Source organism: Notamacropus eugenii, chromosome 2, assembly GCF_028372415.1.
Source record: "Notamacropus eugenii isolate mMacEug1 chromosome 2, mMacEug1.pri_v2, whole genome shotgun sequence".
Lineage (NCBI taxonomy): Eukaryota > Metazoa > Chordata > Mammalia > Diprotodontia > Macropodidae > Notamacropus > Notamacropus eugenii.
In genome coordinates, this window is record NC_092873.1 from 516,934,415 (window position 1) to 517,061,319 (window position 126,905).

Genomic DNA, 126,905 nt, shown 5'->3' on the forward strand with positions numbered 1-126,905 from the left:
ATGGTGGGAGTGGGGGAATGGGAAGGATGTAACACAACTTATTTAGGTCCAACATTAAGAAAATCTATGAGGGCTATCCTAAAGTGGGGTGAGTTGCCATGATAGATGGGGGGATTCCATCCCCTTCAGGTCTTCAAGCAAAGACTGGATGATCACTCATTAGGTAAAGTATAACTGGATTTTTTCCAGGTTGGTTGGACTATAAGCTTCCAATTCTGTGATTCTATGAATTTAGTAAGCATTTACTACACAACTACCTTGAGCAGTGCGCTGTCCTTGGTTCTGGGTTACGAAGATGAAAAACTCTCTAGTCTCTACTCCCAAGTAGAGACTACTTCCAAGTAGATTACTATCTCATGCTTTTGAGATTTAGGCACTAAAAAAATTAAAGATACTATGAACCAGTTTCTAAATGATTCCTCTATATTGTATGGAATTCCATCGCTCTCCATATTGAGTACTGATATATGAGCCAGTGTGGTTTCCTCAAGAATGAATCATGCCAGACTAACCTAATTTCCTTCTTTGACTAAAGATGAGGATGACTAAAATGAGTAGATAAAGGGAAGACAGGGGTTATAGTTTACCTAGATTTTAGCAAAGTATCTGATCATATCTCATACTATTCTTGTGGAGAATATAATGTAGAGAATATAATAATCACCTCTGAATTAGGTGATAATGCAGCTGAATGGATTCAGAAACTGGCTGGACGGTTGGACTCAAAGAGTTATAGTTGATGGTTTAATGTTAACATGGCAGGTGGTCTTTGGTGGAGTACTCTAGAGATCTGGACTTGGACTAGTGCCCAGGCACCCATTTTTATCAGTGATCTGGCCAAAGGCATAAATGTTGTGCTCATAAGATTTGTGGATGATGCCAAGTTGGGAGAGATAGCTAACACTCTGAGTGACAGTCAGGAACCAAAAGTGATCCAGTAGTGTGATTGACCATCAAAAAGGCTAATGCAAATCTTGGAGCACAGCTTGTAGGAATGGGGAGAATCCCACTCTGCCCTTGTCAGACCTCATCTGGAGGACTGTGTTCAAGTCTGGGCACCATCATTTAAAAAGGAGAGTGTCCAGAGGAAGGCAACCAGTATGATGAAAGACCTTGAATTTATGATCTGTGATGTGCCATTTATGATTAGCCTGGGGAAAAGAAGACTCAGTGGAGATATTATAGCTGTGTTCAAGTATTTGAAGGGTTGCCTGTGGAGGATGTGATTAAATTAGCATTGTTTTTTCCCAGAGGGCAGAGAAAGGAACAATAGGTAGAAGTCTTGATGTAAGAAAAACATGTCCTAAGATGGAGCTGTTCCAAATTGGACAGGGTCACCTTTGGAGATGGTGAGTCCTCCGCTCTATCCCCACCCCTATTCCAACTTGGAGATCTTCAACTAGGGGTCAGATAGCCATTTGTAAGGTATACTTTAGTAGAGATTCCTTTGGGTATGGGTGGGACTAGAGGATGGCTAACAACTCCCATTCTTCATTTCTAAGGTTCTATGTTTCTGTGATGTTTGTGATTGAGCATTACATTATAGCTTGACCCTTCTACCCAAAGGAATCTTTGTGTTGCTGAGAGCAAGTGGGTGCCTCCATGAATATGCCCCAAAGAGTAAGAAGGTATGTGTTATATGTAGAGTTCATTAATCCACATGCATGATCACAAGATTTAGAGAGGAAGGGAGCCTTAGTGATTGCACAGTTCAATCAATCAATGCCCTCACCTAACTGAAGAGGCAGCCAAGGCCTGCAGAGGAGAAGGGATTTTCCCAAATGACCCCAAATCCAACCTTGCCAGTATACCTCATTGACTTGAGGTCTGAGCCAGCTGGACACATCCAACTCATCTGATTCAAAGGCTAGGTCTGCTTGTCTGACTGACGCCCATCAGTTAATCACTAAAAGTCTAGGCACTTATTCAGAACTTTCCAGATGTCATCATGGCTACATTTTTCTGCTTTTCATCTGCTTTCCATCCATTCAATTCAACAAGTTGCTTCTGTGGCAAACACTGTGTTAGGCATCAAAGATACAAAAACCATTCCTGCCCTCAGGTGCTTCCAATCTATCAAGGATGGCAACACACACACATAGAGCAGTGTACCACATTTAGGTGGAGGGATTGCACATGTGAGGGGTTTTTGTTTGACACATTAACTGTCCCACTGAAATGTGAGGTTCTTGAAGGCAGGGCTCATGCTTTTTCATTTATTTGTATCTCTCAATACTCAGCTCAGAATCTGACATCCAGGAAACTCTTAACAAATGTCTCTGAATTGATTGTGTGTATAGGGAATTCTCATGTGAACAAACTCCTTCTATTGAATTCAAGTTAGAAACTTCGCTGCAGTTTATGACTATAGAGAGTTTTCTAGAGCATCAGAAGGTTAGCTGACTAGATCAAGGTCACATAGACATCATGGGTCAGAGGTGGGATTTGAACCTAGAGAGGCCAATTCTCCATCCACCATGCCACACTGCCTCTTTACATAAAATATAGAGATGGTAAATACAAAGTGATTTCAGGTGTTAGGAAGAGTAGTGACACCTGTGAGGAGCAAGTCTTGTCCGGTTCTTGATGCAGTGAACATTTCCATGTTGATGAGAGAGAGAGAGAAAGTGAGAGAGAAGAGAGAGACAGTGACAGAGACAGAGAGACACACAGAGAGAGACATACAGAGAGACAGAGAAACAGAGATAGAGACAGAGACAGAGAAACAGAGAGAGAGAGAGAGAGAGAGAGAGAGAGAGAGAGAGAGAGAGAGAGAGAGAGAGAGAGAGAGAGAGAGAAGAAAGAAAGAGAGAGAGAGCAGACAATCTTTTTGGACTTTCTCTTGTTTAGACTTTTGACCTTATGTGTTGAGATAACCCTCCACCTTTGGAAGCTAAAGTTAGTTTAAAATTCCCTCTTGCTCAGTGATTATGCCACTCACCCTTTCCCAAAGGCCAGAAAGAACAAGAGCCTTTGGTGAGCTTGGGGTACAAATCAATTGTCCCATCAATGATTAACTTTGAGAGACCAAGCCAATGTCTTCTCTCTATTTAGTGTAGACTTTTCAAGGGTAGAGTCTGTAAAATTATTTTCTTAAAAGACAAACAAGCCTCAAGCCTCAATACCAGTGTAAAAGACACACCTGCTTAGTCTCTTCCGCTGTCCTCCTTCAGAGCAATGAGGCCATGGATCCTGAATGGGATAATGTCCTTGATCTTCCTTGCCTTTTGCCTGATGTCAAACCAGCACCTCACAGCAGCCCAGGATAAGCTCAGGAGGTAAGTGAACTTGATCTCTCCCCAACACTCCATATAGAATTGCCTTACCTTTGTTCCAGAGAAGAGCTTGAGTGTATGCTGAGTATGGTGACCATCAGGTCCTTATAGTGGAGGGCAGAATGGGAGCTCTTGTCCAAATTATCGCTAGTGTTCCATTTTAGAAGCTGCTTTTTCTGCCAAAGGTGTCAAGAGTGGAGACAATATTTTGATTTGTACAAATTGATTCTTGCCCAGCTAATGTGATCTTGGGTTGAATTAAGAGTTCCTAATGTCCTGGATTAGCACCATGATAGTACTGCTATACCAGAGGTTCTTAACCTTGGACCTTCAAATGATTCATGGAGAGATTTCAGACTTTCACAGGGTTCTGTGACACAAAAATGGTTAAGAACTCTGAGTTTATCTGCTTAGTCAGATCACATATGAAAAATATTGTGCTCCATTTGGGGCTCCTCATTATAGGAAGGAAATTGATCAGCTAGAGAATATCAATCAATTATTTGTCTGTATTCATCCTTCGTTGCCAAAGAAGACCATGCCATCAGAGAAATGATGACATGACTTGCACTGAAATGAACAGACTGAGGCAGGCACAGGCAAGAGTCAATTGAGAATTTGGGAGCGTCTTTATCAGCTAGCGGCTGTCCTCCGAAGAGGTAGCCCTGAACAAAGGTGTGTGTGCCTTTTAAGCATCTTAGCACCTCCCGGTACAGCCTTGTGGTTCTAATAGCACACATTTTTCACAGAACAGTTTTGACAGGGGTTCCTAGGTACTCCTAGGCAAGGTGGCACAACAGAGAGGGGGGCCCAAGCAGCTGCTAGGCAAAGGGGTACAATAGAGATGGGGGCCCAGGCAGCTGCTAGGCAAAGGGGTACAACAGAGATGGGGGCCCAGGCACATGCTAGGCATAGGGGTACAACAGAAAGTGTAGCCACTAATAGTAAGTGGCTACTAGGCCCAACCCTGCCTAGAAACTCAACAGACATTTCTCAACCCAGGGGCTCTGGGGGGGAGGGGAAATAATGTCCACTTCAGCACTTGACTTTGTTTTAAGTGAGGGAGGGCTGTGCAGGTCACCAGCCTCACTTCTCCTCCAGAGCCATCTGAATGCAGTGACCTGATATTCATCAGGATGTGGCAAATGGAGTTAAGTGGCTTGTCCAAGGTCACACAGCTAGTAAGTGTCAAGTGTCTGAGGTGAGATTTGAACTCAGGTCATCCTGACTCCTGTACTGGTGCTCTATCTGCTGCACCACCTAGCTGCCCCCAATTAATCATTTATTGAGTATGTGAAACCCTGGAGATACTAAGACTATAATGTAATATATCCAACATGATGAAGGGCAGAAGAAATTTTGTCTCTGACACTATGCCACCTTGGGCAAGTACATTGACTTCCTAGGCCTAACTTTCCTACTTTTTAAGTTGGATTAGATGGCTTTCGAGGTTTCCTTCAGCTTTAAACCTTTGATCCTACAGGCACGCCATATTGGTTTTTAGTCCACAATTACACGGTTCCTTAAATTTTTCAAAGCATTTTACAAAAATTATCTCATTTGAGCTTCATAGCAACTCTTCACTGTTATTGTCCTTATTTGACAGATGAGGAAACTGAGACTCATTGAGTTGACTTGCCTGTGGAGTCAAATGGCTAGTAAACATGGAAGGCAGGAATGGAACCTAAACCTTATACAACATCAGATCTGGTATCCTATTCATTATGTCTCACTGCTTTTTGAATGAGGATCATTGGAGGATTGAGGGATCCATTAGCCTGGAAGAGAAAAGGGTCAGAGGTGATATGAAAACTGGTTAAAGTACTTAAAAAGGTTGTGTCACGTGGAGGAGCAATTTGGCTTGTTTGGGTTGGAGCTTGGCTTCCTAGCTGCCCACAGAGCAGAGCTGGGAACAAAGGGTAGGAATTACAAAGGGGCTATAGAGGAAACAGCCTTCTGTCAACTAGAGGGATCCAAAGGTCCATTGGGCTGCCCCGGGGGATGAGGGTTCTTTTTCAAATCGAGAATGGAAGACTTCTTCTCCATTATGCCTGGAACACACTCATTCCTCACCTCCATCTGGAATATCTAGTAGCTCCCTCAAAGGTTCAGCTCAAATTCTACCTTCTCCATGACGCTTCCCTCCTCCCCTTAGATGCTCATGTTCCTTTCTTACCTTGTATCTATTTTTTTATCTTCGTATGTCCACACATATCCTCACATATACCAATGCATACATACACACATACCTACACACATATGTACATAAACATGCATACATTCATAGTCTCTTCTTTTTAAAATCTTTTCCACCTAACCGTATTTTATTTTTTCCAATGACATGCAAGAACAGTTTTCAACATTCACTTTTAAAAGATTTTGAGTTCCAATTTTTTTCCTCCTCTTCTTCTCGTCTCCCCCAAGATGGCAAGGAATTTGACACAGGTTATCCATGTACAATCATAGTAAACATATTTCCACATTAGTCATGCTGTGAAAGAAGAATCAGAATAAAAGGGAAAAACTACAAGAAAGAAAAATACAATAAAAAAAGAGAAAATAGTCATATTGTCTCTTCTGAATGAATATAAGTTCCTTGCAGTTAATTTGGGTATTTATTATAGTAACTACAAAGGCTATATGAAGGAAGACATTATTGCATCCAGAGAAAGAACTGATAAATATAATTATGTATAGAATGATTTTGCATACATATGCATATTTTGTCTGATGATAGCTATCTGTAGGATGGATGTGGGGGAGGGAAGAAAAACCTGGAAAAAGAAATTTACATGATAACTTTATTATGTATTTAAAAAGAATAATAAGTTGGACATAATAAATTTGCAGTTTCATTTACAATCATCTTTCTTATTTGACTAAGTTATAGAAATGCTTATTTTATTTCATAAATTAAAAATAAAATTCAAAAAAAACCAATATAAGTTCCTTGAGGACAAGAACTGTTTCACCTGCTGTTTAATCAATGCTTCTTGAATGATTAGTGATTTGGGGATTTGTGGGCAGGCTTGTTGTCCCTTCAAAGCCACCAGCTGAGATTCTATAATTCTGTAACTGTTTTGTGCCCATTTCTTTGCTTTGAAGATCTTGATGTGGAGTCAAACTCTTTTCTTTGTTATGTAGGGCCTATTGATTCAGACTGAGAACATACAGAACGTTTATTTACACTTTATGGTTTACAAAAGTGTGCACGCACACACACACACACACACACACACACACTATCTCATCCCCCTTGCAATGACTTGGGATACAGGCAGGGCAAGTATTTTTAGTCCCATTTTTAGATGAGTAAACTGAGGACTAGAATGGAGAATTGACTTGCAACTGACATACAAATTAGGAAGTAGAGTTGAGACTTAAACTTAGGGTCTCTGATTTTATCTCCAACGCTCTTTCCATTACACTAAAACCTTTCACGAGATACCATTTTGCTTTGATTAGGTTATTCCATATTTCCTGTTTAGAGTATTTTAAAAGTGGATACTTTGCTTCATACTGAAGATTTTTAACTATCTATTAATAGGATCAACTACTTATTAAGTGCCTACTATGTGCCAGGCACTGTACTAGTTGCTGGAGATACAAAGACAAACATAAAATGGTTCCCCCCATAAAGGAGTTTACAATCTATCAATTAACCAATTAGCAAGTCCCTTATAAAAACGGAAAGATGGCCTCAGAAGTAGGAGGATCTGAGTTCAAGTCTTGTTTTAGACACACACTGACTATGTGACCTCAAGCAAGTAATTTAAACTCTTGGCACCCAGGGTCATTCTCTAAGACTCTATATTATAGAGAGGGTGGCAACTTACACTGGTAAAGAGCATTCTTGATACCAGTGAAATCATAAGTCCTATCCCTATGTGCCTGGCACAGTGCTGGGCTCAGGGCATACAGAGACAAAAACATCAAGTAGTTCCTGCTCTCATGGAACTCAGTTTTCCTGGAAATACTCTATTTATTCAATCAACCAACATTTATTAAGTTCCTACTTCCTGCCAGGCATTGTGCTGAGCCCTAGGGATACAAAAAGAGGCAAAAGTAGTTTACAATCTAGTGGAAGAGCTTAACTCTGTCTGACATTTCTGTGGAGCTCTACCGCAATAAAGACAAACTTTCACAAGTATAGTTTCATTTAAACCTCACAGTTCTGGAAGGAGGCAAGGTGAACAAGGATTCCTACCCCAGAGTAGCTGAGTGGTTAATAAAACCCAGCTAACATGTACGTGGTACTTTACAAAGTTGCCTTGTACGTGACATTTCATCTGATTCTCTGAAGGAGAACTGTGGATTAGATCTGGTATCATCAAGATAGGAGATACTAAATACTTATGCTTACAACGCACTAGTAAAGCAGTATTAGTAGTAATGGGAATTTGAAGAGCTAGCATCTTAGCTAGCTAGCATTGAGTTTTGCAAAGCACTTACACATAGCACAATAGAATTGGGAGATAGGTGCTAATATTATCCCCATTTTACAGGTGAGGAAACTGAGTCAGGTAGCGATGAAGTGACTAAGGCAGGGTCATACAATCAGTAAGGATCTGAAGCCAGGTTTGAATGCAGATCTTTCTGACTGCATGGAGCGCTCTACTCATTAGGATCCCTATCTGCTTTTAGAATGTAGAGCAGGAATTAGACCAAGACTTGATTTTAATGTCCACTGCATACCATAAAAATGCTCCCACACATATGAATTTGAACTCTAATATCATTATAACTTTTATATTTTATAGTAAGAGATATTTCCTTTTAGGAACAATTTAATGAATAAAAAAGGATCCCATTTTCTACAACATTTAATTTGCAACTTGTATTTAAAGCAAATACACTTTAGAAAAAAAAATCCGAAAATTCATCACTAATAATTAGAAGCCGAAGGCCAGGGAAGCTGTAGTAAGGGAAAACCTTTGCCGAGATACACTTAATTATAAAAGCTTATTATTGTAATCCCTTTTGAAAATGAACAAAGAATCTCAATATTTGATGAACTTATCAAACAAGACAGACCCGGTGAAGAGGCGCGTTTTAAGTCCAAGCAGAAGGAGAACCAATTAAAGACTTTGCCCAGTGCTGCGGGAGATAATCAGCAGCTCCTTTGTCAGAGAGCAAGAGAACTCAGGCAGGCTTAGTGTGGGTATGTGTGGGGGGCTAGTCTGGAGGGTGGCCTGGCTCAGCCTTTTTGCCACCTTTAATGGGAGAAAATGATCAGTGGGATGGCAACCAATTGATGGGGCTCTTTTCCATGGCTACCATGCTTAGAGCCATCAGGGGTCTTCTCCTAGAATCCTAGGATCAGATTGGAGGACAAGAGAATGTTGGAGACAGAACGTTAGAACACTGAAAGTGGCATCTAGGAAGGGCCCTAGACTATAGACTAAGAGTTGTTAGGGACTGGTCCAGAATCCCTCTGTGCAGTATTAGAGGCAAGAGTTAAATTCACATCTTCCTGATTCTAGGTCCAGCTGCTATCTATGTCTGTACAGAGTTCTTTTCATGTTGCTCCCCCCTCAATAGATCCCTTGAGGACAGGGATTGTTTTCTGCCTTTCTTTATACCCCAGTGTTTGGCACCATGGCTCCTGGCACACAGTAGGTGCTTAATAAATGCTTTTTGACACAACTTGGCTGTCTGTTGTAGTCACACTCAGATCCCCATGCAAACAGCATGAAAAAAGGGAAGGGAAAGAATCTTGATGTTTTTTTCTTTCAGTCTCATTGCCTTTGAAGGTTAACTAGGAAAGGCAGGGATAAGACTGGACTTGAAAACTGTGTCTATACTCATTCAAGGTCTTTTCCTTGCTTGCTTTGGGGAAAAATGCTTTTTGAAACTTGTGTTGGCCATGCAGCAAGTAAGCGTGCCTATGAATTTTCATCTGTCAGATCCTTTGTATCATCCTGACAATTTCATTGTGCAAATGTTAGATACTTTCATGGTGAAGGGCTCCCTGTTCCCCTTCTGCTCAGTGGGAAGCAGGGGGTAAAAATGGGATGTGTATCTTAGCAATGGGGTGGGGAGAGACATTTTCTAAGTTGTCAGGACATTTGCTTTCTTTGAAAATTTTTTGCCACTCAACTACACTTGGTGGTGTTTGGATGTCCAACAGAGTGATAAAAACTGATAGTATGATTGGGGATGGGAAAAGTTCTGAACTTTTCAGTCTAGGACTCTGACAGTAGCTGAATGTTCATGGGCCTGATCCTCCCACTCTGATATCCAGCCCAAACCTATGAGGAAGCTGGGAGAGTCATTTTCATGTCCTTTTTACTGATGAGAAAACTGAGGTTCTTTCAGACAGTATGATTACAATAATGGGCATTTCTGTAGCGTAAAACACTTTGGGCACAATAACTCAATATACCTTCACCTCAGGTCCAGGAGAGAAGCACTGTATCCTGCAGGATGTGAGGTGTGGTCTGACCCTTGAAGGGCCCCCAGGATTCTAAGAGACAGAGGCGAGAAGCCTCAGTTCCATCAACTGATCCTTATCTCTTGTGTCTCCTGGGAAAAGGCTGGGCATTGAAGAGGGGCTCAGTAGCGGATGTCAGTGACTCCCCCAGTAGTCTGCTTTCAGCTTTGCTGGTTCTCTGCTGGGGATGGATTCCTGTGTTTGCCTGTGTGTAGACATCATGTCACAAAGCTTTTAAATCCACAGTGACAATGTTTCATTCCACCTAAGCTTTTGGTTACATCCCTTAATGCTCTTCCCTCATTTCGACATCTTAATGGGGTCTCCATAGACTTGAAATGACATCCTGACAATTCTACTTGGATGTGCTGAAATATGTCAAAAAGCAAATCCTCCCCTGCCTCATCAGATTATCAGCTTATTCCTAATTTTCTCTTTCTTAGAGTAACAGTGGGAAAAGTGATCATCTTGGAGTCACAGGACCTGGGTTCGAATCCCGGTTACCCCATTTGTTTCCTGTGCATATTTGATCATTACTCTACTTCCTTGGGGTCCCGTTTTCTCGCCTGTAAAATGAGACCATTGGACTAGGTGACACCTTTCCAGCACTCAGTCTATAAGGAAAGGATTGTTTGGGTTTTCCCTTCCTGTCTTGAGGGTTCAGCACAATGTGTGGCCCGATGTTTGTAAAGTGTTTTAGCCAAGTGCATAGAAGGCACTAAATAAATGTTTCTTCTCTTCCCTCTTTCCTGCTTAATAAATACTTGTTGGATTTGAACATCTTAAGATCTTAATAACAATAATTGTAGCTAGTGGTTATAAAATACTTTAATTTTGCAAAGGGCTTTATAATTTTGGTCTCATTTGATCCTCATAACAACCTGAAAGGGAAACGCTATTCTTATAAGCATTTAACAATGAGGAATTTGAAGCAGATAGAGATAAAGTGGCTTGCCCAGGGTCACGCAGCTAGAAAGTATCAGAGGCTGGATTTGAGTTCTGGTCTTCCTGAGTCCAAGAACAGTCCTCTGGCCATTGTGCCATTTTTCCTTCACATTATAGGAGCTATGGTAGCTAGATGGGGAAATGGACAGGGCACTGGAATTGGAGTCGAGATTTCAAATCCTGCCTCAGACATTTATTAGCTGTGTGACCCTGGGCAAATCACTTCACCTCTGTCTGCCTCAGTTCCCTTATCTGCCAAATACGGATAATAATAACTTCTACCTAACAGAGTTGTATCAAATGTGATTATCCATACAAAGGGCTTCACACACTTGAGGTGTTATGTATAAATTATCACCATCATCACTATCAATATTATTATTATTAATTTAGAACTGAATGACCTTAAAGGTCATTTAAACCTGACCCTATCATTTTACCATTCATTCCCAGATCTCAGCTCATCCCTCTGGTTTTAGAGTCATGGCTTTTACAGCAGAGTAGGAACTTCAAGAAAGCTGGTGGTGCCACAGATAGAGTGCTAGGCCTGGAGTCAGGAAGACCTGAGTTCAAATCTAGTTTCAGATGCTTACTGGTTATGAGATCTCTGTCTCAGTTTCTTCAACTGAAAAATGGGAGTAATAATAGAAACTACCTTGAATGGTTGTTGCAAGGATCAGACAAGATATTTGTGAATCACTTAGCAGGGTGCCAGGCACATAGTAGGTACTTATTAAATGCTTGTTTCCTCCTGTTAGACGTCATTGAAATAAAAGGCTATTTCTTCCACTGGAATATAACCCTTCTGAGGGCAGGGCTTGCTTTATTTGTGGCTATGTCTTTTGTTAGCCAAATGCCACCACCTTTTTTCAGTCTTTATGTGTTCCTCTTTTAATCTAAAGAATGGGAATGATAATCTTTTCACAGGGATCAGTGTTCAAGGCAGAAAGAGACCTTAGAGATTATCTAATCTAACTAACTGCCTTATTTTATTTTCATTTGATTTTATAGTAAAAATAGTTTCTTTATATAAAACCAACATACTTTTATCTAAAGCTAATGAAATGCAGCAGGGAGAGTTTCTGACTTCTTCCTTTTTTGAGTAAGCATGCTGCCCATCACTGCTGCATTTTCTCTGTTCCGCAACTGCCTTGTGCTGCCTTGGCGGTGATCTTGACCTGGGTGGGAAGTGACCACTAACTGCCCCTGGCTTTTTGTTCTTTGTTGGAGCACAAAAGAGATCTTAGAGAAGAGACCTCATGAGTGAGGAAACTGAGGCACAGAGAAATGAGTTCTCCAGGGTGACATAATGAGTAGCAAAATTAGGATTTGACTCCTGGGCTAGCCTTCTCCTCACAGCATCAGTAGGCTGTTCTGTTTCATATCTAGTCCCTCAAATTCACATCTCCATTATTTCTTTATTTTCACCACCCTCCTCCCTACAGAACACACCTTTTAAAATCTCAGTTTCCAAAAGAGTCCTAATTGTCATACATTGTAACTTTATAACTTCCACTTTTGAGTGGAATGTTAACACACACACACACACACACACACACACACACATACACACACACGCACACACACACACACACACACACACACACCCCTCTTTCCCATTTTCCCATTCTCTGCTCCAAGCAATAGATGTTTAATACTTCAGTGACCCACTCATGAAGCGCTGATTAAACATCTATTTTATACCAGGTACTGGGGATTGGATGAAAAAAATAGAAGCTCCTGACCTCAAGGGGCAGTGATTCTGTTAGGAATTATAAGTAGATGAAATAAGAGAAGAATTAGTGAAAGAAAAAATAAAGGAATGCCTCAAAAACAATTGTGATTCTGGGGATTCAACACGTGAAAATCAACTTAATTCCTTCCAAATAAACCCCAAGACTTAGGCTGATGCAGGCAGTTATAATTCAACTTGTATTCCAGGGTGGACATGTGATTGGCCCACGATAGAAAGCTTTCTGTTTGAAGTGGAAAGAAGGTTGGTTCTGGATTCTAACCAGGGTTTGAATCCTGGCCCTGTGCCATTTATTCACTGTTTTACCTCCCCTGATTATCTTACCACTTATAGCCCTCCGTAAAAGGGGAATGAGGTATTTATTCAGCCACCCTCATAGGGCAGTTGTGAGCAGAGTGCTTTGTAAACAAAGGACTGGTCATTAGTGTTGTCATTCATTGAAGGACACACACACACACACACACACACACACACACACACACACACACACACACACACACACACACACACACACACTACCCAAATCCCTGCTGTTAATGAGCCTGACCTTTTCCTGGCCCGTTTTCCTCCTTTACTTGGTCTTGTGTTCTCACCTACAACAGCAGCTCCTGGTTTTCTGCATATCTTCACTGTGGCCTCATGGGAAAATCCCATGATTTTCTAGCAGTCAAGAAGGCCTTATTTTGAGTTGCGACTCAGCTACTTCTGAGCTGTACAATTTCTGGAAAGACATTTTCCCTCTCGAACCCTCAGGATCCATATTTATAAAACCATGACAATCCCATTAGTTCCTCACGGGCTGTTGGGAGGCCAGACAAGACATGGCTAAAGAGCTGTAGACAAAGCTCTAGACAAAGAAGCCAAAGGGGCTGTATACAGTTTATTTGTTTGTTTTTATTGCTATGGAGTCAACGAGCATTTATAAAGCACCTACTACGTGACAAGCAGTATGCTAAGGACTGCGAACGAAAAGCACGGCAAGGAGTCCCTGCCTTCAAATAGTTCATAAATGAACGGGGGAGACAATGTGCAAACAGCAACGTGCAAACTAGAGAAATGGGGGAAGCAGGAGGTAACTATCATGGGAAATTTCTGAAAGCCTTATGGAATTTCTTTTTTGGTTTTAGGAGAATAGGGCGGGCAGATCAGCCCTCGACTCCCTCCCCAGTTGCTTGTCAGCTTAGTGAATGGTCACCATGGACTGAATGCTCTCCATGCCTGGGTATAAAGGTAAGAATTCTGATTAACATCTAGTCCATTGACATCTTTTTGCCTTTATGGATAACAGAATAATGGAGGGGCTTAAGAAGGAAAATGTCAAAGTTGAAATCAATCTTAGAACATAGACTGTTAAAAGAAACCTAAGATTATAGAAAGCTATGGAAGGGTACAGAATGTTGGAAGAGAGCAGAGGACATTGGTGCTAGAAGGAATCTATTAGAAAAGAGAATGATATGGATGGGAGGGACCTTAAGGCAACAACAATGGGCATTTTTATAATAGCTTTACAAATATTATCTTATTTGATCCTCACACTAACCCTGGGAGGCAGGTGCCGTCATTATTCCCATTTAATGCATGAGAAACCTGAGGCAGATAGAAGTTAAGTGACTTATCCAGAGTCACAGAGCTCATACGTATCTGGGACAAGATCTGAACTTAAGCCTTGCTTACTTCAGGAGAGGAACTTATAATATAAAATGCTAAACTTGGAAGAGACCTTCGAAAAAAACATGTTAAAGCTGGAGTAGGATGGGGATCCTCAGAACATAGATTGTTAATATTCAAAAATAAAGGATAAAATGAGCCTAGAAAATAGAAGAAAAATGTTAGTGTAGCCCAGGTTAGTTCTGGGGGACCCTAGTCTCAACTCTTACTATCACAGATGTTGAGTCACCAAAACTTCAGGATTCTAAGGGTACACCTTAGAGGTCAGGGGTGATTCTCTAATACCATTGGCTCAAGTATGATTCCCCCAACGTTATTGGTTGAGAATTAATCAGTAAACTAGCCTGAAGAATGTGTTTGTAACCACCACTCCTGCCCCCCCAGCATCAGAGATGTTAAGAGAACTGTTCAGGGTCACATAACTAAGAATCTGGTTCTTGAAACCAGGCCATCTGTATTTCACTTCCATCTTCTTTCCATTGTAATTTGAAACTTGGAAGTGTCTACATATAAGCTATAATAATTGCTATATTGGGCCTCCTCTAAATGACCTTTATGGTCTTTTCCAAAGCTCAAATTCAATGGTTCTGCCTTATCATTAAGACTTAGTAGAGGAAAAACAAACAAACAAACAAACAAACAGTGAACAAATGGGAGTGGTTCATGTGATTTTCTGGCTCAGACAACTTTCCTTTGACAATTTTAAATGTCAGAAAAAGGCAACAGAATTAGTTTTGAATTGGGCAGGCATTTAACTCTAAATGGCTCTTTGCATTTTGTTAAGGGTCCAAGTTACTAAGTAGACTGGTAGGTGAAGCAAATGCTATAAATAGAGTTTACCTAGATTTTAGCACAGTATTTTATCAAATCGCTCACTTAATTCAAGTGGAAAGAAAGGAGGAAGAAACGTGGGTTGAGTGGTAGTATAATTAGATGCATTCAGAACTAATTGAATGGCTGGACCTAAAGAGTAGTCATAAGGTTTCATGTTAACTTGGAAGGAGATCACCAGTGGAGTGTTCCAGGAATCTGGGCTTTGCTTGAAACTGGTTAACATTTTTATAGATAACTTGGATGAAGTTACAGAATACATGCACATCAAATTTGGCAGAAGACACAAAGAAGGGAAGAAACATTGATAGACTGACTGGCAAAGCCAAGATTCAAAAAGATGGTGACAGGCTAGAACATTGAGTTGAATTTTAACAAGATGAAATTTAATCAGTACAAATGTAAAATCTTACACTTGGGTACAAAAATCAACTTCACAAGTTGACTTAGATAACATTTTATCTGGGAAAAAAGTATCGGGGATTTCAGTGGATTCCATGGTGAGTGGGGTTCCATGACGTTGCATGACAGCCAAAATGTGAATCTTAAGATGCATTAAGAGAGGCATGATGTCCAACACTAGGGAAGGGATGGTCCCATTTTACTTGATCTGGATCATACTACATCTAGCATGCTGTGTTGAGTTCTGAATTCCATGTTTTAGAAAGGGTATTGATGAGCTCAAGAACATCCAGAGGAAGACAGCCAGGATGGTGAAAGGGACTGGAATCCATACCATGTGAGGATTGGTTAAAGGAACTAGAAGGAGGTGGTATTTAGCCTAGAGGATAAAATAATTAGGGAGATATAATAACTATTTTCAAATATCTCAAGAGCTAGTACTTAGAAGATGGCTTGACTCCAGTGTGGCTGGCAGCATTGGCAGCAATCAATCTATAAGTATTTATTATGCACATACTACATTCCAAGTACAGTGCTAGGTTCTAGAAATACACACACACACATATATTTATATATTGGATTCTATTCAACTTCCACCTATTCTATTACAGGTTATAGGATCATTATAAATGTAGAAAAAGACCTCAAAGGTTCAGCCCCTTCATTTTATAAACGAGGAAACTGACTCCTCAGTAAGTCAAGTAACTTGCCCAATGTCCCCCAGCTAGTGACAAAGTCAAGATTTACACCAGGTCCATTCATTCCAAAGTCATATCCTACAACCTAAAGGACATATAGAATATCTGAAGCTTCCCTTATAAAAAATAACTTTGTTAAAAATTCTCATATTCCTCTGACTTTCTAAACTACTTTTTCTTGATTGTTGCCTTTGGAGATAACTCAGATGAAGGGCTTACAGCTTGGATCATAATTGAATCACTTTTTCCTGGAGCTAATAAGACTGACCTTTCTTTAGAGTGACTTTTTTGTATTTATTAAGCTCTGGTCATTATTTCAGTGGAATACAGCCAATGTCCTTTTGCACAGTAATGTTCTTCCTCTCAAACTACCTCACCAGAGATAAGCTTTGGGGCAGAAGAAACTAGCAGTTTGAAGAGGAAATTAGGTTTTAAAATGACAGAATCTCAGAAGGGGATAAAATTTCAGAGACTTTTTAGTCCAAATAATACCTGACCAAGAATCTTTTCCACAACACCCCTTACCAATGGCCAGCCAGCCTCCACTTGAGGACCTCCAGTAATGTAAAACTTACTACTTCTTCTGGTTGCTCATTTCATGTTGTGGTGGCTCTTTTTGTAAGGAAGCCTTTCCTGGCACCAAGTCTAAATTTGTCTCATTACAATTTCCAATCTATGTTATTGGCTCTGCCTCTGGGGTCAAGGAAATGAAGTCTAAAGTTTTTACCATGTGACAGCCCTCCAAATACTTGACAAAGACAGCTATCTCTCTCCATTCCCCTTCGTCCAAAGCATTCCCAGTCACTTGAATAAGTTCTTAGGATCTTGAGTTAGAACACTGGGCTGAAGTGGGTCAGTTAAATCTGAATAACAATAAATGTGGAGACAGATACAAAGTCTAAAAAATCAATGTCACAATAGTTTATGAGACAAAGTTAAGCATTAATTCATTTGGAAAAGATCTGGGGTTTTGGGGGACTGCACCTTCCATGTGAGCTAACAGTATGATGTGGTAGCCAAAAAAAGCTAAGATGATTTTAGGCTGCATTGAGTCACAGAGAATCCAGGACTAGGGCGTACTTGGTATTGACTGGGTCATATACATCTGGGGTATCATATTTAATCATAGGTGTCACGTGTCTTTTCAAAAAATACATGGTTTGATATCTTTTGTTTTAACATTGCCTACATATTCCCCTTTATCCCCTACCCCACAACCTTATAATAAAGCATTTTTAAAAAGAAAACCAGAATAAGAGTAGGAAGAGAAAAAATTATCAGTAGAACAGATCGATATTTTAAGTGTCTAGAACAGGGGAAGGGGAAGTGGAGAGGAAAAGAAAGGGAATAAGCATTTCTCAAGCATCTACCTATATGCCATATACTGTTCTAAGATATTATCTCAATTGATCCTCACAGCCACCCTGGGAGATAGGTCCTATTATCATGCTTATTTTATAGTTGAGAAAACCAAGGCTGAGAGAGTGACTTTTCCCAGGGTCACATAGCTATTAAATTTCTGAGTCTGGCTTTGAACTAAAGTCTTTCTGACTCTAGGACCAGCACTCTATTTACTGTACAGGGATCCATGGATAGATTTCAGTGGGTCCACAAACTCAGATGGGAAAACAAATTAAATATTTTCACTAACATAGCTGAAATTCGTCATATCCCTTTACTATGAATATAGGAAATGAACAGGATTCTGTGGAAGGATCCATAGGCTTTCCTAGATTAGCAAGCAGGTCTAAGGACTGTCCCCCACCCAATCCAAAAAAAGACTAAAGAACCTCTGGTCTAGAATAAGGTTACCAGAATTGTGGAAGGTGTGATCAGTTAGCCAAACTAGGGAATTTTAGACCACAGAAGATTTGAAGACTCATCTCCTCTTCCCTTTTTCTAGGCCAATCCTAGCTCTTTCTCTTCAGCTGCCATCAGAGAAGGAAATTATTGTCCCCATGGGATCCTCTCTCAGATTTGACTCCTCAGCCAGCTAAAGGATGCCACAGAGTCCTGGGAGTGTCTGTAGAATGTCTAGCCATCGGCTGAAGTAAAGAGCAGGGCCCTCAATTAAACACGTTTCAGTTCAGGGTGTAGTGCAATCTAGAAAATATTTATTCACTCAAGTTAGCCAACAAACATTTATCTAGTGCATACTATATGCAGTTATGGTGCACATATTAAGTGTCTATTCTATGGAATCATGGGATGAATGCTCTTTGAATGAATGGATAAATGGTGTATAATAAGTGTTTCATAGTGCTGTGTCACAGAATAAACATGTTAAATATTTTCTGTGATGTGTATTTTCAGGTGTGTTGTATGACATCCTATTCTTCTCACACAATTGGAGAAAGAATCAGGGAAAGAAGGATTTATTCTAAACTCTTGTGCCCTGCACGGAATGCTCTCCACCAAGAGCTGTGCATTCTTGTCCCTGACCCTCTAGTTTCCTAGGAAATAATCTATACCCATTCAATTGATTCAGCAGTGAGATTTTTCTGGGCCATTGCCCAGCCTTGGAGGGAGGAAGGCCAATAACCCAGCCCCTATACGGGGATCAGGCCTTTATTTATCACAACAGGGACAGGGAGTGGGCAGGTAATTAAAATCTGCCCACAGTCCCAAATTGGCCATTAGTTACAACCTCTTACTACACAGGTTGTAAACCTTTTTATCACGGCTGCTTAACTAGGAGGCAAATGGATGGCTTGGAACTTGACCTCCTCTGTGGTTCTCTGCTTACTTGGCTAATGAGCAGTAAAGAGGCCAAGAGGCGGGCACAGGGAGAGAGGAGGAAGGGACAGTCTGGGCAACTGCACCATTCACCCCCTGAACCCCTGCCTGGGAATCCCCCTGGCACAGAAGCATTTCTGAAAGAGTCACTAGAAAGGTTCTAGTGGCAGGACAGTCTGCTGGGTAGAAGAGGACACATATCTCTCTCTGCTGAATCTTTTCTCACATTAGTATTAGCACTCTCAATAATTATAACAATAAACATGTCAAGTCACTCTCAGTGAGTTCAGTCCACAAACATTAAATGTCCTCTATGTAGACACCATGGCAAGCACAACGGATACAAAGAAAGAGATTCCTGTCCTCATGAGTTCACGTTCTAGAAGTTCTGTAGAATACAACCCGACAGCCCACTGTTTTCATTTGCTGACAAAAGTCATTTTCTCTGTTCAGGCAATCGATCCACAAGCACTAGACATACAGAATAATGGAAGGCAGTGAGTTGTCCCAGGATAATTTCTCTCTAAGTTAGAGATGAAAAGAATGTGATACTAATAATGAAATAATGATAATATAATAGCTAAAATATATAGTGTTTCATATCATTATTTTATTTGAGATATATTTATATATAATCACTAAATAAATGATATTGTCTCACTTGGATATTTGTGGAGGGCCCAGCCCTGTGATTTCATTCTTCTTTAACTTCCTTCAAGATTCAACTGAAATCTCACCTTCTGCTGCAAGCCTTCTCCAGCCCTTCTGAATTCGAGGGCCTTCTTTCCACTAATTATTTCTTGTTTGTTCTGTCTGTGGCTTGTTGGCACATGGTTGTCTGCTTGTTGTCTCCCACATTAGATTGTGTGGCACCTATGAGGGTGGCACCACCTTTTGACTCTTTTTTGTAGCTCTAGGACTTAGCACAGTGCCTGGCACATAGTCATAAATGCTCACTGACTGATTGACTTCTATAGATAGCACTTGATGTAGAAACTCCGTGCCAATACAAATCAGCAATTCCTGTCACTTGTGGCCGTATGGAGTTAAGTGAGAATCAGTGGTTCCTTCTGGGGCTTGTCCATGATTATACAGCTAGGATATGTCCAAAGGAAGATTTGAATCCAGGTCTTCCTGATGCTAAGCCTGGCTCTCTAGACCTCTGCCATCATCCTGCCTCTCAATAGTAATAGCTCACCTTTATCTAAAGAGGTGGCTGGTGTCATGGGTTGTGTGTTGGCCTCAGAGCCAGAAATGCCTGGGTTGGAACACTACTAAGTAAGTTTCTTCTCTTCCCCGATGGTCAGTTTCCTCAATCCCAAAACATGAGGATGTGAGTACAGTTGTCCATCCTAGCTCACAGGTTAATTTTGAGGCTTAGTGGAGGCAGTCTATGTAGAAGACTCTGCCAGTTTTTAAAGGAGTACTATGTAACCACAGCAGAGCAGTGTGGCATAAGGGAAAGAGAAGTGGCATTGGACTCAGGACAGTCTGTTAGTCCCAATCCTACGCCATGCTGATTATGCGATCATGGATCAGATACTTAACCTAAGAAGCCAAGTTGTAGAAAGCTACCAATATGCACTGACAGAGAGTCTCTGTACCTGACATGGAAGAAACCACACGTTCAAATGAAACATCCAGATATGGAAATGTGAATATTCAAATCATCTATGATCCAGTCAGGTGGTGCAAGAGTGTAGAGACTGGAGACATAAAGACCCGAGTTCAAACTAGCCTCAGACACTTATTAGCTGCGTGACCATAGGCAGATCACATGACCTCTGTCTGCCTCCTTTTCTTCATTTATAAAATGTGGATGATAATAATCTCATAGGGCTATTTTGAGCATAAAAAGAGATAATATGGATAAAGCACTATTTCTACATATTATTATCATCATCATTGCGTAACATGCCATGGTTGTGTTTCACTTTGTATCTTGGAATGAAAGTCCACATGAATGAGATTGTAGATCTCTCCGAGTATTTGAATTTGCATTAGTAGATTTATTTATTTATACCTATATCTGTGTGTGAGTTATTATTCCATAGTACTTTTTGCTAACAAAGAACTGTATATTAATTACCAAAAAGCCAGTGAAATCAATAGTACAAAGTTATCATTCTATTTATAGCGGACAAAAGATTTATCCAAGGTCAAAAAGCTAGGAAATGATGATGCCAAGACCGACAGTCGGACTTTCTGACTTAAGAATCTTGTACTCTTTGTAGGACATGGTTTCTCAGACATTTACTTGTTAGACCCTAATTCCTTGTGTGCTTACATTCTGTCACCCTGGAATGCAATTCAACTCCAGAAATGTTTTCTGAGTCCTCACTCCATATAGAGCACTGTGCTAGGCACTGGGGGTAGGGATACAAAGACCAAGATACGCACCTCTGGAGCCTTGAGGAGACAGATGAGGACCATTTCTTGGGGATGCTTGGTTCAGAGACTCCCTCAACTGAGGCCATAATAGTTCTACATAGTTGGAGGCAGGGAGGTACAATGGAAAGAACCCTGGTTCTGAAGTCAGAAGACATGGGTTCAAATCTGCCCTCTGTTTGTCTTCCATATTATTTGTGTAACATTGAATAAATCAATTACCCTCCCTTGACCTCAGTTTCCTTCTCTGTAAAATAAGGTGGTGAGAGTAGATTACCCCAAGGTTCTATCCAGCCCTAGACCTTGATCCTATAAGTTGCCTGATGCTCAGAGGGCAGGTCAGTGACTTGCCCATGCCATATAGCTGGAAAGTATCAAAAGCAGGTTTAAACCCAGCTCTTTTTGACCTCATGACCAGAATTCCATTCATTGCCCCATGTGGCCTTGTTACTAAAATTATCCTCACAGGAACAGAAGTTGTGGGAACCTTATTTGTTTTCTTTTCGTGTATTTCATGAGCATTTGCTTCTCAGGTTTCTTCAACTAATGTCCAATCCCTCTCCTTCCCAACTAGACTCTGGGCTCACTGAGGGCAGGGACCATGTTTTAGTCACTTGTATCACCTGGAGAGCCTAGCACAAGGCATTGTATTGTGATACTAGTTGGCTAATTTCTGTTGTAAAATGAAAAGATGCAGAGAAATTCCTGGTTAAAAAATATGGTTTAGTATCGATACAGAAATCTCCTACAACCATCCAAGTTTGGGGGAAACATATGTGGTGGCGACCTTTGGGACGAGGCAGCCTGCACCAGCCCTGAAAGCTGTAAGATGAACGTGCAGTGTGGCCATGATTTCCAGTGCAAAGAATCAGGTGAGTAGAACACAAAGAGGGCTGAGCAGTTACAGTGCAGCTTTCTCTCTCTGTGTGTGTATAGTATATGTATGTGCATGTATACATATATATATGTGGTGTGTGGGTGTGTGTGTGTTTGTGTGTGGAGATAGAGAATAGATAAAGCACTTATTAAGCATTTACCATGTGCCAAGATCTCGAGATATAAAAACATCAAGCCTAAATATGTTTTGTTTTGTTTTGTTTTTTGCAATATCCCCCAAGCTGCTCTCCTGCTTCCCCACTCCATTGCTTTGGTCTGATCTCTGAGTCAAAGCCAAATGAGGCATAAGGCTAATCCCTCTTCCATAGGACAGCCCTTGGAATACTTGAACATAGACTTTCTCTTTCTCACAACCTCTACAGTCTTCTTTCTCCAGACTCAGTACCTCCATTTCCTTCTGTTGATCCTCATATATTATGGACTCAAGATTGTTCACCAGACTGGTTTCCTCTCTATGCATACTCTGTAGTTTGGTGATGCCTTTCTTGCACTGTGGTGCTTAGGACTGACCACAATGCTCCAAATAAAGTCTGAAGAGAGTAGAGTCCAGTGAGACGTTTACCTCATTGTCTCTGGAAAGGATCATTATCCTTCTCCTTGCAGCCTCACTCCACATCAGTTTTGGGGCTGCTACATCATGATACTGACTTCTCTTGTGCTCACAGGTCACTCAGACACCAGAGTCTATTATAGAACAGCTACTTTCTAATGGGACCTTCCATGTATGTCATGTGTGATGATGATTGTTTATGTCCAAGTATAAAACTTTACATTTATTTCATCACAGAGCACTAGCTGGTCATCCTTCATTGTGAAAGCTATTCCTCCCAGTTATACATAACCTGCAAATTTCGTGAAGATACTATCTATGCCTGGTGCAAGTCATTGATAAAAATGTGAAACAGTCCTAGATCCAGCAGAAATCCCTGCAATCCTTCACTGAAACTTCATACAAGGTTGACATCGAACTCTTGACAGCTACTTTTTGAAGGCAGCCATCCTCCATTCTGAATCAGTTACGAGTCTATCCTTTTTCTCCCATTCCTCCCACAACCTTCTCTAAGAGAAGGCTCAATCAGAAATTCAGAAGTTTTCCTTGGTTGACATGAAGAAAATACTTCTTAACAATAAAAACTGTCTAAAATGTTTCATTTGCTTATGAACATTGGAGACATTAATAAATTCTTGTTGCATGAATGAATGAATGAATGAATGAATGAATGAAATGAAAACTGGAGTGGGTTGCCTTAGGAGATGATGGTTTCTCTCTCACTGAAGGTCAAATAAAGACTGGATGACTAGACTTTAGAAAGGTTTCAGAGAAAATTTTTGGCCATATATGAGTTGTACTTGATGGCCCTTGGGATTCTTTCCAGCTCTAAGATTCTAAAATTCTGATCTCCACAATAAGCTGCAATATCTCTCCCTTAGATTTTGCAGTGCTCTGTCTGTGCCTTTCTAATGCACCTATCTCATCCTAATGTGAGTGAGACATATTTGGGATCCCTGCCTTATCTTCTGTTTCCCCTATGTGTTCTTATTCTTGTTATTTTTGTCTGATTCTTATTTGAGATATATATATATATATATATATATATATATATATATATATATATATATATATATATATATATATATATATATATATATGTGTGTGTACAATATATATATATTTGTGTCCCTGTCTGATCTATCGCTACTACCCACATCCCTGGCCCTACCATTATTAGACTATTAGCTCCTTGGGAGTAGATATGAACCTTTTAAGGAATCTTTTGATGCCTTAAACCCTAGCTGAACACACATATAGCCTGACCTAAATACACAGCATGGGCTGAATGTCATAGACAACATCAAATATTGAAGACCTATGCCTTCTGTTGTGTAGATGTAAATTATAATCCCATCTATGACTTAGTAGAAGAATCTTAGGGAGTCACCCAGTCTCAGAGAGGTTAAGTACTTTGCTCATGGTCACAAAGCTAGTAAGTGACAGATGGAGTTTGAATCTTCCTCTCTAACTCTGACTCCACAATGGCACTTTCCTCTCTCAAAATCATAAATGTTGATCAGCTCTGTCTGCTTAAATTAACTTTGCTTCCTTAGCTCAGAACGATTCTGAAAAAACCCAGCACACCTAAGAGCTCCTCTTGGGTTTTCCAGATGCTCCCCTTTTCTCTCATGGTAGAAATATTGTTGGTCATGGAAGCGTTTGTTGGTTTGTCTCAAAGAGGCGACCACCCCATAACCCACTTCTTTCAGGTCGTTGCATCAAGCGGCGCCTTCTATGCAATGGAGATCAAGACTGTGGTGATGGGTCTGATGAGGAGGGCTGTGAAGATGCCGGGATTCTTAGAAATGATTGCCTGGAATTCAACCCCATCCCTGGATCTGAAAAGGCAGCCCAAGGGTGAGTAATGACAGCCAAGGAACCGTGACTTATTAGGCTGTTGTAAGTACGCTTTGTGCCCTGGGCCTTTGGGTTACAGCGATCCTCCCCATGAGTGCCAGGGAGAGAGACCGATCAATGTAGCCAGATGAATGTTACAGATGAGGGAACAGGAAGAGAATATGTATGCTTCAATTGTACAGGCTTAGGTCTGCTGAAATGGACTAAAGAGTGGCCATGGTGCTGGAAACAGACACCATCCCCAAATACAAGCATGTGTCTCTAATAATAATAAGCATAAATTATTTGCATAGTATTTTAAGGTTATAAGAGTGCTTTATAAATATTATCTCTGTAACTTCAAGCCATGCAACAGATGTGAGGGAAATCTTTATAAAATGGCAAAAAGTCAAACAAGTAGGAAAGAAAGATCTGAATTCAGGTTCACAGAATCCATGACATTGAACCTTTAACTGGGATACTAACAACATTTTGTTTGGATAAATAGTATAAAGCATCAGACCATCCAAGTTGAAATACTAGAAGATGCATTTTCCTTCTAGGTTTAACATTCTGACCCAAGAAGAAAAGATGAATGTGTATGACCCCACATACTTTGGGGGCTCATGTGAACGTGTCTACAGTGGAGACGTGAGGTCCCTCAGATATGATGCTGTCTGTGAAAATCTCGATTATGATGAAAAGTATTTCCGTAGACCATACAATTTCATCAAGTACCAGTTTGAGGTAAAGCAAGTTTGGTGGGAATAATGACAAGGATGTTGATAATGATGATGATATTATTAGAGGTGGAACTTAGGGGCAAGAGTTGAAAAGAAGCAAATATAGATTCGACCTTAGGAAAGAAAGCATTCTTGCAATGAAAACATGCAAAAGTTGAATGGGCTGACTAATCTACCAACAAGCATGAATGAAGCACCTACTTTCTGTCATGCACCGGACTAGGGCTAGGAATACATAGACAGAAGTGAAACAGACCTTGCCCTCAAGAAAATAGGGGAGGTGATGTGCACATATATAGATATACAGAAGATACATGTATATTAATACATATGAACAGGCTTTGGAAAGTCACCAGTTCCCCAACACTGAAGGTCTTTGAACAAAAGCCAGATGATTAAATTCTTACTCTGGGTAAGTCATTGTAATAGGTATTGGAGACTGAGAAAAAGGCAAACAGTCCCTTCTCTCCTGTAGATTTCTGAAAGAGAGAAGCCACATACATAGGGGAATGGTGGCCAGAAAAAGGGGTATTTATTTGGAAATTCACAAGAATGGTAAATGGAGCCATAGGAATTTGAGTCACACACTTTCCAGGAACAAGGGGGCAGAGTTGCTTTGATCATGGGTACAGAGTCAGAAAAGCAGGTGTGACTAGCCCATGATCACACAGCTAGTAAATTTCTGAGTTGGGTCTTGAGTTTGGGTCTCCCCAAGTACAAATCTGATGCTGTTATGCTATACTATGCTGCCTCTCCTACTTATCTATGTAGATGTTTTCCCCTATTAGAAGTCACTGGAACGCAGGTATTGTTTAATCTTTGTCTTAATCCTAAGAGCCTAGTTGAGTGCCTAGCACTTCACAAGTGGTTAATTGCGTGTTAAATTGAATTGAATGGAATACCAATAAGTAGGGGTCCCTGAGTGTTGATTGACACTAAGTGTCTGTCTCCTTTTTCCTTTCAGACCAAGGCCCAATACGATTTTCACTCGCATTTTCATAGTGATTTTGAAGAGCTAACCACAGGCCTACACAAGCAAGAATTCAGTTCTTCTAGCATCTCCGTGGGCATCCCTATCCGCTCTGTAATCCTGGGCATGGGATTCTCCTGGGCATCTGGAAAGGGTTCCCTGAAGAACGTGACTAAATATACAGAGAAGGTATGTTTTGAGACCTTCCCATCGGGTCATTGTCTCTTCACTACCAGTCTTCTGTTGGGACTTGCATTCACATATTATCTTAATTGTATTAAAAAAAAAAAAACTACAGTAGTGATTGTCCCTTAATTTGCTCCTATAATTGGAAATGTCTGATCAGTGGTAATTCTGTTTGTTTTTCTTATTACACTTCTGTACTTAAAATCATCGTGATGGGGATAATTGAGGTACAAGGCTAAGAACTCAAGCCATCTCCCCTCCCCATTCCCCACTCCCTTCCTAGTTTGCTGTGAAATGAAACTGATTAAGGAATGCTTGGAATGATAAGGCAGTCATTGGAAGGAGCCCTGGGCCAAGAGTCAAGAAACCTGGGTTTGAGTCCTAGCACTGACCTTTCTTCCTTGTGTAATCATGGAAAAATCACCTTCCTTTTCTGGAGACATAAATGAAGATGGGGGTCCAGATGCTCCCTAGTCCCTCCATGATCGAAATCCTCAACCTGTGTTAGAATAAGCAGTGATTTAGACTTTTTCTCTGTGTGTCGATAAGGCAGAGATGGTTTCATTCTCATCACTATATTCCTACACTTAGCACAGTGCCTAGAATATAGCAGAAGCATAAACCATAAGGATTTATTAAATGCCTGCTCTGCCAATCACTATACTGAGGACAGGGGATCAAAGGCAAAATAAAATTGACTTTGCACTTAAAAAGCTTCCATTATATTAGGGGAGATCTCACACACACATACATACATACATATATACACACACACACACATATTCGTTATAGAGGAAAGCTCACCTTGGTTTCCTCTACTTATTTTTGCTTTTTTTTTGTCCTTTTTTTATTTGCTCTCCTCCTTCAGCATGGAATAGAAGGGAAATGACAGTACAGGTAGGACGTCAGAGTTCTAGGTTCTACAGCAAACACCTGGGATTTCTAGGGATAGCACTTTTAAGTTTGTGAACTGCTTTTCATAATGATCTCATTTGTGCCTTATAACAACCCTGTGGGGTAGATGCTACAAGTATCATTACCCCTGTTTTACAGATGAAGAGACTGAAGCTTAAGTAAATTGTTTTTGGTGTTGCAATTAGCCAATATAAGACGTAGGATTTGAACCCAGGTATTCCTGGTTGCAAATATAGCACCATGCCAACAATATTCCATGGTGTCATGCAAACTAGCTGGGTGAGCCTTGAACAAATCATTTATCTTTTCTGAGTCTGTTTCCTTACATGTAAAGTTAGGTCATTGAATTAGATTCCCTCTAAGATTTCTTCTAACTCCACTCTTCTGTGTTCTAAAATACCTTTTAGATCTATCATTAAAAGTTTTAACACAGTAATGGAATCCCAACAGCAGGCAACTCAGATGGTCTCTAGTCTAATTATTCCTGAGCAAGAATTTACCTCTGTAACATCCCCAACATGTGCTCACACAGACTGTGCCTGAAGACCTCTAGTGATGAGGAGCTCACTCCCTAATAAGTCAGTCCACTGCACTTTTGGACAACTTTCAGTGTTGAGGCATCCCTCACCCCCCACCCAGACAACAAGTTTATATCTACCTTTCTCTACTTTCCGCACAGAGTTTTGCCCTTTGAGGTCAAAACAGAATAAATATGGCCCCTTTTCAATATAATAACTCTTACTTAGGTGCTTGAAGATAGTTATGATGTCCCACCCAAGTCTTCTTTTCTGAAGTCTAAACATCTCTAGTTCCTTCAAACCACCTGCAGCTTCATTACATTCCTTATGTAGGACTAAATAAACTAATTTATACATAAATCATTTGTAGGCCTTAAGTACCCTAAAAAGGACTGTTATAGTTCTCAAATTAATATATAACATATATGCATGTGTGTACATATCTAAGTATGCACATATATGGATAGATGCATACATACCCACTGTTTGGTAAAATGGAGAAAGAGAGAGAAAGAGAAGGAGAGGGGGAGGGGGAGGGGGAGGGAGAGGGAGAAGGAAAGGGAGAGAGAGAGAGAGAGAGAGAGAGAGAGAGAGATCTGCTTTCTCATACAGGAAGTTCTGTGTTAAAGTTCTAGCCCTCACACAAATAGACTGTGTGACTCGAGATAGATCACTGAATCTCTCTTTGACTCTAAGACACAAAGTTGCAGAGTGGGCGCCAGTCTTTATTGGTAGAAAGAATTTCTAGGCTGAAAGTTCCCCATACCAAGAAGTCACAGGTTTGGTTAATAAAATGTATAGTGACGGGGTCAAATTAGAAATGAAGGTCTTCTATTGTTGAAGCACCCTTTTTGACTCTTAGTAATGTGACCTAAGGAGAGTCAGCACCCTGGAGAGTCACCTAGATTATTAGAGCCAGAAGCGACCTTATGAAGCTTCTAGTCCCACTCCTTTAAGCTAAAAGTACAATGAAAGAATACCTGCTTCAGACTTATTTTAATGGGAGGTTCATCTCAGGGAATCATGGGAAAAATGATGGAAGTCATCCTTCTTATCAAGCTAGCTCTGTAAACTTTACATGACAGATACGACTTTCTGGTTAAAATGGAGAACTGAGGGATGAGGAAAAAGAAGCATCTTGGAGGGTGAGCCATTTGTGGGGTTGAAGCCACCTGGCAGTCATTCTAGGGTGTTTTTTAGGGAGAAAGGTAGAAAACAGGGATCTCAGAGTACTTCTGAGTGTGTAAAAACTTCAAGGACATATTTTTTGTTGGTTGGGGCATTCTCTTCTCCGACCCAGGCAACAAAACCCCCAGAACCCTTTAGGTGGACTTCAAAAGTCTTGCAGCCAAAATATTCACCACTCTTGTAGTTAACGTGGTGATGAGCCTTTCTGTGCTTAGCTCAGTTGGTCATAGCATCAGAAATGTAGATGAAGAGATTGAGACCTAGGCAAGTTGAATCACTTGTCCGTGGCCATCCAGTTACTAATCATTTGAAGCTGGTTTTGAACACCCATCCTTTGACTCTAGAGGCAGTATTCTATCTATGTATACAACCCATTGATCAATGATCACTTGTTAAGTACTTATTAAGAACCTTCTATGTGTCAGGTGCTGTACTGAGCACTTGGAAATTAAAACAAAGGTGAAATAGTCCCTGCCCTCAGCAAGCTTACAATCTCACCAAGGGGCAAAATCTATATATGTCTGGGTATATACAAAGTCACTACAAAAAAAATTGGGGGAGGTATGCACTAGCAATTGGAGGAAATCAGGAAAGACCTCATGTAAAAGGGTTTAAAAATCGGCCTGAGCTTTGAAGAAAACTTGGAATTCTGAGGAGGGAGTACATCCCCCAAGTTGGGTGATAGCCAGTAATAAAGCAAGGAGTTGGAAGACACAGGAAGAAGATCACTCTAGTACCATGGAGAGTGAATGAAGGAAGCTACTATCCAATGAGATTGGAAATGTAGGAAGGAGCCAGGTTCTGAAGGGATTTGGATGACCAGTTGAGGAGTTCATATTGGAAGAAGCCACTGGAGTTTACTGAGTAGGAAAATGACATGGTCAGAGCTGCACTTTTGGAAAATCATTCTGACTACAGAGAGGAGAGGCTTCAGACAGAAAGACCAATTGAGGCTATTACAGTACTCCAGGAGTGAGGTGATAAGGGTAGAAATGTAATTAGGGTTAGAAACAGACAATCTAATATACAATATAGGTGATATAAAGACACAGTCACTTGGGGTGAAAGGACACAGCTTGAAATTCCCAAATCGAGCTGAACGCTTAATCTAGGCTCTCTAACCAATAGCTCACACTTATGCAGTACTTTAAGGTTTACAAATAATATTATCTCCTTTTATTCTCAAACATGGTCTTTTCACAAGAACCTGAGAGGTCGATGCTATTATTATGTCCATCTTACGGATAACAAAATGGAGTCCCAGAAGGTTAAGTGATTTGTTCAGAGTCACACAGCTGGTATGTGTCTGAGGAAGGATTTGAATTCAGGTCTTCCTCATTCCAATTCCAGTGCTCTATCCTTTGTGCTATGTAACTGTCTCAACAACTATGCTATTTGCTGCTCCAAGATACCATTGTGTGGAGTAGTGGAGTGGGCGTTTAAAGCCTGTTATAATATATTCATAAAGTCATGTGACCTTAGAGCTGGAAGGAACCTCATATATCATTTACTTCCTCCTTATACAGATGAGGAAACTGAGTCCCATGGAGGTTAAATGACTTACCCAGGGTCACACAGGACTTGAACACAGGTCCTCTGGCTCCAGAGTCAAGGATCTTTCCACTGTGCCACACTACCTTTCCGTTTTTGTGTCTTTCCTCTCCCCAACCCACCAGCATCTGGAAAGTTGGATGGACACAATAGGTGTACAGTCAGTGTTCACTGAGTAAACAGGTAATATGGCAACACACACAGCATCCCTTTTGGTCTCTCTCTTTTTCCCCTCTTCTGCCCAACCCTCCATCATCACTGTGTTATCTGTTTGTTTGTAGAGATATGGCTTTATCCGAATATATACAAAAACTCAGACTGCTCACTTCAAGATGAGGAGAGATGACATCGTCCTGGACGAGGATATACTTCAGGCAATCATTGAGCTCCCTGACCAGTATGATTATGGCACCTACTCCAAGTTTATCAATAATTATGGCACCCACTACATCACCTCTGGGTCCATGGGAGGCATCGCAGAATATATTTTAGTCATCAACAAGGAGGTCATGAAAGAAAAAAGTGAGTAACCCAGGATATAGGTCATGCTGGCTAGAGAGTACTGCTACTGTATACCAATATAGTAGAGTTTCCAGATTTTCCTCATTGAAACCAAGAGAAACATTCCAACATGAAAGTCCACTGAGTGTTAGTATTATAGACCTATTAAAGCTAAGGGTAGTATGTATTCTCTCTAGATACACTTTTAAATTCAACCTTAATTTTGGACCCACCCGCGGTAGTCACTCTGTCCCCTTCTCACCAGCCTTACAATGGCCCTAATTCAGTTCATCGTTACCTCTTCCTTGGCTTTTTTATTGCAGAGCCTCTTAGCTCTTCTTCTTGTTTTTGACTTCTTTCCTCTGATCTATCCTTCATACAAATACCAAAATGGATCTTTCTAAAGCACAGACTGGATCATGATGTGCTTAAGAATCTTCAGGGGTTCCTTGTAAGCACTAGGAGGAATTAAAAATTCCTCAGCAGAAATTTAAAATTGAGTAAGTCAGGCTACAACCTCCTTGTTCAGATATTTCTCATTACTTAGGTGGCTCAGTGGATAGAGCACTGGACTGGGAATCAGGAAGACCCGAGTTCAAAGCCTCAGACACTTACTAGCTGTGTGACCCTGGACAAGTCACTTAACTTTGTTTGCCTCAGTTTCTTCATCTGTAAAACGATCTGGATAAGGAAATGGCAAATCACTGTAGTATCTCCGCCAAGAAAATTCCAAATGGGGTCACAGAGAGTCAGATACGACGAAACAACAACTCAGGATTGTTGTCAGGGTGAAATAAAATAATAGAGGGTATCCCAAAAATCAATGCCATTTTAAAGTTTTAGTAATATTTGTAAGGCACGTTGCAAACCTTAAAGTTCTGTGAAAAAGTAATAATTGTCACTATTACTCCCTTTCATGCACTTTCTGTTCAAATCAAACCAAGTCTATGAGGCTGAAGTATGGCATGCCAAATTGCAGAATCTCAAAGGTGGAAGGAACCTTAGAGCCCATGTAGTATGACGTGAAAATACCTGGATAAATAATTTGAACTGTGACATTTCTGATGCATGATCATAGCATCTCCCTTAGAAGACCACCAGGGATGGCAAGCTTCCTACCTCCCACAGCAGTCCATTCTATGCTTTGAGATACTATCATTAGTGTTCATGTACACCCATCCATGCTGCCACATTTGATCTTCAGGGTACCCATGAATGTAGTTGGGTCCAGTATTTTACCCCTTATTTTGTTTTTTGATCCAACCTGTGGTTTTTCTGATAAGGGAAACTCCTACCAATATGGATTGGTCCCTCCTTTGCAACTTAGAGTCATGAAGAGTTGCCCCATTTTGTTAATACTTTTAAAAATGACTCATAATTTAATAACACGTGAAAAGTTATAAGACATTTTCCTCATGACAGCCCTGGGAGGCAAATCTTACTGTACCTATTTTTCAGATGAGGCAATTGAAGTTCAGAGGTGGGAAACATCTTACCGTTCTACTCTCCCCTCATGAAACAGATGGTGAAAGATTGAACCCGCACTGGAAAGGCATCCATTTTTATAATTTTGTAGGTGAGGTCACTGAAAGCCAGAGAGGCAGTGACTTATCTAAGGTAGGAAGGCTTAGAGCTGAAGCTCAAAGCCAGGGCTTTGACAAAAGGTACAATATTTCTTTTTTCTACTCTGAGGAAAGAGAATCTAGAAGGAAATAGAGAGAGATTCTAATCTAGAATCCATCTGTAATTGGTGGAGATGTGTGGAAGGTGCCTAGTGAACACTAGACTGGTCAGTGTAGAAAGTGTGACCAGTCCAATGATAGGTCTCTCGGGCCCCTGGGGGGTGGCTGCAGAATCACTGGGGGAGGCCCTGGGTCGGAGGTCAGAGGATGATCCCTTCTCTTAGAGATTTTGCTTCGGCTGTGCAGTCAGGCATCACAGAACCAACCGGGCCTCCAATTTGGTTAATATTTAAAAGGAGCTAAATAACAAATTGTCCCTCAGATAATTACCTCAGTTCTTTGTTAATTGAAAACCCTGTGTCGATAATGGGCCAATTTGCTGTTTGGGAAAAGCTGATTTTCTATAAATCCGGAAATTTCGTGCTGCTTTCCTATAAATATGGAAATGTGTTAATCATCACCTCATCTGTTTGAGACCGTTCATAAATCAGAATGGCATTTGCATATTAACCTGCAAAGAACAAAACACATCCACCTTCTTCTCTTTGATAAATAGAGTTTCAGCACGCTCCCCTGTCCCTCCTTCCCTTTCTCCTTTCCCACTCCATCTGGTTCTCTTTCCCCTGTAGGTCTCCTCATCTCTGGCTCTCCCCTTTGTCAATGACTTTGTCTCTGGCATTCCCCCCCCTACCTGTCTCTGTCTTTTTTTCTCTGTGTCTCTTCTCTATGGCTCATTTTAATGTCTTGGTCCTTCCTCTTTTTCCTGGCTCATCTTCCCTCCCTCCCTCCCTCCCTCCCTCCCTCCCTCCCTCCCTCCCTTCCTTCCTTCCTTCCTTCCTTCCTTCCTTCCTTCCTTCCTTCCTTCCTTCCTTCCTTCCTTCCTTCCTTCTTTCCTTCCTTCATTTCTTCTTTTTAAGGCTCTCTGTATCAGTTTTTCTTCTCCTTCCTGCCTCTCTTTCTCTTTGCCCTTCCTCTCTGATTCTATGACTCTCTATGCCTTTAACTCTCCTCCCTCCGTTTCTCTCTGTCTAGTTCTTTTTTCCCTCCCCTGTTATGTTCTGTGGCTCTCTGTCCCCATTTGTGTCTTTCTCTTCTCTTTCACTGTGTCTCTCTTCTCCCCTCCCCTCCTCTCGTCTGCTTATCTCTTTCTTCCCTCTCCTATGAGTCTCTTTTTGCCTCTTCTCTGTCTGTCTGTCTGTCTGTCTGTCTGTCTGTGTATCTCTGTGTCTCTCTCCCTCCTTTCCCTGCCCCCTCCTTCTTACCTGACAGTCTGTAATATGTGTTACATTCAATGACCTTTCCCCAAAGGAAAGAAGGAAGACTGGATGCTTTCAATGTCGTTGCGAATTGCCCTCCTCACTCCCCCAGCCTATTTCACTGCTGCCACCACTTTTAGGCCTGGCTCTCCCTTTGATTCCTCAAAGGCTGGGCCTAGGCAGAGGGAGATTGAAAGCAGAAAGCATCCCTTGGCTCTGGGGAAGTGTTTTGTCCTTGGGCCTGCATCAGATCCTCCGTGGTTTTGTCCCTGAGGATGCATGAGAGGCTGTTTTCTTTTAATGCATCTCTTAGAAAAAAGCACTCCTCCTAAAATACAGAGGGAACGTGCAGAACAAAAGCCAAGGGGAGGGTCTTGATTCATGTGAAGGCATCTGTAGGCTTCAGTGACAGCAGATCACGTCCTCAGTGTTTTGAGTGACAGCCTTCATTTTTTTTTTTTGTCTACAGGAATCAGCAAGGAGTCTGGTAGTAAGGGGCGGGTTTTTCCTCCCTTTTAAGGTTTTATCAACAGAGGAATATTGGGGAAGCCCTTACCTTAACTGTCATAGAAATCATATGATAATGAAAGCAGAAAATGTGTCAGAGTTGGAAGGAACCTTAGAACAGGGAATGTCAGGTCTGGAAAACACTTCAGAATTTTAGATCTGAAAGGGATTTTAGAACCTAGAGTGTCAGACCTGGAAGGGCTATGATAGCATTGCCTTTATCAACTCCGTCATTTTCCAAAGGAAGAAAATGAGGACAAGAGAGATAAAATACTTCATTAAAAGTTACTCGGGGAATCGGTGGCTGCCAGGATTCAAACTGAAGACTCTTGACTTCCAGTCCAAAGCTCCATCCACTGTGCTATACAAGGTGCTCTCTGTGATTTTCACACTGTCCTTGACTATTATGTCTGACTGGAGGACCCCAGAACCTGGCCAAGTCTTCCCTCTCATAGTTATAGAGTGAAGTTACAAGTCAGGAGACAGACAGGCCTATTCTAGGAGACACGTGACGTTCCTTACGACTCTCCAATCCTGTGGTTGCAGGGACTCTAAATGGCCCCCAAAGCATTTTCTAAAAATTGTAATTGCCCATAATTCTCTCCTCTTTCTTTGGGATTCTCTGAGTCATTTCATGATGTCATGTGATTATCATCTTGTCTGACTTATTAGTTGACTAATGAATAACAGATTTATGGAATCTGAGAGTTGGGTATGACCTCAGGGGTTATCTAATCTGAAGCATACATGAAACAAATTCCCTCTTCACCATCCTTTTTCAGTCATGTCTGACTCTTCATGCCCCCATTTGGGGTTTTCTTGGTAAAGATACTTGAAAAATTTGCCATTTATTTCTCCAACTCATTTTACAGATGAGGAAACTGAGACAAACAGGGTAGAATAACTTGCTCAGCATCACAGAGTTAGTAAATATGTGAGACCAGATTTGAACTCACAGAGATCAGTCTTCCTGACTCCAGGCCTGGCCCTTTATCCACCATGTCACCTAGGCGCCTAAATTCCCTTTTGAGCCCATCTAAGGAATGGCTTTGATTGAAGAGCTTAAGGGAAGGGGAACTCACCACCTTCCATCATATATTTTAGCAGCTCTAATTAGCAAGTTTTCCCTGACATCCTAATTGTTTGTCTTTATAGCTTTCGATCCATTGCTCCTGGTTTCTCTCTCTGGGGCCACAAAGAGCACAGACAAGTATCACATGTTGACATGTTGACTTGTGTCCTCCACACTTGTTCCACATCAGGAATTCTTCACCTTTTTGTGCCATGGAGACCTCTGGCACTCTGGTGAATCTGATGGAACATGCTCAGAATAATGACCCATTATTTACATTTGTTATGGACGGAAATGATAATTTAAAAAACTTTATCTAAATTCATGAGCTCTCTGAAATCTAACCTTGGGAGCTTGGGGGCGGGGTTAGATCCCCATTCCACAGATTCCCCATAGCCTAACATAAGTCTGAATTGGGAAAAGGTTTAATGTGAATAATATTTTAGATTTATAGTATATTTTCATATTTACAAAAAGCTTGTTTTTAGAAGCCTCGTGAAGAAGGTAGAACAGATGTTAATATTTCTGTTTTAAAATTGTATTTATTGCAAATTCTATAAGTTATAAAATTCTGCTTTACCAAAAACAAAACCTAGGCTTATAATAGTGAAGTAATAACATCTTTCTAGGACTGAAGTGATAATTCCTCTGTCCCCTGACCTTCTCAGACCACCTTTGGTGCATCATGCTCAGTTTTGGGTGCCATATTTTGCAAACAAAAAAAGTCATTTCTAAACTGGTCAAAGCGGGGAGGCAAGTATGCCTAAGGGCATATGAAGGTGAATTAAAAAGCATAGGATGTTTAGCCAAAAGAGAAGGCTTAGGGAGTAGGGAGACATGGCAGTTGTCTTCAAGAATCTAAAGGACTATTTTGTAGAAGAAGGATTGGGCTACCACAAAGTGGAATGGGTTGTTTGGTGACATACCGAGCTTCCCTTCACTGAAGGTGATTCAGTATGCATCTGTTAACTCAGCCAGACAGCATTATCTTTTGTGGCTGCCATATCATATTGTTGACACATATTGAGCCTCCAATCCACTAAAACTCCTTAAATATTTTAGACAATATCTCTTTTCTAGCCCTGGCCTCCCATTTTGGACTAGTGAAATTGATTTTTTTGAACCCAAGTTTATGACTTTATATCGATTCCTCCTAAATGTCATTTTATTAGATTTAGCCTGAAGTTCTAGCCTGTTGAGATGTCTTTTGGATACTGTCATTCATTAAGTGAACTGTGATTCCTGATTTTGAATGACTGGCAGAATTAGTGCAGTGTGCCATCTGTATCTTTAATTCAAGTTTCTTGTAGATACTAAACAGCACATAGGAGCAAACACACATTCCTGGAGAGGAGCTCTCCTAGACTGACATCAAAACAGTGACTACTCTTGGGTCCAACTACTCAATGAGTTCTGATCCACCTAATTACATATTCCATAGGCCAGTAGTCTCTCAATATGTTTTGTTTAGACATCCCTGGTACTTAAAAAAATGTGGACAAGCAATGACTTCGATATATGTATATTACTTATTTCTAAATTGCTGGCACATAATACAATGCTAAACGTTATATGCATTACAAAACTTATTCAAAAAAATATTAAAAAAGACACAATAAAGACGAAATGCTCTTTGATTCTAGAGTCTTAGGTAGTCACTGGAGTTTACTAAGTAAGGGAATGACACGGTCTGACCTGTACTTAAGAAAATCCCATTGGCAACTAAGGGGAGGATAGACTAGAACAAGGAAAGATTTCAATGAAGTCCACTTAGGAAGTTATTGCAAGAGTCTAAGTGAGTGATGATGAGGGCTTCAATGAAGGTCGTAACTGAATGATTGGAGAAAAAGGGACAGATGGGATAGATGTTGGATAAGTAGGAAAAGAAGTGATCACTGATTGGATATATTGATATGAGGTAAAGAGGAAACGAGAAGTCAAGGATACCACAGAGATTGTGAAGACTTGGGTGACTAATAAAATAATTATGTTTTCAAAAACAGATGGTAAATTTTGAAAATGAGTGTGTTGGTGGAGGAGATGATAATGTATTGAAATCTGTGATCCAGATCTCAAACCATCTATATTTGCTCACCCTATATGACTCAATGATACTTAAAATGAAAAGGGTTAGGAAAAAGGTAGGACTCTTACATACTGGTTGTAATCTCAAATTCAGAGCATGCCCTCAAGGAAGCACATAATACAGCCACAAGGTGATGGGAAAGGGTACAGACTGAGTAGGGGTTGTCAAAAGTACCTGTGCACTTTGTTGAGTAGGAGTTAGATTTGTTTATAACTTCTCTGAGGAGCTAACAGCCAACTCAGAAACTGAGAAGTTATGTGTTTATATGTGCAGTGTGCCATCTGTATCTTTAATTCAAGCTACTTGTAGATACTAAACAGCACATAGGAGCAAACACACACTTCTAAGGGGGAGCTCTCCTTTTAGATGACTACCCTTGGGTCCAGCTACTCAATCACTTCTGATTCCCATAACACACACAGTTCTCAGAAAGAAGGGGAAACAGGGAAGAGTGTTGGGGAATTTTGTGTTGAAGATATGCCCAGCAGTTGGGGAGGATCAAATGCAATCCTTCTTTGCACCTCCTGATTGGTTAATCACATATCCTGTTATTAAAATTGCTAAGGGGTGAGTCCAAAGTCCTTACATTAAAGACCACTGATGAAATAACCATTTCCCAATATTTTCCACAAGAATAGTGTGAGATACTTTCAAATGTTTTGTTAGAATCTAGTGAGACAATATCTGGAACATGTCTTATTTCCCAGTTTCAAAATATGGCCATAGAAAGAATCGAGACTCATCCATTCTCAAGGGAGTCATGCTTTCTCTTTATGACTGCTTCTTTCAATTACTCAGTAACTATCCCTTTAAGTCAAGACAACAAGCATTTTAAGATCTACTTTTTGCCAAGCATTGTACTAAGTGTTGGCAATGCATAGAAAGGAAGGAATTTTTTTTTTTAAAAGCAGCCCTTGCTTTCATGGAGTTCACATTCTAATGGGGAAGACAACATGGAACCAACTATGTACAAACAAGAGACATATAGGATATGCTGGAGATCATCTTAGATGGGAAAATACGTAAAGATAAAATGCTGGCATTAAGGGACAGGAGAAAGAGGTGAGGAGGGACAGAACTCTAGGCACTGAGGACACCCAGTGAAAATAGTGAAAATACCCAGTGTCTTGTGTGGGAAACAACCAGGAGGCCAATATCACTGGATCAAAGATTCCCATAACACACACACACACACACACACACACACACACACACTTTCTCTCTCTCTTTCTCTCTCTCTCTCTCTCTCTCTCTCTCATACAGTTAGTCACACACACACACACACACACATACACACATTGGGGTTTGAGAACTGAATGACATCTTGGGATTTGTAGTTCAGAGGAAAAATTATTCCTCTCTCATACTTGAGAGGTACTTTGGATTATTACCATCTTTGAGTCAGAAGACAAAATTGACTCACACCCTGAATTTCTTAAAAACACACACACACTCTCTGTCTCTGTCTCTGTCTCTGTCTGTCTCTCTCTCTCACACACACACACACACACACACACACAGAGTCTGAGTACATATTAAAAGGAAGGAGGGAGACCTGAGTGCCTGAGCTGCAGCAGGGAAGGGCTCAACTTCTCAGACCCCACAAGGGACTTAATGAGCTGAACTCAGAAGAATCAATGGCCCTGGGCAACAAAGAAAAGGAGGACAAGAAAGGCTGACCTGCAACAGAGGCAGGAAAGTTTGAGGAAGGCTAAAGGCCTCAAGAAACTTCAGAGCAGAAGACAGAGGTTGGTGCCACTAATTGGACCCACTCTTTGAAGGACTGAGGGAAGTTCCCCCTCAAAACAAGTCTGCATCTTTCCCAACTTCCCTTCTCCATGTTTTTCCAGTTAACGTATTCTGCTTACTTATTTCCATAAATATTTCTGGTTATCTGAATTTTGCTTCAGCTACAAAGAGAGCAGGGTTTAGCTAGAGATAAACATAAATTTTAATTATTTTCATTATGGCAGCCAGCCAAATCTCTGTCTAAATGCTGGGAACTTTCCTGAGGGCTCTGAGCTACTATAATTGTTCTCTTTGTTTGATATAAATGACATAGAGAAACAGAAGAACAAACACCCTGCACCTGAAAGGACATCATATTGTGGCTGATTAAAGCTCCAGAGACAAATCAGGTAGAGAGAAGGAGGTAGTGAGGAGAGCCACCCAATTACACCTTCCACGGGTTGGTTTATACACAATCACCAGTGTTACATATGCTAGAATTCTTCCAGGACGAGGAGTAAAGCTCCCTGATGTGTAGGTTGTAGAGTACGGTCTCTTTCTTGGTCCCTCCCAGTTCTAAATACTTTTTCAAAAATAAAAGAAAAATGATTTCCATTCCTGGAGGAACTCTCCCATTCTCCACGATCTTCCCAAGATCCCTGACGATGGTTCAGCAATCACATGCACCAGTTTCTTCACTACTTAAGGTTAGAGCACATCTTATCCAAATGCACTATTCATGTTACCCAGGTGACTTCACTGATGTACTTTCCTTCTATCTTTTTAATTATCTTGAGTGTATACTTCCTTTTAGCCATTTTCCCCTTATCCTTTCCAGTCTGAAGATGACTCTTCTTGGTGATAGAAAACCAAGGCAAAATAAAAATTGAGCAGCTCTGCCCTCTCTCTCTGACCAGCGATTATCTTCTCATCCACCTTGAGCAATGGTCTTAGTTCTTTTTTGAGCTTTCTTTTGTTGTCTCCTCCAACATGAATTATTTTTTTAAAAAAATATTTCCTGTTATACTTTGTTTTCATTTCCAGCTGATACTGGTCCTGAAAAACAGATCAACATCATCTAATTTTAGAGTTAGAAATAGCCTCTGTATCCATCTAGTTCTACTTATAAATGAACAAGTATCCATGATGCAGTGTACTCAATAGAGGTATAGGTCAAATATATGAGAGCTTGTTGGAGCCTCAGATGAGAGCTGGTTGCCAGGTCAACACCAAAAACAAATGAGCAGCTTTGAAAAGGGCTTAGCAAACCCTCACACCAAGGGTTCTAGTGCTCCCTGAACACCCCATACCTTCCACAGTCGTTATACCCTAGTAACACTATCTCAATAGGTGGGTTAAACTAGGTTAATGGTAATTGACATATCACAAACCCATTGGTGAACTAGAGGATTTCTACCCCAAGCCTATGAATACTTCCCCTTTTGGAATGGGAAGATGAGAAAATTTGTTCCAACAGCCATGAAGTTGGCTGAAGCAGATGCTGTGATGCTTAGTTAGACATCAAAGACACCAAGATCATCTCCTGCATCCCAGGTCATTGCCAGTTGTTTTGACATATGTCTTGCCACTGGAGTTCAATGACTCTGGAAGAGAGAGTGAATCTGATGATTTTGTGCAACTCTCCCTCACTTAAATTCAAGTTAACACATTATCCCATTGTATCATTGGTCCTTTTTGAAAATGAAGGATAGCAGATCAGATAACTCACTGGTCTACTTAGATGTTTTTTTAAAGGAAGGATAAGCATTTATAAAGCACCAGTTCTGTTCCAAGCACTATGCAAAGAGATTTTTATAAATATGATCTCATTTCAACCTGATAACAATGCTGGAAGTTAGGTGCTATTATCCTTATTTTACAGTCGAGGAAATTGAGGTAGATGTGCATCAAGAGACTTTTCCTGGATCTCACAGCTAGTAGGTATCTGGGTCCCAATCTGAGTTGAGATTTCACTGACTTCAAGCCTAGCCCTCTATCCACAGCAGAATCTAGCTATAGAAAAAAGCAAAGTAAGAAAACAACTATGAGCCACTCATCAAAAGCCATTGGTTAAACCCCTACTACATGCCACACATTGTGCTTGGCTAGGGATAGGAAAATAAAAGTTAAGTGGTCCATACCCTCAAGGAGCCTACATTGTACCTAGGGAGATTCACCACTAAGTAAATACAGGATGTATATTAAAAATACATAAGTGATAGGAATTGAGGTGGGGTAGGGGGATGTGTACTAAGAACTGGAATAATCAGGAAATACTTCATTAGGACTGGTCCTTGAGCTGAGGTTTAATAGGCACTGGGGTTCCAAGAGGTAGAGGGGAGGAGGAAGATTATTTTAAGTATAGGCACAGCTTGAATTAAGGCAAAGAGATGGAAGATGTTATATTACCCATGGCGAACAGCAAGTAAGTCAATTTGAAACATAGAAGTCATGAAGAGAAGTGATATGTGTTCAGTCTGGAAAAATATGTTGGAGACAAATTTTATTCTATTTTTTTCAAAATATTTTAAAAATTACTTTATTTTTACTTTTCAACATTCAATTCCATAAGATTTTGAGTTCCAAATTTTCTCCCCATCTCTCCACTCCCCTCATCTCAAGACAGCATGCAATTTGATATAGGACATATATACATTCATATTAAACCCATTTTCACATTAGTCATGGTGTAAAGAAGAATTAGAACCAATGAGAGAAACCACAAGGAAAAAGAAATAAACCAAAAAAGAGAGGAAATAATATGCTTTGATTTGCATTCAGACTCCATGGTTCTTCCTCTGGATATGGATAATATTTTTCATCATGAACACTTTGGGGTTGTCTGAGATCCTTGCATTGCTAAGAAGAGATGAGTCTATCAAAGGTAGTCATCGCAAAATGTGATTGTTACCGTGTACCATGTTCTCCTGGTTCTGCTTACTTCACTCAGCATCAGTTCATATAAGTCTTTCCAGGTTTTTCTGAAGTTCACCAGCTCATAACTTCTTATAGCACAATAGTGTCATTACATTCATATACCACAACTTGCTCAGCTATTCTCCAACCCATGGGCATTCCCTCAATTTCTTTACCACCACAGAAAAGAGCTACTATAAATATTTTTGTACATGTGGGTCCTTTTCCTATTTGTATGATCTCTTTTGGAGACCTAGAAGTGTTTTTTCTGGGTCAAAAGGTATGCACATTTTTATAGCCCTTTGGGCATAGTTCCAAATTGCTGTCCAGAATGGTTGGATCATTTTGCAACTCCAACAACAATGCATTAGTGTTCCAATTTTCTGACATCTTCTCCAGCACTTATCATTTTCCTGTTGTGTCATGTTAGTCTATTGGATAGGTGTGATGTGGGAGAAAAATTTTGAAATCCTCAAATGTTAAACATGGCTTTCATTTTATCCTAGAGGCAATAGGGATCCAATGAAGATTTTTTTATAAGAGAAGCGATGTCATTGTTGTTTAGTTGTTTCATTCATGTCTGACTCTTCGTGATTCCATTTGGGGTTTTCTTGGCAAAGATACCAGAGCAGTTTGCCATTTCCTTTTCCAGCTCATTTTATAGATGAGGAAACTGAGGCAGATAGGGTTAAGTGATTTGCCCATTGTAGCATAGCCAGTAAGTTTCTGAGGTCTGATTGGAACTCCGAAAGATGAGTTTTCTTGACTCTAGGGCCAGTGCTCTACCCACTGTGCCACTTAGCTGTCCAAGAGAAATGATAGGGCCAGGTTAATACTTAAGGAATATCAGTTTGACAGTTGGATAGAAGATGAATTGGAGAGGGGAAAGTGTGGATGGAGGAAAACTCACCAGGAGGCTATTTCAGAAGCTCTGATGAGAGGAGTTGAAAGTCTGTACTATGATGGTGACTCTGGGAGCAGAGAGAAGGGGCTGAATGAGCAAAATATTGAGGTAAAATTGACAATATTCATGAGTGATGAGAAATGAAGAGTAAGAGAAAGGCAGGGGTTGAGGATGACTGTTAGGTCACAACACAGGTAGCTGGAAGGACAGTGGCATCTTTGCCAGAAGTAAAGGTTGTTAGGAAGAGGGGCAAGGTTAAGGTTAAGATAATGAGTTATTTTGGATATGTAGAGTTTGAGATGTATATGGTACAGGTGGAGATATCCAACAGACTGCTGGATATGTGGGATTGGAGTTCAGGAGAGACTAGCTTTGGATATATACATTTAAAAGTTATGTGCCTAACATATATAACCTATATCAAATTGCTTATAGTCTTAGGGAGGGAGGAAAAGAGAAAAGGAGATAGAAAATTTGAGTGTTAACATTGTCTTTATTATGTAATTGAAAAAATAAAATATGATTAAAAAAAGAGTTACGTGTATAGAGATGATGATTGAATACATGGGAGCTGATGAACTCAGAGGTCTTAGGACAGAGCCCTGTAGTGGATCTTTAAAAAGAGAGAGGGACATAGATGGTAACCATACAAATGAGAGTAGGAAGGAAGGTAATGGATGATAAATACAAAACTTTTTCTTTAAGAGGAGTCTTAAAGGAAGATGGGAAGGAATCAGGAGTGATGAAAAGAGGTGCTAGAAATGAATGAAAGACTGCTGGAACAGGATCGTAGGAAGGCACAGTGGATTGGAGTAACAGGCACAGAGAAAGGAGTGGTCCTGAGTGAATAATAGGTATACATATTTTATGAATAGAGGGAAGGAGGAGAGATTGGGTGATGGTAATGAGGAGTTATGAGGAGTGGAGGAGGAAAGCTGAGGAAGTTAATGACAAATGACCTCAGTCTTCTTACTGAAGCTGGAAACTAGGAATCTGCTTGAAGAATTGGGGATGGGAATGTATTTGAGGGGAAAAGAAGACAAGATCTGAATATGTGGGGATTGTCTTCGACCTTCATAGTTGAAGAAGACCATGATATCAGAGAAATGATGACGTGATTTGCACTTGGACTTTGTTTTGAGTGAGGGAGGGCTGTGCAAGGTCGCCAGCCTCACTTCTCCCAGAGCCATCTGAATCCAGTGACCAATTTAGAATATAGAATATAAGCTTTCTGAGGCCAGAACATGTTTCACTTTTATTTTCAATTTTTATCCCTAGCACCTAGTAGAGCACCTGATACATATCAGGTACTTAGTTTTAAATTTTTGTTGATTGGCAGGTTCATTGATTGATTTGTTACCAGTTAGCAACAAGGACTCAGGATTTCATATACCGAAGATGCGTTTCCTGGAAATGGCTGATACCACAAGTATTCAGACAAGCGTCTGAATCTTTTTTCTTTTTTGAAAATAGGAATGTAATACCACCTTTGGGTTACCCTTTAGCTCACATTTAGGTCTCTATAGAGAAAACTGCCCCGGGTTCTAGGGGTAACCCTGTGAATCTCCACTGCCAAAACAATGGTTTAGAAGCCCCCACTGGTGTACTTTCCACAAACTATTAGTAGAAACAATTGTCTCTTAGCAAAGGCATTTCCTAAAGTGCTATGTTAAGGACAGTCACTACAACTACAAGACATTAATTCCATCAATTTAGGACACACCTTTCCACATACATATATATATTTGTGCATAGGAAGACTAAACTCAAACTGAGAGTACTGTAGCAATGAGGCACACATGTAGAAGATACTTATGCTAAAGATTATTTACTTTAGGGTCCTGGAAGTCCTTTTTCCCTTCATGGAGTCCTCATGAAACTCCCCTTTGGTTCAGTGTCTCTGCTGAGTGGGTTGCAGGTGCGTTTCCACAATCTTCTTTCCATGGCCTGACTGTATTGCAAGGGCCGGCTCTGTCTTGAGTTTATAACCAGCTCTTTTCTCTGCTGCCAGGAATCAAGTTCCTTAAAGCTGTTTTCTCCTCTGGGTGACTTTCTCTGCTTCCTGATGGTTAGATAGATGTAGAAGAAGGAAGGAGAAGGGAAAATTTGCTTCTCTGTAGCCAAGAGAAGAAAAATATTTGTCTGCCTCCATAGGCAGCTCCCAGGTCCTAATATTTCCCATTCTAAAACATGAAATTTGCTCAGGGTTTAGCTATTCAAAGTATCCTGGGGGAAGCTTATTTGTTTGGTCAGCTAATCTGGTTCCCTCTTCGACTCAACCAGAGTGTTCAAATCTCATAAGGAAGTTGCAAGGTGTAAAATCTTGTTAACATATTAAACCTCAATCGTGTGTGACCACATCAGCTAAACGGGGAGAAGGAATCACTGCCTCCTCCGTACAGGAGGATAGCCAACTGTGCCTTTTTCAACTGCCTGTGCTACTGTCGATTGTTCTCTCCCTAAACACTAAACTACAAAATGGATATTTCTGCAGGAATTCTAATTAGAGAAAGAGGACTATTACTTTCATTCAGAAAACTTGAACTTCTGGAAAAGAATGAAACAGCATGAGGGCCACCACAGGAGGCAATCTATTGCCATGATGTGGGCAAAGCCGGGAGCATTCAATGAATGTTTGTTGAATGAATGAATGAATTCATTTTTCAAAGCTCCCAGGGATGTGCTTCCTATCGACAGAAATTGACTGAACATAAACACCATATTTAGAATCAGACTAGGTCTATATCATGGCAAATGTTTTCTAAAACGTTTTTTTTCTTTTTACTAAAACTTGTTTTTAAGGTAACAATTTCTAGATACATGCATACACCTATTTAATACACCCATCCACCTATAGAGATGAGCTATTTATCTAGATAGATATGTATGTATCTAGATACAGATATAGATACACATATACTTAGATGTGTATTCATATCTGTTGTAGGACCTTGGACAAGTCACAGAAATTCTCAGAGCCTTAGACAAATCTCTAAACTTTGAGTACCTGAAAAGATGATAACCTGTATTGCAAGAGTGAATTTCCTCTCAAGAGAGTTACCTATACTAATGAAATCATAACAGTCCAGACTCTATATAATACATATGTGTGCACAAGGATGTGTATATTTATATATAATGTTTATGAACACATATGTGTGCATGTATGAGTGCATATTATACATATAACAGCTCTGCTATTAAATACCATGGCCAGTAGGGAGAGGGGAGAGAAAATCCTCCCCTTTCTTCCAAGAGATCAGTATCTGGATTCTGCCCTGACTGTTGGCTTCTGCCTTGGCTGTCTTATACTTCCTGTACTTTTAAGGGTCACCCTAATGTAGCCGATTGTTATTATCTTACAGAGGGGTATTCATCTTTAGTAAAGGGGTACCAAGGTGATAACAGTTTGTTAGCATGTTAACACCTCATCATCTGTGATTATATTCGTGACTATATCAGCAGACTTGAAGGGAGTGGAAGCAATCCTCACAAAAACATTCCAACTTAAAAATTGTAGAATTCTAGGATTTGAACAACAAGCAAGAAATATTTGTTGAAATGAACAACATAAAATTTCGAAGCCCCTACTATGTGCAAAACCCTGTCTCTGTACAGGAGATACAAAGGCTAAATGAGCTGTAATCTTTGCCATCTTAGGTTACAGTATATTAAGGGATGCCACCATCACAGTCACCCATATTCCGTAATACATCCTTCACACACCCACCTAACTGTTATTCCTAAAATGCTCATCTAACCATGTAACTCATCTACCCTATTTACCTCATTGACTCCTTTTTGTTTTTAAGTAAAAATAAAATTCTTCTATTTAACGCTGATCACCATTCAAAATCTAACATCTATCTATCTTTTCGGGCTACTTACAAAATGCTTCCCAAACTAATGCATACAGGATATTATTTATATATGAAATTTCATTTCTCATTTCTGTGGTTTTGTACAAGCTGTCTCCCATGCCTGGCATGTTCTCTCTGGAACAAAGGTCTATCTTTGTAAGAAAAAATACACTTCTGGTAATGTTGCTTGGTTATAAATCATGGAATGGCACACTCTCTGAACAATTAAAGCTGAAAAAGTACCCAAAAGAGAGATGCATGCTGGTTGTAAACAGGTTGCAACCCATTAAAGTCTAGGACTTTTGAAGAAGTAGTACAAAGGATGTCAAGAACATAAAAAAGCTAGGTCACTCAATAGCAGCAGCTAGGGATAATTGATGCACAGTCCATGGGCTCCATTGCTAAGCATTCAACGTGAAGACATCCAGAGGATGGCTTCCAGCAGAGTGGGTGGATATCCTATGGAGAATTAGTAGAGAAGATGGGTAAGAATCATGTGGGTGATCATCTCTGTTGATAACAGAGCCCCATGCTAGTAAAACACATGGAGTCTGTCCTAAAGGTGATTTTCTTATAGAAAAGCAGATGAAAACATAATCGACAATTTTGGGAGAAAATGTCTGGTCTTGACTTTAGATGCTTTTATTATTTGTAGAACATATAAGTTTGCATTGTCTGCGATATCTAGGGGAGGCTTCAGGGCAAAGGTGAGGATGGAGATGGGCCTAGAAAGACAGCTCAGATTCGAATAACAATTTATATTTATCTCTGAACAGCAGCCTGAAAGAGTGGAAAGAAATGCTTCTATTTGAGTGCACAGGAAGGAGTGTTGGGTTTGGAGACAGAATACTAGGATTTGAGTCTTGCTATCTTAGGGGTATTTTCTTCACATCTTAGCCTCAGTTTCCACATCTGTAAAATATGGAGTTAATACCTTGCAATGGCAAAAACAATAATAGATTACTTTTTTTCCTAGGAGTTTGGTCATAAAAGTAAGGAGAGAGATGACTTGAGAAAAAGCCAAGGTCAAGTGAAGGGTATTTAAAGGATTAATGACCCTGCCTGTTTGTAGGCAGAAGGGAAGGATCCAATGGACAAGGAGAGATCTTGTGTTTTCTTGAATTTCTAAAGATCTATCATGTCTTGAGATCAGATGCCTGTCTCTCATATCAAACACTAGCTACTTGACCTGAGCAAATAAATTAAGTATCTATAAGGTGGTTACTGTGCTGGGTTCTATTCAGACAAAGACAAAAATTAAACAGGTCTGTTTTCCAAATGTTTATATTCTATTATTATTCTATAATATAAGAATATCCTATTAGGGGAGATGACATAAGAAAATTTTTAAAAAGATACAAACTAAGAGAAGAGATTTTTTTATTGTGTTTTGGTTTCGTTTTTGTGGGGAGGAAAGCTCTAGCAGCTGGGAGCTTCCAAAAAGGCTGTAAAAGGTGGCATGTTCTCTGAGCCTCAGTTTCCTCTTTTGTAAAATGGCAGCATGCACTCTCTACCTCACAGGCCTATTATGAGAAAATTGCTATTTGAATGTGAACTATTACATAGCAATGATAATCACACATCCATTTCTGTCCTAGGGAATCTCACTGAAATCTCACAACAGTTGTGTGAGCTCAGCAACCAGAATGAGAATATGACCATTTCATAGGTGAGAAAAGTGAGACTCAGTGAAGAACTTACATAAGGTCATAGCCCTAGTAAGGGTCAAAGCTAGGATTAGGACCAAGGGCTTCTGAGTCCAATTCTGGTGTTCTTCCTACTTCAATTTGGCATCACTATGCAGAGGGGAGGAAGGAAGGTATCCCAGGGTAGGCATTGCTGTGAGCATTGATCTGGGGATAGAGATGAGCGTCCTCTTTGGGGACCTAATTGGAGTATGGAAATTGAATTGGCGAACTGTGGAAAACAAAACCCTAATACCTAACTAGGATATCACAAAATTGGAATGTCCTCACTCTTCACCCCTTAGAGAATTTATCTGAACTAACAGAGTATCTCTCATCTGAGATTCTTTTCCTTAAAATAGGAGTGCAAAGTCTGCCTTCACAGACTAAGAGATTGGCGGGGGGAGCCTAAAAGAATTGTATTTTGGGCACAATGTCTGCCAGAAGAAAAAGTACGCAAATGCTACTGTGTCCTCCCCAGCTCCAAAGCCTATCTCTAGTTGCCATGGCAATGAAGCCACTGAGCAATGGACATATTGATGGCAGGTCTCTGGGAGCCCAGGTCATGGCCCCAGTTTACCTGATGTTGAAAGCAGAGCTTTAACTAGCATGTGGTGGTGAATGATTTTCTCCCAGGATACTGATATAGGCGGGGATCACGGCTCATCTCACAATCATTGGGCAACTGGCATTGCCACCAATATCAACTATTTTCTCTGGGATCTTATGTGAAATTCCATTACCGGTACCCTTCTTTCTCCAACTCCTCCTCCAAATGAATGTCTTCTAGGGCATATTCTTAGCATTTTCTGCGTCCTGGACCCTTTGGCAGTCTGATGAGGTCTATTCATCCATTCTCAAAGAAGAGTTTTTAAAATACATTAACTAGAATACATAGTCACAAAATGAACCAATGAGAGTGACATGTAGCTATCGAAATATTAAGAAGATAAGTTTATGGGCCTCATGTTAAAACTCCATTCTCCAGGCATAGGTATTGCTAGTTGGAGCACAGGGTGTGTTCAGGGAAAACTAGTATCTCTGGTCTCTGGTATGAGGGCTGTTGAACCCCTTGGCAGACAGCTTTCCACCTTTGGTGACTCTCTGGTTCACCTAATTCTCAGCTGCAACTCCAACAAACTGTAGCATGTGGTGGCCATACCCTGATAAACTGTTTTAGCTGATGTGCAAAATCATGCTAAGGGTAATCCGGGCTCCCAAACCCATCGGGGAGTGAGTGAGGTGTCTACCCAAGCATGTGAAGACTCCCAGTGATGGAATGGGTGGATGAGAACAGTTTGTTCCAATGGCCATGAAGATAGCTGAAGCAGGTGCTGTGGAGCTCTTAGAGCTTAGCTGGACATCTGAGACATCGAGGTCATCCACTGCATAGTGAGTCATCACAAATCATCTTGGCTCTGTCCTGCCACTGGACTGTGACAGCTCTGGCAAACAGAGTGAGGCTGATGACTTCATGTTATTCTACCTCACTTAAATCCAGTTTCTCAATGAATCAAAACACATCGACCCATACCATTTTACCACTTTTACCTATCTCAGAGTCTGTGGTGATGTGCAAGTGACGAAGCAGCAGATGTGGATACACTGGGAGCTGTAGTCACAACCATGCACACAGGTAGCCCAGGCCATAGGGTCATCATCAAACTGGAAGCGGCGGTGGGATTCGGCAGCTTTCTGGGTGTCCAAGAAACCCTTTAAGGATTACACTGCTCACTTCCTGGTATGTGGAAGGGGCTGGAAAAGGTGCCCTAAAAATTATCTGCTTACCCAACACTAACCTGTTTACTGTGGCAGGCAAGAATCCCACACTGCAGTTGAAGTACAAAACATGTACAAAAATCCTTCTGCAAATATGATTCCACTCACTGTAGGTACATGGAATGTGTCCATGCTTATGGGCAATATAAAATCCAGTAGACCTGAAAGATGAACAGCTCTTGTGAGAGAACTCAGCAGGTATCGTATCTAAATAGAAGCCCTGACTGAAACAAGACTGGTGAATAAAGGCTGGTATACTGAAGTGAGAGCTGGATACACATTTTTTTTTTCTGGAGTGGCTGCAGTGAAGAGGAGCACAGGGAAGCTGGCAGAGGTTTTGCAGTCAAAACTAATCTAGTCAATAAGCTTGTATACCTACCAAAAGAAGTGAGTGACAGGCTCATGACAATGCAATTTCCACTTGGAGGAAAGTACCACATCACCATCATCAGTACCTATGCTCGCTCCATGAAGAAACTTGATGAGGTCAAAGAAAAAAAATCAAGACCTGGAGACCCACATCATCAATGTGCCAAAAGAGGGCAAGCTTATAATTCTGAGTGACTTTAATGCTGGAGTAGGCTCAAACTACCAGACATAGCAGGGAGTCCTTGGGAGGAATGGAGTTGGAAATAGCAATCCAATGATCATTTATTACTAAAGACTTGTACATCTCATCACCTTCTCATCATCAATACTGTTTTCCATTTTCCCAAACACAATAAGACTTTGTGGATGGACCCTCATGGCAAACATTGGCATTTAATACATTATGTCATCATAAGGAGAAGAGACAGACAGGATGTGAGAGTAACAAAGGTAATGTGCAGTGCTGAGTGCTGGACTAATCATAGACTTATCCTCTTCAAACTAAATATTTGCATTCAACAAAAGCAGTAGCTCTAAGGCAAGACAACTATGAGAAGACTTAATTTTAACAAATTAGAGTGCTTCTCTGAGCAATTGCTAACTTGGAAGGAAAGTTGAGCCAACACACAGTCGGCAACAGTGGAGCAGAAAAGAAGTGGACAGTTTTCAAAGCTTTGTTGTATAGCACTGAATTTGTTCATCTGGTTCAGAACACTCACAAAGATCAAGATTGGTTAGAGGAAAATTATGGGGAAATTCAGAACACTAAATGAAAAATGAGAACTCCATACAGTTTTGCACTGATAGTAGCAATCCAACATGCTTTCATGATGCCTTGAAGGCTATTTGTGGTCCAAAAATGTATGGTGAGTCTCAACTACTCAGTGCTGATGGAGCCACCTTGATCAGTGATAAGGATATGATCCTGGAGAGGTAGGCTGAACACTTTCCTAGTGTTCTCAAGAGACCATCATCAATCAATACTGAAGTCATTGGCCATTTACCTAAGCTTGAAAAATCCATCGCTGACAAAATTTCCAACTAAAGAAGAGGTTTTGAATGTCATAAGCCTTCTTTCTTGTGGCAAAGTACCTGGTGCTGTTTGTATTCCATCTGAGATTTACAAGGTAGGGAATCCATCGCTCATACAAAAGCTGACTAAAACTTTCTGGGTTATATGACAAGAGGATGTTATTCCCCAACCTAAATAATCTTTTTCCTCCTAGGTGTCCTATTTTTAGGCAGCCAGATCCTCAAATAGTGGGAGAACTGGTTTGTTATTTTATAAGAGTATGAACAATCAGCCTGAATATACCTTCTGGCATGTGTCATTTCACTTAATTCAAAGACTTTCATTCTTTTCAAATTGATCAAGCACTCTTTTCCTATTAAAATGTCTTTGACTGATTTATTCAGTAGAGGTATCTAAGCCTTGTTCACACCTAATTCATAAATCTGTTTTGTTATATTAAAGATGTTCTCACCTAATAAAGGTGTGGAACTAGAGTATTTTGTTAGTTACTTCAGGTGATCATTTGATTGATTTAGTTGAGTCCTCACCTCCTTTACCCTTATTATCATCTATGATTTCATTAGTAAGAAAACTCCCTTTATTCAAGTAGATCATCAAACCTCTTCAATGTATAGTCTCTGAGTTGCTGAGGGCATTGAATATTAAGTGTATTGCCCAGGTTCGGTGACTTTCCCAGTCAATGTTTGAGGCAGGACTTGAATTCAGGTCCTCCTGATTCCAGGGTCCACTATTTTCTTCCATGTCTATCTAGATCTGTATGAATATGTGTATATGTGTATATGTACATGTACACACATATACGTATGTGTATATATATGTGTGTGTGTACACACACAATACACATATGCATATATAATATTTCCACATCAGGGAGAAGTCTAGAACAATTGAAAGCTCTGGGCCATTTCCCAAATGCCCTCAGTGCACTGTCATCCTTTCATCCAAATGGAAGTTGTGTTCATTAGCTTTTCCTTACACGTTGACATTAGGGTATGGATCCTGAGATGGGGGAGGGGTTAGAGCAAGTATTTGATGCTCCGTGGAGGGACATGAAAACCAGAGTGCTGGGTACGTCAGCTAAGAGGGAGTAGGTAGTTGGTGGAGAAGTGAGAAATGTGTCCCTTGGACAATGATATTGCCATCTGGGATACTGCTGAGGGGACCCACTCTCAGGAGACATCACCTTTGTCTGTGTTTGGGGGGAAAACAAGGCAATGGAACAAAGGGAGACAAGTAGTCAGAGGAGCTGAAAGGCTTGTGTTTATTGGGAAGAGATAAATAATGCATCACACCTGCTGCTTTCCACCTGATGGCTTTTAATCTTAGCAGTGACAGAGATTCGCCTTGTTTCAGCTTTCCAGGAGGGGAGGTTTTTGCAAGCATGTTGAGTCTGCCTCAAAGCCATGTTTATGTAATAGATCAGCTCAACCATTAGAATTACAGGGAATTCAGGGTCTGGAGAACTGAAACAGCAGACACATCTGCTTCAGGAATCAGGATTCAGTATCATTTGGGACTCATTCCTCCAGTCTAAAGTTTCAGATAAGAATAAGCCAGAGAATAGTGGAGAAAGAAGGGACATTTGAACATTCAATGTCAGAGCTAGAAGAATATTAGAAGTCTTAGAATAGAGAATGTCAAGGCTTAGAAGAAACTCAGAACAGGGAATGTCACAATTGGAAAAGACTTAAGAACATAGAATGCAAGAGTTGGGAAGGATTTTGTTGTTAGTTTTTGATGAGACTAGTGATTTTATTTGTGCAGCAAGAACTTGGGGAGTAAATTCCTATACCAACTTAGGTCAGCACTTTCCTTGTAACTTATAGTCTTGTTTTGGGCACCAAGAAGATAAGTGACTTGCTCTTGTTAAGAAGTTAACAGGATAAGTTCTTGCTCTTGTGTCACTTGCTAAGTGACCCCAAGAGTATGTGCCAGAAGTAAAACCTTTATGGAATCCTTCCTAAGCATGTATCCAATTCTGTGTCCATTGTTTTACTCTGCCTTGGGACATCAAATGTTAACACACTGAATGATAAAAGGGTCCATTGGGAAATGTAAGAGATGGAAGAGACCCTGATGCCAGAAGTCTAAGTTATTTTAACCCCAACAGAAACCCCAACAGGTGGCCATTCAAACTCTTTCTGAAGACCTAAGGCAGCCTCTGAGGAGAAAAATGTGAGGTCTAATCTGGTACACACCCTCTGGTCTTTGAAAGGAGAAGTGGAATCTAATGGTCTAATATCTTGAAGGGGAAATTAGCCTACAAAGGATGGGAAACTCTCAAAAATGAAGTCTAAAAACTCAATAGAAATTACTTTAATGAGGATAGGAAATGGCCATTGCTTCAATTCAGAGACAAGAATGAGTTGGGAGCTCATAATTGAATTCATTTTTAAAGGACACATGAAGTTGCTTGAAAGGACAAAGACAAAAGAAAAAAGACAAAACAGTAGGATTCCAGGAGATTGAATCAGTGTTGAGTGGTATTCTTTACCATTTGAGACTAATCGTTGTACTGACTAGAGATTTTAAGTCTTTTCAAATAGTTCATTTTTATAATATCCTTATTGTATAAATTCTTCTGGCTCTTTTCACTTTACTTTCTATCCATTCATATAGATCTTCCCATTTCTTTAAATCTGTCCCCTTCATATTTTCTTATGGTGCAGTTATATTCTATTACATTTATATTAATGATATATTTTCTTTTCGTGTATTTATTTATTTTTAGATTTCAACATTCATTTCCACAAAATTTTGAGTACCAATTTTTCTCCCCATCTCTTCCCTCCCCCTACCCTATGATACCTTGCATTCTGATTATCCCTTCCCTCAATGTACCCTCCCTTCTGTCACACCCCACCCTTCCCTTATCCCCATCTTCTCTCTTTTCTTGTAGGGCAAGATAAATTTATAGACCCCATTACCTGTGTTTCCTATTTCCCAGTTCTACGCAATAATAATTCTCAACATTTGTTTCTAATACTTTGAATTCCAACATCTCTCCCTTCCTCCCTCCCTCCCTATCCATCCCCACTGAGAAGGCAAGCAATTCAATACAGGTTATAAATGTGTCATTTTGCAAAAGACTTCCATAATAATCATGTTGTGTAATACTAACTATATTGCCCTCTCTCCTACACTGTCCCCTCCTTTTTTTATTCTCTCATTTGACTTTGTTCCTTCCCAAAAGTGTTTACTTCTAGTTACTCCCTTCTCCCATTTACCCTCCCTTCCATCATCCCCCTCACCCTACTTGTCCCCTCCTCCCCTACTTTCCTGTAGTGTAAGATAGATTTTCATACCAAATTTAGTGAGCATGTTATTCCCTTCTTAAGTCATATGTGAAGAGAGTGAGCTTCACTTTTCCCCTCTCCCTTTCTTCCTTTTCTCCTCCATTGAACAAGATTTTTCTTATCTCTTTTATGAGTTAGAGCCTGCCCCATTCCATTTCTCCCTTTCTCCTCCCAGTATTTTCCTCCCTCATCCATTAATTTTTATTTTGTTTTATTTTTTTTTTATGGATATCACCTCTTCTGATTCAACTCAACCTGTACTCTCTGTCAATGTGCATGCATGTGTGTGTGTGTGTGTGTGTGTGTGTGTGTGTGTGTGTGTATATATAATCCCTCCACCTACCCAAATACTGAGAAAAGTCTCAAGAGTTACAAATATTATCTTTCTATGTAGGAATGTGAACAGTTCAGCTTTAGAAAATCTTTTATGATTTCTCTTTCCTGTTTACCTTTTCATGCTTCTCTTGATTCTTGCATTTGAAAGTCAAATTTTCTATTCAGTTTTGGTCTTTTCATCTTGAATGCTTGAGAGTTCTCTATATCACTGAATGACCATTTATTCCCTTGAAATATTATACTCAGTTTTTCTGGGTAGGTGATTCTTGGTTTTAATCCCAGTTCCTTTGACTTCTGGAATATTATATTCCAAGCCCTTCAGTCCCTTAATGTAGAAGCTGCCAGATCCTGTGTTATCCTGATTGTATTTCCACAATACTCGAATTGCTTCTTTCTAGCTGCTTGCAATATTTTCTCCTTGACCCGGGAAGTCTGAAATTTGGCCTAGGAGTTTCTCTTTTCGGGTCTGTTTCAGGTCTGTGATTGGTGGATTCTTTCAATATTTATTTTGCCCTCTAGTTCTAGAATATCAGGGCAGTTTTCCTTGATAATTTCTTTGGAAGATAATGTCTAGGTGCTTTTTTTAATCATGGCTTTCAGGTAGTCCCATAATTTTTAAATTGTTTCTCCTGGATCTATTTTCCAGGTCAGTTGTTTTTCCAATGATATGTTTCACATTATCTTCTATTTTTTCAAACTTTTGGTTTTGTTTTCTAACTTCTTGGTTTATCTCATAGTCATTAGCTTCCCTGAACTCAATTCTCTCTTTTAAAGAACTATTTTGTTCAGTGAGTTTTCGAACTTTCTTTTCGATTTAGCTAATTCTGCTTTTTAAAGCCTCATTCTCTTCATTGGCTTTTTGGACCTCTTTTTCCAATTGAGTTAGCCTCTTTTTAAAGGTGTTATTTTCCTCAGAATTTTTTTTGGTTCTCTTTTAGCAGGCTGCTGACATGCTTTTCAAGCTCTTCTATGGCCTGAGCCCATTTCATACTCATTTTGGAGGGACTGGAGGCAGAGGTCTTGACTTCCTGTGACAGTATGTCTTGTTCTTCCTCATCTGAAAGGATGGAAGGAGACATCTGTTCACCAAGAAAGTAACCTTCTATGGTCTTATTTTTTCCTTTTATTGGGCATTTTCCCAGCCAGTTACTTGACTTCTGAATCCTTTGTCAAGATGAGGGTCCTAGTGCTCCTCCTCTCCCCAGTAATGTGTCCAAGGCTGAGATTCAGATCAGCTGCTTAACTCCCCCAGGGGCTTTGGGTGGGGGTGGGGCTGTCACTAAGGGCTGAGGTTCAGATCAGCTGCTCAATTCCACCAAAAGCTTTAAGCTGAGCTGCCTGGACAATGGACCCAGGCTGCTTCCTTGGCCACTGTAGCCACCTGCCTCCTACTGCTGGTACTGCTGCCTAAGGCTAGTGCTGGGGGAACCCCATTCCCCTCTCGCCCAGCTGGGAAAGTCCTCCCACACTGACCTTTGAAGATTTCTTTGTTGCTTGTGGGTTGGGGGATCTAGGACCCTCCCTGCCCCAGAGGTCCATTCAGGTCCTGTTCTTCCTAGTGCCATGTGGTCAGGGCTGGGCTCTGCTCTGTTCAGTGTCATGTGAGATAGACCTTTCCTGTCAGTCTTCTAGGTTACCTTTGGCTGGAAACCTCTTTCGCTCTGTTGTTCTGTGGCTTCTGCTGCTCTAGAATTTGTTGAGTTATTTTTTACAGGTATTTTGTGGGTTGTGGGGGAAGCGCTAGAGTATATGCATCTTTCTACTCCACCATCTTGGTCAATAACATATTTTCTGATGTGGCTAATATGGGAACGTATTTCAATTGATTATGGATATTTGTGATAAAGGCTTTGTTTTTATTTTTCAATGGGCAGGATTAAGAGGAAAAAGAAAATAGAAAAATATTTAATTGAAAAAATAATTAAAACAGAATCTCAGTGCTGGAAGGGACATCAAAGGCAATGAACCAATAAATGATCATCCAACCTCCACTTGAAGACTTCGGTGAATGTGCATTTGCCACCTCTTGGGGCAACTCTTTCCACTTTGGGATACTGTACTCTTTAGCAAGTTTTTCCTGACATCAAGCCAAAATCTGCCTCTATTCACTTCTATTCTTGATCTTAGGTCTGTCTTCTGGAGCCAAGCAGAATGAGACATGTGACAAATCTTTCCCAAGTATTCAGCTTTCTATTCAGGCCAAATCCTTCCACTGCCTTCAATTGATCAGATGTCAAGGACTTGAGCCCCTTCACCATCCTGGTTGCTCTTTTGTGAATGGTCATAATTGTGCAATAAGCACAATGTCATTCACCCTCAGGAGTATCAGGAGGACCTCACCTTATTCATGACTTTTCCATTGGGCCTCATTATAGAATATCTTCATGAAGGTGACAAACATCTTTGATATGCTCATGTCTCCATACATGCTTTCTCACTTGGTACTGACTATTAGAGGGTCATGCAATAAAGGTAGCCCCATGATGACATCTTATGAACTAGCGAGGGCATGGAGGAAGAGAAATTTGAAAGCTGCATTTTGTTGTACCAAGTCAAATGCTCTTAAAAACCCCAGAAAAACAGTAAATACAATGGGATCCTATATTCTTTTCTTAAGTGTGGGACAGTGGAGAGGGCAAAGGGTTTGGAGCCAGAAAAATATGGGCTTCATTTCCACTGCTGACATGGACTAACTGTGGGAATTTAATCAAGTACCTTGACTTCTCTAAGCCTCAGTTTCCTTAGGTGTAAAATAATGGTCTTGAATATGATGAACTCTAAGGTCTTTACCAGCTCTCTGACTTTGATCTTAAGATCAATTACTCCATTAGGAAGCTGTGAAGATGTGGACTGCTGTGGATGATAATCGGGGAAAGGCTGCTTCTTCCTTTCTCATATTTTCATCAAGGATATTCTCAATCAAAGCATGTCTACATCATTCTCGTAAAGATTTTATAGAGATGAAAAAGATGAGAACAAATTTATAGACTCACAGGTCAGTAGTTACTGACATTTTCTCTTGATTGTCTTTTAGGGGAAAAAGAAAACTCTCCTTGATATTTTTTTCTACAAACGTTTGGTATCTTTCTCTCCTTTGGCTGTCTTGAAAATCAATTCTTTGATGATTCAGAAATGTACTAGCAACTTCTTCCATGTATACATGATGATCCAGACATTTTTCCTCACTTCATCTTCTTATAAACAATCTCTGTTTCTTGAAGGAGATCAGAGGCACTGGAGTTCAGATATGTTAGTTCCACAAATGAAAATGTTTCTTCTTGCATTCAGTGTGGGATGAAACTAATTCCTCAATTTACCTCTTCAAGGAAAAATATGCGTATTATCCTTCTATTTGGTTGTAACTAATTCTGGCTTCTGATTACATTTATAGAGAAATTGTCAACTTCCTGCAATAGTATGTCAACATACTCATGGCTCATTGGACAAGGATCTCATATTTACAGGATCAGTAATTAAATTTAAATTGATAGATATTCTAAAGACCTTTAATAGTGTCTTCTATCTCCCTTTCCACTACTCTGTCCCCTTCTTTGTAGAAATTCAAGGGACTGGCACATGACTGAGTACTAGTTTGTATTCTTGCTGCTAACTGTAGTCAAAAGATTCAACATCTAGTATATTTCCCTTTTGGTGATGAATGTTTACATACTTTGTGACTCAGGTCTTTGAATGGCAGGCTCAAACAGTTACTGGACTATACTCAATCATTTAATTAATCAATTAGAAAACATTTGTTAAGCACTGACTTTGTGCCAAGTGCTGTGCTTGTTTCTGGGAATATGATTGAAACAATCTATTTGTCTGTCCCACTAAAATGTGAAGTCCTTGAAGAGCAGAGCTAAGACTGTGTACCTTCCAGCCATATGGGATGGTCAGTGAGAGGTACAGTGTTGTATGTGAGAAGACAGCCAGTTTGACTGAAACCCAAAACAGAGAAGAATCATATACAAGAAATCTGGAAAGCTCTTTGGTGCTATGCTGCGAAGGGTTTTAGGAGTTAAATAAGAAGAGTTTCTATTTGATTCGAGAAGCAATCGGATGCTGCTAGAGGTTACTGAGTAAGGAAATGACATGGTCAGATCTATTTCTTAGAAAAAGTACTGGCAGGACTGTGTCAAATGGTCATGAGAGGTGAAAGACTTCAATCAGGGATAATGATTATGAGGCTGGCACAATAATATAGATGAGAAATATTGAGGACCTGGACTAGGGTGAGATCTGTGTTAAATGTAAAAGAACATGATATGAGATTTTGTAAAGGCAGAAATGGCCAGTTTTGGTGAATGATGGGATATGCAGAGTGAGGGAGAGTAAGGAGTTGAGAACAACACCGATGTTACAAACCTGGGGGTCAAGAAGGATGGTGGTGGCTTTGAGAAAGATAGAGAAACTGGGGTGAAGGAAAGGTTTTTGGGGAAATACAATGAATGAAGGTTTCAGCACATGGAATTTAAGGGACCTGCTTAATAGGACCTAATGGACCTTGCTCTCAGCTAACATAGCCTCTGAGAACTTGGGTTGTCTACATGTTGTGATTAGCTATCAGATCAGGTCTTTTCTGGAGATAAGTTGGATAACGAATCACACTATGAGACTGGAAATTCAAATATTAGTAGCCCAGTTTTACAGACAAGGAAACTGAGATTATAGTGTTTTAAAGTATAGAAAGTACTTATTCACAACAGCCCTATGAAATAGGCAATGAGAGTATCTAGTCCAATTTTACAGATTGTTGGGAAGTTGTTTTTTTTTTAAACACAGCCTTCAACTGATTCAATCATTTGCTCACAGTCCTAAAGTCAGCAGTCGTGCAAACCTGAATACAGGTTGTCTGATTTCAAGTCTGATACTCTTCTACTACCTTCTAATTGTACCCTCCTTGCCCCATACACACATCAGGATTGGTCACACATGTTTGTAGCTTGGACTAAATTTCCAAAAAACATCCCTTATGCTCTCTGCCTGATATTCAGATATGGGGTCATGAAGAGTCAAAAACGACTGAACAATGAACATTTCCTAACACCAGACCTAGAGGTCGATCCTTTTCACCACTATAACAGCAACCACCCTGGCACGTCCTGGATGGCTGCTAGCACAGGTTCTGGTTTCTAATTTACTAGGAAAAATAGCTTTTTAAGAGGTCAACAATCCTTTTTAATTACATATAATTGCAATTATAATTACAATACAGAGAAAATATAAGCAGAGAAATAAAGACCAACAGGTAGGACTCTATTGCTTGAATCAAATTGCTATATACTTTACATAAATCCCTGGCTCAAGAGCCTTTCCACCTGAGTAGTTGGAGAGTCTGAACGTACGGCCACTCAGAGTCTTGACCAGAAAATCACAAGATCCTTCTTGGCTCCTGATTGACTCAGACTCAGTAGGCAGGAAACCTACATGACACAGCACAGCTGTGAACTATCAGGGTTCAAAGGCGATGGAGCATTCAGATGCTCACAATTTAGCCTGAGCCTGGAAAACTGAACTCCAAAAAGAAAAAACAAAACAAAACAAAATCCCACTTTGCTTGCTGTTAAAATCACTTAGTTGTTTAATATATTCATGTTGATTGATTGAATTCTGGGTGTCCTATATAGAGAAATTGATATAGATAAAAATCAGATCTATTCATTAGAAAGATATCTGACTGCATGTGCAGGGTGGATTGAAGTGGAAACTGACTGAGGGGGTGAGAAGTTTGTAAGATTATTGAAATATTCTATGGCAGTGATTGAATTCACTTCAACCATTCAAGGAATGACTTAGTAATACTACTAATAATAGCTAGGATTTATGGAGTACTTTATATGTGATATCTCATTTGATCCTTACAATAGGAAGGGAGGTTGTATAATTATACCCATTTTATAGATGAGGAAACTGAGGTTGACTTGATCAGAGTGGCATAGTAAGTATCTGAGGAAGGATTTGAATTCAAATTGTTCCAGCCCCAGGTCCAAGACTCTATCCAGTTTGCTATTTAATTGCCTAAGAGAATTTCAAGCATCCCAAACAGACTTCAGGGACAGATACTGGTAAAGTATGAACAATCAATGAAACATTTGGTAAGTGCTTACTATATTCCAAGCACTGTGCTCTTCACTGGAGATGCAAATACAAAAAAGCAAAAAGGTTTCTGCTCTCAATGAGGTTACATTTTAATGTGGAAGACAATGCACAAAGTTGATCACAGAGGATTATTAATGTGATCAAAAAACTTAGGAAGAGGGCAGGATGGTAAGCGTGGGCAAAGGAGAGTGGATTGATACAACCCATCCAGGAACGATGACTAGTTTAATTGGATCAGGGTTCCTGGTTTCAGAACTGCTGGAAAAGGAAAAAAAGGGGGAAAAAGTGGTAAGAAAGATGGCAAGAGGAGATGGCAGGAAAGTTGGAATTGAAATGCATGGCCAAGTCTCCCAAACAGGAGAACAAGGTGCCAAGTAAAAAATTCTCTAGGATAGGGGAATTTTTCATTCATGGTCAAATAATATTATGACAATAGTTTCTCACTCTGCCTATTTTTAAGGTCACTTCTGCCTCTCTCTAGGCTACCACTAGCACCACCCATATGAGTAACCAACCTCTCCCAGGACATAAGAGAACCCTTTTTCTCTTAGCTCTGTCTCCTCCATGGATTTGAGTCTTTAACCTTGCCATTAACTAACTAGTTGTGTGAGCTGGAGCAAGTTACTTCTCCTTTCTTGGATTCAGTTTACTTGCCTTCCAAATGAAGGAGTTGAATTAGATGATTTCAAGGTCCTTTTTAGCCCTAGTATTCTGTGTTATAACATTCTGTATCTGAAGTCCTGACAGCTCTGATGTTCTCTGTCCTGAAATCTCTTGTAACTGAAATTTTCTCTTCTCAGATCCCTTTGAACTCTAACATTCTGTTTACTAATATGCTTTGTTTCAAAGTCCATCCCATCTCTCACATACATTATACCAAACAAGTGTGGGTTGTATGATGTTTGTTTGAACTGACAGCATATTATAATCCATCCACTGACCTTTTGTGAACCTAATTACCCAACAGAAGCCTCCTAACTCAATTAATCATCTGGTAACAACTTTAATTTGGAGACACTCCACTATACCACTCACCTCAGTAATCACTCAAGTTTCTGCCAGGGAGCACATCTCACCCACTTTTGTTTATAACTGTTGAAATATTTTTAATCAAAATAATTAAATATGCTAAGTTTTCCTCAATTAGTAATACATTAAAAATTAAAAGTGCTTAAATGAAGGCTGGCAGGAAATAAAAAAGCCCTTTGCCTGGGGCTGAGTGCTGGTACTTAACCAGTTCCCTCCTCCTGGAGCTGAGAGTCTCTTGGATCTGATTCAGACACTTCAGAATGATATTTTTCCTTCATCCAGGATTTTTCCAAACAATAACACAAACCATTTTAGTGTTTTTATGGATCTACCCAGCAGCCCCCGGCATGAGGGAGGAAGAGGAAGCTTAGGAGCTCTCTCAGCTGGTAATCTATGTGACCTTAAGCAAGCTATCACCTCTCTCTGGGCCGCCATTTCTGGATCTATCAAATGTGGAGATTCAATCAAGTGTTCTCAAATGTACCATCCAGCTCCCCAACTGTACGCTACTCGAAGAAAGGGAAGTATAATAGAAACAACAGCAGCTAGATTTCCAGTAAGGAGACCAGAGAGAAACATTCAGATCTTGGTCCTGAGACTTCTTAGCTAAGAGACTGTGGATAAATGACTATCCCTCTCTGTACAGTTTCCTAATTTATACTATGGGATAATAATATTTGAAAATACTTACCTTGCATGGGTCCATACTTTATCAATAATCTCACCAGATCCCATGGATTCAACTATCATCTTTATGCAGATATCTCCAAGCAAATGACTAGCTTTTATTAAGTATCTATTAAGTACTAGGCACTGGGAAAAGTGGGGCAGCTAGATGGCTCAGTGATAAAGTGCTGGGCCTAGAGTCAGGAAGACCTGAGTTCAAATTTGACCTCAGATACTGAACGTGTGATCCTGGGCAAGTGACTTAAGCAGGTTTGGCTCAGTTTTCTCCTTTGTAAAATGAACTGGAGAAAGAAATAGCAAACCACTCTAGTGTCTTTACCAAGAAAACCCCAAATGGGGTCACAAAGAGTCAGACTTGACTGAAAAATAACTGAACAAAAGCTGAGAAGAGGACTAGGGATACAAATAAAAAGGGGAGACAAGGCCTATTCTCATTGAACTTATATTCTACTAAGGGAAGACATTTTTACAGATAAATAAACACAAGGTACACGAAAAATACACTGTGATGGTGAGGAGACCACTGGCAGCTCAGGGAATCTGGAAAGTTGGTGGTCATTGAACTAGAACTTGAAAGAAACTGGGATTTAAAAAGGCAGAGATAGAGAGAGAATTCCAGGCATGGGAATGGCCGTTAGGTGGAAGAAGGGACGTGTGTTCTAGAAGTGACAAGCACGTGACTGGCTGGGAGTATTGACTGTATGAGAAGGAGTGATTTAAAAATATTCTAAAAAGATAGGGAAAGACCTTAGCTCAAAAAGGCCATGGCCTCCCCCTGCATCCAGGGCAATCACCAGTGTCTTGACCTATGTCTTTCTACTGGACTCTGATGACTCTGGAGGAGAAAAGCTGATGACCGTACACCTTTGCCTCACTTAACTCCAATTTACTTGCAAGTCAAGACATCACCTTCTGGATGTCCTTGGTCTTCTTTGAGAACGAAGAATGAACAACAGAAAGAGGTTAGAACCCCATTGTGAAGGGCATTGAATAACAGATAAAAAAGTCTGTATTTCAGTGTGAGGTGATGGAAAAACTGAGATCTACACATCAAGCCCTCTTCTCTGTCCTGAGTTCCATTCCCTAATATCCAAGTCTCTGCTAGATATCTCTACCTAGATATCCCATAAGCGTCTTAAACTCAACATGTCAAAGAAAGAACTCTTCTTTCCCCTAATTCCACCCCTTCTCTTACCTTCCCTGATTGTCTCAAGGGCACAACCACTTTTCAAGTCACCCAGATCCACAACCCAGGTAGCATCATCTACTCTTCCCTGTTACTCACTCATTCATCCAATCAATGGTCTAGGCTTGTCAATTTCATCTCCTTAATATCTTCTCTCTACTCTCATTACAACCAGGCTGGGCCAGGCTCTCATCTGCTCTTGCCTAGGCTACTAGAACCACTTTTTCACTGGTTTTTCTACATTCAGTCTCTTCCAGTTTGAATCCATCCACCAGTTTTGTTCACATATTTCAGTTGTATCTGACTCTTTGTGACACCTTTTTAGGTTCTCTTGGCAAAGCTACTGGAGTATCTTTGGATACTCCTGGTGAATCCAAAGTACTACTGGAGTAGTTTGCCATTTTTGTTTTGCAGATGAGGGTTAAGTGACATGCCCAGGATCACATGATTAGTAATTATCTGAGGCTGGATTTGAACACAGGGAAAGGAGCCTTCCTGATTCCAGGTCCAGTGCTCTGTGCACTATGGTTCCACCTAGCTGCCTGCTATTTTTTTAAAAATTTAGCTCCAGTCTCCTCCCAACTCCCTGCATTGACTTTAGGATAAAATACAAACTCCTGTTGGGCATCTCAAGCCCTTCATAGTTTGGTTCCAGATTTTCTGCCCAGCCTGATCCCACATTTCTCCCCAGTCATGGACTCTGTGCTCAAGTCAAACTGGACTACTTGTTTTTTCCTGTACATGACATCCCACCTCCCACCTTCAGGTCTCTCCATATAAATTGTTACTTATATCTATAATGTTCTCCTCATTTGTACTTCTTGGAACCTCTTCAAGAATCAAATGAAATATCCTTTCCAAGAGTCCTTTCCTGATTCCATGAGTTGTTGGTTGGTTGGTTGGTTGTTTTCCTTCATCTTCAAAGATGACCAAAATGACATTACCTTTGTAAAGTGAAAAGTTGTTAGGGACTCACCAGATGACTGTATTTATTTGGTATATATCCTGTATTTTCTTATTTGAGAATATCCCTTCCTTCCCCTCAGTAGAAGGGAGGACAGGGGTTTTTCTCTTTTGTCTTTTTATCACTAGTTCTAGCATAGGTGCTTAATCAACACTTGTTGATGGATTGAGGTTGAAATGACATGACATATTAAAATATTTTTGTTAAGGGGTAGCTAGGTGATGCAGTGGATAGAGTGTCAGGCCTGGTGTCAGGAGGATTTGAGTTCAAATCTGACCTCAGGCACTTCTTACTAGCTGAGTTCCTCTAGATAAGTCATTTAACCTTGTTTGTCTCAGTTTCCTCATCTGTCAAATTACATGAGGAAATGGCAAACCACTTCAGTGTCTTTGTCAACAAAACCCCAAAGGGAGTTGTTAGGAGTCTGACATGGTTAAAAATGACTAGACAACAACTTTTGTTAGGCCATCCAGTAAGCATTAAGCATTAACTATATGTCAGATGCTAGGAGAAGGGCTGGAGATAGAAAGATAAAATTGAAACAGGCCCTACCCTCAAGGAACTTACTTTCTATAAGACAAAGTTTTTTCAGTCATAGAACAAAGGAGTGGAGCCAGATGATCTTCATTTTCCCTTTGAGATCTAACACTCCATGATTCTAACCCTCCTCATGTTATAGATGCTGAAATTATGGTCCAGAAAGAGAAAGGGGCTCCCTCAAAGTCACACAAGTAGTAAGTGGCCAGCTTGGGCAAGTCATTTCCTTTCTCTGGTTCCAGCTTTCTCCTCTGTCAAAGGAGAAGGTTGAGCTTAGTGATCTCCATGACTTCTAGTTCTCACAATCTAGGAGTCACACAGCTTGTAAGCATCTGATATGATTTAAACCCAGTTCTTCCTGACTCCAAGGCCAGGACTATCCACCACACAATACTACCTCTCAGTTTCCATTGGTTATTCCAACTCCTGCTCTCTAGCCTGAACCAAACAAGTCTAAACCTGCTTTGAAATGATAGCCCTCATGTACTTGAAGATCCCCCTCATGTTTCCCAAGAAATTCTCTCTTTTCTAGCTGAAATGTCCCTAATTCATACCACTAGTTCTCATATACCATCGCACCGAGTCCTGTGAAAAACCATTCTGGAAAGTAATTCAAATTTTGGCATAAGAATATGAAGGCTGCCATTTGGGGTCAGTCAGTCAGTCAACAAACATTAACCAAGGACCTATTATCTGCCAGGCACTGTGCTAAGTGCTGGAGATTAAAATAAAAAAGCATAAACAGAGTTCCTGCCCTGAAAGAGATTACAGTTGAATGGGGGGAGGTAATAGATGAATAATGACGTGCATATAAAGTATATGCCCAGTAGACAGAAGGTCACCTTCAAGGTAAGCGGAATCAGGAATGGCCCACAAGAGGTGTGGTTTGAGCTCAGTCTTGAAGGAGACCAGTGAAGGTAAGAGCCAGGGGTAAGAAAGATCAGTATTCCAGGCTTAGAGCACAGGGAAAAAGTGTGGGGTCAGGAAATGGAATATGTAGTATGGTATGATTGTAGAATGTGGGAAGGAGAGCAAAATATAAAAAGAATGGAAAGTGAAGGATGGGGGACAACTCACAAAAGGATTTCTATTTCTTCCTGGAGGTAATAGGGAGCTCTTTGAATTTATTGAGTAGGAATTAGTCATGGGTAGATGTGTATTTTTGATAGATCACTTTGGCAGCTGAGTGGAGGATAGATTGGAGTGGAGGGAAACCTGAAGCAGGGAAACCCATTAAAAAGCAATTGCCTACCCCCTTCCTGATACAGAGAATGGTCTCAAGAAGCAGAATGAGATGGATATTCTCACATGCAGCTAATCTGGGAATTTGCTTTTCTTGACCGTACATATTTGTTTAAATGATTTAATTTTTCCTTTTCAAAAAAAATGGGGGTTCAGGGAGGGGTTGCTATGGGTAGCCACAAGAAAAAAAGAAAAAGAAGAAAGCCATGGATACATTTCAAAATGCCAACTTTAATTTAGTAAAAAGAAAAAAAAACCTCATAGACAAAACAGGAAGCCTGAAAGAATCACAACAGATTAGTTTTGAATATTGCACTTTTAATGTTGTACATTTTTTAAAAAGTGAGCTGTATATAATAGAGATATACAGTTTCCTGATTGATCATTTCTCTCTTTTTTTCTACTATAAACGTGAAAAATCTCACTTTGATGTTTAAGTTTAAAGTAAAAAAGACTTTCAAGTATCCAGGAAAGAGGGGATGAGGGCTGGTCATGGCTGGGTGAGAGGAGATTGGGCAGCTGAGGACACAGAAGGAATGAATGAGAGTGTTAGGTTCACCCTAACCCTAAATGCTCACTGAAGTTTTGAGTTTGGGTGCCTGGGAGGATGGTGGTTCCCCTGAGGGTGCCAGAGATGTTAGGAAAAGGCTCAGCCCCATGGTCCATCGAGTGCAGAGAATAGTTTCCAAGGGAGAGCCCATGAATTAGGCCTGGTTGTCCTCAACCTCAACCATAACATTCATGTTCCCCATACTTTCTTTATTTTTAAGTAATATGACTCATTTATGCTGGATGATCCCTCCTCTTCTACCTTACTCCCTCCCTTCCTTTTCCTCTCTGTCTGTCTGTCTCTCTGTGTCCCTGTTCCGTTCCTTCTCTTTCTCCTTTTCCTTCTCCAATAACTTTTTCTCTTTTTCTAGAAGTGACCGATGAAGCCATAAGCTTCTGTTTTGGAGCATCCCTGGGTATCCAATACAAGGTGTTTCATGGTCAGTTGTCGGGCTTCTATTGTAAGAAACATGGAGATGGATCCTACGGTAAGTCCTCTGCAAATGTCTTAATCACTTACCATGAATGCCAGTTTTCCCCATTGTCCATTACCTCTTACTGTCCACTGAATCAGGATCTCAGTATTGAAAGAGCCCTCAGAAGGCATCTGGTCCAATTCATATCTCTGCAAGAATCACTTCAAAAAACAGGTCCATCAAGTGGACAACTAGACTTTTAAGATTTCAAGAAGAAGGAGATCATTACTCTTCAGTGCAGCCTCTTCTGCTTATGGAGAGCCCTAATTTCAATCAGTTTTCTCCTTTGCATCAGGCTCACATCCACTTCTCGGCAATATCCACCCTACCTCCTAATTCTCACCACTGAAACCAAGCAGATAAGCCCAGTCCTTCTTCCTCTCAACAACACTTTGAACATTCAGGATCTTAGGATTATAGATCTAAACTTGTAAGGGGCCTCAGAGGAGCCTGGCCTAAGCTTCTCATTTTACAAATGAGAATGAGAGGGGAAAGGATTTGTCCAAAGTCACATGGTTAATGAGTGGCAGTTAGAATTTGAACCCAGACTTTCTGACTTCAGAACTCATGTTTGTTCAATCATATGTTGCTTTTTAAGACAGATTTGGGGCTCCTCTAAGTCTTCTCTTCCCTAGCTTAATGCCTCCAGTTTCTTCACCCTTTCCTCAGATGGCACGAGCCTGAGCCCCATCACCACACAAGTCATAGCCTCTTCACAGTCTCCAATTTATCAATGTTCTTTCTAGAATATGGTACTCAAAGATCTGGACCTTCTTATTTCTGTCCTTCTGCCATCTAATCAATTACAAAGTCCTGTCAGTTCCACCTTCATAGATATCTCTGAATCTACATCCAATGTCTACTATTACCAGGCTGTCAGTGGGGTAAAGAATTTTTTGACCACAAAAATGCTTGAAATTAAGTTACTAAGTCAATGTGGAAATTGCTGTATGTGTTAAGAGAAAGTAGCCAAACCAATGAAAGTATAGATCACTCAATTAATGAGCCCTTATTAAGTGCGTACTTGATGCAAGCCGAATCTTTGAAGTGTTAAGCTGTAGTGGCATGCCCTCACCCTCTGGGAAGCTTTGTGAAGGCAGGGACTGTGGATCACTTATCTCTCTCAGTGACCAGCACAATGATATGCAGATAGTGGGCACTTAATAAACGATATTTGAATGTAAACTTAAGTTCACTATTCATGGAACTGTCCCAGCTTCCCTTGGTCAGTCTATATGATGACTGAAATTAGGTTCTTTGAGGGGGTGAGGCTGGAGTAGGGATAGAGATGTGGTCAACAGTAGTACAAGATGACGTACTAAATAATTAAAATGCATCACCAAATGACTGATTCAGTCTGGATCCAATTTCCAAAGTTCAATCAACTTAAATCAACCCAGATGCTGAAACCACACTTGATATTTCCTTTTTTTAATTTTTTAATAATTATTTTATTTGTTTTCAGTGTTCTACAATCACTTCTATATATCTTAGATTTTTTTCCCCTCCCTCCCACTTATTCACCCCTCCCTCCCCACTCGTTCCACAAGATGGCATGCAGTCTTACATAGGTTCTACACAAACATTTCTATTAAATATAATTTCACCTTAGTCATGTTGAATAGAAGAATTAAAATGAATGGGAGAAACCATAAAACAAAATAAAACATAATACAAAAGAAAATGGTCTGCTTCATTCTGCAATCCAATTCCATAGTTCTTTCTCTGGATGTGGAAGACGTTTTGCCTCAATAATCCATTGGGAATTTTTTAGGTCCTTGCATTGCTATGAAGGACTAAGTCTACCAGAAAAATTCCTTGCACACTGTGGTTGTTGCTGTGTCCAAAGTTCTCGTGGTTTTGCTCCTTTCACTCAGCATCAGTTCATATAAGTCCCAGGGCTCTCTGAAGTCTCCTTGTTCATCATTTCTTACAGCACAATAGTATTCCATTATATTCATATACCACAACTTGTTCAGCCATTCCCCAATTCATGGGCATCCCCTTGATTTCCAGTTTTTGGCCACCACAAAGAGAGGTGCTATAAATATTTTTGTACATGTGGGACCCTTTCCCATTTTTATGATCTCTTTGGGATACAGCCCTAGAAGTGATATTGCTGGGTCAAAGAGTTTGCACATTTTTGTAGGCCTTTGGGCATAGTTCCAAATTGCTCTCCAGAATGGTTGGATCAGCTCACATTTCCACCAACAATGAATTAGTGTTCCAGCTCTCCCACATCTTCTCCAACATTTATTACACACTTGATATTTCCTAAGCAATAAATAATCCCTCAATTCAAGGACCTTTGCTTCCATCAGGATGAATCAACCTTCCCCAGAAACAGGACATGACCCCTTAACTTATTTAGCGGAAAATTTTTAAGAACTGCTATGGCCAAACAGAACAAAACAAATCACTCTGCAGCTTATTTGGGTATGAGACCCACTCTCTCACCTCCTATCTTCTGGGGTCAGAGGTACAGTGCTGGATCCCCACGTGCCTTTCCCAGCTTAGGAGGAAATGTCAAAGCTCAGGTCTGATACCATAGCCTTCAAGAAGATAGAATCAGGATAAAAGTTGAATCAATCTTATTTCTGCCTCTCTGCAAACTCCCACACATTACTCCTAATTTCACCTTTTGGGCTCAAGAAAATCAAGCCTCTTTTCTATATCCTTCCTTCTTTCTATATCTCTTCTAAGTCTTTCCTCAAAATGAATATTCCTAGGAGAAACTGACCAGGTCCTTCAGGAGTAGGAAGAAGCTGCATGGGTAAAGAGATCTGCCCAGGTGAGAAGGCTCCTGGAAAATGCTGAAGTCTGCAGAGTCAGGAGCAGAACTAGGCCAGAGGACAGTGGGACTCACCTTCCCAGTCACCAACAAAGGAAGGCCTATAGGAGTATAGTATGAATTCTATATACATGTCAATGCAAAGCCACAATCCATTAGAAAACTCAAATGGCATGGAATAAATGCTATGCATACATGGTAAGGTGGGCATTGTTGTATCCAAACTGGGATGCCCTCAGCTAGTCCTCAGTTGGGGTTCCTAATATTAACATTAATAACAGCTGACATTTATAAAATACCCTAAGGCTTGTAAAGTGCCTTCCACACGTTATCTCATTTGAGCCATCCCAGAAGATAGCTATGGTTATTATCCCCATTTTACAGGTGAGGAAACTGAGGCTGATAGAAGTTAATTCATTTGCTCAGGGTCTCACAGCTGGTAATTGACTGAGGCTGGATTTGAACTCATGTTCTCCTGACTCAAAGTCCAGAGCTCTGTGTTCACCTGGGCTTCCAGCCAGACTGGGTCTGTATGTAAATCTACTTTGCATTCACCAGTCAATTAACGAACATGTATAAACCAGGCCCTGTGTGAGGTACTAAGGAAACAAGGGTTTCCGGGCCAGTGACTTCTACCCAAACTGCTTCAGTTGGCCGCATAAAGCTAAATTCTTATATCCTTCCTGGAGCTTATGGCAACACTAGACTGAGCCTTTCCTACATTGCATCTTGCCTGTTTGTTGATATAATTCAGTCCACATGTGAAGAATGTCTTCTTGGATCTAGTCAAATGAGTGATCTCTGAGAGAGAGACTCTATCCAAACAGAGATCGGGGGCATACCTGGATGGAATTCCTCCTTTGTCCAAATCAAATATTGGGAAGTTCCAAGCAAGCAGTAATAGACTGCTTTTATCACAAACCCATTTAATTCATCTACCCAATGTAACTGTCTTCCTTGTGACAGTAGCATGAGCATCTTAGCCAAACTTTGTGTCTTTCCTCAGAGCAAAGCGATCTGCACCTGGTAGGTGTTTCACATTAAAAAAAATAATTCATGACTGAATGGGTTTACATTATAGAAGCCCCAAACTTAGCTATTCTGCCTTTGTGCTTACAATGGCATTTTTTCCCATCCCATGAAGCAATCAGGTTTCATTTTGTATATCATTATTTCTATTACGATTGCTTCTCTATGAGACTCTAAGTTCCATGAGGGCAGTACTAATTTCCCTTAATTTTCAGCAGAATGTCTGCAGACATTAGGCACTTAATGAGTGTTTTTAATTGAATAGAATTCACAGTAAGTGAACTAAACTCTGTTTTTCATGTCATGGCAGCTGAGCCCTTGAAAAACATGGGTGTTGAGGACGTTATATCACGCGTGCGTGGTGGAACTACTGTATCAAACGCTGGCCTTTCCAACCACTGGACAGCTGAGACGTATCTTTCCTGGGGGAGGTCGTTAAAGAATAATCCCGCCGTTATTGATTTTGAGGTATGTCTTTTCTCAGTTGAAGAAACTCCACGGCCAGAAGGAATGAAAGTGAAGCAGACCAAATCATTTCATATTTTTTATTACGAGCCCATCAGAGAACAAGATTAAATGTAACGGAGCACTGACCTGGTAGCCTCCCCTTTGCTTCACCGCAGGGAGTCAATTTCTCACCCAGAGCCCCTGAAGTGAGCTAGACCAGAAACTTCATATCTGGTCACTGTCTGGATCCTGCCGCAGAGGGCCTTGGGAAGTGAGGCACTGATAGATAACTCCAAGAATGTCCTCAGGGTTGGATTCCATTCAAACTCTATGCTCCTCATATCCAAATGAGGAAAGATTTGTCTATCCAGCTGAGTGTTCCATTTAAAATCTGTCCCGATTAAAGCTTTTGAAGGATAATATAATTGAATATCCAATTCTCCCATTTTATGTTTTTTAAAGATGTTTAGATATGTAAGGGTGTGTTTGGGGTGGCAGAGAGGCTAACAAAAATATAGCCATAGAGTCAAATGTAACGTTGTTAGAGGTGGTTTTAATAAGACTGATGAAGCATTGATCAGTTAGGGCACTGGGGACCCCAGTGTAGAGTACCAGAGATAAAAGCGTTGAGTCCTGCAAAGCACCATTTCTGGTCTGGGTATCAAGGAGGCAAATGGCCTTCAGGTGACATTTTCACTCCACTTTCAGAGTGCTAGGAAGGTGGTGGGTTTCTGTTTAACACTATGTTTAGCCATGTGATGCACCAACCAAGAAGATTTAGAGCACGATGAAGAACTAGAGAAAATTCCTTTTTATTGGATGTTCAAAAATTAATATAATTATCTAATACAAAGATAGGGAATTTTAAGCCTGGGGCTTGCATGGTTCCTTCTTCTTTGGCTTCAAGGAATTTTTTTTGAGTTTTTTTAGATGGGCAAACATATGACCAAGTGCATTCACTTCGAGAACCCGGTTAGGACATTTCCTAACATTTAAGCAGAGTTTATGCTTTCTGCCTAACTTTATGTTTATCTCTCTCTAGTTAACCCTTGACCTCTTTGTGGTAAAGTCAAAGTTCCATTTACTGGAAATGTTTGGGTAGTGAAGTAACATTTTATTAGAGTAACTATGGAAGACATTGGAAGGGGAAATTGTGGAAAAAGCTGGCCCTTTCTTGGGACTTCTGTTACCTGGATCATCTGCTCCAAGATACCTGTAGAATTAATACCTTTCCTCAATATCTGCCTTCTCTGCCACAACGCAGTCCTTCCTTTATCTCCTCAAAATGTGTTATTATATCATACTCCAAAACTCTCCCTCTGGTTCTGATATAGCTTCTTCCTTTTAGACAGTTTCTTTAGTCTCTCCTACAACGTCCTTGATTGGCTAAAGGAGTGTGTAGGACCTGTTCGAATTCCCTTTCTCATTATTTGATTTAAAGAAAGTGTAACAAAGGTAACAGCTTTTAATTGGGTGGGATAATTAATAGCACTCTATCCTTACAGGTATAGATGAGAGGGGAAGCAGTGTGGTATATAGATGGTTATAGTGAATCTTGCAGCCAACGAAACCTGAGTCCAAGTCATGCCTCTGATATGTTATATGACCTTGGATAAATAATTTAATCTCTCAGTGCTCCAGGCAACTTTCTTAGACTATAATTTGCAGGAAAGGTAATGACTGGCATTGGTAAAGGGAGTGTCTTTACTTGGGTGTTCCTGATACCATTGAGATAATAGTTTCAGCACAATCTTTAGCTTTTACACAAGTGGAGCAAGATGGCGTAGTAATCAGAAAGACTTGAATTCCATTGCTCTTGGCTCCTACACCTGACAGTTTGTGATCATAGGCAGGTTACTTAACAGTATGCCACGCAATCCCAGACTATGTGCTGATTTGCACTGATGGAAGATGTTTTCCCACACTGATGAAATCTCCGATGTTTCTAAAATAAACAAATAAAAACTCACTTCAAATGGAATAGTCATGCTCCTTCTTTTGAGATAAACAGATACACCTAAGCCAAAGGTCCATTACAACACAGACCTGTCAGTGACAAATGAATGTAAAACACTGCTTGTGTTAGAAAGAGATAGGATGGATTAAACTTAATTTTGTTTCTCTGCCAATAATTGAAAAACTGATTTTTCAGTCACTTGAAACTTGTGGAGGTGATGGAAATTGGTATCGCTGAGTGATGAGTGATTTGGGTCTAAATTGAAAAATTCATATTTGCAGTATTCTGAAAACTTTCATGGCCCAAAGCCAAATTTCCTGCTTTCCTTGAAGAAAACTTCAAGGTAAAGATTGAAAATTATGGTTTAGGTGAACAGTAAATACATCACTTGCTGTGTTCCCAAGAAAGATTTAAGGATCCAGTGAAGAGGATGACTTGGAGGAGGCTAAAAGTAAAGTATGTTTGTCAATATATTCAGAGGGTAGCTGACTGCTGGGATGACTGGTTTCCTGAAAGGGTCACTCTCTTCATTTCTGTGTCAATCAGTCCATCCATCTAGGTGCTATGATGCTACCAGAATAACATTTTCCCACTTCTGTCATTATCAGGGCACTTTCACAGCTGATGGTGACTGTAGTCCAAAAGCGGAGAGTCTCTGGCACTAGGGGCTAAAGGCAAACCTCAAACCCAGCTTGCATAAATCACCTCTCCCGAGATCAGCTGCTAGTCCTGCCAAAATAGACATAGGACTGATGGCATATAAAGCACAACAAGGAATCTCCCAGCATTGGTTACGATGTGCAGTCTTCTTCCTACTTATTTGGGGAGTTGGTACACTGTGGGTGAAAGTTGATGTTGTGTATAGATAGAGCAAAGAAACTTGTGTGAGAGTTAGAACACTAAAGAAAGTCTGACCCTGTAGGATCCAGTGAACTGTGAATATTAGGGTATTTCATTCAATCAAGACTTAAAGCAATAGCTTCAGGAAGATATGCCTTGTTTTCTTTTCCTCTAGGATAGCATGAACCTCTGGCCAGCATCTTGAGCTAGATTACCAAGGAAAACAATTCATGATTATAACTGGTAATAGCTGTCTGGTTAGAATCATGAGACATAGTATGGTTGTAAGGCCCCACCACTCTCTAGTGAGAACTACCTGGAGAGGGATAGTCCCTTATGGCTGAATCCAGGTATAAACGTGTCAGATGAGCCCACAAGGTCAGCACCATGGCCAGCAACTTATTGTAAGCTTCAGTGACTGATGCAACTCTGTTATACTCATACATATCCTAAAATTAGAAGTGAACCTTATAATAGTCTTCATATATATGAAGGAGTGTCACATAGGAGAGGGTTTGGACTTGTTCTGCCTCGTCATAGAGAACAGAACTACTGGAGGATCAATGGGTGAAAGTTACAGATAAACAAATTTAGACTTCATGGTACCATAGGGACTGGTCCTGCATTTTCCTTGATATAAGGAGCTCCTGATGAGATATTTCATCTACAAGTGTAGACTGGCACCTTCTCATCAACTTACAGACTTAGAGCACTGAAGGTTAGGTGACCTGCCTAAAGTTACACAGCCAATATATGTCAATGGTAAGATTCAATCAGGTGTTCCTGGCTCCAAGGATACTTCACTATAAAAACAACTCTTAATATCACTCACTATGCAACACTTGAATAGAAGTGGGAGGTTTTACATGACTGGAGGCCAATCAATGGTGAGGTGACCACTTATTGGAGATGTCACAGAGAGGATTTTCATTTTAGGGGAGTTCATCTCCCACCCAGCTGATGTCTTGAACCTCAACATTGTTTCTAATAACTCAATTTCTTGCAATATTAAATCAATTCTGAAATTCACTCTTTCTCAATATCCTCTTGGTCCTGGAGTTCTCCTTTCTTCTAATTGGAGAGGGTAGAGGGTAGATATTAGAGAGCTCCTCCATAGTCTTCCATTTAAAGAGGGGGATGTGGGTAGCTATGTCATCATCTCCCACACAGATGTAGGTCTTCATCTTTCCCCCCTCACTGGATACTCTCTTCTTTTCAGGTTTTTATGTGTTGCCTCTCATTAGTTTGTAAGCGTCTTGAGGGCAGGGGATGTCTTTGGCCTTTCTCTGTTATCCCTAGGGCTTAGCAGAGTGCTAACATACATTAGGTTTTTAATATTTTATTTATTGACTGAGGAAGAGTAACTGAATTAGATTTCCACTGAGGTCCCTTCCAGCTCTGTCATTTTATGACATCCTATGATTCTCTGGTATTAGAGATTATAGAGTCAAATACCCTCATTTTATAGATGAGGAAAAGGAAGTTCAAAGAAATGCAGTGGCTTGTCTAAGTTCACTCAAGGAACTAGTTGTGAGTGATGAATTTTCTTAGCTAAAATTCCAGAAAAAATGGGGGATAATCAGGTAAGGCTTTATGGAAATGAAAGCTTGCACTTGACACTGAAGGATGACTAAACCTTATTTGGGCAGGGAGACAAAAGAGAGAAGGGTGAGTCACTTCATCTTCCTTCCTTCAGCTTCAGTTTCTCTACCTATATTTTTAATTGAAGGAATGGTTTTGAATTCTGTCTTTCTCATTTCCCACTTGTGTGACTCTGGATAAGTCACTTCAACTCCTGGGGGCCAATTTCCTCATTTGTCCACGTGTAAAATGAGAGGATTAGACTAGATAACATCTTAGATCTTTTATAGCTCTTAATCAGGGATCCTATGGTCAGAGGATTCTATAACTTGGATTACAATCATGACTCTGCTACTTCTTAGCTGAAGTCATGACCCTTCACCTGCTTAATTTCCTTATATATAAAATGAATGGGTTATACTAAGTGAACTTGAGGGTCCCTACGTTCTAAAATTGTTCTCCCAATCTGACCTTCCTCCTTAAGATTTTCATCCTTCCTCTCCCCTCATTTCCTCTGCTCTTCTTTCTTCTCCTTTCCTTTTCTTTCATCTCCTCTCCTTTCCTCTCCTTCCTTCCCTTTCTCTCTCTCCTCCTTCCACCCCCTCTCTCTGTCACCTTCCCACAGCAAAGCTGATCAAACAATGGTGGGGGAACCACGATGCAAGTAGCTTGAGCTCCCTCTGACCCTCAACCCCATTAACAGGGTAAATGGAAAATTGTCTCACAGGCTGCGGCTGGCCCTGGAGATAAGAGGCTCTATTAGTGAGAAATATCTTTTCCTAACTGCCACCCTTGCAGGTGTGGGGTGAACCCATTTCTTCTGCAAATTCCCCAGCAATTGGTGGCCAAATTCTCTGCAATATTCCTGGAAACCAATTGGCAACCTCTCAGTTGGCTGTCTGAGCAGCCCTACAATTATGCCTGTGGCTTTAGTCCACTGCTAGGATGCCCTATCCTCCTGGAAAATTCCTTATCTCAGCCCCAGGCTTATTTGCTTAAGGTCTTTGTGCAGTTTCCCAGGGCTCCATTCAAGGTCATCAATAGTTGTCTGCCATGTTCTCTGCATACCCTTTGTTTTACAAGAAAGAAGTTTCTCCTCTTTTCACGTTATGTCAACCAACTGTGCTGGGCATCAAGACACATGGGCTCTATTTCTGGCTGGCCACTGGCTAGGCAAGTTCCTATTTGGGCCCTCACTTATCTCATTTGTAATAAAACAATTTGCACAAATGATCCCTAAGATAGGAACTTTCCAGATAAGAAATAAAAGATTATGCAACCCATATACAGTGACCTAGAAGGGACCTCAGAGGCCATCTAGTTCAAGCTTCTTTTATTTGACAGATGAGGAAACTGAGATACAAAGAGGTTAAATGATTTGCTCAGTCACAATGATAATAAGTAGGAGCCAGAATGTGAACACAGATTGTCTGACTCCAAGCAGCACTCAGAGTATCAGAGGCTTGAAAGAACTCAGACGTCATCCAGTCCAATCCCTCCACCCCCATTTTACAGATGAGGAACTTGAGGCACTTAAGATCATGCAGACAGTAAGGACTCAAGTCAGAACTTGAACTTAGATCCTGTAACTCAATAGCCAGTGCTTTGGTATCATGTATCTTTGAATTAGGGGTAGCTAGATAACATCATAGTGTATAGAGCACTAGTCTTGGAATCAGGAAGACTCATGTTCATGAGATCAAATCTGACCTCAGACATTTACTAGCTATATGACCCTGGGCAAGTCACTTCACCCTGTTTTTCTCAGTTTCCTCATCTGTAAAATGAACTAGAGAGCAAAATGGTGAACCACTCCAGTATTTCTGCCAAGAAAACCCTAAATGGGGTCTTAAAGAGTTGGCCATGACTGAAATGACCAAGCCACAAACAACAAAACTTTGAAATGTCATGTGGGTTAAGGGATCATTCTGAACTTGGGATCATGAAACCTGAACTCCTCTCATGGTTAGTTCCATCACTTATTACCCGTGTGACTTTGGGGAAAGTCATCTTGAGTATTTCCTCATATACACATATTTTGAGGATCATAATATTTGAATTGTCTACTTTACAAGGTGAAGAAACAGGGTCAGAACAATTAAGTGATTTGACCAAGTTTCCATAGCTAGTACAGTCAACGGTATGACTTGAATTCAAATTCTTCGTGTCTAGTCATAGGACTCCTACAATACTATGCTGCTTCAGAGTTTTAGCAGCTGGATGTTGCAGTGAGCCTGGAGTTAGGAAGACCTGAGTTCAGATATGATCTCAAATACTTACTAGCTTAAGCAAGTTGACAAGGCTCTCTGTGCCTCAGTTTCCTCATTTGTAAAATGGAGATATTAAGAACACCTACCTCAGTAATGCTGTATCAAGTGAAATAATATTTGCAAAGCATTTAGCACAGTATCTGACACATAGTAACTGTTATATAAATGTTGGCTACAAATAGGTAGTAGTGGTGGTAGTGGTAGTAGTAGTAGTAGTAGTAGTAGTAGTAGTAGTAGTAGTAGTAGTAGTAGTAATCCAAAACCATTAAGAGAGGAGAAAATGGTGGGAGCGCAAGATCACTGTTCGATGGCTTGTAATATAGCAGGAGTACAGATGACCCTGTGCCTTACTGAGGCTTCATAAGGCAGAGCTAGAATCAATGGGTTTCCATCCATTCTACCAGTAGAAAATGGATTTCAACATGATAGAGACCCAAATAATGGGCCCCAGATTATAGTGGAAGTTGTACAAGCATTGGAGTCAGGAACCCTTTGTGTAACTCCTGGCTGTGACGCTATCTGCACAACCCCATTGGAGCCACTTAACTTCCCTGAGAAAAATGAAGATCATCAGCCTTAAAATAGACCTAGAATCTTATGAGAGTTGGAAGTGACTTTGAAACATGGAAGGTTCTAAGCAGAAGGCCCTTGAGGACATTTGGATTTTAGTATGTACCTGGTATATCCTTGGTGTTTCATGTTTGCTTCTTGAGTAATTCGCTGTTAAATCTTCCCTTTTCTTACATTTCTAGTAAAGTGTAAGTTTCTTAGGGAGGGACTGGGCTTCCTTTTGTCTTTGTACCACTAATGCCTGGCACGATGCCTTGAACATAGGAACCACTGAATTAAATTGCTCAAGGTTGCTTAAGGGATTTGAACTCTACTCTTCTGACTCCAAATTCAGTGTATGTCACCAATGCCTCTCCTGTTCCCAACAGCTTCTTCCCATCTTTGCTGTGTTACGCCAAAGCAACCTGGGTCGCCATGAACATAAGTGGCAGAACATGAGGCGGGCCCTGGATGAGTACCTAGCACAGCATGACTCTTGCCGTTGTGGCCCCTGCATCAACAATGGTGAGCCCATCCTCAAGGGAACTGACTGCCAGTGTCAGTGCCCCCAGGGTCGATCTGGCCTTGCCTGTGAGAGAATGGAGGAACAGGGTAAGTGAGGTAGACCTTCCAAAAGCTCTCCTGACTCTTCATTCCCTTTTCTTCCTGCAGCAGAGATGAGCCAGGGAGTCCAGGGATGGCTTTGGACAAAACGTCAGTTGGTCTGATTTTGTTTTGGTGAACTCAGGCTTCCCCTTTCCACTTTCTCCAAGTCTCGTCTGTGTGAGCATGTACCTCCCTCTTGTATCCTCTTTCATCTACACCCTGCCTCTAAGCCTGGTCTTCAAGAGAGGAGTAAACAGTCCTTTGAGACCCCATCCTAGCTTTGCTGCTGAAAAGATCCTTTGCACATAGCTCTTGCACTCTCTAGGAAAACTGAGGAAACTGAGGCTCAAAGGAGGAAAGTGATTTTCTAAAGTTATATGGGTAGTAGTAATTCAGATTCACACATACATTTTCTAACTTTTAGCCTTGTGTTATTTTCACCAAATTCTATTGTGTTCCTGATTTGTCTTGTAAAATTAGGTTGTCCCCTTGCCCAAAATTGTACAACACTCTAATTCAAGCCCTCATTGCCTTTCACCTCAATTGCTTCTCAGATGCTCCTTATACAATCAGTTCCCTCTTCCTCTTACTTAATAACAGTGGCAATAAAAATAATGTTATTATTACCATTATCATATGGAAATGCAAGGAAATAGCTAAATTCATCTCCAAATATAGACCCAAAGCCTTTAGACCTGGTTCTCCAGGGAGAGCTTTCCAAATGTATAGAGGTCTACTAGAAGAAAGCCAAGCCATGTGGCCATGAGTTGAGAGGCAGACCTTCCCCAGCATTCTATCCCTGAAAGCCCTGGCAGTGTTCACATTCCAAAATATTTCAGTTTTTTCTTTTTCATCACCTTGGGCCCTTGTGACAAAACTGGATGAGAACAGGATTGTTTGGAAGTTGTTTTTAATCGTTTTTCTTTGATGGAAAGAGAGGGCCTAAATATACCCAGTAAAGGACCTGCAGGCTTGGCAGTGATACCAAATCAATGGATTGGAGCTGCTCAGAGCTGGTCAGTGGCCAGGATGGTGATACCCTGCCAGGAAACATGAACAACCATGGCTTATGAGAGTTTCTACCTCAATCTTTAGTACAGATCACAAAGGTGAGAAAGGTCTTTGAAGTGGCCAGATGCTGTGTTCAGCAGAGACCAAACCAAGTCATTCTACACACATCAGGGAAGGGAGAGGGTGGGAGATGTGAGGGTATGGAACCGTTTGCCAAGATATTGGGATGCTCTTCCAATGGCCCTGGTACTTCTGTTAGATTTGTGTTAAAAGGATTGGGGTTAAGTTAATTTCTGGCATTGAATTTTGAGACTGTGCTAAGCAGAGAATGTCCCTGGGAAGCCCATGAGACAATTAGATTCATAGAGATTTATTGGGTAAAAATAACTATACTTGAAGAGGCAGAGCTGAATCATTGGGACCTATGGTAGAATGTCAGAACTGGGAGGGAACCTACAATGTAGAAATTTAGAAGTGTAAGGGGCTTTAGATAGCATTTAATCCAGTCCAGTCATTTTATCAATGATGATGAATGATGATGATGAGGATGATGACGATGTGGAGGAGGAGGAGGAGGGGGAGAAGGAGGTGGGAGAGGCTGAGGCCTATGGGGATCAGAACTCACCCAAAGTCACCCACATTGTTAATAGCAGAGGTGGATTCAAACTCAGGTCCATTGACTCCAACTTCAGCATGATTGAGCTTCATAGATTTGTTCTACTTGGCATGTTCTCCTGGGACAATGAGAAAAAATTGAGAAGAGGGAAATTCAGACTTAATGTCAAGAAAGCTTTCTAACATTGCCAACTGTCTCAAGTGGATGACCCAGCTCAAGAGGCGAGGGTCTCCCTCATTGAAGACTCTGACATCTCCATCCAGTCCAGATGGGATCTCCCAGTGTGTGTGGGGGCTTCTCTGAACTGGAGAGATAGGTCATTTTGAAGCTCTGTAAACTTCAGGCATTTAAAAAATCCTGCTTTTTAAGGAAGAGAGGAGGTGCTAGGAAATGGGGTCTAGGGCAAGGACAAATTGGTTTATTCTGAAATTTGTCTAAGGAGCTGTTGTGTCTTTCACAATTACCCTTAGATGCAGATTGAGTTAGAGAATATAATCTGTACTGATTCTGGGTAATTCATTTCACACCTGAATTTCAGCTTCTTCATCTGTAAAATGGGAATAATCTTTATAGTACCAACCTTAAGTTAGTGAGATCTCTCTCTCTATAAAGTGCTTTGAAAACTTTAATGTACTATATATAAATTTCGGTAATTGTTGACAAAATTATTGGGATTATAAAATCAAAGATCTAGAAAAGATTTCAGAGGCCATCTAGAACTATCTCCTCTTTTTATAGATGGGAAAACCAAGGCCCAAAGAATTTAACCCTCACCACATGATAACTTGTTATCACAGAATTTTAGAGTGGAATCGACTTCAAAGTTGGGGTTCAGGTGGCAAGATTGAAAACCCTTAAAATGGGATTAGTTGGAATTGAAGCCAGATGTAGGAGGGGCATTCCTAAGCAGATCCAGATGTGTGGAAAAGGTCTTGGGGTCTTTTATTGATATCAAGCTTGGATGAAACTTGGGTAAGGAGAGTTTCTTTATCATGACCCCAAACTGGTGGGAGAGTCTAACACTAAGTAAGGCAGAAGAAGGAGAATGGCCCAGTGACCCCATAACAGGTCAAGAATTCATACCATCAAAAACTATAGGTGTCATCCATCTGACAGGTTCTGATTATCCTTCCTCTCCCAGTGGAATAGAAGCTTCTTGTGGGCCTGGATTGTTTGCTTTTTCTTTTCATTCAAACCCAAGTCATATGACTCCAAATTTAGTACTTTTCACATCATAGAATATGTTACAGTCTGACTGTGGAGACCGGTCTACACGTAGCATAAATGCTTACTGAATTGGATAGACTGAACCTAAAGGAGGATCCATTTCCCGAATGGGCAGGATCTGGATGGGACCAGGATAGGCTGGAATTTACCTTTTTGTAGAATGACAATAATGTCAATAAAAAAGAATATAGCAATCTAGCAATCTGCAAGTGTTCACAAAGGACCTACTATGTGCTAAGCATCCAGCGATACAAGTGCAAAGGATGAAGTGAACTCCCCCCATAAAGGGATTACTTTGCATTTATCTTATGGAACCCGTCTATAACATACACAACAAATGGACATCCAGCCTCTTTTTGAAGGCCTCCAGTTGCAAGGAAAATCACTATTTCCTAAGGTAGCCCCTTCCCCTTTTGAAAAGCTCTAATTATTAAAAAAAAAACTTTTCCTTATAATCAGATGTAATTTGTCTCTAATTTTCATTCATTGCCATCTGGGGTCAAGCAGGCCAAGTTTAATCCCTTTATCATGTGAAAACCCTTCAAATACTTGAAGAAAGTTACCATATCCAGGCCCTGAATCTTCTCCATGATAAGCATACATGGTTCTTTCAATATATATCCTCATATGACATGGACTTAAAATCCTTTATAACCTAGGTTGTTTTTCTCTGACTGTCCTCCAGCTTAACTAAATCCATGCTAAACCACAATGCTGGAAGAGCAACACCAGGTTCCAGATCTGGCCTGAACATTGTAGAGGATGGGGAATGGTTGACTCCTCAGACCAGATGTTTTCTCATTCAGTTGAGGCATTTGCTTAGTTGTACCATAGGCTCATCTTGAACCACTTTCTAATAACCACATCCCCAGTACTGGCAGGACTGTTAATTTTCTCCCTGATATTTTTGAGGAAAACTGTGGAACCCTCCAGAAGTGAGAGCGAGTCTTCTTGATATTTTCCAGAAATCAAGAGACTTAATAATATGACCTTCTTGTTCCCTTGGATTGATGATAATTTTTAGAGTCAGGGGAACCAGTTTTGTACTTGTAAAGATTTGCCTCCAGGGAAAATGTCACTGTGATGGTCTGCCTAAAGTTGTGTTCCTCATCTTGGCACCCCTCCAAAAGAGAAAGAAAAAAAGGAAAATACTAAAAATGAATGAAGCAAAGAAAGTAGTTAGGAGAGAGGGAAAGAATGAAGGAGAGAGAGGAAAGAAAGACAAAGAAAGAGAGAGGGAGAAAGTAAGGAAGGAAAGAAAGAAAAAGAATAAAGGAAAGAAATAAGGAAAGTGAGAAAGGGGAAAAAAGAAAGAAAGGAAAAAAGACAGAAAGGAGGAAAGAAGGAAGAAAAGAAAGAATACAGACTATAGATGCATGAAAAAGACATATCACTTCCCTTTGACATTTTGAACAGATAGGAACAGACTAAATGTATTATGGCTTAGGAATTATCAGAAAGGAGGTTCACTCAGACAACAAACTTCTATTTATTGAACTTGCTCCGTTCCAGACTCTGTACTAAGTTCCTGAGAGAGGAATCATGATTTCATTGGTATAGGTAACACCCCTTGCCAGTACAAGCCAACAGCTTCTCTGTAACTTGGTGGCTTAGAGTTGCCTAGCATTTAGAGTCTAAGTGCCTTGTCCACAGTCACACAGCCCACTTATCAGAGTCTGGACTTAATTCTGTACTTAATTCTTCCTGACTGAAAGACTGGTTCTCTGTCCATCATTCCAAAGACAAAAGTGAGAAACTCTTTGCCCTCAAGAATCTTACAGTTTAATGAGGAGACACTAGATACATATTTCAGTATACACAAAGTGGACCCAAGTTGATGTCAGGGAGGGGTGGAGAGGTCAGAACTATCATTGGAAGATTGGATATCAGAAAAGGATTCGTTGAGAAAATGGAATGTGAGCTGAAACTTGGGATTCTAAGAGCCCAGGAGAGGTGAGGGGGTTCATTTCAGGAACAGGGGCAGCCAGTGGCCAGCCATGGAGATGGGGATCAAGTGGGGCCAGTTTGACTTTACTGCAGAGTGCAGAGGGGAGTACAATGACACCAGAAGGGTAAGTTGGGGCCAGATAGTGAAGGGCTTTGAATGATATTTAGAAGAGTTCACATTTTATTCTAAAATAGCAAGCCACTAGGGCTTGTCAAGTTGGGGAGTGGCATGGACGCCATATTGTCAAGTTGCTCTCACTTGCTCACATGACATGAAACTTGGCCTCAGAGACAATGATTATTTAGTCCCAGTCTCTCTGGGAATGTATTGTGTGACCTTGGGCAGTCACTTTACTTCCTTATGACTTAGTTTCTTCATTTATAAAATGAGGATATCAGACAAGATGATAACTCACGTCCTTTACAGCTCTTATCAGTCTAAGCTCTGACATGAACATCAAGTTAACAAGCATTTATTAATCACCTACTATAAATGAAGCACTGAGATACAAAGAAAGTCAAAAATACATTCTCTTCTCATGGGATTCCAAATCTAATGGAAGTAAACATACAAAAAACCAGCCTTAAGAAACAACCTACACTGAGGTAAAGACAAAGGACAGAGGAGATGAAGTCCAAGGATAGAGTAAGTAATTAAACCTTTTGCCTAGGATAAGGCAACATAATACAGTGGAGGGAGAACTGGACTTGAAATCTAGAAGAGCTGGTCTAAAATCTTGCTCAGGTACTTCATAGTTTAGTTACCTACACATTCCTTAAACTCTGTGTATCTTAGTCTTCCCATTTGTAAAAGAAGACTGCATTTGTTCTATCAAGTCCCTTCAAGCTCAAAAGGCACCAATATAAGGAGTTCTGAGAAAGGCCTCTTACAGAAGACACTTAGCTGAGACCTGAAGGAAGAGATAAAAAGGGAGATCATACTAGTCATGGAGATGAAAAACAAAAATGCTCTGAGTCCAGAGATGGAGTGACCTGTTTGAGGAACAGCAAGGAGACCAGTGTTACAGAGTAGTCCAAAAGATCTCTTGGGTTTGCAGGGAAGATTCCATAGAGAGAACAGAGAGCCCATGGATTAAAATTGTACAAGGAAAGTGAGCCTGGGAGGGATGGGAAAGTCTCTGAAAATAAAACAAAGAGGAACACTATCAATGAGAGGAAAGGGGAGTTGTCTAAAGAGATTGATGTGGATGCACAGGCAACTTGTCAAGTAGACTCTGATTTTAAAAAGACACATCTAGAAGATGGAAGCAAGAGCAGGTAATGAAGGATCAATACAGAAGCATGACATAGTCTTAGAAGAAAAATGGCTAGAGCTATGAGCCTTTGAAGGAGACAGGAAAGCAAAGAAGAAGAACAACGACAAAGGGGATTTAAAAAATCTATATTGGGGAAAAGAGGAGGATTAAGAAGCAGATGAAGGTGATGCTTTCAGCAGATTGAATGATTCTAGCTGATGATGAAGGCATACCATAGATGGTCAACTCTTTTGTGACTGTTTTCTCTGCCAGGAAGAATGATCTTTGGATTGGTAAGGACAGAACTAAAATGGCTAACAGGGAGCTGATACTCATGATTAGCAAGTTAGAGATCCCCAAACTTCCTTAAGAGAATTTAGATCTCCAGATGCAGATGAACTATTTTGTATGGGACTGAAAGAGCTGACTAGTGCAGTGGCTGAGTTTTGGTCAATGATTTTTGAAAGATTATGTAGAATGAGAGATTGGAGAAAGGTGAATGTTGTTTCAACGTCCAAAAAAAGGGAGCATAAGATCCTAGAGCTGGAGCTGAAGAGGAACAAAATGGCTATTTAGTCCAGCCCTTTTATTTTATATAGGAAAGCACTGAGGCCTCAAGATGGGAAGTGACCTACCTGAGGTGAAATTGGTGGGACACATCAGCGGTGGATTTTTGTCAAGGTTCCCCTGACTTTTGAGCCAATACATGTTCTCCCTATACTAGACCGTAGACTAGTCTGTAAACTACAGGTCATAGAATGGGAGCTTGCTGGGAGCAGGGGCTGTCCTGCTGGTGTCTTGTTGGTGCCCTCAGGACTTGATACAGTGCTCCACACATAGTAAGTGCTTAACGAATGCTTCATTCATTCATTCATTCAGTGATCTTGGCTTTGATGCTTGACAAAACTCTAGAAATTCTGTCATTAAAGGGAGGGTGGATTCAGTTAGAAAGACATCATCCCAGGATTATCGATTTTTTAAGATAAGGTCAGTAGACTTGTATATCTTTGTGCAGGAGAATTTTTTGGATACAGCATTTGATGATGTCTCACATACTTTTCTTGTGAAAAAGATGGAGAAATGTAATGTAGACTGGCAAAGTGCTTTACAAATTTTATTTCATTTTATCCTCACAAAATGCTATAGGTAGGGGCTACTATTATCCGTTTTACAGTTGAGGAAACAGAAGAAAGAGTTTGAGTGACTTGTTCATGGTCATGTGACTAGGAAATGTCTAAAGCAGAATTTGAACTGAGATCTTGACTATAAATCCAGTACTTGATCTAGCTGCCTTCAAACCAGTTACTCTGATGAATCATGGTTCATTGAATCACAGCATTTCAGAGATGTGAGGAAATTCAGGACTTGTTTTATAGATCACATATCTAAAGTTGTAAGAAGAATCAGAAGTTATCCCATCCAAACTTTTTATTTCACAGATGAAACTGACGTTAAGGGAAAAGTGACTTCCCTAAAACTACACTGGTAACTTTAGAGGAACTTGGATTTGAACTCTGGTCCCATGGATGCAAATTCTGGCTTGGGTGCTCCTGCAATCCAAGGGTGGGCAATTTTGTGCAACACCTGACCAGTCAAGAATTTCCTTACATAAAGTCTCTCATATTTCTTTTTAAATTTTGCATTGATATACTTTATTTTATAGCATCTACAGTGCACAATTTATCCTTTCCTCTTCCCCTGACCCCTGTGAGAAAACAATGGCTCTGTAATAAAGTATTCATAAAGGGGGAGAAAAAGAACAGTTTGGCAAAACTAACCATCATATTATGTGCTCTCTCCCCTAATTAGAGCATGAGTTCCTTGAAGGCAAGGCTGTCTTGTTTTGTCCAGTTGTATCTCTAGCGGGGAGCAAGGACTTGTGTTTCAACCATTTTTTGTTGTTCTTCAGTCATATCTGAGTCATTGTGATTCCATTTGGGGTTTTCTTGACAAAGATATTAGAGCAGTTTTGCCATTTCCTTCTCCAGCTTATTTGATAGATGAGGAAACTGAGGCAAACAGGGTTAAGTGCTTTGCCTAGTGTCACCCAGCTAATGTCTGAGGACAGATTTGAACTTAGGGAGATGAGTCTTCCTAACTCCAGGCCCATCAAAATTTAACTATTTATGTGAATGCCTATCTATTGATATTTAACTTATTAGAAATCAAAATGTCTTAGTATAACTATAAAATAGTTTTGGCTTCATGGGCCCCTTCAAAGGGTCTCAGGAACCTCTAGGATTTCCAAAACCACACATTGAAAACCACTGTGAGCTAGTCCAATCTGTATTTAAGTGTAATCCCTTTTCTAAATAAAAAAAAGACCAAAAACCAAAAAAAAAACCCACCCCAAACCAAAACTGAAACAAACCCAGAAGTGTTCATCCAGCCTCTTCTTGAAGACTTCCAAGGAAAGGCACCTCATCATCTGATGAGGCGGTCCCCTCCACTTCGGGGCAGCTGTAATGGTTGATGGGTTTTTCCTGATATCAAATCAAAATCTGCTTCCTTGTAACTTTTCCCAAATTGCTCTTGGTTCTGTCCCTTCTTGCTCTAGGGAAGTAAACTTTGATCACTAACTCACAGTGTGCTAAAGCAGAGAGGACCTTGGAGATCCTCTAGACTGGGAAAGTGTGGTACAATGTAAAGCATAGATTTGGAGCCAAAGGACTTGCATTCCAAATTCAGCTCCGGAAGTTATTACCTGTACCATGCTGGGCAATTTGTTAGCCTCCCTGGTCTAATTTCCATCTCTGGAAGAGATGGCTTTGGAAGTTCTTTTGAGCTTCAGGTCTGGGATACCTGTTCCATGACAGGACCACATTGAATTTGTCCTCTGGTGTGTCTCACATGTTTGTTAGTTTAATTGTATTTTTTCTTTCCCTTTCCAAGAAGACTTCATCTGCAGCCCCTGACCTGTAAGGCCAGTGCTCTCCCTGCAGAGAGATTAAAGGGGTCCCCAGGAGCGAGTGTGTTTGTGCAGTTTCCAGCTTAGGAACCTGTGCAGGTCTTTTGTGTGTGTGGTTGCTGGGCCTAGCTCATTATTCAAGACGAGCCATTCTGCTCTCTCTGAATTCCTCTATCTGTCTTCTGTCCCACCGGTGCCCATCCAAGTGCCTGGGCTGCAGCTGCAGTTCTAATTTTGAGAGATGGGTTATGTGTCAGCTTGCTGTGGCTCCACTCAGAGAGAGCTCAAAATGAATTGGGGGAAGGGAGGCCAACAATCTGAGTCTGTTACACTGATGCAGTCCCTAGAGGAGAATTGGAAGCCAGTCTAGGGGAACAGACAGGAGGAGCAATGAACTCCTATGGAGGGAGGGTTGGGCACGGATGAGATTTGATTTAATCTTTCTGGGAATCTTTTCCGCAGGAAGCCCCGCTAATGGCCACTGGAGTTGCTGGAGTCTCTGGTCTTCCTGCCAGGCGGGCATCAAGGAGAGGTCAAGAAGCTGCAGCAACCCAGCCCCACAGAACGGAGGGGCCTTGTGTCAAGGATCCAGTACGGAGAGACAGGAGTGCTGAGGGCCTCAAGCAGGGCCTTCCCCTGACCTCTTCTCTGTCCAGAGTGCTGAATGTGGCCACATCTCTCCACTGCCCCATATCCCTAATTAACAGCAACAATAAGAAGAATGTAATAAATTCAATAAGCTTTGGAGGTTTACAGAGTACTTTGCCTTGTGGAAATCTGATGAGCAAGTACTACAAATATTATTATCATGCCCATTTTACAGATAAGAAAACTGAAAGAGTGGTAAAAACCGAAGGTTGTATAGCTAATAAGTGGCAAATATTAGACTGGGACCTGTTTTCAGGTCACCATTATGCATAATTACCAAGTGTTCTAGGGTTGTCTCACACCAATCTCAAACAAAGATTAATTAAAAGTGCTTCCCATGTACTCCACACTGTACTACCACTGAAAGATATTAAGATGAATGTGATCATTTCAGGGATCTTATATTCTTACTGGAAGAGGTAAGATACATACATAGGGGTATGTTCAGAAAAGACACAAAATAAAAACAAGGTCGACTAGAAGGGGGGACCCAGGACCTGGACAGAAGGTTAGGAAAGGCTCAGGTAAGGAATGGTGCTTGGGCTGAAATACAAACACACATACACATATATACATTCACACCAATGTATATTTCTGTATACATATATGTATAGGAGAGAATATATACATATATGTATGTATATACATATATTTCTATTTCTCCTATGTTTCTATCTATATCTCTGTACCTATGTATTATGTTTATATGTGTCTATCTAGATCTATTTTATATCCATGTTCCCAGATCCTCTGAAACCTACCCACGGACCCCAGCTTAAGAACCCCTGGTTCAGCTGGATAGGTGAGAGCCAGATCATGACAATCGCTTGGTTTTAAATGTCCAACAGAGAAGTTAATATTTAATCCTGGAGGCAACTGAGAGCCGGTGAAGTTTCTAGAGCAGTGGAAAGGGGGAAGTGGGAGGTTGCAAAGCAAGTTGATTATATTAGTTAAAAAAGAAAATTTAGTTATGAAAGAGGGGTATCTAAATAGGATGCCTCAGGATCATAATTATAAAGTCAGCCTGTCTCAACAGCTACAAATTGAAAGAGGGATTGGGTAATGACCATGCTTGTTTCCTTTCCTTCATTCAAAAGACATTTCTTATCTCCTGTAAAGGTATTATGCTGGGTATATGAGTACGCTGGGGGTATGAGAAAGGGCTGTGGGGTGCGAAGATCTAGAATTTAGACAAGACAGAGTCCCTGGCCTCAAGGAACCACTTTCTCCAAGATTGCTTGCCAGTTGTGAACATGAACTTTGTAAAGACTACACTATATGTTAGAACTTCCCTTCTTCACAGTGGAGCAGGACAATGGAATTACACAACAATCAGTTAGAAGGATTTCTGAGACTCAGAGTTGCTTGACATACCAGTGATCCTTTGGGAGAGAACTGTAGCTGTATTTGTCCTTCGTTCTCGAGAGGACCATGACATCAAGATGATGACACGACTTGTAGTTCACTTTGATTTGAGTGAGGGAGGGCTGTGCAAGGTCATCAATCTCATGTTCTTATCCAGAGCCATCTGATATCCAGTGGCCTGGAGATGGCCCAGGATGCAATGTGAAACCCTGGCCCTTTTAGGCTAAGGTCTTTTTAGGTACTCACTTAGAGTGAGGTAACGCCCATTCAGTGAACAGGCTTCTTTAAGTAATTACTCAAGGGATGGCCCTGTTAGTAGAAAAAAAAAATCAAACTGGGAAGGGAAGACCCTCAGGGTTCCTGCATAAAAGAGAAATGGTTACTATTTAGTATTTTCATTCGTTCTGGGCTAGGTGGTTGGGGATCTGGGGACCAGTCTATGAGCTCCAGAGTGAATTGGGTTTAAGGCTTGATCTTTGAGCAAGAAATCTAGCCAGAAAATCTGAAGGAAAAAAGGCAGCTTTTGGCCATGGAAGTGTACTTTCCCCTGCATAGAACACCTAAGGAGAGGAAAGGAGAATAGGGGAGGGGAATGTAGGGGAGAGGAGAGAGAGGTAGCAGAATCTGGAGATGCCTGTAGCTGCCAGAAACCAGAAAAGCAGCCTTGACCAGCTCAAGGGCAACCTTGAGCAGCAGAAGCAGACTTGACATCCTGCTTGGGACTTTCTAAACATCTTGCTCCCTGCCTCATTGTGCCTACAGATATTTTCTCCTTTAACTTCCCCTCCCCCTCCTGAAAGCCTGGAGCCAGCCTATATGATGGTGAGAACTCCTTCTCAGTCTCCTTCCAGATCACACCCTCCATCCATAGGTATCCCTCAGGGTTCAGTCCTCCCTCCCCTCAATTCAATTGGTGAATTCACTTCCATGGATTTAATTACCATATTTATGCAAATGATGCTCAAATCCACCTCTCCTTCCCCAACCTCTTCTGGCCTCCAGTCTCCAATTATCCTTCAGATATCTCAGAATGGATGTTCAATAGACATCTGAAAATCAGCACATCCAATGCTGAACTCATCATCTTTCTCCTCAGACTTCCCTATTATTATTCCCCATTGCCAAACCTCCCTATTTTTGTAGAGGGCATCAACATCCTGCCAGGCCCTTAGGCTTGAAACTTAGGCATCTCCACTCTCTCTCCACCCCGCCCCACCAATGTCCATGCTGTTGTCAAGACCTATAGATTTCATCTCTGCAGCATCTCTCAAATATGCCTCCTTCTCTCTTCTAACAAGGTTCCCACCCTGACACAGACTGTCATCACCTCACACCTGGAGTACTGCAATAGTCTGCTTGGGGTGGTGGTGGTGGTCTGCCTCTCTAGTCTCTAGCCACTCCAATCTATCCTTCATTCAGTCACTGAAGTGATTTTCCTAAAGCACAGGTCTCATCATTTCACCCCTCCCCTCCTATAAACTCCAGTGGCTCCCTAACACCTCTAAGATCAAAGACAAAGTCCTCTGTTTGGCATTCAAGACCCTATATAACCTAGTACTATCCTTGCCTTTCCAATCTTCTTACATCTTACTCCTTAACAAGTGATCTTTGATCCATCGACATTGGCTTCCTGCCTGTTCCATGAATAAGACCCTCCATCCCTTGGCTCTGGGCATTTTCCCTGACTGTCCCCTGTATGTGGAGTGTTGTCACTCCTCATCTCTACCTACTGGCTTCCCTCGCTTCTTTTAGGTTCCAACAAAAATTCTACCTTCTAAAGGAAGCTTTCCCAGATCCTCTTATTTCTAGTGCCTTCCCTTCCTTAATTATTTCCTATTTATCATACACACACAGACATACACAATTACATACCCTATATACATACATATATGTATATATATATACATGTATGTATATAGAGAGAGAGAGACGGAGGGAGGGAGGGAGGGAGAGGGAGAGAGAGAGAGAGAGAGAGAGAGAGAGAGAGAGAGAGAGAGAGAGAGAGAGAGAGAGAGAGAGAGAGAGAATACTTGTATATGTTTGTTTGTTTTCTCCCCTAGTAGATGGTGAACTTCTCAAGGACAAGGACTTTTGTCTCTTTGTATCTCCAGTTTCGCTAGCACAGTTCCTAGCACATAGTAGATACTTTAAAAATGTTTCTTGACTGACTGACTGTGTAGAAACATAGGGAAGTTCATGAATATATCCTTTCCAGAGCAATGGTAGCATTAATTTCATTATAGTTCTTAAAGGGAATTTTCTCAGCCTGAGAATTTCCTATACTGATGACATCACATGTCCTTCTCCTATCCCTAGCTCACTGTATGAAATGGAAAGATAGAGGAGAGGGGGGAGGTGGAAAAAATACACACAAAGAATCAGGGCCCCAGATGATTCAGTCACAGAGAGTCCAAGTTAATAAATGTTTGTTGAATGATGGATCCATTCATTGATTAGTGGGGGAAACAAGACATGCATACAGTTAAGTACAGTAGAGAAGGAAGTGCATAAGAGACCAAAGCCTCTGAAAGTAGAGAAGGGAAAGAGAGCTTTCATTTTGGGATCAGAAAAAAAGCTTTTTGAAAGACAAGACATTTGAACTGGACCTTCAAAAATGGAACATTGACAGATGAAGATAGGCTTCATGCTTGGGGGTGGGAAGGATATTTCAGGGGTAAGGAAAAACTTTCTAATTTATTATGATCTGAAGGTACTAGATTGAGGAGGGAAGTGAACGAATGAATGAAAAAACATTTCTCAAGCACTTACTCTGTTCCAGGCACTGTACTAGGTGCTGAAAACTGAAATACAAAAATAGCAAGACAAGGGGGAGGGGAAGGGAGAGGCAAATTGAAGATCTTCTCTGTAATAGCGAATTTCAAACAATGACTTGTGACTCCAGTCTGAATCTGTGTTTCCACTGACTCCGAGCCTTGTAACTTACCAGATTCCTTGGCTAATAAATCATCATGGTCATCTCTTTTTAGAGCACTTGAAGGTTTACAATGCACTTTCCCCTTTTGTCTCTGCATCCCCAGTGCTTAGCATATATAGGGTCTGAGACTGAACCTGGGGGTGCTTTGGTATAGGGAAGCCCCAGGTGAAGACACTCTTTCTATTCATGTAGATCAGTGCTTTCTCTCAAGCTTATTAACAGTAGCTAGCATTTGTAAAGTGTTTTAACTTTAACAAATCACTTTAAATATATTTCCTCATTTTACAAATGAGGAAACTGAGCCTGAGAGAGGTTAAATGAACTGTCCAGCTTGTGTGAGGCAGGATTCAAACTCAGACATTCCTGAGTCCAAGTTCAGAATATTATCGACTGTGCCATCGTAAAGGCTTAAAGTCTTAGAGTTGCTTAGAACACTTAGAGTTTATACTGATTTACCCTGGGTCACATAACATGCATCAGAGTCTTCCTGCCTCCATTTCTCTTTCATCAAGGATAGAAAGCTTGCCACATAAAAGGTATTTTATAAATGTTTGTTGTGTGAATTGATACATGAAAAATTGTATAGTTGTTATTACTCACATCTTACAGAGGAGGAAACAGTCCCAGGGAGATAAAGTGATTTGTTCTAAGTTGCACAGCTCATCTGTGGCACTCTTGGTTCTCCCAATGCTTACAGGACCTTGGAGAGCGATTTTCTCATGGAGTGCATTACTTGGGGACAGAAGACAGTCCATACTGAAGCCTGGCTCAGGGTGGGGTTAGTATGCCATATCCCAGTCTTCCAAGGACCTCTACAATTATTGAGAGAAGGAGGAATGATGAGAGGGGATGACCCTGGAAATATCCTCTGGCCAGGAAGCTGCTACTCTAGGCTTTTCCTGCTTCATCAGAGGGGAAAGCAGCTCCAAGGGCTGATGAGTTAACAAGGTCTCTTGGAGATTATGAGCAATTACACCTGTCAGGCTTTAGAGAAAGAAACTCCAATAAGCTCAGTTGAGAATCCTCTATCTCTAGGTTAGGTTTTCCCCCTCATCATCCCACCCCCCTTCCCCAGAAGAGATAAGGGAAAATATGTTTCTTCTCTCTATTAACAGCTTATAATGTGAGATAAAAGCTTCCACCATCACCTGTTTTTAATGAATGGAATCTCCTGTCTCCCAGCATCATGTCTGTTTGACGGATCTATTTATCCATTCTACTCTTTCAGAGATAACTGCTCAGGAATTTTATCATTTCCCTCCCCCTTCTTCCTTCTCTACCCAGGCAGTAGGCATGATGAATGCATCGGGCTTGGGGAGAAAGGAACTAGAATGAGATCACTGGGGGATATGAGCAAACTTACTTATTCACAAAGGGGCCTGGCTCCAAGGAAGGGTCAGGAGGGAGTCCCATAAGGAGGACACAAAGGCTGGATGATGGATGACAGAACACCTGGGGCTGCAAGGTGTAGACAGAAGATAACTGGCAAACAGAGCAGCTGATAATGGGCCCACGAGAGGCTGAGAGGTGTTTCTGACACAGGTGAATGTCAGACAGCTCTACCTGACTCCTTTTGACAATCATCCAAGGATTCCCAACAGCCCTTGCTCCCAGAGTGATACTTACTTTTTGGGGGGCGGGGAAGTAGAAGGGAGAGAGATAAGACATTATGTGCCATATGTGCTTGGGGGCAAACAAACAGATCACAGGAAGTAGAGCTGAAAGAAACCTTAGAACATATGTAGAACATTAAATGTAGACTGGTAAAGGTGAAAGAAAGTATCTTACAAAATAGAATAATGCCTTGAGAGGGCCCTTAGAATATGAGATGTCAGAGCTGGGAGGAGAACTTAGAATGGAATGTCAGAGCTAGGACCTTAGAACAGATAACAGGAAATGTTAGAACTGGGAGGGATCTTAGAATGGAGAATGTAGAGCTAGGAACTTGGAACAGGGAATGTCAGAGCTTGGAGCTTAGAACAGATAACAGGAAATGTGAAAGCTGGGGGACACCTTACAACAGGCAATGTTAGAGCTGGGAAGGGGCCTTAGAACATGCAATATTACACCTGGTAGAAAACTGAGAATACAGACTATTAGAATATGAAACATGAGGCTTTAGATGCAGAAGGTGCCTTAACAATCCAGTATTCTTGCTTTGCACGTAACATGTCCACTGCTGCCCCTTTTCCCCTATTTCCTCCCAAGCTTGGGTTCTGTGCTGCTCCAGGAAAATCTTACAGACTCATGATCTAATTGATGTCTGGGGTTCTTCTAACACTGCTGTTAGTTTCTAGTTTCTATCCAAGTCTTCCAAATCCTGAATCAGTAAGGGCAGCATTGATTTCACACTGCAGAAAATGCAGAGCTCACAAAGGGATTCCAGGTGCCTCTATATAGACAGCTGAATTGGAGGAGGAGTGGTAGATGATGTTGGCAGCTAGGGGAAAATCAAAAGCCCTCATGTACTGTGTGAATGTCGAGCTGAGCTTGCAAAGTATATAGCCCATACCAAGGGATATGGATTGTCATATGTGAGCAACAGCTAAAGGAGCCATTGGGCTGGACAGTGACCTTCATGAAGCAATGTAACATGGAGTGAGGCTGGGAAAGCAAGTTGTGAAGGTCTTTAAATGTCAAACAGAAGAGTCTGTGCTAGGGAGCCAAAGGGAAGACCAGGTTAGACCTGCCCTTTTGGAAAATCCCTTTGGCGGCTAAATAGAAGATGAATTGGAGACCAGCGAGACTAGAGGTAGGGGTATCAATTAGGAGGCTCCTGCAACAGTGCAGAAGAAAGGGAAGCAGGCTTTTAACCCAGGCTCTCTGAGTTCAACCTCAGGGCTCTTCCTACAACCCACATTAATTCAGCATCTTAGACTTACAAACACCTGCTCATCGAAGATTTGATTTGTGATTGAGAGATAGGTTGTGTGAGAAAATAGTGCTGGATTTAGAGCCAGAATCCTAATTCAGAGGTTTATTTATTAACTTTATGATCTTGGTCAAATCATTTCTGTTTTCTGAGCCTCAGTTTCCTTATTGATAAACTGGGGTAATAATTGTTCTAATACCTGCTTCATGAGGTTGCTGGGATGAAAGTTACTACTTGAGTGTATTTTTTATTGTCCTTTAAGTAACCTTGAAAAGTAGTTAGTGAAGGTAATATTATTCTCAATGTCTCCATTTTACAGATCAGAGACGAATCAGAGACTAATAGTAATGAAAATGACCAAACTAGCAAGCAGAAGACCTGGAACCTCAACCCACTGAGAGCTGGAAGGGAACTCAGATGTCATTTATTCCAAATCTCTCGTTTTACAGAAGAGGAGACTGAGACCCACAGTGGGTAACTTGCTCAAGGCCATAGAGATGATTTGTGTCTTCTGACCCCAAGTCCAGGACTTCTCACTCCCTCCTATCCATCTCTCTCTGTCTCTTTCCCTCTTTTTTCTCCTTCCTCTTTCTTCCTGTCTCCCTTTCCCTCTCTGTTAGTATGTTCCTGTTTCTCTGTCTCTCCTCTCTCTCCATCCTTCTCTCTTCCTCTCTCTTTTTCCCTAACTCCCTCTGTGTCTGTCTCTCTCTCCCTTCCTCCTTATCTCTTTCTCTCTGTTTCTCTATCTCTGCCAATTTGTCTCTCTCTTTTACTATGCTTCCTCTACAAAGGAAAAGAAAAAGTTAGCATGGAACCCAGGAGGGAAATTGTGATTTATTTGACAATGAATCAGTTGATGATGACAAGGACAGTAATAATGCCATTTTTAATAGTGCTTTAAAGTTTGCAAAGCACTTTACTGCCTCAGTTCAACCACATGATGCCTCCTGTGGCAGATGAAAAAAACTGATACTCAGAGGAGAGAGCTTAACCATGGTCATAATGGTTGACAAATATCAGAGGTAGGCTCTTAGCTCAGGTTTTCCTAAATAGAGAATCCAGAACATGCTTTTCTTTGCCATGATGGAATGTTCCCATTTCACAGGAGACACTATATTGAGTTAGGCCTCCTGTCTGTGCCATGCATTAATCTGAACAATGACTTCTCTTGGCAGTCTCCTCTTCAGTGCCCAACTGGGAGAGCATCATGTTTGATTCTTACACAGCCCTTGAAGCCAATAGTGCCCCCTTTCATCAGTTATTTTCAAAATAGCACCCCAGTTCCCTATCACCATTTCCATTCCCCATTCAACTTGCCGTAGAACCTTGGGATAAGGTCCCCTCTATCTGTAAAATGGAGAAAAAAGAGCTCCTACCTGTGAAAAGCTAGTATATATGCTATATATCTAGAAAGGGAGTACTAGAATCTAAGTGGCTGCATTAGCTAATGTGTCCTAGAACATAAAACATTAGATGTAGAAGGGACTGAAGAGATGTAATACCCACACTTAATTACTTTTAATCTATGGATACACCACACCCCTGCCCTGCTTTGCCCTGCCCTGTCCTGTCCTGCCCTGCCCTGCCCCAAATACTCTGGGATCACACAGATTTGCTTCTGTGGGACTGATGCCAATGGGATCAATTTCTGCCTTTGGTTCATTACTGTACCTGAAGGCGCTCCAGAGGGGGGGCCTCCTAATGTTGGCGTGGAATAGCTTGGATCTAGCCCAAATGTGGATCTTCAGTGTCTAATAGTATGGCTGGAAAGACCAATGGACTTTCTATCATATCTCACTCTCAGTGTTGTCCTTTGAATGATAGTTGCTGCCTGTGCAACCACAGCCTATCATGGTAATTCTGATTGTCAGGAGTTGCTTCATTGATTTAGCCAAGTCAGGCAAGCTAATTAAGTCCATGATGGGTGAGTGTCATCCAGAGCTTCTAACAGTGAAACTGATAAAAATTGAACTTTACTTCTCACCCCCATCCTTGTGCTCTCTTGCTCTTAATTTAGTTATTTTGTCCCTAAATACATCTGGGTGAGCCCATGAATAAATATCAAATTTTCTGATATGACCAATAAAATTGTATAAAAAGTCACAAAAAAAGAGAGGTCTCTGTGGGCTAAAATCATGAAGAAAAGGACTCTCTCATCTGGGCCTTGAAGTATGAGTAGGATAGAGATGAGAGCAAGGGAACATGGTGGAAGGGTAAGAATATTCAATTTAGAGCCAAATTGTCTGACTTCATATTCTGGTTCTTCCATTTAATACCTATGTGACCCTGGGCAAATCCCAATCCCTGTTACCTCAGCTGTATAATGAAGGGGTTAGATTGCAAGTCTCTAAATTCCCATACAGTCTTTAATTTATGCTCCTGTGATTCCAAGAAAGTAACAAAGGAAAGGAAATACAGATTCAATTTAATCCAACATTCACTGAGCTCTTACTTAATATGCAAAGTTCTGTGCTATCTAGCAATGACAACTGTAAGAGACACAAAATGGCTATATAATCTTTGCCCTTGATGTGTGGGTTCATGAGTAGACTAGTAGCCAGAGTGGGTTTCTCTGGCTCATGTGAGTAAGGATGGAAGAGATGGTATTAAATGGTTAAATCAACTCGTTGGCAATAAGTTGTATCATGTCATACCCTGGCACTTTCACTAGGTAAGAACAAATCTCGATCATTCAGTTCTGTGCTTCAGATTGTTGGTTAAAAAAAGAAGTCCTGGGATGAACTGGAGAGATGTTGACAGAAGTGCCTGGACTGGCTAAGGAAACTTGGTTACACCCTCAGTATTATCTATAAAATACTGATCCTACTTTAGAAGAGAAAAAAAAATAAGAATATGAAAGTGGAGAGGAAATATCTAGAACTGAAAATGATCATCAGCTCAGAGTCAACAGGCAATAGGAGAAATTAGAAGGTAGTGCTGAGCCAGGGCAGAAAAAGGAGATATTCAGAAGGGTAATCAGCCTTGTAGATCTCGGAGCAGAAGATTCAGGCTGACGTCATCATTTGTACCCAAAGGACTCAAGGAAGTTCTGAGAAAGGTCTACTTCCCCACCACCCTTAACTTCTCTGAGTCCGTCAACAGACACTGTAATATAATGTGTTACTTTGTTACCCAATGTTTACAGAACTGTACATTGTGCCTTAACCACAAAAACACCAAAAGTTAAGGATAAATTACTTAATATGGTAATACTTAATTTTACATATACATACATATGTTTATATAAATATGCATTAAGCATTTACATATGCAATATACACACATACATATATATACATATGTGCAAGCACACACATATATACACACACATACCTACCTAATAAGGACAAGAGAGTCCAACTTCCATTAGGAATTTTCCTAAATGGGAACTTGAAACAATTGTGATCGTACTCGTAATTCTTTTGTCAAAGTAAATTACCTAAAGCAGCATAGCAGGGACACTGTAGACTTGAGGCAGGGGGTGTGGTGGTGGTGGTGTTCCTGTGTGTGTGTGTTTGTATGTGTATGTGTGTGTGTGTGTGTTTGTGTGTGTGTTTGCCTCTAGGCTTAAAATGGTGTGATCATCGTAACAGGGTGTTATGTTGCTCAGAGTAAAGGAGTATTCTCAATAAATCAAAAAGTCAGGAAAGAGAAACAAAACATTTTCCTGGGGAAACACTTTGAGTAGTTTGAGCCCAAGCCAAGTCCCCTCATACATGATTATGAATCCCTATTTAATCTCAGATCCAATATTTTCTGAAGGGATTGGTTCCCCAGTTGGAGCCCAATATGTGGGAAGCTAACTCCATCCATGAGCTGTTGCATACCAGTCCTATGGACACTTCAGCATCAGAGAGATTTGTGGAGGGAAGAGAAATAGCCTGCCCATGTTACACATCAAACTGAAATCCAAACGTGAGCTGGATGGCCATCTGCCTGAGGGCTTTATGTCCAGTGTTTCCAGTTATGTTCCAAATATATCCATGGTCTGACAAATGGAGTGTATACATAACTGGTTGGTTTTCATTTATGTGTTTGCATGTATATATATATATATATATATATATATATATATATATATATATATATATATATATATATATATACGCATATATATGTATATATATGCGTATATATGTTATACAGAGATAAAATCTTGGTGTTTCAAGACATTCTCCACAAAATTTAGTCCTCATATTCCACATTTGTGAAATGAGAATTGAATGAAATGTGCTCTACTTTTCAATCAGAAAAAATCTTTTACTCTGTGAATATAACTTCCAAGGGGGTGGGAAGAGGAAATTTACTTTATCACAAAGCAACTGGTCCCATTATTGGGTGACTAGTGCTTAGATGAAGTCTAACTTTCCATGATCCTCACCCCTCAGTTTCAGTTCTCTTCTTTGGAGCTGCATGGAGTAAGCTAAATTCCTCATCCACAGGAAAACCTTTACACATATTTTAAAATTATGATCAGATCTATTGTATGCTTTCATCTCTAGGTTATTCACTTCTTTCAACCCATCCTTGTAGGACCTGCTCTGGAGTCAGTCTGACATGGAATAAGTGATTAGAACATGTTTTATTTATCTACTTTTTGCTACCATGTTTATCCTCTGGATACTCTGCAGCTTATCAGTGTCCTTATTAAAATTAAGCATGCCAAATTGAAGACAATACCCCAGGTGTGGTCTGACTGGAAGAATATATTCTTGTCATCACCTTTTTTTTTCTTGGACACTAGAAAGTTCTTGATGTAACTGTCAAAATCACAGTCACTTTTTTTTGGCTGAATGTTTCACTCTTGAGTCCAATCCCAGACTTTTTTCAATGAACTGCTATCTAGTTATGTCATCCTATCTTATACTTTTCAAGATGATTGTTTGAACTCAAATGTAAAACTTTGTATTTATTCAGATTAAATTGCATCTTCTAAGATTTATTTCAATGTCCCAGCCTGCAGTCATCTTTTTGGAAACAGAGTCAGAAGTTAGAGGATCCCCTCATTTTATAGAAGAGGAATCTAAGGAAAGAAAAGTGAAGTGACTTACAGAGCGAAGATAAAACAACACATCTTTTGACTTCAAATTATTTTGCTGCAACATTGGGCAGTCTTGCTTGTGACAAACTAAAGAGATAAGTGACTTGTCCAAGGTCACGATGCCATCAGTAACACAGCCAGGATTTAAAGTCAAGTCTTCTGACTAAATTCAATAATTTTTCTAGCATACCACATGACTTTGCCTGTTTCAAAAGTAAAACACAGACTGCTTAAATGGTTTGTCTATGAGTTCCATGGTATGCATAGAGATATCCTGGTATTTCAGGGGATATTTCAAGGACAGAGCATATGCATTCTCAGATATGAAACTTCTAGTATCCAAGGTATGTTGCACACCCAGAATTTCCTGGCCAGCTGCCAAAACTGGAGGCTCAGCTATTGAAAGGATCTCGTAGGGACTTCAAGGTGAGGAGTATTTGCCAACTCTTTTCAAGCGAATGGTTTTTCTTGTTCCATTTAATATCTACATGATGCTCCAGCCTCCCTCTAAACACATGTGTTGTGCAAAAGAGTCACAAGGGAAAGTCCAGACCACAAACACCAATGGAATGATTATACATGTTGATGTAGCATTGGTGTCACCTGGGTATACACTGGCTCTTCACAATTCAATTTGCTCCCATTCAAGACCATATTTAATGGACTAAACAACTTATGTTAAATGCAATAAGTGTGTATCCCATAGATGCAAGTTTCACAGGAGAAATGTGGCTCTGACTGAGATTTAGACATTAATGTGGTGTTTTCTGTTGACGGTTTTATGGAAATACTGCATCAACCCATCTTCCTGCACAGCAAAGACAGGAACAATCATTCCTACCCCTGGGGAATCTTTAAAGAAGATAGATTATAACTTGAGCAAATTGTCTGGCCTCTGTATAATGAAAAAGATAGTGTCATTGGATTAGTCTGTCGAAATCAAGACAGAAAGCAATACAATAATACTTAACTCGACAAGGGCACCCAATCTGTCTACACAATTATTCGTAGATGAAACAAAACAAGAACAGCCAATAGGCCAGAGGAAGCCAAGGTGCCTTGGAGAAGCCCAGCATATTTGAGCTGGAAGGGTCCATAGAGGTCATAGAGTCCAGTTAGTACCTGAAGAAGAATCCTCACTCCTACCTAACTGAAAAGCCATCAGCTGCACTCTGCTTAGGAGCTCCCAGTGAGGACTGACCAGAAATCTCGAGGCTAGGATTCACTCTGTCACATCTAACCTGTGTGATATTGGGCAGTTGATTTCACTTCTCTGGCCTCAGTTTCCTCATATTTCACATTTTAGATTTTAGTGAGCCATGAACCTAGCTGCTAGCTGTCATTAACAAAGATGATGATGATGAATTCAGAGAGACTTGAAAAATCATGTATGACTCCAATGGGAAGGAAAAATTAGAGATCGCCATATGCAATGACCACCATCATATAATGTGAAATAGTACTTAAGCAACCAGAGCTCAAATGAATGAGGTCACCAGTCTTGACCCAAGAGAAGCAAGAATGATGAAGATCAGTATGTCCCCTTTTCTTGGTAGAGATGGGGAACTGAACAAGGCTGACTATCAACCATGGACAACACGTACATCTGATTGGCCTAATTCTGCTTCTTTGTCATAAGGAAGGATTCTACTAAAGCAAGAGGTTATTGGGAAATGACTTTTTGTGTGAAAAAATAAAATATCAAGGGAGGATTTTTTTTTAACAAATAAGTAAATGATTAAAATAAGAAAAGGAATGTTAAGCCTCATGCTTATCTCCTTTTGCATCAAGGATTCTTTTCTTGTGGCCTGAATCCCTTGGGCAGAATGGTGAAACCTATGGGTCCCTTCTCAGAATATTTGTTTTAGATACATAAATCAAAATGCATAAAATGATAAATGAAACTAACTACAGTGAAATATAATTTATCCAAGTATTTTAGGCCCTGGGCACAGATGGAATGGTGGTGATTTGAAAGGTTCTGAGTACTGATGAGTCTTTGATGACTTCAAATCTCCATGAGTCATTTAATCAATGCAGGTGGGCACTCCATCCCTCCACTGCCTCATGGACACAGATCTCATTTTCTTGGGGTCCTGGGCCATCAAAACTTAATCTCCTCTCTGCTGTTATCCAGGCTGATCTTTAGATGACTGACACCCAGGGCTAGATCTCTACTCAAATCCTTTCCAACTTAGAAAGGACAATGTAAGTTTGTGAATCACCAACATGGCCTTTGAGATTTCAGGGTCCCTGCCATGCTAACTTGTGAATCAAGAGAAGAACTTTGGTAAAAATCTTGGAGTTTATCAGCACATCCTTTTAGTATCTTCCTGCCTCTCATTCAGCCTCTAACTCCAACTAGATGTATCTGATTGACCTTTACTATCTGACTATTTTTGAAGACCTGGTCTGGCTTGGAATAGAAATTCTACAAAGGGTCTTTGCATTAAAATGCTACAGGACTTTGGAGATGAAGGGACCCCAAAAGCCAATTGATCCAACGCATCCCTGTGCAAGACTGCCCACTCCAGTATCCTGAGCAAGTGTTCTTTCACTTAGAGTCAGCATTGTTGAGTTCAGAGGACTTATAGACACAAAGTCAGACAGAAAAGGATTCAAATTCAACCCTTAGGCGCTTAAAACCTGGGCAAGTCACAAGAGAGTACTCTTTGTACCTTGCACATAGTAGATCAATAATTTATCAGACTGAAATACTGAATAAAACTGGTTCTTTATACTGACAGTAGAAAAGAATGTGTGCCCCAGTTTCCTCATCTGTAAAATGGAGGCATTGAATCTCTAAGGAATGTCACATCTTTACATCTATGATATTATAAAACTATGACAGGGAATTAATTATGAGAAAGCCTATTTTTCTCTAAGGCAGCTAGTGAAGTGCTGAGACAGCGCCTGGCATAGAGAAAACACTACATTATTATTATTATTGATTATTGTTATTATATGACTGGACTTAGAATGAGATATATCTGAGTTTAATTCCTGCCGCAGACACTTATTAGCTGTGTGATCCTGAACGTATCATTTAATCTGTCTGCCTCAGTTTCTTCCTCTTCAAAATGGGGGTAACCATAGCACCTACTTCACGTTGTTGTTGGGAATGTCAACATTAACTATTCTATGTAAAGCGTTTTATGGCATTATATAAATGTTGGTCATTATTCGTACCATCATCATTCTTTGTCCTAGCCGATCTTTCTGGATAATGCCGGGTTTGTCTACGGAAGCAAATGGCCCCCAGTGCTGTCTTCCCACGTTCAGTGACTCTTCTCTGCCCTGCCCTGTCATGGTGTGGATCCCAGTCCGAACACTACCACAGTCCCTGTACCTTCACCGTCTATGTCATCCAGGGTCAGAATAAAGGGGTCCTCATCCACAGCCCCAGTGATGCAAGTCCTTTTGGCTCACATGAAGTCTCTCTATATTCCTCATGGCTATCTTCAGTGGGTAGCCTGGTCACACACATCAGGAATTTATAATTGAACATGAGGAACTTGGATCTTATTTTGTAGCATCCAATGTCGATGGTGCATCACACGTGCAAGATTTTGCTTTTCTAAGTGAAATGCCAACAGAGGAAAATAAGCCCTTTAAATGAAGGGTTGTGGGATGAGAGGGTGCACTTTACAAATGCCACCCTCTCTTCTTCCCCAGGCTCAGCACATGTAAAACTCCTCCAGGTGACTTGGGGGAAGAGGAGGCCTCTGGGACTGCTTTGGGCTGCTCAGAAACATCCCAATCTTCTTTCAGCCTGCGCAGATCTGAACTTGACTTTTTTCCCCATTATTGTGCAGGAGAAAGTTGCTGGGTAGCAAGTCAAAGAATAACAATGCCAGTTAACACTCACAACACACTTTCAAGCTGCCAAAGCACTTTATACAGGCATCAGATAGTAAGGTAGGTGATATTCTTACACCCCTCTTCCCATTTCACAGAGGAGCAAACTGACATCGAAAGAGGTTGGGTTACTGATCCAGGAGCATACAACTAGTAAGGACCAGAAGCTGGATTTAAACCCAATGTCTATGCATGACACCACCTATCTACTCAACAAAGCTATGATTTGGAAAACATCTCAGTGTCTCCTTAGTCCAGTCTGTGTCTGAAAAGAAATCTTCTTGACAGTATCCCTAGCAAGAGATCACTGTCTGCTCTTGAAATTCTATATTAAGGGGCTCTCAGGGTAGACCATTCCATTTCAGAAAGGATTCCAATTGTCGGAAAGTTGGTGAAGTTGTTAAACTAAAATCTGACTTTCTGCCATTTATTGCCCTTGTTCTGCCCTCTGTAGAATTAAGGGAGGCCATATCATCTAGTAGTCTTATACCCAGTGGCCGATGTCTAGAAAGCACTTAGAAATGTTTGGTATTTCATAATAAACACAGCTCATCTTTATGTATCGCTTTAAGGGTGATGAAGAACTCTGCAAATATTACCTTATTTTATCTTGGCAGGTAGGTCACATGTCAGCATTGTGTCAGGGAAAGGATGTGATCCAAGATCTTACAGAATCCAAGGGCACCACTAAGTCAAATAGGTGATAAATGATTATATGAATACAGATTCATAAGTTCATTTAATGATCTAGGGAGTCCCCAAAGTCTTAGTGTAGTTTTAAGTTTTAATAACTGAAAAGTGCACTGAAACTTTTGGGATGCCCTGTCCTTGCTTCACCTCCCACATAGATTTCACAATATCATAGGTTTAAAACTGAGAGGGATCTTGGAGGCTCAATGCTTACTGAGGTCTCTTCAAACTCTAAAATTTGCTGTGACTATACTGGACAATGTCTAAAATGCCTTCTGGTTCTAATTTTGGAGTCCTAAGATTATTTCAGACACAGTGTTGATCAGTAGCATCTTTAGAGCACTCTTTTAATTCATGAATCTAAATAAGTTTAACAAAATAAGATTATCTCTGATTTATTCCCCCCCCCTCCCAATTCTGTATTTTAAATAGCAGCAGGAAACCTTAGTGCTCAATTTCCCCACTGGCTTTAATTACAAAGCAGATGTATTGTCTTTTCAGCAGGAAATGTAAGTTGTTTTGTCCCATACCAGCTCAGTGGCAATGGTTGAGAATGGGTGGATAAATATTACCAGCATACTCTATTAGGGCACACAATTATTTTCCTCACTGTGATTTGGAAATATTTTAATTGAATAGATAATCATTTGCAAAAAGAACATTGTAAAATCCCTCTAATTATAAGGTTTCTTCATTTTTATAACTAAATTTTCATTATGGAGGTGCTGAAATAATGAGGTAATCAGCTGGATAAATAGTGGATTATGTAAATTGTATTTTATAAGATTTTTAATAGTATATTAAAACAATAAAATCCATAGGTGAGAGAAGGATTGTAGTGAAGCAATGTAGGAGACAGGGTCCTTGACATATAGCTAGGTCTCAAGATTATTCCTTTTCTTGGCTTTCCTCCCCCAGACAGCCATCAAATCTCTACTTTCTATTAGACCGGATATGTCAAAGGACAGGCCACACTGAAGCCCCAAATCCCTTGACTGTGTCTGAACAGATTGGATTGCAATTGAGAAATATTTAAGAAAATAAATTAGAATGTAATAGAACATAGATAGTATTAATATGTGATTTTCTAAGTTAATATGATGCATACAGAGATCTTTATATGTGGGTCAGTGACCCTTGTTTCTATCTGTGTTTGATGCCACTGCATCAAACCATTCATTTTGGTACATAAAGTCAAGAAGTTCTTGGTTTAAATCTTGTTTGAGATACTCACTAATGATGTGGTCCTGAGCAAGTCACTTAACCTCTGTCTTCCTCAGTTTTCTTGTCTGTTAAATGAAGAATATAATGGTATCTTCTTCATAGTTAGAAAGTTCTTGAAGGGACAGCATGATGTAGTGGATAGAATGGTGGACTTGGAGTCTGGAAAGTCCCACCTCAGACACTGCTAAGCTATGTAACTCTGGCAAGGCACTTTCAGTGCCACACTTTCCTTTTCTATCCAGTGAAGGGCATTGACTTCGTGTCTCTTTAAGCTGTCATTCACAGTGCTATGATTTTCTTTGATTTGGATTGAAAGTTGCCTTCTACCTGTCCTAGTTCTGACACCAAGCAGAATAAGTCAAATGCTTCTTACATTTCATAAACTCCTGAGACTGTTGAAGAAAGTGATCATGAGACACATAACTGCAGAACTGGAGAGTTGGAAGGGAACTCAGTAGCCATCTAGTCTAGCCCATGCACAACAGAGTCTAGCCCAATGCTCAATCCTTGAGACAACACATTCCTATTTTGGACAGCTCCCATTTTTAGGAAGTCTTTCCTGATCTCTGGTGTCAAGTGACCTCTTGAATTTTCACCCTGTCCTCCTTGTTCTGCCCCACTGGGGCCAAGTAGAAAAAGCCCCAATCCTTCTGAAGCCTATGAGAGGGAAAGGAGCATGGAATTTAAAATCAGAAGGTGTGAGTTCAAATTTCGCAATTCTTTCCTTCTTGTTTTTTCACTTCTTAGCTATGTGACTTTGGGCAAGTCCATTAATCTGTCTGAGCCTCATTTGTAAAATGAGGAGATTGGACTAAATGACCTTCTTTTCATCTCTAAACCTATGTGCCTTGTTCATTTGACAGCTCTTCAAATGCTGGAAGACAGCCATCATCTTCTCAAAATTAAATATCCCTGTGTCCTTTAGCTGATCATCTCAGAGCATAGTCATGAGACTTCTAAACATCTAGGTCACCCCATTCTCAGTACTCTTTACCCAATCACTATTTTAGGAAGCAGCCCAGTTTTGGGTATTAGCAAGCTATTTTGTTTTCAGTTGAAATCTTACTTTTATCTAATGGTCCAATTTCTCCCCTCAGGGGTCAAGAATCATAAATCCTATCATTCTACACCATTACCTTGGAAATTGATTAAGAAAGTCATCTTTCCTCTCCTCAACCCCTTCAGCTTTCCTATCTTCCCTGTTCCTTCAATGATTGGGCTTTGAACTGCCTCCCCTCCTGACCAAATTGCACTGAACTGTTGTCACATCCTTCCTACATAAGCTTTCCTACCTTCCTTCCTTCCTTCCTCCCTCCCTCCTCCTCCTCCTCCTCCTCCTCCTCCTCCTCCTCCTCCTCCTTCTTCTTCTTCTTCTTCTTCTTCTTCTTCTTCTTCTTCTTTCTCTCTCTCTCTCTCTCTCTCTCTCTCTCTCTCTCTCTCTCTCTCTCTCTCTCTCTCTCTTTCCAATAAGTATTTATTAAGTGCTTATTATGTTCCTGGCCCCATGCATAGAAAGTCACTGTCCCCAGCCCTCAGAATCCTATCAGCATCTACAGTATTTGCATCAACAAGAGCATAAATTCTTGATGGACACAGGGAATGATTTATCCCTACAGAAATACAGTAGTCAGTCAATAAGCATTTAACTCTGTGTCAGGTATTGTGCTAAGTGGTGAGGATACAAAAAGAGACAAAAGATAAAGTTCTTGCCCTCAAAGAGCTCACAATCTGATGGGAGAACCTACAAGCAAATTGATTATGTATAAACAAGCTATAGACAAATGCAAAATAATTAATCAGGAAAAGGCACACAAATGAAGAGGGATTGTAATGCAAATGTAAACGCGAAGCCTTTTAAAATAAAAATGGACAGATCCATACTCTGTAGCACACTCAGATTCAGCAGGAAATGATGACTCATCACATTCAATAGACAGATTCTGCTAGAGGATTTATTTGCATTTTGAGTCTGCATGCCCTGACACAATAACTTTGCTGCCCTGCACAATTTGTCTTGTAGTTGTGTTTTCTTATTTCTTTTATAAACAGACTTGTCTGTTTCTCTTTGAAAGAGTTTGATTGAGTTAAATGCAGTTTGTTTTGATTTGATTTAACAAGCATTTATCAAGTGCCTAGTGAGCATGCTGGGTAAAGGATTGGAACTAGATTCATGACTTCATTGATACGAGGGAGTCCCAGATGAGAAACTCCTTCTAAATCTGCACCTCCTGTGCAACTTACAGTCTTAAAGAGCAGCTTAGGGCATGGAAAAGTTAGAGACTCACCCAAGGTCACAGTACAGGTCAGAGATGAGAATCTGGGGTCACAAACATGATACAAGGACATAATCCCCACACTCAAGGGGCTCACAGTCCAGAAGGGAGACAGCATGGGCAAAAAGGTAGAAACACCACACTTTAGTGTTTGCTGTGGATATCCTAGAACCACACACTCTTAAGGTTGGAAGGGTCCTCAACATCTCATCTGATTTAGCTTGTACATGAATATGAATCCCCTCAATGCCCCCTACAAGTGGTTATCCAGTTTCATTTGAAGTTTCCTAGTGATGGGAAACCAGGGTCATTCAAGGCAACCTACTTTCCTTGGGAATTGGTTTAACTAGTTGGGGCTCATTTCCTTCCATTTAGCTGAAATCTGGCTACCTATAACTTGAATAACTGAATGAATAAGCATTTATTAATTGTTTATTATGTACCAAATACAGTACAAAACTCTAGGGATAGAAAAACAAACAAATAAGACAGACAGTCTTTACTTCTGAGAACTTACCTTCTATTAGAGGAAGATAAAGGAGAACTGGGAGAGAAAAGTGAGGAGGTGAGGGAGAAGGCATGTGATCAGGGCTGGGCTATGGACATGGTCAGGCTAGATAAGGTGAAAGCTTCCCAGGTGGTGCCCAGAGATCTGAGTCTAGAAGTTCGGGTTCTGGCAGTAGGAGGGAGGACAGAAAGGGGACAGCAAGGCTTGGAGATGGCCAGGAACTGATGCCTTTGGCTCCCTGTGCTATCCTCTGGGGCCAGAAACAATCAGTCCAATCCAAATCCCTGTTCTAAATGATAGCCTTTCAGAGAGTTGATGACATTTAGTCATTTCATCTTCCCTACCTTTGTCAAAAATGTTTTTTCTTCAGCCTAAACAGCCCCATTCCTTCAACTGATCTTCAGTATCTGGTTCCTTCATCATTTAATCACCCTATTAGCATGATCCTAGGGTAGCCCCAAAGTTGTGCTGGATGTTCTTTTATATACTGATATGCCTGGGAAAATACTATGCTGGAGGTTCAACACAATGTCTCAGGTATGGTCTTACCAAGTAAAAACCAGTGGAACTTTCTACCCCAAGAATGGAGAATCTGAATAAAAGAATTTGGTCCATGAAGTTTGGATTCATCAAAGGCCTGAACTATGGAGTCCTTGAGGTCACAGGTTTCCCACTCCTGACTATCCCCTGGGTCACCTATATAATCTTGGTATCCCTGCTACTGCTTCTCCATCTGGCCTAAGAGCATCGCCCCCAAGAAAGAGCATACAACAATGCAATTCTCATCTCTGAGGCAGCAACTTCCTATGATACCTTGATGGATGAGTATGTGAGATGTGTGTGTGTGTGTGTGTGTGTGTGTGTGTGTGTGTGTGTGTGAGAGAGAGAGAGACAGAGAGAGACAGAGAGAGAGAGACAGAGAGAGAGAGACAGAGAGAGAGAGAGACAGAGAGACAGAGACAGAGAGACAGAGAGACAGAGAGAGACAGAGATGGGGGGAGGAGGGAGGAATGGGGGAGAGAGACAGAGACACACAGAGAAAGAAGAAAAGAGAGAAAGATACAGAGAGACAGACACATGGGGAGAGTCAACCACAAGGAGAGAAGGAAGCAAGAGAGAGATAAATAAAGCTCGATATGATCACTGTTGAGGAATTTCAGTTGATTATCAGGTAGTTCTGGCCATTGTTATATATCTAAGTCATTTCAGCTGAATTTACCTTTCTTTCTCATCTATAGCAAACCTTCCTTTGCATAGAAATTACATTAGTGCTTTGTTCTAGGGTACTGGAAAAAAGGGATCCTTATTCTTCTTGACATGACAAAATACCTTTAAACATGTCAGTTTCTCCCTGGAACTTTTGTTGAAGTCAGTGGCTCAGTGCCAGCGTAATGGAAACAGAGTGGCTGGTGTTATTTTATCAGATGCACACAAATAGCTCAACAAGACAGCCCTTATTCACTATCCCAACAGCTAGGAGCCGGTCAGCATTGTGCAGAATTCCATTTTCTGTCATATTATTGATCGGGAGAACATTTTTATGAGTCGCTTACTTGGAGCTATGCAAGTAGAGACAAGTTAACACAGTGTAGAAAAGAAATAGCTTCAGGGGCCACAGATGCCATCTCCCCATCTCCTCCAGAAGACATTTATGCCAGGCTCTCTCCTAAGAACTCCCTGGTGGGTGAATCCAGAGCAAATAGTGAATCTTAGATCAGAAATGTGAAACTTGGGGATAGTGACCTGCAAAGTTCTCCAATGTGGCTTGAACCAGATTATAATGTAATTGGGAAATGTTTAATAAGATGAATAAAATGCAATACAGTATAGATAATATTACTTTATGATTTTTTTGAGTCAATACATGACCTGAAGGAATCTGTATCTATTTGAGTCTGACAACATCGTTCCAGGCTTTAGTAGACAGAGAAGGCCCAATCAGACCACGATGGGGAGAAGCTGGAGAACAGCAGCATCACGAGGAAGTTAAGAGCAAATAAGAGAAGTCAGGAAGAAAGGATGCTCATCATTGTGAAAAGAAAATGCAGTATGTCTTCCTTTTTGGGTTAAATTTACATTTCCAGCACTAAGGACAGTTCTGGGAACATAGTAAGTCCTTAATACATTCTCCTTCTGTTCCTTCCTTCCTTGTAATTGACAAACAAATGTTTTTGAATAAGATATATACGGATGAATGGAAGATAATTAACAGAAAGAAGACATTATCATTACAGAGAAAAGTTCGACAAGGTTGTGAGTATGGGGGGGAGAGAGAGACAGAGAGAGAGAGAAAGGGAGAGAGAGAGAGAGGGAGGGAGGGAGGGAGAGAGAGAAGGAGAAAGAGAGAGAGGGAGGAAGGGAGAGAGAGAGGAAGAGAGACAGAGAAAGAGATGGAGAGAGAGAGGGAGAGAGAGAGAAGAAAGAGGAGGAGGAGGAGGAGAAGAAGGAAAAGGAGAAGGAGGAGAAGAAGAAATTTCCTGGAGCAAAGAAGAGAGGGAGTGAAACCATTGGAACAAGGAGAAAAATTATTGTAGCTTTGACAAGAATAAAAAGTACTCCTTAGCTGCAGGTATTTTTGGTGGTGGTGGAAGCTTCAGGAAAGAGGTGTAGCTTTGGAACAGAAATTTTAAAAATATCTTGACATTCAAGGATGAAGATTAACTTTTTTTATAATACGGACCCTTTTGGAAGGCTGTGGACTTTTCCAAAGGATATTTTTAAACACATAAAGTAAAACACAGGATGTCAAAGGAAACCAATTCTATTAAACAGAAAAAGAAAACAAACAAAAAGCCCCTCCCTTTATAGAAGTGAGAATTGAGGACCAGAAAAGGTGACCTCATCCGTAAATAGCAGTGCTAGGTCCTGAGTGTTTACTTCCTAAGGCTGTTGTGAGCATCAAATGAGATATTTGTAAAAGCTTCTTAGCACTTGGCACACAGTATGCACTATATAAATGTTTATGTCCTTTCTCTTTCCCCTAATACCTCTACTCCACCACATTGCCTCCAAGAAAACTCTTCCCTGGTTCTCCACCCATGGAAGCCATCTCTCTCACTTCTGAACTTTCCTAACACTTTGTATCTTTCTTTTAGCACACATCACCTTTTGTTTTGTGTTACCATTCTCTATGCATCCAATATCCTCTTCAGGATTGCAAGCTGCTCAAAGGAAGGAACTGTATCATTTCCTTTTGGAGGGAATGTCTGCTCCCATTACCTTCCACCCAGAGTGAAGAGGGGGATAGGGTGAGAAAACACTCGGAAAATGTGTTATTAGATGGAGGTTTTCAGCCTGTTTCATTTCAATTTTCACCAAATAGGGGATTGTCAAAAGCTGGGCTCGTGGTTCCTCTCCACCTTGCCCCCAAATAATATTTATTATTATATTAACAATAGAGAATATTTCTTTAGAGCCTTTAGGCTTACAAATTATGTATATATATATGTATATAAACACATGCTATAAATGTACAATATTTTATTCTCACAACAACCCTATGAGGTAAGTGCTATTATTATTCTCATTTTACTTATATAGAAACTGAGGCAGATGAAGTTAAGTGACTTGGCCAAGGTCACAGAACAAGGAAGTATCTGAGGTCAGATTGAACCCAAGTGTTTTTGATGCAGAGTCCATCACAATAACAGCTGACTTTCATATGTGCTTCTGGTTCTGCAAAGGACATTGCATGGATTTTATCTTATTTGAAACTGAGATAATTGTTACAGATAGCATTATCCCCATTCTGCAGATGAGTAGGCTAAGGCTATAAATAGAAACTGGACCTGTGATTTCAATGCTATAGGAAATTCCTGGGTAAGGAATTTCCCTCTACAAGTTGTCACTTTATAACATATAGTCTTAGTTGTCTAGAGGAACTTGAGGGCAAGGATTGTCTTTTCCCTCTTTTTGTATCCCCAGAACTTAGCATGGTGACTGATTGATTGATCAAAGTGCCTTTCTCAGGGTCACATAAGTAGCATGAGTCAGAGACAAGTGATGAAATCAGATCTTAGCAATGGGGAGACAGACTCTATCTGGTATGCCACCTAGTCTCCCAAACCAGGTTAATTAATCAATCAGTAAACCAACAAGCTTGTGTTAAGCACCTACATTGTGGAACTGTGACAAGCACTGGGGACAGAAAGATAGTAATGAAACTGTCCCTGCTCTTAGGACATTATTACTGAGGGTATTACTGAGGGTAACACATACACTTCTACTTACATAGAAACAGAGGCAAAGTAAATCTAATATAATTTCTTAGAGGCACTAATACATGGGGAGGGGTGGGTATATTGGGATTAGGAAGGTCTCCTATTGGATCTTCCATGTGAACTGAAGGATTCTAAAAGGTAAAAGTAAGGAGAGAGAGCATCCAAGGAAGGGAGACAACCTAGGAATGGGAGAAGAACTGTTACATACAAGTCACAGTAGGGAGGTCATTCTGACTGAAATAGAAAATATGTGAAAGGGAATCAAACATAATAAGCTTGGAAAGATACACTGGAGCCTGATTATAAATGTCAAATAGAGGAGTTTACATTTTATCCTAGAGGCAAGATAGAACCACTGGAGCTTTGGAGAAAGAATGTGACATGATTCAATTTTTCTTTTTTATATCATATGTGCAGCTAGATAAGAGATGGATTGCAGATGAGAAACTAGGATCAGAGCAATAAACTAGGACACTATTGGGACAGTCCAGGTGAACGGTGATAGAGCAGGGTGGTTGTGATGAGCACAGAGAAGTCCTCATCTTAAGGATCTTAGATGTGACAGATGCTGAAGAACTAGAATTGGCCAAACCTGGCAACTGATGGTGCATGTTAGGCAAGGCATGGTCCAAAGGGGAGAGTTGCAGATGATGCCATGATCAGCAGATTCCATATTATCAGCTTGGGTGACTGGTAGCCATCTCTGGGGTAGGAGCGGGGAGAGAAAAAAGACATTTACGTGATAACTTTATTATATATTCCAAAGGAATAGCAAGTCATACGTGATTGATTTGCAGCTTCACGTGAAGCTTCTGGTTGGACAAAAAGATGGAGAGATTCTCTTGGTCTCTTGGATCTCAGAAAAAGTAAGAAATTTTGGGAAAAGAGAGGCAGTGTATCTTCCAAGAGACAGACAGACAGACAGACAGAAAGAGACAGAGAGACAGAGAGAGACAGAGACACGTGGAGAGACAGAGGCACACACAGAGACACACAGAGAGATAGAAAGAGAGAGATGGAGACGGAGAGAGAGACAGAGACAGAAACAGACATATATATGTATATATATATATGCACACACACATATATATATACATATATACATACATACATACACATATATATGCAAAGACAGAATAATCCCTTGAACTTCTTGCTAAACAAAACAAAGAATTCTAACCTTCCCTTTCTGACCCCAAACCCTCCAATCTCCCAATAACCTGTATGAACATTAAACCTACTTCTTCTGTTGTTTTATTGTCTCCCCCCTCTCCCCAGCCTCAGAATACCCTGATAACCAGGATATCCTGAGCACTCCCTCTCCTTTCCCAAGGCTGGAATATCTCATGTGTTCTTTGCCCTATCACATCTCTCTTCCTGCTTAGCCTTGAAAATACCTGTTTCTTTTGTATAATAACAACAAGCATGCGGGGTAAGCATCATTGCTATTATTTTCCCCGTTTTTCTGATGGGGAAGTAATCTTAAGTATTCCACCTCTGCCATTGTCTCTTCTAAGGTGGCTCCATGTGACATTGTTTGTTCTAGGTCCTCTTAAATTCTGATACTCTTTGCCCTAAGATCGCTCCCAACTCTGATACTCCATGTTCTTATGTCTCTTCCAGTAATGCTATTCCCTATTCTAACAATCTATTCCCTGAAGCCCCTTCCAAATATCACATTTGTTGTGTTAATAATCTCAAGCAATCTTTAAATCCAGACCTTCCTGACTCCAGATACAGGCCTCTATCCATATTGTCACGTCTGACTGAAAAGATATCATCCCCAGAGAAGCTCATACAAAAAGAGGAAATCAGAACTCCCAAGACACCACACTTCCCTTCACGTGTCATGAGGGAGTCCACTTCTTCATCTTTCTCACTTCGAGTACATTCAGATCATCCTTCTGCTGCTATTACAAAATCACAGGACTGCTTTCTCCATCCTGGGCAACTCTCTATATCAGGGACCCAACATATAGCCCATCAGTTGTTCTTACCTTCATGGAACAAATCATCCACGGGGTCTCTGATGCTGTTGAACTTTATGGTATTCCATATCAGCCAGTTACTAGATGTCCTCAATTACTAGGTTGCTCAACTCATATGTGTCCTATCCTGCTCCTATCTCCTAAACTTGGAGGATAGTGCAATCAGAATCAGTTTGACCAACAGAGAAGCTAGAAATTGTCTACACCAATCTTCCTGATCCTGCCTGAAATTTACGCAAATATCCTGATATCATAATCCTATCTTATTTTCTACAATGCTCTCTACTACTCCTGGCTGTAGACCCTGCCTTCATTTGGGAAATCAATTTCTTTTACCCCTTGATTTCTTCACTAAGGGATATTATAAAGACTGTCAATGGAGCTTGAAGATACCACGAAGGAAGACAGATTTAGAAATTAATCTCCAATTTAATCAAACACAGAGAAGGACAGGAAAGTCTAGTCAACCGACCCCCTCTTTCTTCAGAAAGTTACAAGCCTTCTCGGTCTGCTAGAGGAATAAATCATAGCACGAGAGTACAGGGAATAGTAAGCTCTGTTGGTTCCGATCCTATCATTGTCCTAGAAGATCATCGGCTCCCCGTAAATGTTGAATAATAAGGATGATGATGATGATGATGATGATGATGGATAGTATAATGATAATAATAGCAAATTTTCCCAAAAAATAGACTTTCCATTGACCAGAAATTGGTGTAATCACGTGCTCCCTGCAGTTCTTTCCAGGATGTCATTTTTGCCAAGTGGACGTGGTCCATTTTCTGATCTGAAAATTCCAAGGGACTCTGACAGAATGAAAAGCAGCAGCTTTTAAGGCCCCTTGGGCTGATGCAGAGTCTTCTGCCTTGGTTTCTCTGGCAGCAAACAGTGGTAACTGGTCCTTCACTGGGAAACTTGTCAATACCTGTTGACATTTCCCTGAGTAATCATTCCAGACTTGGGGCATATTTCTTCATCTCCATGGATGGGTTCGGGGTTTCTATTGATTTTGTGGTTTCATGTGTGAAAGATCTAATCTTCATCCTCTGCTGTTCATTCCCCTTAACCTTTTAATAACGTGATAGGGGAGGCAACTCATCAGAATGGAAATTGTTCCTGGAGTTCATGGTCATAAATATTTGTCTCTGACTATTTGAGAGGGCTGCCATTGCTCCCCCTTTCTTCTTAAATAAGAGGAATAAGAGAATTAGCTCTTGCTGTCTTATGTTCTCTCTCCTCCTTCCCCTTATTTCTAAAGGCAAAATCCCAAATGAAACATGATGTAAAGGTCCTTGGAATTGTGGACTGAAGCCTCCTCCATCGAGCTATTGTTGATGGAGGTAAAGTCCAGGATACAGCTGTCATTTGGGAATAACTTTGATGTGCACCTCTCCCTTAAGTGTATAGAATTCTAACCAGTCAAGTAAAATAGCTATCTGTATCACATGGCTGATCCTCCCACCCATCCTATTATACATCCCAAAAGCCATAAAATGTTTCCTATGCTGCATCAGGGAAGGTTGTTGGGCCACAGTGGTTCTCAACATCCTTCCTGTTTTACTGCTTACTTTTGGCAATGTGAATTCTACCTCTTATGATCTATGATTTCAGCAGACATATCCTTTGGATGGTGTGGACATTGTTTCCCCTCAGTCTTAGCAGAAGGTCTCCATAAATCTCTGTGAACAAAAGATCATTATCACAAGGAGACCAACCTTCCATATTTCAAAGAAGTACAACAGATTAGAACTGGGAGGGATCCCAGTAGCCATCGTTTATGGCCCATACCTGAAAAGGAAACTTCTTGCAATGCATGCAACATGATGCCGTTTTCTCCACATTTAATTGACATTGGTCACATGTAATAAGAAGAGTCAGATGAGCTCCATTTCCTCTCTTTTGTGTCCTGGACAAGATGTGACTTCTCCTTGTCCTGAGTCTTCATTGTCTCAAGGATGTGGCTTTTATTTTCCATCGGCAAGAGTGGGATCAATTGTTTGGTATTTTGTTGAAGATAGAATTGACGCCACTTAACTTGTCCTTGATTTTTCCCTTTACAACAAGATAGGATCCACCAAGAGACACAGAAGACACAGAAGAAGGAGACCTGAGAAAACAGTCAGGGCATGGAAACGTACTTTGAAGGGATAAAAACACATTTAAGCTCCAAAGAGGTGTTCTTGAGGAAAAGGACAAATAAACACAGATGTATAGAAAGATGCTGGACTGCATGTGATCCTCGAATGAGGGACCCAGGAATTCATGAATGCACCATGTGCTTCTAGAGATCAGCATCAAATGAAGACATAAAAGGTGAGGAGAGACAGAACCTCAATGAAAGAAATGAAAAAAGAGATTCAGAATTGGGGTGAGAGATGAGAGAGGAGCTGGAGACGCCCAACCTCAATTGAGCCAATAGAAATCTTTGGGCTACACTGTATGTGTATGTGCATGTATGTATGAATGTATGTATGTATACATATACAAACATGAAAGAAAAATGTCCACACAAGAGAGAATCTTTATACTAAAGAACAAATTGGACCTATCCATTCTTCAATCCTGGTGTCAAGTAATCTATATAAGTATAAAGGAAAGGGACAGCTCATCAGAGAGGAAGTTTTCTTGATGCTTGAAAAGGAAGATATTTCCTGTCATAACGTCCAATGGTAAAATTGTAGTCACTGTATCTCAGAGCTGGAAGGAACTTCAGAGTGCATTTAGCTCAGTCCATGCGTAGGAAAGATTTCACACTATCACATAGCTGACAAGAGGTTTTGCAGCCGTAACTCGAAGGTCTCCATGTTGGGGGTGGGCAGTCTCACTACCCACTCAAGAAAGCCCATTCCATTTTGAGACAGCCTGAATTATCAGGAAGATTTTCCTGAAATCAAGATTCGACTTATCATTTTGAAATGTCTACCCATTGCTTTTAATTTTGCTCTCTGTGACTAAATAAAGCAAGTCTAATCCATCCTCCATAATAATAGTTAGCATGAATACAGGGCCTACTATATGTCAGGCATTGTGCTAAGCATGTTATGAACATTATCTCATGGACAGCTCCTTGAGTACTTCAAAGTAGCTATCATGTCTTCTTTGTGTCTTCTCTTCCCCAGGCTAAATATGCTCAATTCTTTCAATTAATCTGCAAATAGATGGACTCAAAGTTCTTCACCAGTTAGGTTGTCCTTCCTTGAATGCTCTTCAGCTTATCAATATCCTTCCTGAACTGCTTATCCCAGAAGTGAACATAATCCTCCAGATGAGAGCCTAGTCGGAGCACCACCAGCCTATTTCTGAGGCTTCTATCTCTCTTAAGGCTGCTGGAGATCTCATTGCTTTCTTGGCTGCCATATTGTTGCCAGAAAGCTTTGAACATGATGAAAGGACATGACACAGACAAAGTGTATTAATCCCTGAGCAAGTCCTGACAGAAAGACTTCCGAATTTAAACTGCCTGACATTCTCAGAGCTAGGCTACAGCAATTCCTAGAAACTATGAGTCATCCCCATATGCTTTAAGCTATCCCAAAGGGAGCTTTCTTGGGGGCAGGGGGAAGGGGAGGCAGAGGGATCATGGATTTCCCATCTTGGCAGGTTTTTCATTGGAGACCAGAAGACGACTTCTCTGAATGCTAGAAATGATCTTTCTCTTTGGGGTCACATTGAACTACTATCATCTCTGAAGTTCTGTCAAGCTCTGAGATGCTGGTACTCTCACTGCAGTCGGGGTTACTTTCTTCAGTATAATCCAGGAGGATTATACCACTAGGATTCTCCACAGGGGGAGTTGTAAAAATGTCAGGCTTGTAAATCCCAGGCTTGTTTACTGTTGCCATCCTTGGCAGCATTGGTGTCCACTGGCCAGGGAATCATGTGTCACTCTGTAGATTGTTATTCTTTGAGGGGTGTTTCTAGAGGCTGATAAAACCTTTTAACCATGATAGATGAGCCATGAAACAAATGTTCCTGCAGAGATAAGGTGACATAAGAGCTGAATAAGCTAATAGGTGACTCTGGGATCCATTAGCATACAAGATAATGGCCTGGGCTATTCCCTCCTCTGGCTAGGTAATTTTAGAAGGAGACAGGGTAAGGTGTTTCTTATCAGCACATCATAGCTTGGAATTGAGCCAAATTCTGCTCAGTCCCAAGATGAAATGGCTGAACACCTCACTGAAAGTGTGAGCAGCAACTATTCTTTCCTTTCCAGGATAAGCCCTCATACGTATTCTAGAAATACCTGAACTATTTGCAGTCTCATCTCGGAGGGGCACTCCTGGTAAGGAAACTCCCTCCTCCAATGCAGACAACAGCTTTGACCCATCTATCAACAAATCCACAAACATTCATTAAGTATGCACTATATGACAGACTGTACCAGATGGTGGGGATACAAAATCAGAAAAGAAACCCATTCTGCTCTCAAGGGTCTTACATTCTGTTGGGAGAAATGGCATGTGCACATAACATAAGTAGAAGTAAAATATATGCAAAGTACATACAGAGGGATTTCTGGAGGAATGCACAAAGAGCTTGACCCAGGGAATGGGACTGAGAAAAGGATCAAGAAACAAGATAATGTCTTAGCTGACTCTTAAAGGAAGCTAGGAATTCTAGCGTAAAGGCGAAGAAGGAATACATTAGAATACATTAGAGTCATGGGGAACAATCTAGACAAAGACATGGGGATGGAAGATGGAAAGACGTGAGAGATCAACAACAAATAGCTGAAATGTTGTTAAGTCCCAGGCCAGGCCTATCCTAGGTAGTTGTTTGAGGCATAAAGATGTTAAGTAACTTGCCATGGTCCTACACTTAGTAAGTGTCAGTGGCCAGTTTTGATCTTAGTCATTCTAATTCTAAATTCATTACAGTAACCACTATGTTGCACTGCCTCTATATTTCAATTGTAATAATGTATCAGTAGTAGCCATCATAATAGTCATAGCAGTAGGAAAGAGAAGGAGAAAGAAAAGAAGGAGAAGAAGGAGGAGGAGGAGAAGAAGAAGAAGAAGGAAGAGGAGGAGGAGGAAGAAGAGGAGGTTAGAGATCTAACCACCTAGAGAGAGCAGGGGCTTTCCTGAGCTATGCTCTTAAGGAAAGAAGAGGGTTGCCTGTGTTGCCCTGAAGTTGAAGGAGCAGTAAAGGAACTCGAGCCCTGACATGGGAGAGTGAGAGATTGGATCTTCCTCCCCACATCTCCAGCTCCCATTATTATATTGAGTTACTCAGATACTGAAAGCAGATGACAGTTGCCTATTCAGAAGTTCCAAAGTGTGCTTTCTTTCCATAGTAGAGAATCCAGACTACAAAGTAGAATTATAAGTGTTGGAAGACCTATGGGAGATGGGAGAAAAGAATTTCACTAGAATGTCAACACTTTGTTCTGAAGGCAAACTCAAATTTAGTTTCCTTTTCAGGGGAGCTTATGGACTATTTACTGTCAGTGCTTTAAATGAAACACTTTAAAAAAATATGGGTGTCTATATTTTGTACTTTCTGTTATAACCCCTCCCAGTTCAAACATACTCTGTTTTAAGGCCCTTCCAGCTCTGACATTCCATGTTCTATGGCCCCTCCCAGCTCTGACATTCCCTGTTATAAGGTACCCTTGAACAATAACATTATTGGTTCTAACATATCTACTAACTCTAACATTCCCTGCTCCAAGGCCACTTCCACTCTGACGTTCCACATGCCAAGGTCCCTCCCAGCTCTGATAAATTCTGTTCTAGGTCCCTTCCAAAACTTACACTAAACTGTGAAAAACCAGTGCCCCCTCACCACATGCACACATAGCCATGCTAGCTGCTTTCTTTTACTTCTAATCTGTTGGGCTCCATCTTTAAGGATCTCTTTGAATTGAAAGGTTTTTTTTTTATAAGCACTCAAAGCTCTGTCAGTTGATTTTAATGAAACTTGTTTCCTTCTCGATTTTTTCTCTTGTCAGTCTGACTAAAACAAAAAACATTTCCTGTCAAAACAACACGATTTTCTCTTAAGGAGAAAATGAAAGGAGAGACACCTCCTGGATTTATTTTGGCAGGAGCCTAACACTCAAACAGGACACCTTTTAATTTGTCACTTCTTAAAGGTTTATTTGGGTTTGCAAAGTCGATCACTATGGCATGTGCGGGTTTGAGCTACAGTTGAACCAGTTAGGTATTCAAGTGAACTTGGCTCCTGAAATTTCCCAAATGCTGTAATCAGCAAGGCCTAGTAACTCTTATGGGAAAACTTGCTCTGAAATCTAAGTTAATTAGCCCAAATCAAACAGAGGGTTGGAGAGAGTCATAAAAAGCAATTCTCTTGGCAAGGCTTAAAATTCATCCAACTTAAATTTATCCTAGTGGAAAAGGCATTGAGCATAAAGACAAAAGAATTGGGTGTAAATGATGATCTTGATAACTTCCCCCTTTGGGGCTTAAGTCCCTCATCTATAAAGTTAGGTGGTTGGATTAAACAAAAGCTAGAGAACCTTCTAGTTTGATCACTTTGTAATTTGTAGTATCAATCCTATTTCAAAGAACCCCTGACCTGAATTGTTGACTTGGTTCTGTTGTTGGTTACCTATATGACCTTGGGTCAGTCGTATCTTTTCACCTGTAAAATGAATGGGTTAAGCTTAAATCTTTCAACGATACAATCAATAAACATTGACTAAGTACCTACTATGTGTCAGGCACTCTGGGGTCACAAGACAATAATAAACAGTTCTTGCCTGACACATAGTAGGCATTTAGTCAATGTTTGTTGATTGTATAATTGAACGCTGAACCAGTCAACTGCTGGGTCAAGACTGAGAAGGGAGGAAAGTGAAGCCAGAGCAGGGAGTCTGGCCTAAGAGAGCAGTAGGGGGTGGGAAGACTGGAGGTCATAGTAAAGACAAAGGATAGAAAGAGTGAGACAGAATGAAATGTTAAGAGGTTATGGTTGTGCACAGGAACACTTGTGGGTGATAGAGAAATAAAGGGTATGACCATCTCTGGGTGTAGCTGTGATAGAGGGAAGGTGCAGGTCACAAGGATTGAGACTGAGGAACTCAAAGGCCTGGGTGTTTAAGACAATATAAATCTGTATACTTTAAATCCTCTAATATAAGACTAGGAGCTGTAGAGGAACAGAAGACAGGAAGTGAGGTACTGAATTTCCCAGAAAGGGAGGGGAACGATACCGCTATAGGATATGAATTGTTTGATATATGTACATAGTGTGAACCTCAAAGGAAGTGGGATGGACTGGAAGTGGCATGGAGTAGAAAGGGATATGCCAATTCCAACACCAAGACTAATGTGTCAGAAGGCAAGGGAGAAAGTGCAACCAGGAAGGGATGGTTAGGGATAATATGCTCTTGCAAAAGCCAGGTCTCTGTGAATGCCAGAGGATGGAAAGAGTGTGAGAAGAAGGAAGGGGTCTAAGATGAAGAGAATTTTGTTAATAATTGAGTAGACATTCTAAAGAGCAAAATGAAAGTGGCAAGCTGACCTAGATGAAGTATCGACTCTAATCTTAAACTCCTTTTGTGTTAAGGAGATTCTCTGTCCTTCCTTAATAAAGTCTTTCAAATTTTATCAACATTTAATGTTAAGAAATAGTTACTTTTATGTAACAAAGGTCCCTGAGCTGCAATTCAAGTGAGTTTGAGGGAATCAGGCCAGATGGTCTCTAGTGTCCTTTCTAGCACTAGGTTTATGACACTATGCACCTATAACAGACCCTTCTTGCTTAAAAATCCTGCTCATCTCCTAAGTGAGAAGTAACACGCGTTTCCTATCCTGACTAAAAGTGTTCCTTGTGGGCATGTTGAGACAGCATGGATGAAACATTGGATCTGGAGTTAAAGAAAGCAGATTCCAATCCTCATTCTATTCCGTACTAGCTTAGTCATCTCAGATAAGTGACTTAACCTTGTTAAACCTCAGTTTTGCTAATTTGTAAAGAGGAGTTGCATCAGATAACATCTAGAGTTCTCTTTTACTCTTAATATTCTGTTATAATTCTAGTTGGTTGATGAATCTATTTTCAAAGCCCTCAAAGCTAGGAGGCTTGGTTTCTAGTATTGACTTTGCTACTGATTAAGTTGTGTGAGTTTGGAAAGTCATCTAAGCTCTCTGGACTTCTGTTTCTTTTATAAAATGAGGAGGTTGGACCAGATGCCAACGAAGTGGTCCCTTAAAACTTTAAATCTCTGATCCTGAAAACATGTGTCTATACAGCCAGCAGCATGACCACTGCTGACTATGGTTTAGCTTCCTCTTACCCATCTGGTGGAAATCCAGTGGACCCTCTTGGATTTACAGTATGGCTTCTTTATGGGAAAATGATGAGAAGAGGCATTTGTTATTCTTAAGTCTTCTGTTTTTGTTTTTTCTTAGCTCTTGATCTAAGTGACTCCCCTCAGCATTTTCCTTAGGGGAGTCTTAGAATAGGCTTGCTTCAAGAGGACAGCCTTGGGATAAATGACCTTATCCTTTATTTCTTATCTAAGATTGATCTAGTAAATTGCTAAGTATCATTGAGGAAACAGAAACTAGTCAGCTAGGGGCAAAGTCATTCTCAATGTGGGAAATGTGTTAATTTCAACTCATAGTTCAGTCACATGGGGATGGAAGGATCCATTTCTCCTTTGAATAGTTAACCCTGAGGCACTTCTCAAATAATAGGAAATCTCTAAACGTCCACCAAGTTCAAGTTGACAATGGGATTTCCCAATGATACTTGTCTATTTCCACCAGAAATCTGGCACTTCGTAGAAAGAACATGAGTATGTTGGTAGGCTCCTAAAAGAAATGTTTTCTCTGCTTCCTTCAATCTTCCCGAAGGGAAGCTGTAGAATAGAAGTCATTTCAACCATGTTGTCTTTTTTTTCAAACATGTTTATTCGTAACAGTATTACATGATGTGTTACAGAAATTAATGGAAAATCTCTAAAAACATTTGCTGTTCTGTTGAATGCATCATACATAAAGTTAAAAATAATGTGTCCGTATATGTTAACAAACTGTCATCTGAGGTAAAGTCGAAGTAGATCTAGAAATGTACGGCAACAGTCCTTTTATCTTTCTCCTCTTTATTAAAAAAATATGTGTCAGAATGCAGAAATGGAATTGAACAAAACCCACAGAGTAAACATCATTGTTGTTCATTATCATTATTATTTTTGAAAAAAAAAAGGTGCCCAGTACATTAGATGATGGCATTTCATTAGACACTGTGATGACTATGGTCTATCGAAATTGTCTCATTACATGTAGAGATTGAAGAACTACGGGGAATGGCAACAAGATGGAGGTTGAGTTTCCCTGGTTTTAAAATTTAAAGTGACAAATTTAGTGCCAGTGAAGGATGAGGAATTAACAGTTATACAAGTGGTGAATGAAACTGGTCCAGTGCAGACTCTCGGTGAACTTCTGGGTTGCAGCCTCTTTGCTACAGAATAGAGGATGTTGGTATTCCATTGAAAGGACTTGGTAGTTCTACCTTCCCTGACTACCACTTTTCAAAAGAACATTGCCAATGATGAGATAGACAATAGTCTTAAGTGCCAACGTTCCATCCCTCAACTTATTCCATGGATTTCTTTATGTTCCAAGGAGCAGGCATTCCCAATGGAGTCCTGTGAGTGGCAGCAAACCCACTGGGTTGTCAGATTATGCTCTAAAAATATTTCCCAACAGCATAAGTGAAACAATTAATTTGACTATTTCAAAATCAACCAAGATTGGAAACAGTTTGTGATTAAGAGACAAAAATTAAAAGAGAGCCACATTGAGGCAGGAGATAGCACCACTTGTTGGAGCAGAAATCATAAAACAATACACAGTTCTCTTAAGACTTGCTTAATGGGAATGGTCACCCCTCCTGACTCACCCCAAAACACAACCCAATTTATTTCAATGCAGTTGTTATATTCCCTTCCTCCCACCGTTTTTCTTGTACCTGTTGATTGAAGAAGGTGGTTTCTCCATAAAATTCAT

The 126,905-nt window shown here is 40.5% G+C and overlaps 1 protein-coding gene across 1 annotated transcript; it reads left to right on the forward strand.

Annotated features, from left to right (window-relative positions):
• Nucleotides 1–3,011: 3,011 nt before the first annotated feature.
• C8A (complement C8 alpha chain) lies at nucleotides 3,012–90,053 on the forward strand. The gene is made up of 11 exons (XM_072649603.1): nucleotides 3,012–3,278; nucleotides 13,534–13,636; nucleotides 21,857–22,001; nucleotides 24,289–24,436; nucleotides 24,979–25,162; nucleotides 26,123–26,317; nucleotides 30,768–31,008; nucleotides 68,161–68,277; nucleotides 72,396–72,553; nucleotides 80,119–80,341; nucleotides 89,763–90,053. The coding sequence occupies exons 1-11, from the start codon at nucleotides 3,178–3,180 to the stop codon at nucleotides 89,912–89,914; spliced, it is 1,767 nt and encodes a 588-aa protein (XP_072505704.1). The 5' UTR covers nucleotides 3,012–3,177; the 3' UTR covers nucleotides 89,915–90,053.
• The last annotated feature ends 36,852 nt before the right edge of the window (nucleotides 90,054–126,905 follow it).

What these genes read in the sequence shown, in the direction of transcription:
- C8A (XM_072649603.1), top strand. Translation starts at nt 3,178, where the DNA reads ATGAGGCCATGGATCCTGAATGGGATAATGTCCTTGATCTTCCTTGCC. An exon ending in CTCCATGCCTGGGTATAAAG is followed by an intron (nt 13,637 to 21,856) that starts GTAAGAATTCTG and finishes AATATGGTTTAG; the next exon opens with TATCGATACAGAAATCTCCT. An exon ending in GGAGGTCATGAAAGAAAAAA is followed by an intron (nt 31,009 to 68,160) that starts GTGAGTAACCCA and finishes CTCTTTTTCTAG; the next exon opens with AAGTGACCGATGAAGCCATA.